Source organism: Schistocerca nitens, chromosome 8 (genome assembly GCF_023898315.1).
Source record: "Schistocerca nitens isolate TAMUIC-IGC-003100 chromosome 8, iqSchNite1.1, whole genome shotgun sequence".
Lineage (NCBI taxonomy): Eukaryota > Metazoa > Arthropoda > Insecta > Orthoptera > Acrididae > Schistocerca > Schistocerca nitens.
This window is the reverse complement of record NC_064621.1, coordinates 130,969,728-131,113,906: the sequence shown is the minus strand read 5'-3', so window position 1 is coordinate 131,113,906 and position 144,179 is coordinate 130,969,728. Positions and strand designations below refer to the sequence as shown.

Here is a 144,179-nt window from a genome sequence, read left to right as displayed (position 1 = left end):
AACCTAGCACTGGCAGCTCTGCGCAAACACCACCGTTCTCGGTCGTTAAGTGAAGGCCGTCGGTCACTGCGTTTTCCGTGCTAAGAGATAATGCCTGAAATGTGGTATTTTCGGCACACTCTTGACAATGTGGATCTCGGCATACTGAGTTCCCTAACGATTCACAAAGTGGAATGACCAATGCGTCTAGCCCCCGCTGCCATTCCGCGTTCAAAGTCTGTTAATCCTCGTCGTGCGGCCATCATCACGTGGGAAACGTTTTCTCATGATTTACCCCATTACGAATGACAGATTTGCCAATGCACTGTCCTTTTTATACCTTGTGTGCGAAATACTATCGCCATCTACACTCCTGGAAATTGAAATAAGAACACCGTGAATTCGTTGTCCCAGGAAGGGGAAACTTTATTGACACATTCCTGGGGTCAGATACATCACATGATCACACTGACAGAACCACAGGCACATAGACACAGGCAACAGAGCATGCACAATGTCGGCACTAGTACAGTGTATATCTACCTTTCGCAGCAATGCAGGCTGCTATTCGCCCATGGAGACGATCGTAGAGATGCTGGATGTAGTCCTGTGGAACGGCTTGCCAAGCCATTTCCACCTGGCGCCTCAGTTGGACCAGCGTTCGTGCTGGACGTGCAGACCGCGTGAGACGACGCTTCATCCAGTCCCAAACATGCTCAATGGGGGACAGATCCGGAGATCTTGCTGGCCAGGGTAGTTGACTTACACCTTCTAGAGCACATTGGGTGGCACGGGATACGTGCGGACGTGCATTGTCCTGTTGGAACAGCAAGTTCCCTTGCCGGTCTAGGAATGGTAGAACGATGGGTTCGATGACGGTTTGGATGTACCGTGCACTATTCAGTGTCCCCTCGACGATCACCAGTGGTGTACGGCCAGTGTAGGAGATCGCTCCCCACACCATGATGCCGGGTGTTGGCCCTGTGTGGCTCGGTCGTATGCAGTCCTGATTGTGGCGCTCACCTGCACAGCGCCAAACACGCATACGACCATCATTGGCACCAATGCAGAAGCGACTCTCATCGCTGAAGACGACACGTCTCCATTCGTCCCTCCATTCACGCCTGTCGCGACACCACTGGAGGCGGGCTGCACGATGTTGGGGCGTGAGCGGAAGACGGCCTAACGGTGTGTGGGACCGTAGCCCAGCTTCATGGAGACGGTTGCGAATGGTCCTCGCCGATACCCCAGGAGCAACAGTGTCCCTAATTTGCTGGGAAATGGCGGTGCGGTCCCCTACGGCACTGCGTAGGATCCTACGGTCTTGGCGTGCATCCGTGCGTCGCTGCGGTCCGGTCCCAGGTCGACAGGCGCGTGCACCTTCCGCCGACCACTGGCGACAACATCGATGTACTGTGGAGACCTCACGCCCCACGTGTTGAGCAATTCGGCGGTACGTCCACCCGGCCTCCCGCATGCCCACTATACGCCCTCGCTCAAAGTCCGTCAACTGCACATACGGTTCACGTCCACGCTGTCGCGGCATACTACCAGTGTTAAACACTGCGATGGAGCTCCGTATGCCACGGCAAACTGGCTGACACTGATGGCGGCGGTGCACAAATGCTGCGCAGCTAGCGCCGTTCGACGGCCAACACAGCGGTTCCTGGTGTGTCCGCTGTGCCGTGCGTGTGATCATTGCTTGTACAGCCCTCTCGCAGTGTCCGGAGCAAGTATGGTGGGTCTGACACACCGGTGTCAATGTGTTCTTTTTTCCATTTCCAGGAGTGTATATATCTATGTCCCATGGCCCCTGTTTCTCAGGTAACTGCTGTCTTTGCTGTCTTGACATTTTCACTTACTCTAACCATTAGTTCTTTATTTCTTTGCGGAAAATATTTTACCCACTCGTGCCCAGGTCGATTGTCACGAAATCTTTTTTCAGTCCTCCCTGCTCAATTTAGATATGCCTGTACAATGTGCTTAACATCATTATTCCTCAAAGGAAACCCCCATTTCGCACAACACAGTAACGCTTCAACCAGTCTTTTTCCTCACTGTTGGGTAACGCTGTTTGGCCACCTATTTTGTAGTCGTACCCTTCCTTGAGTTTGTCATTTAATGTGGTATATGGAAGTGTGTATTGCTCTGAAGCTTTCCGAATTCTTAATTTTCCTGATTTGACAGCATTCACCGCATTTAGAAAAAATCAGGTTTGTAGGATTTTGTCGGATTCACCCTACAAAAAAGCAATTTTGTAATTAGAACTGGATAGTGACCAAGCATTATTAGCAATGAACAGAAATACGAAACTGTATCACAGGCGCCAGCAGGAGTTTTCCCACTGTTGTGTTGAGCAAACGAGTGTAGCACAAGAATCACATAGCTGCTGACAATGCGATTTACTGGTTGCGGGCACTCCAACACTCCACTGTTGTTGACAGATTAGTCATGAATTCACGACAATGGTTAGCTACAATGTTGTTAAAATGCTACGCTCATTTATCCAAACGTCGAAAAACGGGTTAATGATGGGATTGACACCACCTGATGGATCAAAATGGTTCAAATGGCTCTGAGCACTATGGGACTTAACATGTGACGCCATCAGTCCCCTAGAAATTAGAACTACTTCAATCTAACTAACCTAAGGACATCACACACATCCATGCCCGTGGCAGGATTCCAACCTGCGACCGTAGCGGTCGCGCGGTTCCAGACTGAAGCACCTAGAGCCGCTCGGCCACACCGGTTGGCCCACCTGATGGATTCACCTCATTTTACGGTACTCGTACGTTGAGCGTCCCGTACCAAGCAAAAGTTAAGCAGCACCACACAGGCACAACTACTTGCCTGGCGCCTTTCAGTCTACATAGCGGCCTGCGTGTGGCGCTCACAAACCCGCATCATCTCCTGCTTCCGCATGGCTTCCTCCAACGCATTGCATATGTACGTCCGTCGACAGTGTGGCATCAAAACATTATGCACTGTGGACACTGACACAGTTATGAACAACTAGCCTGTTCAGTTCACTGGCTGCAGCTCACTCACTACAGTACTCTGAAGACTACCTTCCGAAGCCGGCCGGAGTGGCCGAGCGGTTCTAGGCGCTACAGTCTGGAACCGCGCTACCACTACGGTCGCAGGTTCGAATCCTTCCTCGGGCATGGATGTGTGTGATGTCCTTAGGTTAGTTAGGTTTAAGTAGTTCTAAGTTCTAGGGGACTGATGACCTCAGAAGTTAAGTCCCATAGTGCTCAGAGGCATTTGACTACCTTCCGACTATGGTCGCTCTTTATGGAGTGTCTAAAATCACTACTACCAGTCATAATAAAAATATGCGAGACTGCAAAGAGACAGCAAAGTTATTTAGATATCATTGTATTAGGTTGAGGGTATCAACTGCCACATGTCAATCTGTACCAGAGTTCAGTATCATTTTATAATATATTCTTAATAAATGTCAGGTGTTATTTGTTACTGTATAGCCACATTTCTGTTACAGTGCCACCCTACCAACAAGTGTTAATAATCACAGCATTCAAGGACTACCTTAATGAACCAAAGCATATTACTGCTACCATGAGTGTCTGGCCGAATTAATAGTAACATTCAGCTATCACGTTCACAAATGAGGTCTATTCTGTAAACAAGATAGCTGAAGTGTTTAGTGCATCAAAAGGCACTTTATTGAAGATCTAGATGGCATACAGGCAAAGCGAAAACGCATCATCCGCTACGCCACAACGCGGATGAAAACGTGTGTTGAGTGATCGTGACGAATGGTTATTCAAGAGGATTTTGACGAAAAATAAGAGAACGACAACTGCAAAAGTCACTGGGGATATGAATGTCGCATTCGCGAGCCCTGTCAGTAGCAAAACAACACGAAGGGAGCTCCAGAAGCAGAGAGTCGCAGAGCGAACTGGAGTCCCAAAGCCACGTATCGGTGATGCGTATATCTGGAACCGGAAAACATGGTACCAAAGGCATAAAATCTGGACTGTGGAGCAATGGAAGGACGTCATTTTGTTGTATGTGTCTTGTTTCACACTGTTTCCTACTTTTGGTCGAGTTTACGGCCCAAGACCGAAACTTGGCAGGATTCAGTGGTATTCCATGAGCCTCCATTGTTGCTCCTACAAGGTTCAATTAAAGCCAAGGATTATGTAACCATTTTCGTTGATTAGGTCCAGCCTACGGTATAATGTCTGTCCCTCTATGGTGATGCTGTGTTCCCAGACGAGAGGGCCCCTATTCACACAGCTCGCATCCTTCAGAACTGGTTTTGTGACTACGGGGATGAATTGTCACATTGTCCTGGCCTCCACAGCCACCAGATCTCAATGTTATTGAGCCATTAGAGAGAAGTCTCTGACAGTGTAAAGTAGTGTGTTCTTGAGTTGTACGTTTCCTACCGTGCTCCATTTACTAGGCACAGTTTTCGTACAGAAAATGTTTATGAGCACTCCCACTACCCGACATTCCGAGGTGAGACCCAATTTGTCGAAAGTGCAGCGTCATATGCAAATTTCAAGTTGTTCAAGTTTCTTCCCGCTGATTCTAATTCCTTTTTCTTCTCAGTTAAATTCTGACACTACCATTTGCAGAACCATTGTCAGAGATAGGATCATCTTGTTTCACTTCTCTGTAAATTTATAAGTCCCTGTCACACTAAGGCCTCAAAGGGTTCGTATATGTGGTTAATGATTGTAATATAAGTCACTTCCAGCACTTGCTCAGGTAAGTCTCACACAACAGGCTGTCCAGTTTCTCACCATTAATTCTAATTAATCTTTACCCCCCAGTTCAATTTTGACATCGTCATTTCCAGGACGTAGAGAACAGCTTGTGTGAGATGCAATTACATAGTTTCGCTCCTCTGTGAACTGGAAACTCTTCGAGATGGATTCTTGACATTAACAAAAGGTTCATACGTACGGTATAGGGCTTTGTTGTAGGCCATCTCCAAAGCTTGCTTAGCTAAGGCTTGCACGACTGCAGGTTCGCTGAGCCAAAGGCCTTTTCATAATCTACAAAAGCTATATACAGACGCATCTGGTATTCGTTGCCCCTGGTTGTCGCTTCCCTGAGATCAAAAATACGTTCTAGCGTGCCGAGGGTACTGTGGAAACCAGCCTACTCAATGAAGAGAGCTGCGACAAGAATGGGATGATTTAAGAATATTCCTTTAAACTCAGAGAAGGCTGATGGAACGATAGTTTCTTAATTCGTAACAGGTTCCTTTCTTATCGAGCAATATTATCGTTGCTTTGTTAAATAAGGCTGGGACTAAAGCACGGTCAATACACGAAATAAAGGCCTTCTGGCAAATGATCGTAAGTTTGCTCACCAACAAACTTCATAGTATCAAAAGCCAATCTATCATAACAATATCTACTTTATATGTATGTACACATTGTAAGACGTGTATATTTCTATTGTTTATTGTCAAATCACAATTTATGAAAAATGTTTATATTTTATTAATAGGATTAAGTAGGAATAAATAATACTTGTCATGTTGGAAATAATGTGGTAGCAGGGAATGTCTGCACCAAAGTATTGTTGACAAGAGAGACCAGAAATTGATATAATTTTAAAAAGGGCGGGAGAGACCACGTATGGATACATTTTAAGAAAAGAGCGGGAAAGACTGCGCATTGATAGCATTGGTAGCAGGGATTGTCTGCACCAGAAAGCATTGTTGGCGGGAGAGACCGCACTTTAGCGTTCGTAGGAAGTCAGTAGTAAGCGAGAAGTGAAGCGAGTCGGTAGCAGGTCTGAAGCGAGAGGTTGAGAGGAGCGGTGTGTCTGCCAGCCACTAGCTATGATTTACAAGAGATTATAAACGGATGTACAGAGACATCAGCTAACTATTATAATAAGAGGAACTAATATTATTGAATTAATTTTTTTTGAGAAACTCAAGACTACTGAAGGTATGTTTGCGCATTGCTAGTTGTAAGATTATTGTAAAAAGTACGTCCCATTTGAACGTTTGTAAAATCATTTCATTCAGAATATAATTAACTTTTGCCAGCAATATGGCATTTCTAATTATAATCCATCCCAAAAACCATCAACGTAAAACTTTGCAAAATTTTATTGTTGTCAAGAAAAAGTTTAACTATGAATTACGTAATTTCAGTCAAATTAATTATAGAATAACGTCAGCTTTGCTATTAAAGAATAACGTCAGCTTTGGTAATAAATACAGCCACTTATTATGACAGCCCACCAGCAGCTAACAGAGTATATTAAAGCAGAGTAAGTATATTCATGTTGCAGTTCGATGTAGCAGTCAGATGGCGATCCAGTAACAGTAAAAAAGGTAAGGAACAGTTTTGGGTTATTGCAGATAACGACTGAGGGCCACGATGACGACACGTTCTATGTTTCGTCGAAATAATCAGCAAATCACTTTTAATAAGCAGCAATTAAATTTGTATGCGAAGATAGAGAAAGAGAATAAATTTCAAAGGGAAGATTTCATTTGTTATTATTAAGCAAGAGATAGAAATCCTAAGAAAAGGTTACATAGTTTGTTGTAAAAGGGAAGGTTATCAGTAACACAAGAGGTATAGAGGAGACGGGAAGGTTTCAATATATGCGGTAGTATATCTCAAGTTTGCTATGTTTCGCGTGTCAGCTACTCGGTTTACCAGTTCTGTGGAGGTACACAAATGGTATGCTTTCGCAGGCAGAAGCTAAACGCAGTGTGATCGTACAAAACAGCGCCGCCTGCCGAGGCTCAGGTGTTCTCAGACTCCGGGCAACATTCGAGGAGTTGCCCCTCCGATCGCAGCAACCAGCGCGCGGGCTTCGGAAGAACTGAACGCGGAGGCGGGCAGAAGAGCCGTAATCGCCGCAGCGACACCTGGCGGCGCGCGAAAACTTTTCTAAGGGACGCCGCGCCGCGCCGGCGTTCGCTTTCGGTTTTTACATAATTTACCTCGCGTCGTAAAGCGGACGCTCGCGACGGTGCGCATGCGCGGTGTGCCGAGATGCGCCGACGGAGGGTGGCACCGGCGCAGGGGGGGGGGGGGGGCGGTTCTGCGCCGCTTTTACGGCTCCGCAATTTACGGTCGGTGGGAATTCTCTTTACTTTTTTATGAATGCCAAAAGTGTTCTACGGGCCCCTCTAGCCGCTACAGGCGGGGGCGACGGCAGGAGCAGAAGCGCAAGTGACGCCGGAGGGGGCCGTTCTGTAACCGAAGACGCCGCGAGGAGTACTCGGCCCTCCCCCACAGGGCATCATACGGCGCACAGCGGCTCTAAGCTAAGACGTTTGAGGAATGCTGCGAAGGACGCACTTTCCATTTTCAGTCCCTTCGTCCCACGAACAGGAGCTACGTTGCACGTGAGAATGCATGATTTCGTAGATACTTACACATAGTCAGTACTTTGTAAGTCTAACGTAACGTCCCTGCAACACGAAACTATTTCATAATATACAGCAACGTCATCATCTACACTCGGTAAGACACCTTTTTGTGGTAGAGGAGATACATTACTGGCCATTAAAATTGCTACACCACGAAGCTGCCGAGCTACAGACACGAAATTTAAACAACAGGAAAAAGATGCTGTGATATGCAAATGATTAACTTTTCAGAGCATTCACACAAGGTTGGCGCCAATGGCGACACCTACAACGTGCTGACATGAGGAAAGTTTCCAACCGATTTCTCATACACAAACAGCTGTTGACGGCGTTGCCTAGTGAATCGTTGTTGTGATGCCTCGTGTAAGGAGGAGAAATGCGTACCGTCACGTTTCCGACTTGGATAAAGGTCGGATTGTAGCCTATCACGATTGCGGTTTATCGTATCGCGACATTCCTGCTCGCGTTGGTCGAGATCCAATGACAATTAGCAGAATATGGAATCGGTGGGTTCACGAGGTTAATACGGAACGCCGTGCTTAATCCCAACGGCCTCGTGTCACTAGCAGTCGAGATGACAGGCATCTTATCCGCATGGCTGTAACGGATCGTGCAGCCACGTCTCGATCCCTGAGTCAACACGTTTGCAAGACAACAACTATATGTACGAACAGTTCGACGACGTTTGCAGCAGCATGGACTATCAGCTCGGAGACTGTGGCTGTGGTTACCCCTCATGCTGCATCACAGCCTGCGATGTTGTACTCAACGACGAACCTGGGTGCACGAATGGCAAAACGTCATTTTTTCGGATAAATCTTCTTTTTACAGCATCATGATGATCGCATACGTGTTTGGCGACATCGCGGTGAACGCACATTGGAAGCGTGTATTCGTCATCGCCATACTGGCATACCACCCAGCATGATGGTATGGGGTGCCATTGGTTATACGTCTCGATGACCTCTTGTTCGCATTGACGGCACTTTGAACAGTGGGCGTTACATTTCAGATGTGTTACGACCCGTGGCTCCACCCTCCATTGCCGGCCGAAGTGGCCGTGCGGTTCTAGGCGCTGCAGTCTGGAACCGCGAGGCCGCTACGGTCGCAGGTTCGAATCCTGCCTCGGGCATGGATGTGTGTGATGTCCTCAGGTTAGTTAGGTTTAAGTAGTTCTTAGTTCTAGGGGACTAATGACCTCAGAAGTTGAGTCCCATATTGCTCAGAGCCATTTGAACCATTTGAACCACCCTTCATTCGATATCTGCGAAACTCTACATTTCAGCAGGATAATTAACGACGAAGGCTGGTAAGCCAGCCAGCCTGCATATAGTTTTTAGGTGGTTTCTGTGGTGTCACCGCAAGGCACCACACTGGCTAAGTTGTAGGCTTTAAATCGACCGCGGTCCGTCAGTACACATCGGACCCGCGAGTCGCCACTGTCGACGCTAGCAGACCGAGCGCCGCCACTCGGCTGGTCTTACGAGACAAGCTAGCGCACTGGCCAGTTCTTCAGCCGACTTGAATAGGAATGGTTCACTTGTTATAGCTTCAGAGATCTCATTTGCAGAGTCGTTAGTCAGCATAGCCTTCACATAAGTCAGTAGCTAAGACCTAGCCAGGCGCCAAATACAGTTTATGCATTGCCAATTGATCTACATGTCTGAAGCAATCAGAATTCCAAAGAAGTATTCGTAGTTCAGTCTATAACTGCAGTTGTAAATATTATTGTACGAAGTCAAGATTGACGTTCACCACCGATGCTGAATTAAAGCTAAGTATTTAATTGTATTCTTGTCTCCTTTCTAATCACCTAAGATGTTCCAGATACATCCCGTCAAGTATAGTTCATTGATCCTCGTGTCAGCCTCCTTGATCAACGAGTGCAATTAATTGCCCCCCCCCATTTGATCAGACTAAGAGTCAAATTGTGTGACTCAGCCGGGTCACCCTTTCTCCGTGAGGCCCAGAGTTCCGCCTCGTACATAACAGTTTCTTACAATCAGCTAGGTAAATACCAGGCTGGTACCCATGTTCCATCTCAGATCCACGCTACGTAAACATTCAGATACCGTTCTCACACTTGAACAGAGATTTACTGTAGACACAGACAGTTGGGGTACACAGATTCCGTCCGTGGGGGGAGGGGCGTCAGAAAGGATATCCGACCACCAAATACCGCTAACATTGCCTCAACCCATGTAACAACGCCGATCCTTACAAAAAGAGAAATGGCAAAAGAAGAAGACATTTTTATTGGGACACATGCTCCAGAATTTCAGCGGAACACCTCTTTGTGATACTCATCATCTCTTTTCTATCGCCTATTACTGGAATTTTTTCAGCATTTCCGCAACGCTTAGGCATTTACTAAGTAATGCCGCGACGAAGCGTGCACTCTTCGTTCCAACGTCTTCATCTCTTCTATTTAATCCACACTGATAAGCGATGCCGAAAAATCGATCGAACCAGTGTTTCGTTGGTGACTTACATTTCCATAAACTTATCACACTAAATCAGGGTGTGGTATCTACACTTTTTTCAGTTAATTTTATGTGCTAATTAGCTGAGTACCCGGCGTTGCCTGTACGTGTATTTATTTGAATTCCAGTTGCCCACCTCCTCCCTTCCCCTCTCTTTGTCCATCTCCTCGGCCCTTCTCTGTGTCGATCTGCCCCTTTCCATTTTCTCTGTCCATCTACTCCTAGTCCTTCTGTCCACCTACACCCTCCACTTGTTCCCATCTGCTCCACGCCCTCCCCTCTGACTCCATCTGCTCTGGCCTCTCTCTCTCTCTCTCGATTTATCTCCTCTTCCCTCCTTTGTTTATTTTCTCTTCCCCATCTGTTTGCCCATCTTCTCCTCCACCTCTCTCTGCCGATCTCCTCCCCCATATCCCTGTCCATCTCTTCCTCTATCCCTTTCTTGTCCAGTTCCTCCTTCCCCTCACTGTGACCGTCTCTCCCTCCCTAATATCTGTATCCATGTCGTCCTCCCAGCTTTCTGTCTGTCCACCTCTTCCCTCCCCCTTCTTTCTCCACGTCATCACCCCCCCCCCCCCCCCCCGAATAGCAGGTTGCTGGTTCCTACCCGCACAGTATTTATTCCAGATAGTAACATGTGTGCCACGTTCGGTAGGAACGTAGGAGGAGCTATTTAACTGTAGCTATGACAAACTCATCATGTATCACACATATTTCACATAAACGTCCTGCAGTTTCGATTCCACGCAACTCATTCTCCGTGACGTCATATCCCCTGAACAATGTGTCGTACAATGATCTAATTTCGTAGGTACATTCGGTGGTAGTATGAAAACTGTCTTCAAAAGCTGAGGGCTACTTTGATGATTACACCACATGCTTCACGTGGTCAACTTGGTTTACACAAAGAGTGTAACTCCACAATAATTTTGATAATTGAAATAAATTAGATCGAAAAGCAATTTACAAAAGAAAAACCTCGAACTGGTTACTATCGTCTTACTATTAACCTGATGGGCCAAACAATTGTATAAGCACGTGGTACTGGTCTCACAAAGTACACCCCACGTGGGTTGAACATAAAGAAAAGTTGCTATATTGAAAAATATTGTCAAGACGAGACGTTATAATCTCACGCACATTCGCATTTAAGATTGATGATCTTAGTTTGAGTTACTGATCAACACATGGTTCCACTTTACTCACAAAGTAGTGACAAAGCAACTACTGGAATATTCTGAACTGTACACTCGAATCACCCTGCTTTGCAATTTAAGGTAACATTACATATTTTATAGCTAAACCTGAAATAAAGGTGATTAAATTTTCAGTTAGGCTGAACTTAAGAAATCCATTGTCCTACGGACTTAGCAGACACGCGCTTAGCCGGAGATCTTACCACTTCAGACGCTCGCCGCGGACAGACTGACCTGGGCTCCTACCAAGGGTGCTTCCGTATACAAAACGGAAGTGACCAGAGACGCAGCTTCCTATACCAACATGACAAGGGACGGACAGGACCATACTAAGGATAGAAACCTCTTTGCTTTTATAAAGCGTAGCTACCTGTTCCGACGTTGGTCCTACTGTTCTCTAGCAGACAGGCTTGTCTGCTACCATCAAGCATGCAACTAGAAATACATTTGCTCATTCATCCTCTTACTCAGAAGGGAAGGGGGATGACAGTATCTTATCATATACAGTATATAAAAGAAAGCGGATGTAGGTTCCGTATGAGACTGTGTGACATGAATTACATATAAACTGTGTTTTAAAGTGTAGTAGTGTGAGAGATCGTTCTTGTTTATGTGTAAAAGTAACACGTTTCACTGCTCAGTCTCCTCCCAGATAGTCAGAAACACCACAGTAAATTTAGAAGAGGAATTTATGCCGTAAACGACAACAGATTTAAGAAATTAACATGATAGGAATCCAACAGAGACCTTTCACACTTCGCAGACAAACAGAGCGCGTCCGGTTTCACAAGATTTCCGCTTACGGAAAACATGCTGATTTTTACCGAGGAGATTTTCGTCCCCCAAAAACGACGTAAAACGCGAGTGAAGAACCAGATTTATAATACTGTTACAGACAGAGTCATCGTTTTAGACCCATAATTCTCTGCATACTTTTGAAGGCCATTCTTGAAAGCGGAAGTGATGAACACATTCTTTAAAAAGTAAGAAGGAAGAGTAGGGTTTAACGTCTCGTCGACATGGAAGTCCTCAGAGATGAGAGCACAAGCTAAGATTGTTTTGAGGATGGGGATGGAGATCGATCACCAGAAACTTAATCAAGATAGCTGGAAGCGGATCTGAACCGTCGTCCTCCCGGATGCGAGGCCAATGTGCTAAGCACTGCGCCACCTCGCTCGGTCGCATTTTTTCCAATCGCTTCGTACACTTCCTTGCTACGAGTACGTACGCTTTCTGCTGCTAAAAGGGGAGTTAGTTCTTACGCAACATCTCTGTGGAATCTCACATGTATCTCATTCGTTCCAGACACCTTTCCACTGTGTCTCTATAAAACTGATACACAAAGGCTCCTTCTAGACTTTTCCAAAGACTGCGATAATCACTTATGGACGTCCGTACAGCATCTAGGAGATTTTTTCTCCATAAAAATAATTTGGATTATCATCGTGGTCATTCGTTATCTACAGAAAAGGTCTCCATCTACCCATGTACAAACCAAGAAGTGACGTGCTCATCTCCATTACCTTTTCATGGCAGGTCACAATCACGTCTTCGATTTTAATCTGCTTCCTCGTCCATTGATTGTTGTCGTTCCCTACGAGAAAATAGTGTTAATCGTCCCACTATTATAAACTGTCAGTATCCTCTCTCTGTAAATGGTCTTCGCAAGTTGGTCCAATTTTATTGCCATAATTTGTAACTGGTAATAGACGGTAGATAGGTTTAATTTTGAGAGCATGTTTAGTTCACTACAAGCTCTCATAACTATTTTACTGTTGTATTTCACTTTCGGTTCGTCCCGTCATCATCTCAAAATATCTTGCGAACAACAAAAATCAACTTTTATAAATAATGTCGGTCCTATGACATCATCGTCATCGGTCTCCTAACAACCGATATCCTTGTCTGAAGACCTCAGTTGCTCATCTGAGCAGCTGATTTGAATTCTGTGTGGCTTCACCTCTGTATCGATGGTGCAGTGTACTTACTGCCAACATCAAGTAGCCGACGCTAATCCGTTTGGAAGAAGAAGACCTCATCAGGAGCATTTGTTAGATTACAGAAAAGATGGACCCATATTCACGGTGGTCAAACTGAGCGCAGATATCTTGTCATAAATGGAAAACCTTTCCTGGATGTTGTTTGGAATTAGGGAGTAAGACATTATCGAGGGTGATTCGCCCGTTCCGTTTGGATCTGCTCGAGAGGAGTAAAGTATGTGCTGGCATTCCGCTTCTATCATCTCACTTTGAGCTTTGGTTGTAATTTACTTGACAATACATCTTCACCACTATGGCATTAGCTATCGTCTGCTGCCGTAACTGTCAGCAAAGCATGGCCTTGTGGTTCGCATTGCTGACTAGTCCTCATCATCATTTGATGATAACTAACGTACAAGTCGCCGAAGGGGCGTCAAATAAAAAGACGTGCACCACGCAGCCCAACTCATAGGAATGCATACGCACTTCTTGTTTCTTTTTCCTAACTCAACTAAACAGGACTGTATCTCAACACATAAGTGGGATGTCTAGCAGGCTTGATGAGATTGGTAATACTGGACATCAGAGGTTATCCGTCGAAGTAAACGGACAGATAGAACTGGACAGAAAGGGGAGGGTGCACACACTTGCTTCCGGGTAGGAATGGAAAATACCTGCGCTTTTCCGATACGACTGATTTCTGTGAATGCTAGTTTTCGATAACTGCGATTTTTATTTGTGATTTGTCGCAGTTTAAAATCGCTCCTAACGAATTCACAGCTTGTACCCCTCCCCGCACTCTACCAATGCTATTTCTGAAAATTTCTGCTATTTCTGCCACCGCAGATTTGTCGCAAGTAACAACTAGGACGCACTGGCAACTACAGTATGTCCGATTATCTGCTAACTGGTATTTCTGGATAGATGAACTCTGTCTTTGCAACCGATTGAAATATTTTCGCCTGTAAAGGCAACAACTTGTCACGACCTAAAGTTAGCGTTTTCAATTAATCAACAGCAAAATACTACTTGAAATCGTACTGTATATGTGTGAAACTATACTTCCTCAGTTGTTACATGATAAACGAAAGTTGCGCTGGTGCAAAGCGAAAAATTCATCTCAACGAAACAGTCAGTAGTATGGTCTACATTTCTTCTTCTTTGGATTTAATTTTGTGTTAGTGGAACAAATATGAAACTATTAATAGTGTGATGTTGAGAATCGTAACAGAAATTGTTACACAGTAAAAGTAAGCGTTCGTGTTTGGAATGCGGATTGTAACCGCTTTGATATGTTCACTAGCATCTGTACTACATTTCAGCCACTCGGTACAGCAATAATTCAAACTATCATTGACAGGTGAACAGGAAAAGTTACCACAGTGTCTTTAAGAATCTTTGTCAGAAGAAAGTGCAGTTTCAAAGTTTGTGAATGAACTATGTGAGACAGTTCACTGCCAAATGTGAAACCTTCCCCACTCAGTTGCTTCCACTGCCGGAAATATTAGCAGTTGTGCACTGAATTATATTGCTAGTAATAAGTAACGGTAGAAGAGTTTAATAATCCTCGTGATTTTCCAGACTCAGTTACCATTTGGATTACGGACTGCTCTGTGTATCCATCCATACCTTGGAGGGATAATCGTGATGATCCAAGGAAACTGTTGAGAACTGGAACATACTGCAACAGTATGTCAGTGAAGTCATTACACGGCTTGAAGAGGATGATAAGTTAAGCACGCTGTGAGTGAATTATGAAAATTCCGTTTCCCCTTGTTTAAACCTTCTGCCGCGTAATTATTGATGAATACTAGCTAGAATGTGACACAGAAATTAAATCTTGGTTGTGGTGACGGACTGGCCTGGAAACATTTCTAGACCAAGGTGTACGTTAGTTTGGAAATTAGCCTTTTTTTCTTTTAAAGTTGAAAGAGAAATAAAACAGAAAGTATGTATTTTTCAGTTAGAAGTTGACGTTGGGAACTGTGTAAGTTCAGCAACTGTAAAGACACACAAAAGTTTACCTACGTATTGTAGCGTTGAAAAATATCTATCCGTCTTGTGGGTAAAAGTCATGTAGTGGATCCCTAGTTGCATTTTAGTAGTTTATGTACGAAATGGTCTAACAGTTTTATTTTTTATGATGAAATGTGCATTACGTCTGTTTAAATGTTGCGCGAATACTACTACCGTTTGGCTGTGCTGTAGGTCTGTTTATTAATACAACCTTGTTCGGCATTCACATTCGTTCGTTTCACGTACTCCCAACCGTGCTATCCATTACTTCTCAACCTAATCTAGACCGCGGCGGGTGAGGGGGGGGGGGGGGGGGGGGGGCGGGGTGGGAGGGCTTGTTGGATGGGAAAGAGAGGTGTCCAATAACACACTCTAGCTAAACGTATCAATGCATCTGCTAACAAGGGAACCTCCCCATCGCACCCCCCTCAGATTTAGTTATAAGTTGGCACAGTGGATAGTCCTTGAAAAGCTGAACACAGATCAATCGAGAAAACAGGAAGAAGTTGTGTGGAACTATGAAAAAAATAAGCAAAATATACAAACTGAGTAGTCCATGCTCAACATATATGACATTAAGGATAATACTACCCCAGTAGTGCCGTGGTCCTGTGGTTAGCGTGAGCAGCTATGGAACCAGAGGTCCTTGGTTCGAATCTTCCCCCGAGTGAAAATTTTAATTTTTTTATTTTCAGACAATTATCAAAGTTCAGGCACACACACACAATCAACTTCGCTCTCCAAAATTCCAGGACATGTTCAGATTTGCTTGGACATATGCAGGATTTGACCGTCTACACACGGAAAAATTTGAAAACGTTAAAAACATATGTTTTGACAGAGCACAGGGAAAACTGTGCGACTGTTGCAGTCATGTGTTGCAGTTTATGTGACAAACTCTTATGTTTTCATCACTTTTTTGGGAGTGATTATCACATCCACAAGAAAACTTAAATCGGGCATATTCCTTGCGATCAAATGTTTTCGGTTCTCATTGGAGAGGCACGTCCTTTCGTCTACTAATCGCACGGTTTTGCGGTGCGGCCGCAAAACACAGACACTAAACTTATTACAGTGAACAAAGACGTCAATGAACGAACGGACAGATCATAACTGCGAAAATAAAGAAATTAAATTTTTCACTCGAGGGAGGACTTGAACCAAGGATCTCTCGTTCCACTGCTGCTCACGCTAACCACGGGACCACGACACTACTGATCTCACACTGTCCTTAATGTTATATATGTTGCACATAGACTACTCAGTTTGTATATTTTGCTTATTTTTTTCATAGCTCCACACAACGTCTTCCTGTTTTCTCGATTGATCTGTGTTCAGTTTTTCAAGGCCTATCCACTGTGCCAACTTATAACTAAATCTGAGGGGGGTGCGATGGGGAGATTCCCTTGTAAGTAAAACACGAAGTGTTAACTCTTTCGCGGTGCGAATTAGCTTCTTGGTTTATTGCTAGGACCATAAGTGTGTTACACGACCATAGGGTGAAAGGCATAGGTGCAAAAGCGGTCAGCAGATGGCAAACGGCGTTGAATGTTAATTGCTACTCTCAGTTGCTACTTGCGAATTCCAGTTGCGACTGAAATCACAGTCTCATTCGGTAAAGCTGTTATTGTGATAACTGCAACTTATCAGTCACTGTGATCTGTAACACGAACGCGATTTCTTGTCCAGTCCCACTTCTGGGACGCCGCTTTGAGTACACTGACTGCTGCAGCTGCCGCCGCCTGCCTTCTGTGTGTTCAGTGGGGTACGCAGGGCGTAAGTGCTGGGACGATTTTGCGCGTCCCGCTGTCTCTAATATTTCCTAAATGGTTTCGGGCAGAATAATAATGTTCCAAGTTATCCTTTGGACAGCAGATTCATAATTAGAAAATCATTGGCTCAGTATATGCTTCACGGCACCCAAGTATATTTTGGCCTTCAGCTCCACCTAATACGAAAGTCTATGATGATAATTTGATAATTGTTTTCGTGGAGTTAGACTTTCATTCTGAGCACCTAGTGACGTGATTTGGTGTGCTCAAACAGTGGCCTCGTGATATGGAATTAGTGTAAAATAAGTGAAAGGACGGCCAGTGAGTTCTTGCCACGCATGTGCTCAGGAAGTTCTTGTTTCATCCCCTTCCTTGCCAGAGTGTAAATACATTCTGTGTTTGCATCCACTTGGTAGTGACAGACAAGTTTGTCTGCAGACGTATGCACTACAAACTGTACGTATAATTGGAACCTTTTAATCATGTATTTGTCATTCTAGCTTTAGTATAAAAGTAATAATGAAGTAAGATTTTGCTTCACATTACTTTACAATACCACACTTCCGTTCACTATTGGAAAACCACCTTGTGCATACAAACACAATAGCATTGCACAGCAGGGTGTGATATTAGAAGTGCAGGTGCAGACGATTATATTTCAGGTACTTTTGTTCAGAACAGGGGGAGTAGTTACCTTCGGGTGTTTCAAGACGACAGAACATGCACTCAGTTCCTCATCAACTCCAAAGTAGAATCACCTAACTGTTAAAGGTCTGCATTAGCTGATCACTAGATTACAGTCTCAACGTCTTCCATGAAAACTCAGTCTAAATACTGATTTCTTCGCTAAACAGGCAGTCATGCAATAGAAAAGGATTTAAGATTAAAGTCTGGTGCCCATCGACTACAAGATCATTAGAGAGCGAGCAGAATGTCGAAATGGGGGAGGATGTGGAAGAACGTAGCTCGAGTCCTTTCCAAAGGAAACCTTCTGCCACTCGCATTAGGCAGTTTAGGGGAGCGACGAGAGATCTTAACTTGAATGGCCGGAAGAGAATTAGAAAGTAGGCTGTTGTTGTTGTGGTCTTCAAGGCATCGAGTACGATTTCTTGAACTCTGTCTCACCTGACACTTGACAGATTAGGCTGACAGCTGGAGAGGGATTCTGTCCCAGATTGCTTTCAATGCAATTCTTAACGAGCGCATTTACTATAGTTGCTCTACATTGCTCCTAGAAAACGCTGGAACTTTTCTCTATGTTTGTATGCAAAAGGCGCCCTTCCTGGTTATTGTCGGTGATCAAGTAATATGATGATAATCATTAACAACAGAAAACGTATGAATGAAGACAATACCATCTGATACGTATGTAAGCTGCATTCACCTTGGAAAGAAGTTAGGCTACTATTATGAAGTATTAAAATAACGTTTGTGCAAGTGTTGAAATCTCACAGAAATAGTCGCAAATGCAAAATTAAATTTTATTTTCAAATTATAGAGTTATCTAAGCTATATGTGGTAACTCTTGGGAGAGAACAACACGTTTGTTTATATCTTCCATACTTTTACAAACAATTTTTTATTCTACTCACCCAGGAACTGAAGTGGTGATCCTGTAATCTGTTAGAGTGCTCTCCATCCCCAAGCAGAAGCCCGGAAGAAAATCTCATCCGGAGAAACGTTGCAATGAAATTACCAGTTGAGACGGACAAAAAAGCACACTTAGAAATATGGTGGTTAGGGAGTCATCGCACCCTTCCTCGACGAAAGATAATTGAGTTGTCAGACGGCTGTTATTTGCCTCTAGCATTTTTCACGGGAGAGGGGCCAGTGTTTGTTAACCTGTCATGTAGCAGACAACATTCGTTCCTCCGTCAGACGCCGCCTACCTGAACGGCATGTGGATGGCTTGATAGAGACTGTGCCCCACCGTTGGCTGACAGAATAAACACATGCATTAAAAGCAGCCAACTTCCTCCTGGTAAGTGCTCTTTGAGCTTAGCCCCTCGGGCTGAATGCCGACCAAAATAACAGCCGCTGGTCAGTCGTAATCGTCTGTAGCCAGGAATGTTGCTCACAGTTCCTGTTTATCAGAGCGCTTTGAGGTAGGTCAAACGTACCGGGTCTGAAAACGTAGCAGACACAGGGTGTTCTGCGTGCCATGAACCATTCTAATCCATAAAAACTATAGAAACGGATATAAGAGGGTGAGTCAAATGAAAACCTTAAATTTTTTTAAAAATATTATTTATTGTGCAGAAGTGGTACAAGGCTGTATCACTTTTCAACATAATCTCCCCCACGCTCAATGCAAGTCCTCCAGCGCTTAAAAAGTGGATAAATTCCTTTAGAAAAAATTCTTTTGAAAGTCCGCGCAACCATTCATGCACCACGTGGCGTACCTCTTCCTCAGAACGGAACTTCTTTCCTCCCATTGCGTCTTTGAGTGGTCCAAACACATAGAAATCACTTGAGGCAAGATTTGGAGAGTATGGTGGATGAGGAAGACACTCAAAATGCACGTCTGTGATTGTCGCAACTGTTGTACGGGCAGTGTGGGGCCTTGCATTGTCATGTTTCAAAAGGACACCTGCTGACAGCAATCCACGTCGCTTTGATTTGATTGCAGGCCGCAGAGGATTTTTAATAGATCTGTGTATGATGCACTGTTGATAGTGGTCCCTCTAGGCATGTAATGCTCCAAAATGACGCCTTTTTCGTCCCAAAAGATAGTCAGTATAACCTTCCCCGCTGATGGTTCTGTTCGAAACTCCTTTGGATTTGGTGGTAAGGAATGCAGCCATTCCTTGTTCGCTCTCTTCGTTTCTGGTTGGTGTAAGTGAACCCAGGTTTCATCCACAGTAACGATTCTTGCAAGGAAGCCATCACCTTCTCCTTCAAAGAGCCGAAGAAGTTCTTCACAAGCATCAACATGTCGTTCTCTCATTTCAGGAGACAGCTGCCGTGGCACCTATCTTGCAGACACTGGAGCACATCGTGGTGAAACAGGAGCACATCATGTACAATGTGGTGTGCTGACCCATGACTTATCTGTAAACATGCCGCAGTATCATTCAGTGTCACTCGGTGGTTTTCTTTCACTATGGCTTCAACTGCTGCAATGTTCTGTGGAGTCACAACTCGTTGTGCCTGACCCGGACGAGGAGCATCTTCCACTGAAGTCACACCGTTTGCGAACTTCCTACTCCATTCGTAGACTTGCTGTTGTGACAAACATGCATCACCGTACTGAACCTTCATTCATCAATGAATTTCAATAGGTTTCACACCTTCACTACGCAAAAACCGAATAACAGAACGCAGTTCTTCCCTGGTGCAAGTCGCAAGTGGGGCGGCCAATTTTATACTGATACTGCGACGGTATGTGTGCATCTGCTCTATCCTGCTACCTACAGGCCATTCTGCACGCTGTTTGTAGCACGCTTACCAATTTACAGGATAACGGCGCGAAATTTCGATTTGTTATTACAAATCTGCCTAGATTAAGAAAAGGCAACCCTAAGTTTCTAGCATCTGTAGACTTGGAGAAAGCTTTTGACAATGTTGACTGGAATAAACTCTTTCAAATTCTGAAGGTGGCAGGGGTAAAATACAGGAAGCGAAAGGCTATTTACAATTTGTACAGAAACCAGATGGCAGTTATAAGAGTTGAGGGACATGCAAGGGAAGCAGTGGTTGGGAAGGGAGTAAGACAGGGTTGTAGCCTCTCCCCGATGTATATTGAGCAAGCAGTAAAGGAAACAAAAGAAAAATTTGGAGTAGGTATTAAAATCCATGCAGAAGAAATAAAAACTTTGAGGTTCTCCGATGACATTGTAATTCTGTCAGAGACAGCAAAGAACTTGGAAGACCGGTTGAACGGAATGGACAGTGTCTTGAAGGGAGGATATAAGATGAACATCAACAAAAGCAAAACAAGGATAATGGAATGTAGTCTAATTAAGTCGGGTGATGCTGAGGGAATTAGATTAGGAAATGAGACTTTTAAAGTAGTAAAGGAGTTTTGTTATTTGCGGAGCAAAATAACTGATGATGGTAGAAGTAGAGAGGATATAAAATGTAGACTGGCAATGGCAAGGATAGCGTTTCTGAAGAAGAGAAATTTGTTAACATCGAGTATAGAGTTAAGTGTCAGGAAGTCGTTTCTGAAAGTATTTGTATGGAGTGTAGCCATGTATGGAAGTGAAACATGGACGATAAATAGTTTGGACAAGAAGAGAATAGAAGCTTTCGAAATGTGGTGCTTTAGAAGAATGCTGAAGATTAGATGCGTAGATCACGTAACTAATGAGGAAGTATTGAATAGGATTGGGGAGAAGAGGAGTTTGTGGCACAACTTGACAAGAAGAAGGGATCGGTTGGTAGGACATGTTCTGAGGCATCAAGGGATCACCAATTTAGTATTGGAGGGCAGCGTGGAGGGTAAAAATCGTAGAGGGAGACCAAGAGATGAATACACTAAACAGATTCAGAGGGATGTAGGCTGCAGTACGTATTGGGAGATGAAGAAGCTTGCACAGGATAGAGTAGCATGGAGAGCTGCATCAAACGAGTCTCAGGACTGAAGACCACAACTCTATTCGCAACAATTTTCTCAGACTTTATCTGCATCCCCTGCTACATATATCTACCAAAATATGTCACTGTATGACTCGTAGTTCAGGAGATACTATGTCATAAACGTTAAGCGGCGTGAAAATGAAATTTCAGAACGAAATTCACTAGACATACAGGCGAAATTATGTACAAATATGTGAGAAATATGTTAAATACATGTGAAACATGTTTGAAATGTGCGTATTCGGACGAATCATCGGGTAAAAATCTCATCATAAATTCCTTGATCGGTTCAATCAAATTTGTACACCTGTTGGTATCAACTTTTAGAAATACTGTAGGGGAAAAAACTATCAGCCTCCTAGTCCGGTGAGCGTGATAACGTGAAGAGAAGGGCGAAGGAGGTGACGGACAGGTGGGGAGGGGGAAGGGGGAGATAGGCAAAGGCGGGAGAAAGAGGAGATGGACAGTTAGGGGAAGGGAAAAGGGATGGAGAAGGGGAGAGGAAGAGATGGACAGGGAACGGAAAGAGACAGGCAGAGAGAGGCAGAGGAGATGAACAGACAGAGGGTGAGAAAGAAATGGACAGAGAAAGGGAAGAGGAGGAGATGGGGGGATGGACACATAAAGTAAAGGGGCAGAGATAAATAGGGAGAGGGGGAGGAGGAGTCAAAAAGAAAAATGGGTAGGGGGAGACAGAAAGAGAGGGGGCAGGAGGTTATCTACAAAGAGCATGTGGGAGGAAGACGAGGAGGAAGAGGAGGAGGAGGAATTAGTAGGAGGAGGAGGCGATGGGCAGAGGGGGATGGAGCAGATGGACGGAGAGGGGAGGAGCAGATTGATAGAGATTGGGGAGAAGGAGATGGACAGAGAGCCAGGCATGAGGAGGTAGACAGAGAGAAGGGGAAGGAAGAGGTAGAAAGAGAGGAGGGATGGAGGAGGTGATCTGATAGAAGAATGGAATAAGTACATATATGGACAATGCCAGGTAGTCATCTAATACTTCATAAATGGTACAAAACAACGATACAAGATTTTTGGGAAATGATAATATTCAAGTACGCTGAGGGGCTACAATTTTGCTTTCCCTGAGGAGCTGCTAATGTAAAAACATGCATTTCTAAAATTTGAATGAGTGGTAACAGCATTATATAGCTCACAGAATGAGTAACATGGTGAGGATACATTTGTTAATATTCAGAATGTATGCAATATATACGTCACCAGACGGCGAATTGGAATTAAAATTTTGTTTCCTACATCACATAGGTTCAAACTCATTCGGGATGTGGTCCAGATTTTTGAAGTTATACATTCTTGAACTGACGAAAAAACGTCAATTATAAATACCGATATATCTTGTTCACTATGTGCTAGAATAAGCTGTCGCCAGCAAACTGATCGGCATAGGGGTTGCAAGAAGATCGATAATAGATGCTGAATGAAACACATCTACCAGGAGAGATCCCAAGACAGACTGGCAAGCAATGAGCCGCCAACGCCCTCTCGACTGCAAGTATTTAGATCGCCGCTGCGGACTTGAGGGGCCCAGTCAGTAACAGAGTCGAGTCGTCAGTCGCAGACACAGTCTCAGTCTCAGGGAGCACATAGCGACCAGAGTAGTGTGCATGGCGGGACTTGTACTTCACCAGCAGTGAGGCTAATGTGGACTGTTATGGAAGAGCTTGTCCCACAAAAACTTGCTTAAAGATAAGTAGCTTCTTGTTCTTGTTAATAAAGAACCCTGTTAATACATGTGTTGTGTTGTGTTGTAGAACGAGGATACCAGCCGCCAAACAACATCCTCCCCTTGCTTCTCATGGTACAAGACCCTGCAGTGTCAACGACAATACGAAACAGTATCCAAACCCGAAGTTCCATAACGGTAATCTATATTGTATGTTAGTTGCTAATGTGTTACTTCCTTTCAACATTCAAGGGAAGAAATATTCAAGTGCATGCGTCCATGTGACAGTCAGCAACCCGAAACTGACAAAACAAATATTTCAACTCCATCTCTCAATTAGCAGACTACCCATAAACGTGCGCTTAACTAACAGATCACATCGATATCTTTTAGGCATGCTTACTCATCTGATACAATATCACAATAGTAAACATTGTTCCTGTAAAAACTGCCTTTGAGAAGACCTATTGTATTTTAGGAGAATCGTAATCCGTTATTCACAAAGCTTATCGGAATTTGGCACTGCCGTTGTGTGATGTGTACTGCCGCTGGCGATATTTTTGCAGTTATGCATTTTGTACAGTATTTCAAAGAATCATAAACCGATGAAAAAAAAATATTATCTCTGCAGAAGTGTCACCCGAATGCATGTTACGCTCCTTACCGCTAATCACTGTGTTGCGAAGTGAGCATTGATGTACCGTGCACTATTCAGTGTCCCCTCGACGATCACCAGTGGTGTACGGCCAGTGTAGGAGATCGCTCCCCACACCATGATGCCGGGTGTTGGCCCTGTGCCTCGGTCGTATGCAGTCCTGATTGTGGCGCTCACCTGCACGGCGCCAAACACGCATACGACCATCATTGGCACCAAGGCAGAAGCGACTCTCATCGCTGAAGACGACACGTCTCCATTCGTCCCTCCATTCACGCCTGTCGCGACACCACTGGAGGCGGGCTGCACGATGTTGGGGCGTGAGCGGAAGACGGCCTAACGGTGTGCGGGACCGTAGCCCAGCTTCATGGAGACGGTTGCGAATGGTCCTCGCCGATACCCCAGGAGCAACAGTGTCCCTAATTTGCTGGGAAGTGGCGGTGCGGTCCCCTACGGCACTGCGTAGGATCCTACGGTCTTGGCGTGCATCCGTGCGTCGCTGCGGTCCGTTCGCAGGTCGACGGGCACGTGCACCTTCCGCCGGCCACTGGCGACAACATCGATGTACTGTGGAGACCTCACGCCCCACGTGTTGAGCAATTCGGCGGTACGTCCACACGGCCTCCCGCATGCCCACTATACGCCCTCACTCAAAGTCCGTCAACTGCACATACGGTTCACGTCCACGCTGTCGCGGCATGCTACCAGTCTTAAAGACTGCGATGGAGCTCCGTATGCCACGGCAAACTGGCTGACACTGACGGCGGCGGTGCACACATGCTGCGCAGCTAGCGCCATTCGACGGCCAACACCGCGGTTCCTGGTGTGTCCGCTGTGCCGTGCGTGTGATCATTGCTTGTACAGCCCTCTCGCAGTGTCCGGAGCAAGTATGGTGGGTCTGACACACCGGTGTCAATGTGTTCTTTTTTCCATTTCCAGGAGTGTATATATATTAAAGCATATTTTTACACGGTGTATCGATTATTTTTAATCCCTCTATTAGTGCTGAGTTATCACTTGTACAGTATTTGTAGACATAATGTACCTTTGCGACAGAAAACGTAAACAGAAACAGGTTCACATCAGCAAAATTTCTGTCTTAGGATCCCACACAATTGACTATAAATGTGGTAATGATCTTGTGGACGTGGGGAAGATAATACACGAATAGAAATCTATATGCATCAGCGTTTGCCATCTGTAGATTTGATGGTGTCACCGATCTTTGCTTGACATTTCCGCACCTTAGTAGTTTGCCGCGCTGGGTAGCCGCGTGGTCTCGGCGCCTTGCCACGGTTCGCGCGGCTCCTCCCGTCGGAGGTTCGAGCCCTCCCTAGGGCATGGGCGTGTATGTTGTCCTTAGCGTAAGTTAGTTTAAGTTAGACTGAGTAGTGTGTAAGCCTAGGGGCCGATGACCTCAGCAGTTTGATCCTACAGCAACTTACCACAAATTTTCTTAATAGTCGTTAGTCGCATTATATGAGAAAAACAGTAGCTTCAGAACACTACATTCTCCGTACTGATAAAGAACCTTAGAAAAAGGTTACGTAAAGCGATCAAGGAGTCGTTTCGACCCTTATTTGTCAAATGGGTTCCCCTACCAAAGTAGTTTTCTTGTTGTGATCCCTAGTCCGAAAACTGGTTAGATCTGGCTCTCCAAGCTAATCCATTGTGTGCAAGTTTCTTCATCTCTGGTAACTACCGAAAGTTACATCAATTTCATTCCTTTTTCTGTATTTGAATCTTGTGTCCCTCTACAGTGTCTGTCTCCCACACATCCGGCCATTACCATATTGACGATTCCTTGATGTCTCAAGACGCATTCTATCAATCTACTTCTTCTTTTAGTCAAGTTGTGTCTTGAAATTTTTGTTCCTCAGGTCCATTCACTAACTCTTCATTAGTTATTCGATGTAGCTTTTTAATTCAGAGCATTCTAATGTAGCACGACGTTCTAAAACTTTGCATTCTCTTCTCTTCTTGTCTGATCTGTTCGTAGTTGACATATCACTTTAGTAGCGCATCTACCTGAAATTTTCTCTCGCTGCCACAAAAACTGACTTTTATCCTCCGATGGAGTATCTTCTGCTGCCACCCTTTTGGTACCAATCTTTTTCAGCACTATTATTCAAAATGATATTAGACAAAATCAGATATTGTTTCAAATCATTTTTAATTTTGTTGCCGTACTTTCATTACTAAGTATTATTTACATATGCGTGATGCAGAAAAGAAGAATTGTGTATATAAAACAGTAGTCCGATGTAAAAGAGGGCCTGAAGGCCCTAATCTGATGAGGTCAAATAAAAAAAAATACATACACGATACTAAAGTAATCAAGTCCTTCGCAACCGGGCAACCATCTACCGATGATTTTGTTAACTGTAGTCTTAGTAATGTAAACGATATTTAAGATTATTACATTTCTTTATGACTGAAGATGATCACCAGTGGCTAGAAACGCATCGTAGATAAATTAAAGTGATAAAAATAAAAATCCATGAGCATTTTGACTGGTTCCATTATAACAATGTATAACCTTCAAAATATCAGGAAACGAATATTCACAGTTGGAAAAAAAGTCTGTAATTGGAATCAGTTTCTTTTTTATACAGGACGAGAGTTTGTATTCTATGAACTACATCTCCCACTTCTTTATGTAGTATCTGTCGCTTACCACTATGAAAAGACAGCGCTATTCGAGACAATGTGTCTAATTTACGGAGAACAACATAGGTTTAGCCAAAAAGATGGATACAGTTTAACTAATTTTTACTATAAACTGGGCATGCATAGTCTGTATGGGGTGTCGAAAAAATACGTGTATAAAATTTTAGACTGTTTAGAGGAGATAAAATGAAATACTTTTTTTATGACCAGACCGTCACAGGTGCATCGTTTCCCCGCTAGGAGTAAATGAAGGTTTTGACGCTAGTAATGTTTAGACGGTGTTCAAACTGCCGTGTAACTAATATTGGTTTATAAATATCACTGGCCGGCTACGGATTTCTTTGTGTGTGTGTGTGTGTGTGTGTGTGTGTGTGTGTGTGTGCGTGTGTGTGTTGTTGTGACGGTACGTTACATAAATGGATATTTGGAGAAAGGGAAAGGAAGTTTTTGTTGTGCGACTTGTGAATTATAAATTAATTCAACACTGTGTACATGTGCGCGACGTATAAGCAAAATTAAAAAATTTAAATAATACCACCAAAAATCACAAACATCGATGTGTAATTAAAAAAGAACATTTTTTGTATAATCTCTGTGTAACATAGGCCATGAAGATCAAAGACAATGCGTTATTGAACTATCTCTCCTATTTTTATTTCGTCTAGCGCTAGACCGCCATTGTAGTGCTGTCTGATAATGAACGTAAGTTTTATCTGTATTGAAAAATATAATATAAATTGTTATTGGAAAGTGTGTATTATTGACTTAGTTGTCACCTCTCATGATCACAACCATTAATCATAATTAACAAAATTTTTACAGAACTTCGTAGTGCAGGGAGTTCATCTCCCCTAGCAGGATTTAGTCGGCCATTACGCTGATTGTATAATTTAATTAAAATTTCAAGTCATAATATTAAATGTAAATGCGAGAGACTTATCAATTTTGATTTTTCATTAATTTCAAAGTTAAAGACAGTAGTGATAAATTTCATTTACTAAAATCCACAGCACTGAATGAGTTCAGTATGTTTCATTTTGGCCGCCTAACGGCAGATGAGATTCTCTCCAGTTTTGCCTTGCAAATAATGAACACGAAATATTGAAAGTCATTACATTCCGCAATATCTCACTTAATCTTTATGTAGTTTGGTACACAAATAACCAGTAGCCCCTGAGACCCATATTAATAATTACAGTTTGCGTAAGAATACGCATGTTTTCCTTTCTAAATAGGAGCGCTTAGGGAAACTATTTGTTAGAAGGCAGTGAGTCGCGCGTTGTGTTTAAAAAATATTATATCGTACGTACTTCGGGGCAGCCGATGTCCGTACGAGTGTTAGCGCGGTATAAGTTACTTAAAAGTCTCGTGCTAGCCCACAATATTTAAAGCCACCCCAACCAAAATCATAAAAAGTATAATTATAAAAATAAAAATATATAATTATTCCGGTATAAATGGCATCACATACAAACACATATACACTTATACAGACGAAGCGTCGGTGTACGCGACACCGAAAGACATCAGAAGAAATGGTTGCTGAAACTGCAGCCATTATTCGAAGAACACTTTTTTTTGCTTGTAAAACAATCATTAGCTCCCACATGGCAGCTGTGCATTAATACATCTCTACAACAATATTCATCACGCGGAAATTTGAATTGCCGGTAATATGCCCTGTGTATTGAAATAGCGAACTAACGTCTCCTGAACGCAGGAACTCAGAAGACTATTTGCTGTATGGTAGACACGTTATTTATAACTGAGTCGCACTGGGCGCGTTTTGGGCGAGCACTCCTGTGGTGCTTACGCAACTATCAGCGCGCCGGAGATAGTAAGGCAATCTGTAGATGATCTTCCACTTAATGAAAATAAGGCCGCAAAAGCTGCGATGAACAGGATCGGAAAACAACGCAGCAGTTCGCATGTGCAGACGCACGGCTATTTGAGGGTACACAGTTGATCAGCTATTTCTCATCCACACAATTAGAACGTCAAACAACGAAATCTCGTAACAGCTTTGCAGAATTTTTTGGCTACTGGCTGAACTGAATGATCACACCAGCATAACTAAGAAGAAGAACAGGAAGAAAAAAATAAGAAGAAGAAGTAGTAGAGGTAGATAGGGGTGAAGAGAGGTGGATGCGAAGACCTAGGGAAGAATTGTACCGGAACATGAGAACAATATCCGGAGAAATCAGACTCAAAACGGAAAGGTTTGCTGGACATGTAGTTAGGATATGGACAGAATGACGAAGAGAGTGTGGGAAACAACAGGGAGGACGAGGGGAAAGACAGGAACCAAGTGGGTTGTTGACTTTCGGAAGGACTGGTTGGAATAGAGGATCAAGGTCGAAGGAAAGGAAAATTGGATGAACAAATATACACCGACCAATATGCCGGAGATCAATGACAGAGAAGAATACAGGAAAAGATTAGAGTGTCACCAGTGGAGCCGACAGGAGAAACGGAAACTGAAAACCTCCTACAGAGGCCGTAACGCAAGAAGAAGAAGAAGAAGCAGGAGGAGGAGTCTGCAACGAAGGTCGGTAAGATTGAAATGTCTCAAAATGCCGAGGCTTCATTCACATGATGGAAGAAACCCCAGGTAGGTCACAATACAAAATTTGTATTATATTTCTAAATGTTAACTTTTTTGTAGTCATATGACTACCCACATACACCTACATTTGTAAATTTATTCACAAACTTTGTTAAGAACAGTGTGTGAGTTATTGACACGTAATTTATTTTTCGTGACGTTAAAATTATTTAAGTAGGGTCCATTTTATTGAATAACGCTGTACGTAGTGCAAGTCTCTACACTCAAGTTTACAGTTCGCACGCCGGCCGCGGTGGCCGAGCGGTTCTAGGCGCTCCAGTCCGCAGCCGCGCTGCTGCTACGGTCGCAGGTTCGAATCCTGCCTCGGGTATGGATGTGTGTGATGTCCTTAGGTTGGTTAGGTTTAAGTAGTTCTAAGTTCTAGGGGACTAATGACCACAGCAGTTAAGTCCCATAGTGCTCAGAGCCATTTTTTACAGTTCGCACTGAGAAAAATCTCCAGTTAATGCGCTAATAAAGCTTATAAATGCCCACTGTCTTTGGGAGAATGGTGTGCCAGGTGCAAAGAAGGAGTCAGAAATTGCCCACTGCTGTTCAGGAAGCCGAGGGCAGCGCGAGATATCGATACCGCGTCACGCTTGTGAAGAAAATATATCGCAGGTGTGATATACGTCGATGGGGCGCTGCCCTCAACGGGGGACGGAGGCTTCGCAGGCTTCTTGGCCGCCGCTCTGCCGTAACGATGTCAGCGGTTACGAGTCGGTTCGGCTCCCCGCCATATGCCCGTAATTACAGTAGGAGGGCGAGCCAATAACAGGTGACCAGCGCTACGCAACCGCTTCGCCCTTTTACGGAGGGGAAGAAAAAAATTAAATGAGCGTATAAAGGCGGGGAGAATAAACCGGAGAGGAAGCCGACGCCGTAATGCCGACTACCAGGCTGCGTTATGACGTCCTGCCGAAGTAATTCCTGACGCCGGAGCCAGAAAATTAGGCGGCCCGCGGGTATTACACCCCATCACGCGAGATTACCGGCGCCACCCCGGGGGTGATCAATCATGCCAGCCCACCGCGCCGCCTCCGCCCTCCACGCCCCCGCCCCCGCGCCGACATTCGGTTTTACGGTGCGCGGGTCGGCGGAGGCTAGGAGCTGATACCGCTCGCCGCGCGTCTGCCCCTCCGTAGATACACTGGCTAGCCGGCAGCCCGCCTGGCTCGGAGGGTGGACGCGGGAATCCCCTCGTGAGCGGCAGAAAAGCTGGTGCGGGGCGAAGACAGCAAAGCTTCTGCGTTACGGGCTAGTGGCTGCAGCTACTTGCCCTCCTCTCGACGTCTTCATCGCGATGGAGGGCGCGCGCTGTGTAGTTACCTGGAAAGAGAACGATACAATTACTAGAAAACACTTCTACAGTTCTCTTACTTATTTCCTGTGAAGAAACTACTTAACATAGTCATGGAAGTCATGATACCCTAATGTTTTTTTTTAATCTGTTCTAGAATTCAAAACGAGTATTTCGGGAAATGATAAGAGGCGACTATTTCATTGTAAGTTTAATACTTCCAGCTTTCTTATTTACCAAGGTATACTATCTGATCAAAAGTATCCGGGCACAACTTCGTAATATGAAATTGACCATATTTTACTTACTTTACTTTATTGATACACTATTGGCCTTTAAAACTGCTATACCAAGAAGGAATTCAGATGATAAACGGGTATTCACTGGACAAATATATTATACTAGAACTGACATGTGATTACATTTTCACGCAGTTTGGGTGCATAGATACTGAGAAATCAGTAAGCAAAACAACTACATCTGGCCGTAATAACGGCCTTGATACGCCTGGGCATTGAGTCAAACAGAGCTTGGATGGCGTGTACAGATGCAGCTCCAACACGATACCACAGTTCATCAAGAGTAGTGACTGGCGTATTGTGACGAGCCAGTTGCTAGGCCACCATTGATCAGACGTTTTAAGTTGGTGAGAAATCTGGAAAATGTGCTGGCCAGGGCAGCAGTCGAACATTTTCTGTATCCAGAAAGACCCGTACAGGACCTGCAACGTGCGGTCGTGCATTATACTGCTGAAATGTGGGGTTTCGCAGGGATCGAATGAAGGGTAGAGCCACGGGTCGTAACACATCTGAAATGTAACGTCCACTGTTCAAAGTGCCGTCAGTGCGAATAAGAGGTGACCAATACGGCCGAGCTTTGTGGCCGAGCGGTTCTAGGCTCTTCAGTCTGGAACCGCGCGACCGCTACGGTCGCAGGTTCAAATCCTGCCTCGGGCATGGATGTGTGTAACGTCCTTAGGTTAGTTAGGTTTAAGTAGTTCTAAGTTCTAGGGGACTGATGACCTCAGATGTTAAGTCCCATAGTGCTCAGAGCTATTTGAACTATTTGACCAAGACGTGTAACCAGTGGCACCCCATACCATCACGCCGGTTGTTCCCCCATATGACGATGACGAATACACGCTTCCAATGTGCGTTGACCGCGATGTCGCCAAACACGGTTGCGACAATCATGATGCTGTAAACAGAACCTGGATTCATCCGAAAAAATTACGTTTTGCCATTCGTGCACCCAGATTCGTTGTTGAGTACACCATCGCAGGCGCTCCTGTCTGTGATGCAGTGTCAATGGTAACCGCAGCCATGGCCTCCGAGCTGATAGTCCATGCTGCTGCAAACGTCGTCGAACTGTTCTTGCAGATGGTTGTTGTCTTGCAAACGTCCCCATCTGTTGACTCAGGGATCGAGACGTGGCTGCACGATCCGTTACAGCCATGCGGATAAGATGCCTGTCATCTCGACTGCTAGTTATACGAGGCCGCTGGGATCCAGCACGGCGTTCCGTATTACCCTCCTGAACCTACCGATTCCATATTCTGCTAACAGTCATTGGATCTCAACCAACGCGAGCGGCAATGTCGCGATACGATAAACCACAATCGCGATAGGCTACAAGCCGAAGTTTATCAAAGTCGGAAACGTGATGGTACTCATTTCTCCTCCTTACACGAGGCATCACAACAACGTTTCACCAGGCAACGCCGGTCAACTGCTGTTTGTGTATGAGAAATCGGTTGGAAACTTTCCTCGTCTCAGCACGTTGTAGGTGTCGCCACCGGCGCCAGCCTTGTGTGAATGCTCAGAAAAGCTAACCATTTGCATATCCCAGCATCTTCTTCCTGTCGGTTAAATTTCGCGTCTGTAGCACGTCATCTTCGTGGTGTAGCAACTTTAATGACCAGTAGTGTACATTCATAACCCACTTTCTAACACTTTTGAGTGGGTGTATTAAAACTAAACTGTGCTATTAGTTTTACAAAAGTGTTTTATTTATATGACGACACTTTCAAGCAAATAAACGAAATAATAGTATGTATAAATGAACGGTCTCTTAGCCTCTCTGGAATCCAACCAGAGAGTTGCCCGTCCCTAGCCACGTGGAGGCGGGCCGTTACTACTAGAAAAACCACTCCATTTATACCATTCTTGTATTCCCTCGACCACCATATTGAACTAACTACAACTACAAGCTACTACAAGTCAGAGACTTAAACAAACAATATATTTACATATTTACATTTGTGCAATAGATCTTGAGCGCGTACACGCTATTTAACCTCTCCCAAGGTATTCTCCCAGAGCCTCCTTTGATGTTTTGTTTATCAATTTTGCAAAATTGTTAAGCAATTAGCCATTCCTCAATGTTTCCCCAACATTCCTTGTTTGTAGAAGCTGCCTCTCAATTGAGACAGCCTGTTCGTATATTGGACAGTCAAACACTGTATGTTCAGGCGATCCCTCGTAAGCCGGCCGGAGTGGCCGTGCGGTTCTAGGCGCTGCTGTCTGGAACCGAGCGACCGCTATGGTCGCAGGTTCGTACCCTGCCTCGGGCATGGATGTGTGTGATGTCCTTAGGTTAGTTAGGTTTAATTAGTTCTAAGTTCTAGGCGACTGATGACCTCAGAAGTTAAGTCACATAGTGCTCAGAGCCATCTGAACCATTTGAACGTTCCCTCGTAAGCACCACAGTCTGGTGTTGGCCTTTTCCCTATTCGATATAGGTACGTGGGATAGGGACAATGACCTGTAAGGAAATGAACTAGGCCATGCAAGGGCTTCATTACCTTGTTTTTAGTCTTTCCCTTACTGTAGGTAGAAACCTATAGGCTCCACAGCCCGTATTAGACCTATGCCATTCTCCCTGACAAGTTTCAAGCATTCTTTCTTTAATAGCTTTAACACTTATAAGAGGAGTGCCCATAACATTTTGCATTTTCTCAATGTTTTGTTTATTCAGCCAATAGAAGGCTGCGTGCTGCCTTATTATCAAGTATAGCGGGCATAGACCCGTGATTACCAATAGTGCATCTGTGGGACTAGTGCTGAATGCCCCAATACATCTCATCAAAACATTCCTCTGTATTCGCTTGGCAGCAGCGGCAGGCTGCACCAGAGCTAACCTGTGGGCCCACACACTGGATGCATGCCCTACTATTGGAGCCAGTAAACTGTTATGATAAGTATTTATTGCCTTTGACGGTAAATGGAATCTTCTGTGTCCAATTGATATTAATTTGTTGATATTGGCCACTAGATATTACGAGGAGTACTGTGCTGCAGCCCGCCCAGCTAGCCACGCGGTCTAACGCGCTGCTTCCCGAGCGGGAAGGCGTGCCGGTCCCCAGTACGAATCCGCCCTGCGGATTAGTGTCGAGGTCCGGTGTGCTGGCCAGCCTGTGGATGGTTTTTAAGGTGGTTTTCTCTGTGTTTCGGCGAATGCAGGCTGGTTCCCGTTATTCTGCCTCAGTTACACTACGTCGGCGACTGCTGCGCAAACACTGTCCCCACGTACGCGTCTGGGTTCTGTGTGGGGCGGCGGTGGGGTGGGTGGACTGCTGTGGCCTGTTGTAAGGTTGTGAACCACTGACCACTGAGGACTACGGCGGGACGAAACCTCTCCGTCGTTTCTAGGTCCGTGGTTCAATACACAGTACAATACAATACACACTATGCTGCAGCTAGAGAAGCAGTAACAGTAGGATGGATCGGTCAGGAGAGCTCAGTCACTTCCAACATGGAATGCTCGTTGGATGTCACCCGAGTAATAAATCCATCAGAAACATTCCAATCCATCTAAAGTTGCCCAAGTCGACAGTTGCTGACGTGTTTGTGAACTGGCAACGCGAAGAAAAACCACAGCTAAATCACGACCAGGAAGACTTCATATACTGATGGGCTGAGACCGGCGAGCATTGCGGAGGACAGTTACAAAAAGTAACTTGAAATCAGCGGAAGAAATCACTCCTGAGTTTCTAATTACCAGCAGTCCAGCTAGCACTATGACTATGCACAGGGAATTAAAAAGAATGGAGTGCAATGGCCGGGCATCTCCTCTTAAGCCACAGATTTATGTGGTCAGTCCTAAGCGACGGTTCAGGTAGTGAGTGTAAAGACGGATGCCTGTGGACAGTGGATGAGTGGAAACGAGTCAGAATCGTCCTGTACCCTGTGGTAGTCGGACAGAACGATTTGCCTTACGCCAGTGCCTGCAGAATGTTACCTGCCGTAATGAGTGGTGCCAACAGAGAAGTACAGAGGAGGTGACGTAGGGATACAGAGGTGTTTCTCGTGATTACGTGCTCATCTCATTGTACTTAAGAAAACTCTACATGCGGAATTACATTTTACACTATTTTGTACTGCGTACAATACAGGTGATTGTATCAGAGTGATAATGCACGCATAAAGTGGCATGTGCCAGACAGCTGTTTGTGGACAATACAATAACATCCCTGAAAGGTACTGCTGCCCACTGTCCCGACCTGAAGCCAACGGAACGCCTAGACATTCAGACACCTTACTGAAAGTGTGTCCAGCAGAGTTGAAGCGGCTACAAAGGCGAAGGGTAGACACAACACATTCTAGTGTCTACTAATAAGCATCTGCATACTTCTGATCAGGGATGTGTATTTACGAGGCATCTGAAGACAGACAGTTTCTCAGTATCACATAAATCTATACTTTATTCTACATTCCAAGAACGGAGACAGACGTGACTTCAGAAACGTTAGACTTCTTAAGCTCCTTTCCACAAAGTAGAAGCTGTTCACCAAAATAACTTTCAACCAAGCAGCAAGTCATTGCACTTAAACTATCAAATGAAAATCTTGGTTTACGAGAATGGACCGTTCTCAGGTTATGAACGACATTAAAGAACGGAGAAATGAGTATGAACTACAAGTTTGCCTAGGATTCATAGTTTTCGGGAAAGCTTTAGGCTTCACAAAATATGTACTAACGTCCGTGGAGAAAGAAGAAATTCGTTCAGACTTAGTATACTGCAGAACAAGTACACCGGCACTGCAGCTTACATCAGCTTTTCATACGTGAATACATTACCTTGCAAAATACTACTTTTAAGAATAAAAACAGTATAGAGTTAATTAACACTGAGATAAATTAATAACTGTTTCGTATTACTTGCCGTAAGATCTGTAATTTCCACGAGACAGAATAGTAAGTTCTTCAGTATTGGCGAAGCAGGAAAATCTGTTCGAAACGAACTGAATAAGTTCCACTAATTGGTCGAGTACTGAGTTATCGCAGGACTTGTAGAAGTTCATGTCTACAAAAATATGACCTATTTGCGAGGGAGAAGGCGATGCAAATACTGATACATTTCCGGACAATGAAAGTTGGTGCACCGTTTTAGAGGTTTCCAAGTCACTCAAAATGTATTGTTGCAATAGTGAACGTGCAATTCACGAAATGCTTACATTTATAGAGCAATAGCACAAGTGGTTCTGAGGTTCTAGGTATCTATCCTTACTGAAATATCCATACTAGTACGTGGTGTAGTCTCCACAAGTGGTAACGTACGCGCTGACTCTGGTATCCAGTAGATCGTACAGATGGCGAATACTGACTTGCGTACGTTATGCCACGTCTATTCCACCTGTTAACGTAGTTCCGTGGGAGTTGTTGGTCGACGAGTCGTACGAGTCACATCCTGTCGCATCACGTCCCACACGTGGTCGATTGGAGACTAGACCTCAGATCGTGCTGGCCAGGGAAGTTGCTGCACATCTTGCAGAACACCTTGAGTTCCACAGGGGGTGTGTGGGTGTGCATGATCCTCTTGGACACATCACCTTCCTGTCGCAAGAACGGTAAAAGAACGGTTCCAACCACATTCAGCACGTACCAAACGCTGGTTACCATCCCATCCAGAAACACCAAAGATGAACTTGAGTTGTAGCTTATCACTCTTTAGACCATAGTGCCTGGGGGCCAGTATGTCTTGGACGAATGCACTCTACGACACAGTGCTCCTCACGCCTACGTCGTACGCGCAAACCACTATCACTTGCGTGCACGCAGACTCTGCCTTCATCGCCGGAGACCACTGTGCGCCATCCAGTCTTCCAAGTGAGTTTCTGACGGCAGCAGTCGAGCCGTGCACGATGATGCTGCTGCGTAAGTCGAAGATGGGCTAGAGGTCTGCCTGCCCCCTACTCCCACTGCTAATAACCGATTCTCAACAGTTCTTGTTGACACGTCTGGGCTCCTAATCACTCGTATCTGTGCTGTGGTAGCTGTTCGATTTGCCTCTGCTGCCCAGTCGGCAGGCTGTGCTGCGTGGACGTCCAGAGAATACTCACGTCACCTCTGATAACAGCATCGTTCCACAACTGGCGTAGCATGTCCAATTTCTGTTACAATTCTCCGAAAGGACCATCTCGACCGTCGGAAGGCCATTGCTTAATCCATTTCAAACTCGCTCAGTTAGCTGGAGGAAACACTAGTGCTTCTCCGTAACACGGTCGCCTGTTTCTTTCACACGTTAGCACCAAACTGCGCCTTACGGCAGCGAGAATTCCTTGTTAAAGGCTAGACACAGATGGCGCCTGGCAGGTATGCCCTATGCTATTTGCCGGCCGGCGTGGCCGAGCGATTCTAGGCGCTACAGTCTGGAACCGCGCGACCGCTACGGTATCAGGTTCGAATCCTGCCTCGGGCATGGGTGTTTGTGATGTCCTTAGGTTAGTTAGGTTTAAGTAGTTCTAACTTCTAGGGGACTGATGACCTCAGCACTTGAGTCCCATAGTGCTCAGAGCCATTTCTGAACCCTACGCTATTTGTTGGATGACGATGTTGAAACCATTGTCAGTAGATGCACCATTCCCCAGGTGTCATATGCCATCATCGGTTCAAAATCGATGTCGTCTTTCTAGGTGTACTATTTTTTTTCCGGCAGTGTAGAACCAGAAAGACCTAGACGTCAAGGCTCTGACATTCCAAAATTATTGGTTTATCTTTGGTATGATGCTGAAATATATTATTGTCCCCACCATATTGGCTTCCTAATCAGATCAATAAATTCTCGTAAAAAAACCGCACACCAGCAGAATAACACCACCACTGGCGTTACTATTACAATCTGATCGCAACCATGACACCTAAGTAAGGTAAGGCAGTAGTTGAATCAAATTAATGTAATACGAGGGGTGTCCAGAGAGTAGGTTCCGATCGGTAGCGAATAGCATCACGTCGCTCTTCTCATTTCTGAGCTCACAGTGAGCGCGTAAAGACGTCTAGAAAATAGTGTCTCCCGCCAAGTACGAGCGTCTAGTGAGAAATTTCGCCTGAAGCTATGCATCCAACATTACATAACTGTTGTGCGGTTTCTTCTTCAAGACAATTCTCAGCCGCATTGTGCAGGAGAAATGAAGATGCTCCTGCATCGCTTTCAATTGGAAATGTTTGATTACCCACAATACAGCCTGTGATTGTCTCCCTCTGGGTTTCATCTCTGCTCACATGAACCGCTGGCTATGAAGAGAACATTTTGGCACAGTCAACAAACTGTAGGCCAGCGTAGAGAATTGGCGCAGAGCACTGGCGGCTGCCTTCTATGATGAGGGTATTGGAAAGTTGGTACAACGCTACGACAAATGTCTAAGTCAGAACGGCGACTAACGAGAGAAGTAGCTGGAAGGTGTAGTTCACTGTTACAAATAAAATATTTCTGATTTTCACTATGGTTTCCATTTCGCCATCAATCGGAACTTTCTTTCTGGACAGCCCTCGTAATTAGCTACTATACGTGCAGGTGCATGTGAACCACGCCAACTTTAACATTAGTCTACTCGAAGAAAGACTTATACTGTTTCTTTTTCCTTTCTTTACATTAGGTCTTTTTTAGCTTTCCAAACCTCAATCGGTAAAAACGGAACCCTAACAGGACCACTTTGTTGTCCACCTGTTAAGACCCACAGCAACGGATAGCGGAATCGAGTTTAAATTTATGTCAAATATTTCGGTCTGTTTTGTCTTGGAAGTCGATGAAAGTTAAGCTTCTAAGTCAATGCAATCAAAAGGTATGGCCATTTATGTAAAATGTTTCGATACTTGCAAATGTCAGCAAAACAAACATACAACTCATCTATGTACTTAATTAAGTTTTTACGGAACTCTCAGAGTCTGAGTCCTCCTCGTACTTATCTTTTTCCTTTATTTTGTAAAGTACATTATCCTCTTCGCCATTACTTTCCAGTAAATTTTTCTTTCAATAATCGCAGTAAATTAGGTTCTGAATAGACAAATGACTGGTTTCAAAGCGCGATGAAAAATCTCTGACAATACACTCTCAGAAGTTAAAATCCTCTGGGTTATTAGGCCGCGTCAAATTTCTTCTAAAATGTTCGACGTTTCGACCCCTCTGCTGGGATCTTGCTCAGGATCTTTTGGTGTCCACTACAGCTAGAACACTGAACAGTGCTAGAACACTGTTCAGAACACTGAACAGTGTTCTAGCAGTAGTGGACACCAAAAGATCCTGAGGATGATCCCAGCAGAGGGGTCGAAACGTCGGACATTTTAGAAGAAACATGACGCAGCCTAATAACCCAGAAGATTTTAACTTCAGTGACAACGGCCACGAAAGCCTGCAGACTTACATAACACACTCTCAGTTGTTACATAATTTCCATGATATTACTTTACGGAAAATATTAGGTATGGTTCAACTGAATGCTTCGAGTTGATTACAATGCTAGGTAAATATTACGGAAACGGTGACCATAGCTGTTGCTGAATTGTATGTACATGTTTAAGCATAACAAACAAACAATACTGTGGCTGCTACATCCGTGTGTCATATTGTGAGGTCATCGTTGCTTCATTTCGATCGATACGAGAATAAATGCCTGCGTGAGCTGCGACAGTTCACGCTTAAGCGTCCATGGATTCAACAATGAGTTTTACCGTCGCTTGTTTTTGAGCCTGCGCTAACGCTGCAGTCGTTAGTCTGGAGTCGTCAAATGCGGTCGGTCGCGGAAACTCGGCAGGAGGAAGCATTCGAAAGAAAGCCAAGTAGTTTACTGAATTTTAGAGCTGCGTGTCGGGAGAGCACAGAACAGCAGTTCGCAAGTATGATCATCATTCCACTTCAAATCGTTCCGCACGCATACTCCCAGATATTTTACAGAAGTAACTGCTACCAGTGTTTGTTCCGCTATCATATAATCATACAATAAAGGATCCTTCTTTCTATGTATTCGCAATACATTACATTTGTCTATGTTAAGGGACAGTTGCCACTCCCTGCACCAAGTGCCTATCCGCTGCAGATCTTCCTGCATTTCGCTACAATTTTCTAATGCTGCAACTTCTCTGTATACTACAGCATCATCCGCGAAAAGCCGCATGGAACTTCCGACACTATCTACTAGGTCATTTACATATATATTGTGAAAAGCAATGGTCCCATAACATTCCCCTGTGGCACGCCAGATGTTACTTTAACGTCTGTAGATGTCTCTCCATTGATAACAACATGCTGTGTTCTGTTTGCTAAAAACTCTTCAATCCAGCCACACAGCTGGTCTGATATTCCGTAGGCTCTTACTTTGTTTATCAGGCGACAGTGCGGAACTGTATCGAACGCCTTCCGGAAGTCAAGAAAAATAGCATCTACCTGGGAGCCTGTATCTAATATTTTCTGGGTCTCATGAACAAATAACGCGATTTGGGTCTCACACGATCGCTGTTTCCGGAATCCATGTTGATTCCTACAGAGTAGATTCTGGGTTTCCAAAAATGACATGATACTCGAGCAAAAAACATGTTCTAAAATTCTACAACAGATCGACGTCAGAGATATAGGTCTATAGTTTTGCGCATCTGCTCGACGACCCTTCTTGAAGACTGGGACTACCTGTGCTCTTTTCCAATCATTTGGAACCCTCCGTTCCTCTAGAGACTTGCGGTACACGGCTGTTAGAAGGGGGGCAAGTTCTTTCGCGTACTCTGTGTAGAATCGAATTGGTATCCCGTCAGGTCCAGTGGACTTTCCTCTGTTGAGTGATTCCAGTTGCTTTTCTATTCCTTGGACACTTATTTCGATGTCAGCCATTTTTTCGTTTGTGCGAGGATTTAGAGAAGGAACTGCAGTGCGGTCTTCCTCTGTGAAACAGCTTTGGAAAAAGGTGTTTAGTATTTCAGCTTTACGCGTGTCGTCCTCTGTTTCAATGCCATCATCATCCCGGAGTGTCTGGATATGCTGTTTCGAGCCACTTACTGATTTAACGTAAGACCAGAACTTCCTAGGATTTTCTGTCAAGTCTGTACATAGAATTTTACTTTCGAATTCACTGAACGCTTCTCGCATAGCCCTCCTTACGCTAACTTTGACATCGCTTAGCTTCTGTTTGACTGAGAGGTTTTGGCTGCGTTTAAACTTGGAGTGAAGCTCTCTTTGCTTTCGCAGTAGTTTCCTAACTTTGTTGTTGTACCACAGTGGGTTTTTCCCGTCCCTCACAGTTTTACTCGGCACGTACCTGTCTAAAACGCATTTTACGATTGCCTTGAACTTTTTCCATAAACACTCAACATTGTCAGTGTCGGAACAGAAATTTTCGTTTCGATCTGGTAGGTAGTCTGAAATCTGCCTTCTATTACTCTTGCTAAACAGATAAACCTTCCTCCCTTTTTTTACATTCCTATTAACTTCCATATTCAGGGATGCTACAACGGCCTTATGATCACTGATTCCCTGTTCTGCACTTACGGAGTCGAAAAGTTCGGGTCTATTTGTCATCAGTAGGTGCAAGATGTTATCTCCACGAGTCGGTTCTCTGTTTAATTGCTCGAGGTAATTTTCGGATAGTGCACTCAGTATAATGTCACTCGATGCTCTGTCCCTACCACCCGTCCTAAACATCTGAGTGTCCCAGTCTATATCTGGTAAATTGAAATCTCCACCTAAGACTATAACATGCTGAGAAAATTTATGTGAAATGTATTCCAAATTTTCTCTCAGTTGTTCTGCCACTAACGCTGCTGAGTCGGGAGGTCAGTAAAAGGAGCCAATTATTAACCCAGCTCGGTTGTTGAGTGTAACCTCCACCCATAATAATTCACAGGAACTATCCACTTCTACTTCACTACAGGATAAACTACTACTAACAGCGACGAACACTCCACCACCGGTCGCATGCAATCTATCCTTCCTAAACACCGTCTGTACCTTTGTAAAAATTTCGGCAGAATTTATCTCTGGCTTCAGCCAGCTCTCTGTACCTATAACGATTTCAGCTTCGGTGCTTTCTATCAGCGCTTGAAGTTCCGGTACTTTACCAACGCAGCTTCGACAGTTTACAATTACAATACCGATTGCTGCTTGGTCTCCGCATGTCCTGACTTTGCTCCGCACCCTTTGAGGCTGTTGCCCTTTCTGTACTTGCCCGAGGCCATCTAACCTAAAAAACCGCCCAGTCCACGCCACACAACCCCTGCTACCCGTGTAGCCGCTTGCTGCGTGTAGTGGACTCCTGACCTATCCAGCGGAACCCGAAACCCCACCACCCTACGGCGCAAGTCGAGGAATCTGCAGCCCACATGGTCGCAGAACCGTCTCAGCCTCTGATTCAGACCCTCCACTCGGCTCTGTACCAAAGGTCCGCAGTCAGTCCTGTCGACGATGCTGCAGATGGTGAGCTATGCTTTCATCCCGCTAGCGAGACAGGCAGTCTTCACCAAATCAGATAGCCGCCGGAAGCCAGAGAGGATTTCCTCCGATCCATAGCGACACATATCATTGGTGCCGACATGAGCGACCACCTGCAGATGGATGCAAAAAATGGTTCACATGGTTCTGAGCACTATGCGACTTAACTTCTGAGGTCATCAGTCGCCTAGAACTTAGAACTAATTAAACCTAACTAACCTAAGGACATCACACACATCCATGCCCGAGGCAGGATTCGAACCTGCGACCGTAGCGGTCACGCGGTTCCAGACTAAAGCGTCTAAACCGCACGGCCACATCGGCCGGCAGATGGATGCACCCTGTACCCTTCATGGCATCCGGAAGGACCCTTTCCACATCTGGAATGACTCCCCCCGGTATGCACACGGAGTGCACATTGGTTTTCTTCCCCTCTCTTGCTGCCATTTCCCTAAGGGGCCCCATTACGCGCCTGACGTTGGAGCTCCCAACTACCAGTAAGCCCACCCTCTGCGACCGCCCGGATCTTGCAGACTGAGGGGCAACCTCTGGAACAGGACAAGCAGACATGTCAGGCCGAAGATCAGTATCAGCCTGAGACAGAGCCTGAAACCGGTTCGTCAGACAAACTGGAGAGGCCTTCCGTTCAGCCCTCCGGAATGTCTTTCGCCCCCTGCCACACCTTGAGACTACCTCCCACTCTACCACAGGTGAGGGATCAGCCTCAATGCGGGCAGTATCCCGGGCAACCACAGTCTTAGTCCGATCGGGGGATGCGAGGGACGAGCTGACCGTCCCCGACAAACCCCCATCCGGACCCCCACAGTGATGCCCATTGGCAACAGCCTCAAGCTGTGTGACCGAAGCCAACACTGCCTGAAGCTGGGAGCGAAGGGGTGCCAACTCAGCCTGCATCCGAACACAGCAGTTGCAGTCCCTATCCATGCTAAAAACTGTTTTGCAAAGAACGTCTGAACTAATCTACAGAGAGCGCAAACAAATAGACAAAATTTAAACGGTTATTAAAATACAAGATTGCCTAGTAAATGCAGTAATGCTGCTACTTGCGCACTGCTGACACACTACTCGGCAGCGGAAGGAGGCTACGCGATTTTACACTATTCAGGTACTAAAACGCGATGCTACACTCTCAAATACTATAATACGCCCGAAATTTATGTATCAAACAATGCAAGTACCAAAAACACTCAAAGAAATTAAGAATTAAACTATGTAAGAAATGAGTGAGCTAGGAGTATACGACTTGCTGCTGCAGCTGCTTATCCAACGGCGGCAGGGAGCACACTGACTGTGACCAACCGACACTGGCCGTTCAAAACAAAAACAAAAGACAAACGACTACGCGAATTTACACTATTCAGGTATTAAAACGCGATGCTACAACTCTCAAATACTATAATACGCTCGAAATTTATGTATCAAACAATGCAAGTACCAAAAACACGCAAAGAAATTAAGAATTAAACTATGTAAGAAATGAGTGAGCTAGGAGCATACGACTTGCTGCTGCAGCTGCTTATCCAACGGCGGCAGGGAGCACACTGACTGTGACCAACCAACACTGGCCGTTCAAAACAAAAACAAAAGACAAAGGACTACGCGAATTTACACTATTCAGGTATTAAAACGCGATGCTACAACTCTCAAATACTATAATACGCTCGAAATTTATGTATCAAACAATGCAAGTACCAAAAACACGCAAAGAAATTAAGAATTAAACTATGTAAGAAATGAGTGAGCTAGGAGTATACGACTTGCTGCTGCAGCTGTTTATCCAACGGCGGCAGATTGAAGCATTAAAAAAGCTTAAGTTTTGTCCGAATCCCGTTTCTATAATTCAGTAACATATATCAACAAGGGTTATAATAAATTAGAAGCTGCATCTCAAATCATTGTGATTACTGAACTTAAGCATCCGATGGTAATATAATAGTAATTATACACAATCGATCCTCAACAAGAACAGGGGCAGTTATCAATGGAGAGAGCACCAAGATGGAACTTCACAACGTGGAGACATCCAGGCCATATCTTAACTCGGTTTCACACAGCTTCGTTATCGTTTGTCATCGATGAATCCTAATTCGCTAATTTTTACTTGCTAACTTCTGACTGGCGTCGCAGGATGACATCCAAACTTCGGCGTGAGTGAACCATCAAGGCAGCATTGTTTCTTTTCATGTGTGCTTGAGGGATGTACTGTTTCCTTGTGATCCTTGTCGGATGGCCCAGATGTCAACATAAAGTTAAATACCATCCCCCTGCCGCACGGGGTGGCCGCTCGGTCTTGGACGTCTTGTCACAGTCCGCGCGGCTCCCTCCGTCGAAGGTTCGAATTCTCCCTCGGGCATAGGTGTCAGTGTTGTCCTTAGTGTAAATTAGTTTAAGTTAGATTAAGTAATGCGTAAGCTTAGGGACCGATGACCTTAGCAGTTTGATCTCATAAGATCTTACCACAAATTTCCAAATTTTTACAATCCCTCTTTTGCTCTTAAGACGCTCGTCTCCCATTCGGGAGGACGGTGATTCAGAATCCCACCTGGCCATCCAAATTTAGTTGAATGAGCAACCACGTTTTTCCCGATTTTCAATCTACGTTAACAACGAAAGAAAAAGCAGAGTGTGTCCTAAGATTCAAAAACACCGCAAATAAATTTTGCGACAATTTTATACAGAAATACTGCTTCAAATCTATAAATACCAAAATGTAGAAGCATACTACATATACAGTATTATATTACCAGAATATCAAAGGAGATGTTTTATGAACAAACGTGAAACCCGTCTGCTGAAAAATGATATTTAACTCCAGTAAGTCCAAGAGGGAAAAACTTTTACTAATTGATTCCAAAAAGACTGTTGTGATGGGGTCCACATAATTAGGATCTCTCGAAGTATGAAGTTACAAACACGTATCCACATTCATATACTTCATGTATCGAATTATGTGTTCCTGGTGATTGGTTCAACAAGCACCACAAGGAATTTAATATTTTCCATAACAATAACATGCTTCGCCGATAGTCGATCAGATGCCCCTCTGAACAAGTAAAAGAAGTAGAGTGTGGAAAACATCTAATTGATCAAGCCTACTGGGAGATGGGCCTATATGTATATTCAATTCATTTATGGCACTCGTGAAACATCTAATAGCGCAGTGTTAACAATGTGTAATTGATGTTTAGAGCTATAACAATTTTAAGTAATAAATAATTTTAAATAATAAAGAAATATTTGATTATGTACTAACACACCGAAAACGCATAATGGGAATCCGAACCCATCTTAGAACTATTATTATGAAACCAAAAAGCTGCATAGTTTCACTAAAAGGCAAACTGACATCTCCATCGCGAAGGACGACGGTTCAAATCCGCGTCCGGCCGTTTTGATTTAGGTTTTCCGTGATTCCCCTAAATCACAAATGCCAAATGCCGGGATGTTTCCTTCGAAAGGGCAAGGCCGCTTTCCTTCTCCATCCTTTCCTAATCCGACCTGGTGCTCCGTCTCTAATGACCCTGTTATCGACGGCACGTTAAACACTAATCTCCTCCTCCTCCATCGCAATGGTTGATAAGATTACGAACAAACGTTAGTGATGGTTTTACGAAGCCGTACTCACTATTCGTCTACCGAAAATAGTTTATCAATATATTTAGAGCCTCAAAAGGTGAAAGAAATTGATGGCTACTCTACATTTGGGATTGCTGTATACGCATGCTGTTAAAAGATGTTGAAGAGTACTGTCAGTCCTGTTCCATGCGAGTTCTCAAATCAGAATTTCCGAGCGTGTTCGTACCTCGCATGTCACACTATGCGTTACTCTGTAGCCTTTATAACGAGGCTCTGGAGAACGAACGACATCGAAAATGAGTTAATTTATTATGTGTTTGTAGCCATTTCGTCGCCCCCCCCCCCCCCCCCCCGCGCCCCCGCCCCACTATGAACCACGGACCATGCCGTTGGTGGGGAGGGTTGCGTGCCTCAGCGATACAGATGGCCGTACCGTAGGTGCAACCACAACGGAGGGGTATCTGTTGAGAGGCCAGACAAACGTTTGGTTCCTGAAGAGGGGCAGCAGCCTTTTCAGTAGTTGCAGGGGCAACAGTCTGGAGGATTGACTAATCTGGCCTTATAACACTAACCAAAACGGCCTTTCTGTGCTGGTACTGCGAACGGCTGAAAGCAAGAGGAAACTACAGCTGCAATTTTTCCCGTGGGCATGCAACTTTACTGTATGGTTAATGATGATGGCGTCCTCTTGAGTAAAATATTACGGAGGTAAGATAGTCCCCCATTCGGATCTCCGGGCGGGGACTATTCAGGAGGACGTTGTAATCAGGAGAAAGAAATCTGGCGTTCTACGGATCGGAACGTGGAATGTCAGGTCCCTTAATCAGGCAGGTAGGTTAGAAAATTTAAAAAGCAAATGTATAGGTTAAAGTTATAGTGTGAAATAGTGAAGTTCGGTGTCAGGACGGATAAGATTTCTGGTCAGGTGAATGAAGGGTTATAAATACAAAATCAAATAGGGGTAATGCAGGAGTAGGTTCAGTAATGAATAAAAAAGTAGGAATGCGGGTAAGATACTACAAACAGCATAGTGAACGCATTATTGTGGCCAAGATAGATACGAAGCCCACGCCTACCACAGCAGTACAAGTTTATATGCCAACCAGCTCTGAAGATGACGAAGAGATTGATGAAATGTATGATGAGATAAAAGAAATTATTCAGATAGTGAAGGGAGACGAAAATTTAATAGTCATGGTTGACTGGAATTTGGTAGTAGGAAAAGGAAGAGAAGGAAACGTAGTAGGTGAATATGGGTTGGGGGTAAGGAATGAAACAGGAAGCCGTCTGGTAGAATTTTGCACAGAGCATAACTTAATCATAGCTAACACTTGGTTCAAGAATCATGAAAGAAGGTGGTATACATGGAAGAGGCCTGGAGATACTGGAGTGTTTCAGATAGATTATATAAAGGTAAGACAGATATTTTGGAACCAGGTTTTAAATTGTAAGTCATTTCCAGGGGCAGATGTGGACTCTGAACATAATCTATTGGTTATGAATTGCAGATTAAAATTGAAGAAACTGCAAAATGTGGGAATTTAAGGAGATGGGACCTGGATAAACTGAAAGAACCAGAGGTTATAGAGTGTTTCAGGGAGAGCATTAGGGAACGATTGACAATAATGGGGGAAAGAAATACAGTACAAGAAGAATGGGTAGCTTTGGGAGATGAAATAGCGAAGGAAGCAGAGGATCAAGTAGGTAAAAAGACGAGGGCTATTAGAAATCCTTGGGTAGCAGATGAAATATTGAATTTAATTGATGAAAGGAGGAAACATAAAACCGCAGTAAATGAAGCAGGCAAAAAGGAATACAATCGTCTCAAAAATGAGATCGACAGGAAGTGCAGAATGGCTAAGGAGGGATGGCTAGAGGACAAATGTAAGGATGTAGAGGCTTATCTCACTAGGGGTAAGATAGATACTGCCTACAGGAAAATCAAAGAGACCTTTGGAGAAAAGAGAACCACTTGTATGAATATCAAGAGCTCAGATAGAAGCCCAGTTCTAAGCAAAGAAGGGACAGCAGAAAGGTGGAAGGAGTATGCGGAGGGTCTATACACGGGCGATGTACTTGAGGACAATGTTATGGAAATGGAAGAGGAAGTAGATGAAGATGAAATGGGAGATGTGATACTGCGGAAGAGTTTGACACAGCACTGAAAGACCTAAGTCGAAACAAGGCCCGGGAGTAGACAACATTCCATTAGAACTAGTGATAGGCTTGGGAGAGCCAGCCCTTAAAAACTCTATCATTTGATGAGCAAGACGTATGAGACAGGCGAAATAACCTCAGACTTCAAGAAGAATATAATAATTCCAATCCCAAAGTAAGCAGGTGTTGACAGATGTGAAAACTTCCGAACTATCAGTGTAATAAGTCACAGCTGCAAAAATAAGTAAGTCTGGAAAAACTGGTAGAAGCCGACCTCGGGGAAGATCAGTTTGGATTCCGTAGAAATGGTGGAACACGTGAGGCAATACTGACCCTACAACTTATCTTAGAAGATAGATTAAGGAAATGCAAACCTACGTTTCTAGCATTTGTAGATTTAGAGAAAGCTTTTGACAATGTTAACTGGAATACTCTCTTTCAAATTCTGAAGGTGGCAGGGGTAAAATACAAGGGACGAAAGGCTATTCACATTTTGTACAGAAACCAGATGGCACTTATAAGTATCTAGGGCATGAAATGAAAGCAGTGGTTGGGAAGGGAATGAGACAGGTTTGTAGCCTATCCCCAATGTTATTGAATCTGTATATTGAGTAAGCAGTAGAGGAAACAAAAGAAAAATTCGGGGTAGGAATTAAAATCCACGGAGAAGAAATAAAAACTTTGAGGTTCGCCAATGACATTATAATTATGTGAGGGGCAGCAAAGGCAAAAAGGGACCTCTCTGTCACAAGTGGCCACGTCCTATAGCATGCCACTACCGGTGCTGCTCACGCCATCAGTTGCAGTTAGACCAAAAATTGGTTCAAATGGCTCTGAGCACTATGGGACTTAACATCTGAGGTCATCAGTCTCCTAGACTTTAACCTGGACTTTAACTTGCGGTGGCTAACTATTGGAAAAATAAAATTTGATCTGGACACGGAAAAGTAAAAGTAAAGTAATCCTAGAACTTAGAATTACTTAAACCTAACTAACCTAAGGACATCACACACATCCATGCCCAAGGTAGGATTCGAACCTGTGACCGTAGCGGTCGCGCTGTTCCAGACTGAAGCACGTAGAACCGCTCGGCCACACCGGCCGGCGCGGTCAGACCAAACCACAAACTAAACAGCGTTTACCTGGTAAACACCCAGCTGTCGATGTCTTCGAAATATTCCCTTAGTCTTTCAGATTGATTGCCTAATTAGTCAATCAGAGATTATATTAAATGTATACCCCATTGTGTGCAGCCAGTTTTCCTTTGCATCCTATTGGTGGATATTGGGACTGGTATATTTGGCGGGATACAATCCTGCAACTGCCTGGTTTTCAAACCCTTTAGATATTTTCCGTTGCCTCTTATTAGAGGATACTAGCACAGTTGTTAGGAAGTCCATTATGCTGAAGATTGGTGAAAAATTTTAAATTTCATCCCATTTGTATGAATTGTTCTTAAACAATTTGCGGGAGGTGACTTACAGAGGCGTACTCACAGTACAACAATCAAATATAATAAACTGATCAGTGGGGAATATCAAATTGCGATTACAGCACTACAGTATTCCTAAATTCGTTGTCTCCACTACATCTGGAAGGAGGAGGGACGGCCTGCTGCGTGATAGGATACAGAAAACAACAAATACCTCTGCAAGACAAGCCGGTCGCAGTGGCCGAACGCTTCAGTCCGGAACTGCGCGACTGCTACGGTCGCAGGTTCGCTTCCTGCCTCGGGCATGGATGTGTGTGATATCCTTAGGTTAGTTAGGTTTAAGTAGTTCTAAGTTCTAGAGGACTGATGACCTAAGAAGTTAAGTCTGATAGTGCTCAGAGCCATTTGAACCATTCTGCAAGACAGAGTCCACTGCACTGCATTGTGAAGCATTGAACCTGATACACTTAAACCACAATGCAGTGCATAGCAGTAGCTGTCACGGCTAGACGTCAGAGATCTATGAAACACTCGCACATACTGCGCACTCATGTCCCAATGTCAACACACAGCATGCCAATCCCTTCATACTCCACCAGCACCAGCGCTCAGAGGTCGCACAAACTGCTTCCACGAGCACTGCTGCAGTCGTGGATGTGTGTGTATGCCAGAGTGCACCATCCCCAGCAATAAAGGCCGTCCAGGAATGATTGCAGTGGTAGGGATTTGGATGTTTCCAATATGTCCAGCGCCAATACATCTCAGTGATCGACGCTGATCTCTCAATTTTTTACGGAGAATAGATGCAAAACACGCGATCGTGGAGACAGCCCAATGCATACTGAGTATTAATTCACTATTCCGCCACCAGGACATGGCCTTGCAGCTACGACAAGAACCGACTAGCCGGCCAGCCAGAACTTTCCTTTGGAGCCGCCGCTTGAGAGAGCCTTAAGCCAGGAAAGTCCATTCATTCTGACCACAGGCCACGTCCTCCATGCGTCCCACACGCCAGACGATCTCTTCCCATGAAACCAGCCGTATACTTATCACCGTAATTACAGTTAAATATTACGACTGCAGCCCCAACCTGATGACATTCGACAATAAGCAAACCATCGCAAATACCTCCTCCTAACGGCTGTGGCTCTGGAAATATCAGTATCCATGTTCTTCTTATGACTGGACGTAATTTTCCACGTAAAATCATTCACCTCCCCTCCTCCACCCTACAGCTATCGGTGCGTTGAAATTGCAGTCTCCCACGTCAGATTAATACATCCCTTATGACTGCACATAGGTAGTGTTTTCGCACATGTCTGAACAATGACCACAGAAACTTTACAAACTTTATAAGCCTGCAATCACAGCGAATCTATCACATATCCCCTACTAAGTATAATGCAACCATAAAAAAAAATTTACATCACCTCGTTTCCCTGGGTTCCGGAACCTGTTCAGAAAATTGGAACAGAGATCAACATAAACATTATTTCCGCCCTTTTTTATTGCTCATGAAAACCACACATTGCATGTTGCACCACCATAAAGCGAAACCCTCAGAGGTGATGGTCCAGATTGCTGTACGCACCGGTACCTCTAATACGCAGTAGCACGTCCTCTTGCATTGATGCATGCCTGTATTCGTCGTGGCACACTATCCACAAGTTCATCAACGCACTGATGGTCCACATTGTCCCACTCCTTAACGGCGATTCGGCGTAGATCCCTCAGAATGGTTGGTGGCTCTTTTCAGTGAATCCCAGGCATCCAGAATGAGAATTCCCACTTTGCAGCGGTGTGTGCGCTGATACGAAACTTCCTGGCAGATTAAAACTGTGTGCCGGACCGAGATTCGAACTCGGGACCTTTGCCTTTCGCAGGCAAGTGCTCTACCAAATGAGCTACCCAAGCACGACTCACGCCCCGTCCTCACAGTTTGGAAGGTAGGAGACGAGGTACTGGCAGAAGAAAAGCTGTGAGGACGGGGCGTAAGTCGTGCTTTGATAGCTCAATCCCAGGCACGCTCGATAGCGTTCATGTCTGGAGAACATGCTGGACTCTCTAGTCGAGCGATGTTATCCCGGAGGAAATCATTCACAAGATATGCACGATGGGGGCGCGAATTTTCGTCCATGAAGACGCGTGCCTCGTCAATATGTCGATATGGTTGCACTATCAGTCGGAGGATGGCATTCACTTATCATACAGCCGTTACGGCTCCTTCCTTGACCACCAGCGGCGTACGTCGGCCCCACATAATGCCACCCCATAACATCAGTTAACCTCCACCTTGCTGCACTCGCTGGACACTGTGTCTAAGGCGTTCAGCCTGACCGGTTTGCCCCCAAACACGTCTCCGATTATTGTGTGGCTGAAGGCACATGTGACATTCCTCGGTGAAGAGAAAGTGATGTCAATCCTGAGCGGTCCTTTCGGCATGTTGTTGGGCCCATCTGTACTGCACTGCATGGTGTCGTGGTTGCAAAGATGATCCTCAGCATGGACGTCGGGAGTGAAGTTGAGCATCATGCAGCCTATTGCACACAATTTGAGTCGTAACACGACGTCCTGTGGCTGCACAAAAAGCATTAATCAAGATGGTGGTGCTGCTGTCGGGGTTCCTCTGAGTCATAATACGTAGTAGCCCTTGGGTGGCGCAAAAATGGTTCAAATGGCTCTGAGCACTATGTGACTCAAATTCTGAGGTCATTAGTTCCCTAGGACTTAGAACTAGTTAAACCTAACTAACCTAAGGACATCACACACAACCATGCCCGAGGCAGGATTCGAACCCGCGACCGTAGCGGTCACGCGGTTCCAGACTGCAGCGCCTAGAACCGCACGGCCACTTCGGCCGGCCCTTGGGTGGCCTGAGCGGGAATGTCATCGACAGTTCCTATCTCTCTGTAGCTCCTCCATGTCCGAACAACATCGCTTTGGTTCACTCTGAGACCCCTGGACACTTGTTGAGAACCCTTCCTGGCACAAAGTAACAATGCGGACGCGATCGAACCTCTGTGTTGACCGTCTAGGCATGGTTGAACTACAGACAACACAAGCCGTGTACCTCCTTTCTCGTGGAATGTCTGGAACTGATCGGCTGTCGGACCCCTGCATCTAATAGGTGCTACTCATGCATCTTTGGGCGTGCTTAGTGACTTCTCTGAACAGTTAAAGGGAATGTGTCCGTGATACAATATCCACAGCCAACGTCTATCTTCAGGAGTTCTGAGAACCTGGATGATGCCAAACTTTTTTTGATGTTTGTACTTCGCCAATAACTGAATGCTTTTGGCACCAAACAATAATGAGTGGATATCCAAGATGGATGCCTCACTTGGTTTTCTTGCGAGTGGTACCAGTGGCTCATGTGAAGAGACACGTAACCGTCTTATAAGCGACCAGATGTTAAAAGCACAATCCTAACCACCATGTTACTGTCACGCCACATAAAAAGCGGTTTTCGTTCTGTAATCACACACAAGTATCAGTAACGATATCCATATTAAAAACTATATGTGCTTTATAAATGGAGGTATGGTACTGATCTCGAATGAAGCGGTTTACCACACAAATACCACGACATTGAATATAGATGATGAGCGCAGTGTGTGTGCTAACAGACAAAGTGCCTGTGCACGTTGTCAGTGGTGTACGTTTGTAATAAAATCACCCTGATCACCGAATTTAGAAAGTGATTCAGCTAAAGAACGTGGTATTAAACTGATATTTGCAATTTCCTCTTGCCGCTGCTAGATGTTTCCCACGGTAACAGACAGTACTTGCAACGCAGTCTATCTCAATGACGTGTAGACAGTGTGACAAAGATACTAACCATGGGGTTAAAAGCGAGAGAGAATGATGATTGACTGAGAATGATCACATGCAGTAGATGGCGTGCTATGTGAGGAATCACTTAAAATGCAATGCTAGATGGAAGTCATAAGAAATGTACAGAATCCTGCGACCAATACACTGGCTATTCGGATCTGCAGTGTTACCTTTTCTGATAAAAATGCTGCCTGTGATATGGAATCATGTCCCTCCATTCAACCACATACTTGTATCCTATGAGGATGTCCTTTAATCATTAGAGCCACTGTGAATCATATTCATGGTATTCTCGTACCTCGAAACGAGTCACTTTTTTCGAAACTATCCACTAACGACTCCATACAGCAAAACTCCAGCTTAGTTTTATAGAGTCACCATGCATCTTGTAACTCTTCCTCAGTCTCTGCTCTGACATGACTGCAACTTCGTCCATGTGATCGTTCCACTTTAAACAGAACTGAGAGTAAGTCAGAGACCTTCTGCATCCCATGGAGACACAGGGCGAGCTGAGTTAACACGACAGGACACTGTTTCGACCAGCCTGCTGAAATTAGAACATACTGTCATAGCACCGCCAACAATGTGCAGTATTTAAGGCCATTGCGAAGCGAAGTTTTCTCCTGCAACACGAGGTAGTACGAGAACTCATTTATTTTTGCTTGGTGCAGTTTTAATAACATCCAGCTTAATTTTTAAATTATTTGAGTCTACATCTGAATCATGTATTTGATTTTCCCACCAGTAATTTAACTGGTACAAAGAAGTTATGTTGTCGAATTGTAGTACATATCTAATTTTTGCTGTAAACTATCTCCTTTATGTCTTTAACAATTAATTCTGTTCCTTCTTGCAATTCTTCTAGCCAAGAGCACTCAGTGATTTTGATCTTATTTTTTGCATAACATTATGGTAGTAACACTTCACGACTTCCTGGGTGTACACTGCCATCTCTTCTGCTGCACATTACTGTGCAGTTTCTGTACAGAATTTTAAGTTTACAGTTTTTGCAAACGAATACCATTAATACTACTGAAACACTTTGTACTGTTGCTAAGTGCACAATATCCAGACCATCGCATTTAGGTATGATACAATCATCCCTAAGCAAATCCAAGTGGGCCTGAAGTTTTATAAAGAGATTTTTCGTTCGTGCTTTAATGTATTAAACGTTCTCGATGCCGACATTTTCGGTCAGTACTCCAACATATGGCCACTTACCACTGCTATTTACAGTAAATGTTGATATCTTATATTCTCCATTTGTATCCAAACTTTTCCATACTCGGTGTTTAAAGTAATGTGTTAGACTTTACTGTACATCTGCATGTGGCGTCCTCTTTTTCCAGTAGCGGTTTATACTCCTCCTTTGTGGCAACTGTTTTCGCCGTATACTCCAGCTTTCGTTTTTGGCTTCAACCTCCTCTATTTTGTTTTTTTCCGTACACATAATACATTAACTGCACTTAAAGGAGTGATTTCTTTAAAAGGGAATGGTTTAGGTCTGTTTGGTAGATTGGTTCGTTTTCTTAAGACTTGTAATGTACATTATTTGTGGGAATCTGTCCCAATTCAGCAACGCCTATCTACGTCGATAATGTGAGGAATTATGTTCTGGATTGTGTAGTGCTTCTATCGTTGGAGTCAGTAGTAAGAATTTCCACGTATTTTATAGGTAGATAATTAAAACTGTACGCAGACAGAGCATAACTTATAAGCTTTTCTCGGTGTTGAGAGTCCTGCAGACAACCCTGCGCACCAATCAACATTCGGGTATTATTATTACCCCAGTAGACAAGTTGCAAATGTTGTTAAACACCGCACAGCAACTGTTTTGTAAGTTATTAGTTAGCTGAAACCACATGGGTGTGATTGGGACAGACTACAATGGAGCATATTGTAAATAATGTTTGTTAGAATTTAAAACACTTGCACTGGGTCGAAAACTATATCCATTCTGTAGTTGTATATTGTAGCCTCCAGCCTGGTAGTACCATGTGCCTTAGCCAAAGAAGACGTTAAAGTTTTTCGTAGTTGCGTGTCTGGACATTTCATTAACTCTGTAGGATGGTTCCCGATAACTTTGTTTACTCCTGAACTTGTGATTTGACATTTAAATTTGTTATATACCTTTATTCTACAACTGTAGTTCATTCACTTTAAACAGTGTATTTCGTCTGTCTTACCGTTGTCCACAATCACATTGCTGCTTCCCTGGCGGTCTCCTTCCATGCACAAGTTGTGGATTGATATTAGGTAGTCGCGCATCTCAATTTTATTAAAAATTCCAAGAAAGCCTTGTGTTACGTCTAAAACCAAAAGGTAATAATCGTTTACAAGTAGCTGCTGCAATATTCCTGTCTACTCCTCCATTAAAACATCCAATTTAATATCGGATAATTCCAGTTTATATGGTAAAGCCAAAGGATTTTTATATTTCTTCGAAATGGTTTCCAGTGTTTCATTACCGATTTTATCCAATATTCCTCTTGCTGTCACACTGTCGCCTCCATGCAGGAGGACTGGTAGCTTCACCTTGACACCCTGTCTTCCAGTGACGACCTTGGAGAATTTACTGCATAGGTAATAGTTAAATGAGCCACAAATCTCCTTCTTTAACGTTACAGATCGTCCCTTCTTTATTACTCATGACAGCCCACTTGGTCACAGATTTTAACTATCACAACGTGATCGCAAAACGTTTCTGTGATTGCGTAAGCACATTTAACTTCTTCTTGCTAAGGAGCGTCTCATTTTCGGTGTAATTTATGATGCCACTACCAGAAGCAAGACTATCCAAATTCTCTAGTGGTAACCATAAACCAAAGTGTTCTGTCGATCTCCTCCTCCTCCCTAATAGCTGAGGCATGTTAAGCACTTTGGAGGAATCCATGTTGACACTTTCAACTACCACAGAATACTGATCGGTTGGGGTTGTCAAGCGTCCTTTTATACTCTAAAGACACAATAAGGCTGCACTTCCGGTCACGTGATCTTCCGGTCATACATTCTAAACTTGATTGTACTTGCAATTCAATTGAAAACTCCTAGCCAAATTTCGCTATTTTGTATGCAATGTTTCTGTGGGAGGGAGGGAGTCTGCCCTTCACGAGTACTGTACTTATGTATTGGGAAATAGCGGAGGTCGAATCCAAAAAACGAAAGCTGGAGTATGTGGGGAAAACAACTGCCACAAAGAAAGAGTATAAACTGCTACCGGAAAAAGAAGAAGCCATTGCAGATGTATAGGCAAGACTAACATATCACTTTAAACACATAGTATGGGAAAGTCTGGATACAAGTGGAGAATATAAGATATCAACATTTCCTGTAAATAGGAGTGGCAAGTGGCGGTATGTTGGAGTACCAGCCGAAAATTTCAGCATCGAGAAAGATTAATACACTAAAGGACACACAAAAAATCTCTTTACAAAGCTCCCGTCCCACTTGTATTTGCTTAAAAAGATGGTTAGTAGTATCTGAATGCACTGGTCTGGATATTGTGCATCTAGCAATAGAACAATCAGAATAACACTAAATGGTAATTCGTTTGAAAGAATTGTAAACTTAAAATTCTATACGGAAATTCCACAAGAATATGCAGCAGAAAAGATAGTGGTGTACACCTAGGAAGATGTGGAGTGTTATAGCCATAGTGTTATGCAAGAAGTAAGGGGTAATACTAGAATCACCGAGTGCTCTCGGTTAGAAGAATTGCAAGGAACAGAATTAATTGTTAAAGCCATAAAGGAGACAGTTTACAGGAAAAATTAGATATGTACTACAATACCGGGCGTTTCCAGAGGTCATGTACGGTATATGAAGGGCCTGACCAGAAATGCAAATGACAGTAGTGGTAGCTCAGACGGCCAAACGTTTACAAAAAATAGCATTTTTCGCATGGGACCGGTAAGGCATGAGCTATTTATGTTAATGTAGTTTCCAGTCTAATGATGGCTCAGGGGAACGATAGTCATCGGAGGAACGTGGCATCGGGGCCTTATGTGGAAACATTTTCTTTTTACTTCCAATTTTTGCATCATTTAAACTGCAAATAAACTAAATTTATGCTCAATGTATTGAATTTATTATTTTCAGTAAAGGCACGAAAAATTAGTTCCTTTTATAATATTACAGTTGATGATTTACACGATCTGGTGTGAGTTTCATTGCAAAAACGTGGCGACCTAATGTTCGTCCCCAGCTGCCTAGGGCCACTCAAAGATGAAAATGAAACTATAGAAATACGAACTCCTGTTGTTTATATAAGATACCAACAATAAAAGGATTTTTTTTTTAATTTTAAGGTTGGCAGAAAAAATGGCCCATCCCCACCCTTCGTAATGCACGTTATGGAAAATGTGTTGGTATTGCTGGGGTCAATAAATACAACATATTATTGCGGTTTGCATTGTAGGTAAGGTAAAAACAGAAAACAGAAGAAACAAAATGTTTGCATATCGGCAGTCGAACCGACGACCCCCAGGTTGAAGTTCTCTACTCATCCTGTTCCATCAATCGCTGGCCGGAATATACACTAATGCAAGTTACTCAAACGTCACCTTACTCCTGCCAAAAAAGGCTACTTTTTCTAAACGGTTGGCCATATGGAGTTACCACTCCTTCCACTTTTATTTCTTCATACACTTCATACACCCGCGATCCCCTTGCGAATCGAAAAGTGTACATTTCAGTCAGAGGCGGCTCGCGCATTCGGAGTTATCTCGCAAAAGGTTTGTTTGCTGAGCCGTAGTAACTGGTACTTTGTTTGTCCTATTGTCGTACACTTTCACCCACGTGAGTTTTGCACGGTACTCCCCGCAGAATGTAATGGTTCTCTATTTACATGACCATTACGGCACTCCAACCCCAGTTATCGATACAAGTAATTTCGTACAACTTTCCTGCGAAGTAACAGACATATTTTTGTGACAATATCCACATTTGGTTTTATTAATGTATAGGTACTCCGATGTATCGATATATTACAATGATATGGTTCGTGTGTGTATTCATTTCTCTGAGACTGTCATAATCTTTGACTTACTTGTAACCGTTTTGGCGCGAATGCGCACAGAGCAGTCTTTGTTTTACTTTGCAGAAGTTAAGTTGTTATTTCGCTTTGTAAAAGAACAGTCAAGTCTTGTGTTTGGTTAAAGTGGAAATTAAATATATGAAGATTGATACAAAACTGTTTTCTTGATGATGTGACAATTAAGAAGTAGTATATGTGAATTTACAAGAAGTTTAATAAAAATGTGGATCGTGAACACCCAGTCAAAAATTATTTCTACCATACCATTGTTCTGATCTGGGATTGTTTGATCATTAAGCACTTCCTGAGAAATGCTTTTTTTAGGTCTTCAAATATTGCTAAAATACAGATCTGGACCTTCCAGCAGTCAAAGTGGAATCACCCTAGAATCAACAAGGTGAGCCATAACAACTTCGACGAAATCTACGTGGGAATCCATTCAAGATAAGTGCCAAAATTAATGACTTTTTTACAGTGACTTCATTATTTCCATTCTGACGATTCCATCCACAGTCAATAACTTTCTTGTTCCCCGATAAAGCGAACATATGCTGCGTGAGCAACATTATTAATCTGATTTCTAACCTACTTTGCAAGTGGTGGTATTGTTAGAAGATGCAGACGGTACTTCATTTCAGTAAGGCCCCCCGCGCTGCTTCTGTGGGCTGCCACCCAGTGCTTTCGGTCCGCCCTCCACCCACACACGGCAGCGCCCCGCTACTGCCGCTCCCAGAGGGGCACGGCGGACGTGTCAGCCTCTGTAACGCGGCGTGGCGTCCCGGTGCTGACGTTCCGGCGCCGGACACGCGGCCAAAGCCGCGGAAAACCGCCGGTAATGGACGCGGCCGCGCATCGGCCGCCATTTCCCTTAATTTCCGCCACTCCTGCGTCACTTCCCAAACGCGCGCATCACTTCGCTCACGGCACGTGTCCGACACGACACTGCCGTTCCTTAGCAAACAAACTGATGGCAATGTACTGGGGCCACGACAAGAGCTGAACATTTTTGAGGGCGATTGCCAACAGCTGTTATCTTTTATTCCTCAATGAGTGACACAAAGCTGTTGAATTGTCTTTTGTTGCAACTCGCGGTTTCGGTTGATAATACCATTGCAATATCCGTATAATGGATCAAATACCCAGAAATGAATAAAATCAACTCAGTTATACACTGCTCTGCAAAATTTAAGGACCAGCTAGGTAACGTGACAGAACATGTCAACTAATCGGTGGAAATGAACGAAAGTGTGGGCGTCTGGTGCCAGAGGACTTCGAGTCTTGCAGCGAAAGTTGGACGTCACAGACGATGAGGTCAGCGTGACGACAGTGCCAAATGGGGCAGTCGCCGCAACAACAGCCAGTTGAAGGAACGGGAGAAAACAGTATGTGTCAGATAGAGGGCGGTTCGTGGTGCTGTGATGGTGTTCTTCATTACAACATTGTACGGGAAGGTGTCGTCGTTGAGTGAATGTAGGAGGATACAAGATGACTTGGACAGGATTTGTGATTGGTGTAAAGAATGGCAGCTAACTCTAAATAAAGATCAATGTAAATTAATGCAGATGAATAGGAAAAAGAACCCTGTTATGTTTGAATACTCCATTAGTAGTGTAGCGCTAGACACAGTCACGTCGATTAAATATTTGGGCGTGACATTGCAGAGCGATATGAAGTGGGACAAGTGTCTAATGGCAGTTGTGGGGAAGGCGGATAGCCGTCTTCGGTTCATTGGTAGAATTTTGGGAAGATATGGTTCATCTGTAAAGGAGACCGCTTATAAAACACTAATATGACCTATTCTTGAGTACTGCTCGAACGTTTGGGATCCCTATCAGGTCGGATTGAAGGAGGACATAGAAGCAATTCAGAGGCGGGGTGCGAGATTTGTTGGTTTGATCATCACGCGAGTGTTACGGAAATGCTTCAGGAACTCGGGTGGGAGTCTCTGGAGGAAAGGAGGCGTTCTTTTCGTGAATCGCTACTGAGGAAATTTAGAGAACCAGCATCTGAGGCTGACTGCAGAACAATTTTACTGCCGCCAACTTATATTTCGCGGAAAGACCACAAAAATGGGATAAGAGAGATTAGGGCTCGTACAGAGGCCTATAGGCAGTCATTTTTCCCTCCTTTTTTTTGGGAGTGGAACAGAGAGAGAAGATGCTAGTTGTGGTACGAGGTACCCTCCGCCACGCACCGTATGGTGGATTGCGGAGTATGTATGTAGCTGTAGATGTAGAACATGGTCCAGGGAGGAAATTTTAATGATGCCACTCGGGGAAGAATCATCGATAAACTGGAAAAAGGACGAGCGTAGCCCAGAGTTTGGTTTTGCTCAAAGCATTGTTTCACGTGCATGGGTAGCGCTCCGAACCACCGCATCGCTGCCTGTAGGATAGAACGTAGTCGATCACGGTCAATTACAGCATCGGATGACCTCCACATTGTTCAACAGTGAAGAAGGAACCCACGTCTAACAGCGGCAGCAAATGCAGCAACATTTAACAGGAGTGAAAGACACGCAATCTCTCGGTTCCTAGGGGCACGGCGACTGCATGGGGTGTGTCTTTCCCCAACGATGAGTTCCGTTGGCGCCGGCACACCGGAGGCATCGTTTGCGATGGTGCCTCAAGCGTACCAATTAGATCAACAAGGATGCGCTTCTCGGATGAGAGCTGATTCAGTATGAGTAGTGATATTGGACGGATCTTCACGCTCCCATGAACTTACAAGGGGAGGCCGCCAATTGTGAAATTCAGATTCGATTCATACTGCGCATGATAAAAGCTCATGGCCAGAGGTGTAATGTGGCAAAGCACCAAGATGCACTTCTCAGCCGTTGTCGAGAAAATCGACAGTTAAAAGAAACCGTTGCCGTGAAATGCTCTCTACGGTTAATAGTTTTATACAGCGTCGTGGCGCAGCGGTAAGCACTCGGATTTGTAATCGGAAGGTCGGCCGCCGGATCGAATGTCGCGCCATGCAACATTGTTTTTTTATTATTAGTTTTTTGTAATTCAAATATATATATATATATATATATATATATATATAAACTATTAATGAATTGCTTATGCATTTTGGTGAAGGCGGATCGCTCTCCAATTGTACCGCCTCCATTTTTCCGTTTGTTTAACAGGGTGTACCAAAGCTCTCACGTCCGCACTGATTTTCGACGATGTTATAAGTTGCGCTAGGGACCGCATCTACCTTCTTTCGAAGTTAGCAGGCAACTACGCTTTTATGCGGCGGCTCGTTTCGGCCCATTCAACATCTGTCTTTCAAGTGTAACGAGCGAGTAACGGAGCTTATATTTCATACCTGCCACAGCAAATTTGTGTTCGTGGGGTTTCTATTCTAATTCACGTTTGACTTACGCTATACGTATTCGTTTCGGAATATCGTTTCTACGTCTTCCGTTAACTATACGTGGTTAACATTATGAATACAATTAATAACGTTTGTGAAATACAACTTTGTTTGCGGAAAACATAATGATGTTCGAAGTCGCCAGTTTTTCCACGACAAACGACCTTCAACAACTTATTATATGCATAATTGTTGCAACTGATTGCCGGGAATTATATATATATATATATATATATATATATATATATATATATATATATATATATATATATATATATATATGTGTGTGTGTGTGTGTGTGTGTAGACACATTTGAATAACAAAAAACAAATACTAAAAAAAAATATTGCATGGCACGAGATTCGATCCGGCGACCTTCGGATTACGAACCCGAGCGCTTACCGCTGCGCCACGACGCTGTCGATAATTATTAATCGTTGAGAGTATTTCACCGCAACGGTTTATTTTAACTGTCGATTTTCTCGACAACGGCTGAGAAGTGCATCTTGGTGCTTTGCCACATTACACCTCTGGCCATGAGCTTTTATCATGCGCAGTATGAATCGAAATTGAATTTCACAATTGGCGGCCTCCCCTTGTTAGAAGGACACGATGGTTTTGCTGGTCCAGGTGTTATGGTGTAGGATGGCATAAAGTTGCATGCGCGCACTCACATCCAAATCTTTGGACACGGTACCCTTACCTGTCAGCGATACTGTGGCACTGCACTTCCTCCCCATGTGTGTCTTCTCAGGTGTGCATTCGACCCTTACTTCATTCTTACGAACGACGATGCACTACCACACTGAAAGCAAGGTTCAAATGGCTCTGAGCACTATGGGACTTAACATCTCAGGTCACCAGTCCCCTAGAACTTAGAACTACTTAAACCTAACTAACCTAAGGACATCACACTCATCCGTGCCCGAGGCAGGATTCGGACCTGCGACCGTAGCGGTCGCGCGGTTCCAGACCGAAGCGCCTAGAACCGATCGGCCACAGCGACCTGTTTGAAAGGAAGATGGTGGAGCTCTTGGAACGAGGATATATTCGGACTGACCTGCCCGTTTCCGCGACTTAAATCCCATCGCGAACGTCCGGGATTTGTCGGGGAGACTTATTGCAGCACGTCGACATGCAGCAACGGCCATTCAGCTGTTGTCAACCACACTTCTCGAGGAATGAAGCGCCCTATGACCAATCCTTGGTCAGCATGCAAGAACATTGCAGAGTGCGCATTGCCGTCCGTGGGAATCACACGCCCTATGAGTAACCATGTCCCACCTTTAGTAATGTCCAAGGACCAACGGAAATGGTGATAACTTCAGTGTAATTACTGTACTGAGTATAAGTGTCACTTCGTCTCATTGGATGTTATTTTTTTTTCCTTTTGAAGGGGCACGGCCGATTTCCTTCCCCATGCCCGACACAATCTGAGCTTGCGCTCCGTCTCTAATAACCTCGATGTCGACGGGACGTTAAACCCATTCTTCCTTCCTTCCAATATTTTTAATGAGTTCACATTACTTGCAGACAAAGGTGGCTCTCTGAACTATTAGATTTAATTACTTTTGAGGCATACTTTTAAAAATATTGGCACAGGAACCTTTGCCTCGCCTGATATTTATGAAAATATCATTCTTCTCGTATAGTATACAGCAAGATCGTTGGAAAAATCTCCGGTTATTACGAAACGACTGACAAACGTAAATATCTGAGAGATGGTCGCTGGTATTTTCAGTTGCTTCCAAGCCTGGCAACCAGTGGAAGAATTTAACTATGTATCACTTTCAGCAGAGCAATGACAACAGCCTTGAGCATACGACTTCACAGCTCTTACTTTCAGCTGCAGCGGATTCCATTTTACTATATGGAAGATCTGGGTTTAATACACTATCGGCAATAAAGTCGTTGAAAATGAAGTACAATCTCGGATTTGAAGCGGACAGAGTAGGAAACCGATCACGTTGTGATCAAACGAATAATCCTATCAATGGTTTCTCACAAGAAATTCTCGGAAACATAGGAAAACCTACTTCTGGGAAGAAAGATTGCCCTTTGAAAGCGAGTGCATTGTTTTCAATTCATAGCTGTACCAACATTCGCTAGCAAGTATTTTTTATCTTCACACTACTTTTCTGTCTTACTTAAAACCGTACCAGTTTCCGTATACTACTGCCCTCGCCAACAACAAATAGTGTCTAATCAAAAGTATCGAGGCACCAGTGTGGAATACGGAACTGGTCAATATATCATGACAGGCGGACACGCAAAAATACGAGGGTGAGTCAAAAGAAAACCTTAAAGTTGTAATAACAAATCGAAATTTCACGCTGTTATCCTGTAAGTTGGTAAGCGTGCTACGAACAGCGAGCAGAATGGCCTGTAAGTGGCAGAATAGTGCAGATGCACACATACCGTCGCAGTATCAGTATAAAGATGGCAGCCCCACTTGCGACTTTCACCAGGGAAGAACAGCGTTCTGTTATTCGGTTTTTAGTGAATGTGTGAAACCTTTTAAAATTCATCGACGAACGAAGGTTCAGTACGGCGATGCATGTTTGTCACAGCAGCAAGTCTGCAAGTCTACGAATGGAGTAAGAAGTTCGTTAATGGTGTGACATCAGAGGAAGATGGTCCTCGTCCATGTCAGGCACAGCGAGTTGTGACTCCACAGAACATTTCAGCAGTTGAAGCCATAGTGAAGGAAAACCGCCGAGTGACACTCAAAGACCCAATGGGAGGAAAAAAGTTCCGTTCTGATGAAGAGGTACGCCACGCGTCGCATGAGTGGTTGCGCGGACTACCAAAAGAATTTTTTTCTAAAGAATTTATGCACTTTGAAAGCGCTGGAGGACTTGCATTGAGCTTGGGGGAGATTATGTTGAAAATTGATACAGCCTAGTACCATTTCTGCACAATAAATAATATTTAAAAAAATATTTAAGATTTTCATTTGACTCACCCTCGTACAGAAGGCTACGAGTTTTGTGTTACCCGTAGAGAAACAGTAACTGCAGAATGGGTATGCCAGGAGCGCTCAGTGACTTGGAATATGGGCTGGCCATTGGATGTCATCTGAGTAACAAATCCGGCAGGGCCATTTAAACTCTTCTAAAGCCACCCACAGCTACTGGTATAGGGGTTAGCGTTGCTGCCTCTGGATCACGGGGTCCGGGGATCGTTTCCCGGCCGGGTCGGGGATTTTCTCCGCCCGGGGACTGGGTGTTTGTGTTGTCCTCATCATTTCATCATCATTCGGGAAAAATTGCGAGACTGGACAGTCAAAAGATTGGTAATTTGTACGGGCGCTGATAACGACGCCGTTGAGCGCCCACAAACCAAACTCATCATCATAATCTTCTTTAAAGTTGCCCACGTCGGCTATTCGTGATGTGACTGTGAAGGAACAACTACAGTTAAACTAAGACTAGGAAGACATCACGCACTGGCTGACATGGATCGTCGACCATTACTGTAAACAATAGCTGAAATCAGAAGAATGAATCACTCGTGGGTTCGAACTTGCTACCAGCACGGCCGCCGGCACAATAAATGTGCGCAGGAGTTTAAACAATAGGCGTATAGTATTTGAACGGCTCCACAACTCCGTAGTCACTGCTAGACGACGGTTGAGATGATGCAAAGAGTGGCGCCGCTGACGGGATACCAGTTCGATTCTACACAGAGTACGCGAAAGAACTTGCCCCCCTTCTAACAGCCGTGTACCGCAAGTCTCTAGAGAAACGGAAGGTTCCAAATGATTGGAAAAGAGCACAGGTAGTCCCATTCTTCAAGAATGATCGTCGAGCAGATGCGCAAAACTATAGACCTATATCTCTGACATCGGTCTGTTGTAAAATTTTAGAACACGTTTTTTGCTCGCGTATCATGTCATTTCTGGAAACCCAGGATCTACTCTGTAGGAATCAATACGGATTCCGGAAACAGCGATCGAGTGAGACCCAACTCGCTTTATTTGTTCATGAGACCCAGAAAATATTAGATACAGGCTCCCAGGTAGATGCCATTTTCCTTTACTTCCGGAAGGCGTTCGATACAGTTCCACACTGTCGCCTGATATACAAAGTAAGAGCGGGAATATCAGACCAGCTGTGTGGCTGGACTGAAGAGTTTTTAGCAAACAGAACACAGCATGTTGTTCTCAATGGAGAGACGTCTACAGACGTTAAAGTAACCTCTGGCGTGCCACAGGGGAGTGTTATGGAACCATTGCTTTTCACAATATATATAAATGACCTAGTAGATAGTGTCGGAAGTTCCATGCGGTTTTTCGCGGATAGGCACTTGGTGTAGGGAGTGTCAGCTGACCCTTAACATAGACAAATGTAATGTATTGCGAATACATAGAAAGAAGGATCCTTTATTGTATGATTATATGATAGCGGAACAAACGCTGGTAGCAGTTACTTCCGTAATATATCTGGAAGCATGCGTGCGGAACGATTTGAAGTGGAATGATCATATAAAATTAATTGTTGGTCAGGCGCGTGCCAGGTTGAGATTCATTGGGAGAGTCCATCAACAAAGGAGTTGGCTTACAAGACACTCGTTCGACCTATACTTGAGTATTGCTCATCAGTGTGGGATCCGCAGCAGGTCGGGTTGACAGAGGAGATAGAGAAGATCCAAAGAAGAGTGACGCGTTTCGTCACAGGGTTATTTGGTAAGCGTGATAGCGTTACGGAGATGTTTAGCAAACTGAAGTGGCAGACTCTGCAAGAGAGGCGCTCTGCATCGCGGTGTAGCTTGCTGTCCAGGTTTCGAGTGGGTGCGTTTCTGGATGAGGTATGGAATATATTGCTTCCCCTTACTTATACCTCCCGAGGAGGTGACGAATGTAAAATTAGAGAGATTCGAGCGCGCACGGAGGCTTTCCGGCAGTCGTTCTTCCCGCGAACCTTACGCGACTGGAACAGGAAAGGGAGGTAATGACTTTGGCACGAAAAGCCCGCCGCCACACACCGTTGGGTGGCTTGCGGAGTATAAATGTAGATGTAGATGTAGACGGTGGATGACTGTAAAGGAGCGATTTCGAGTGCTGAATCGCGCTATACGGTGCTACGATCTGATCGAAGAGCTTTCGTCTGTGGAATACCTGGAGAACGTTAGCTGATTTCATGTGAGGTGCCAACGGCGGAGAATGGAGGATGTCGTGTTGCGATATGAGGTGGTTTTCGAGTTTAGGGTGTGGTACCTTTATTGCCCTTAAGAAACCGCTAAATGCGGAAGGACATGTACAGATTTTACAGCATAGTGTACTGCGTGCAGTAGAGGAACAGTGCGGAAATGATGATTTCTTCCATCAGCACAACAGTGCACCCTTCCATAAAGCAGCGTCTCTGTCCAATAATATTCCTGAGAAGGACTGTCCTGCACAGATTCCCGATATGAGCTCAATGGAACACCTGTGAAATGCGTTAGCGTGATGAATTCGCTCCAGAGCCCAGTTTCCAACAACACAACCGTCTCTGATTTCGTCTTTTGAGGAAGAATGGGCTGAAATTCCTCCACAGACATTCAGACATCACACTGAAAGCGTCTCCACCAGCGGTCAAATTGTGAACGGTAGACACCTCCCATTTCAGTGTCCACTGACAGGTGTGCGGATATCTTTGATCAGATAGTGTACATTACCACTAGAAGCTATCCTATCTGAGGATAATAATTATCTCTCTTTCTTTCTAAGTGCAGTCAGCTTCAATGGTAGCGCTCTCACGAGTGCATCGCTAACCAATTTAGGTGGGGCCTTCAGCTGTCGGTCCTGTCGTGGCTGTTGACCAAGTTACAGCGTAGTTTGCCATAAAATCATCGGAATATCCAAGTCAGACCTTCCGCTTGGACCAGTAGTAAAGGTCTAACATCAGTTCTGGGCCTCACACCACAGATTTCACCTGAACTATCTCCACAAACTGCTGACATGAACAAAAAATGATATTCTACCCCAGGAAACAACCAACGTTCTGACGTGCCGCACACTACAATTGGCTGCCCCTTGCGCTACTGACAGACACTGAGTCGGTATCCTGAACATGTTTAAATGAGCCCTCTAGGATAAACAATGGAATTTGTGACCCTTTTCGGCCACTGTTTCCTAAATGATGTCACCGCTTTCTGTAAATTAATGAAGCGGAGCACTGGTTGAAGCAGGCCTGAAATTTCCCAGCAACCATTCATATTTAAAGCAAAGCAAATTCAAAGCTCCCCATTCTGGCCGTGATGAACCAATCGGGAGCAACCGACCACCGTGGCATCCTTTGGCAGTGACGTCAGTGGATGCCGTATGGAATGGGATATGGTCAGCACACAGCTCTTGACCTTGGAACCGCTAATCATCACTCAAGTAGCTCCTGAATTGTACCACGAGACTGCACACCGTTCGAGTCCTGTCAACAAGGAAACTTTCCTGGCAGTAATCCAACTGGATGTTCCGCTGACCACTACGCTGCAGATGCTGACCTATTCTGATTGAGGTTTCGTCAACGTCCCTCTACCACTAAAATGACAATGGTAGCTACTTGCAACGAAGAGCGTAACAGAAAGAAAATGTTAAAAGTCATAAAGGGAACTGTCCCCGAAAATCAGGATTTGGGGATCGAGTCACGGCCTGACTCACAGTTTTAATCTACCAGGAAGCAGACCCGCATTTGCGTGAGGGTATCCAGGCTGCAGCTTTAATTTACAGTGAAACATACGTTTCTTTTATTAGTGTGGTCAAGAGCTTCGTTTAATTTGAAGAGACATATAAGCTACTGTATTTTGTACGGTGTTATTCGACTTTGTTCCAGTAGCTTTCATTCTCTAATCTCATCACTTCCTCAAATAAAAAACTGTTCAGTAAATTTTACACAGTTAAATAATGAAACTTAAGTGCTTTTGCTCTCAAAATAGCTTTATTTTTTATTTTGAGTGACGGTTCTTATGACTGGTTTAAAGTGATCCATCATGAATTGCTCCTCCGTGCCCACTTTTTCGTCTCAGGGTACCAACTGCACCCAACTTCCTCAATTATTTGTTGGACAAATTACAATCTCAGTCTTACCCTAAAGGTTTTATCCTTCACAGCTCCCCTTAGTGTCACGGAAGTTATTCCGTGTTGTCCTAATACATGCCCTATAATCTGATCTTCCCGTCTTGTATATGTTTTTCGTACTTTCCTTTCTTTGCCCATTCTGCGGAGAGCCTCCTTATGCCCTACTTTATCGGACCACCATTCTTAACATACTTTTACAGCACAACATATCAAACGCGCCGATTTTCTTCTGTTCCTGTTTACCCACAGTCCGCGACTTCTTCCCCACATTAAGGCTGTTGATAGATACTAGCAGTCTTCTGATGGCCAGGAATGGACCCTTTGCCTGTGCAGGTCTGTTTTTACGTCCTTGTTGAATTGTTCGTTTCATGTTATTTTGCTTCAAAGGTCAGAGAAGTCCTTAACATCGTCTACTTCTTAGCCCCAATTTTGGAGTGAAGTTTATCAATAGCCTCATTACTGCTGCTCCTCATTAGTTCCTTCTTTCTTCGGTTGACCCTGTATCGATATTTTCAACTCATTGGACTGTTCATTTCGTTCAAAACGGCCCATAATTATTTACTTTCACTGAGGATAGCAGTGACATCAGCGAGTCTTATCACTGCCACTCTTACACACTGAACTTAATCTCCCTCTTGAACCTTTCTTCTGTTTCCATCATTGCTTCGTCGATGTATAGATTTAACACTAGTGGCAAAACACTGCAAACCTGTCTTGGACCCTCATGAATCCAAGCACCTCGTTCTCAGTCTTCCATTCTTACTATTCCTTCTTGGTTCTTGTACATATTGTATATTATTTGTCTTTTCCTATAGCTTACTCCTATTTTTCCAAGGATTTCAAACATCTCGCTCTATTTTACATTGACAGACTTTTCTCCTGGTCGACAGATCCTATAAACACGTTGTAATTTTTCGTAAGTATTGCTTCCATTGAGAACCGCAACAACAGAACTGTCTCCCTGGTTCTCTTACCTGACACCCAAACTGATCGTCGTCTAACAAAAAAATGGTTCAAATGGCTCTGAGCACTATGGGACTTAACTTCTAAGGTCATCAGTCCCCTAGAACTTAGAACTACTTAAACCTAACTAACCTAAGGACACCACACACATCCATGCCCGAGGCAGGATTCGAACCTGCGACTTTAGCGGCCGCGCGGTTCCAGACTGTGGCGCATTTAACCGCTTGGCCACCACGGCCGGCCGTCGTCTAACAGATCCTCGATGTTCTTTTCCATTACTCTGTGTATTATTCTTGTCAGTAACTAGGATGTATGAGCCGTCAAGCTGACTGTTCGATAGTTCTTGCATACGTCTGTCCTAGTTATTTTTGGGATTGTGTGGATGATATTTTTCCCTCTGTCTGATGCTATGTCTCCAGACTCACAGATTACACACAAAAACTTGAATAGTTCCTTATTTACCACTCCCGCCGCCCCCAATGAGTTCAGAAATTCCGAAAGAAATATTATGTATATGTTCTTCCGTGTCTGATTGCCAGTCTTCTAAAGCTCTACTATACTCTGACCCTCATACTGGAGCGACATTACTAGTACATATCGCTTTGGGATATCAATCCATTTCAAGGCAATTACTTTGCCATTAAATTGGTGGTCTCCTAAAATATGGGTTGGAAGGGAAAGCTTAGCATCCTGCTGACATGTTCAGGTCGACCTGTGGTAGTGTCCTTTTGTTCCGGACATGCCGCCATTTCTACTAGATGTTCGTAACTCCTCCAGTTATGTTGACCTCTGTCGCCTTTTAGCATCTGGCGGAGCTTCATGTGTCTCAGGTTTGTGGACAGCGCATTTCAAACTCACTTAAGGTATACACTAAAGTAAAGGAATCCTTCTGCGCATGGTTAAATATTTTGTACATAGCCATTACTGTCACTCGTACAGATAATCCCCAACACAATTCAGATTAATGCACTTGTAACTGCAAGGAACCAGATGATGGCAGCATTCAGCTAAAAGCATTGTGCTAATAAATATGAGTAAGAAGTAACTGGAGCAGTATAAACTGTTTCATGCGTTTATGATACAGTCGTTAAAACCTCAAAGGGTTTCCGTGTCTATTCTGACCCACAAGGAGCTTTTATGGCCTATAGTTTTGAAAATATTTGGTTTTAATAAATTGTTTTCATTGATTTTGTTTGCCCCTTAGTGAAGTATATTCCGACAGGAAAAAAAGTATTTTGGAGCTTTGATTTGGCATTCACAGAAATAATGGTTCTCAATCCGTTCGTGTCTTTTTAGACGCTGTGTATTTTAACCTTCAACAGCACAGATAATTCTGAAAAGACTCACTTTGCCAACAATGGAACGTGTATGGGTGCAGTAAGGCGGGTATAAAGAAGTGAGTCATTGTTGTTTTGAAAAATAGAATGTCTATTTCTGAGGAAAGGACAGCAGGGGGAGTCATTGTTTTTTCCTGTAACCGAATCAGTTTGTACAGTGATTCACTTCTATTCAGGTCACTAGATTTCTGCCTTTACAGTTCATATATTTTGTAAGTTTTTTCCTCAAGATAATTGTCTCTTTGCAAGATGATGAAATAGCTGACATAGTGATGAACACAAATGATAGTGGTGTAGTAGTTTCGGAGAATGAAGCTCGTGTGTCGGAATGCCGTTCTTCTTCTTCACTAGAAGGCGCGAATGATACACCAGAACAGAAAAAGTTAGCAACGCAGTTACGATGTCAAAATATGGATCAAATGAATACAAGACAACGCCTACGTCAAGTGGGACAGCATGTAGCAAGTAATTCGCCTGGCTCCAGGACCAACAATGCGTGCCACTTCTCGCATTACAAATGAATACTCAGCTGTGAACTTGTTCCTCCCTCCATCAATTCAAAACATTATGTTCACCTGTTCTAATGCTGAAGGAATACGTTAATATAAATATAAATGAAAAAAATAAGATGTTCTTAACCTAGATGCTTGCATAGGTCTGTTTTTAATAGCAACAGTTTATAAGTCACTTAAGGAGAAGCTTGCAGCACGAGTACAAAAGTCACTCAGTTTTCACAGCTACAGTCTCACTAGAAACGTTCAAAAATATGTCAAGGGTTATTCGATTTGATGACCGTGAGACAAGACTACAAAGGCGTCAACAAGATAAGTTTGCCCTCTTAAGGGATATGTGGGAAAAATGAGTAGAGATATTACCTAAATTATACAATCCCAATATGTTTGTTACAGTAGACGACGACTTCTTGCATTCAGTAGAAACTCCTCTTTCTGCCAGCATATGTCTACTAAACCGTCGAAGTATGGCATCAAGTTTTGGGTACTGTGTGAAATGAAACAAATTATGTGTGGAATATTCAGCCATATACTTGAAAACGACCAGGTAGTGCCACTGAAAAGAACCAAGGTTTAAGAGTTGTAACTGCCTTATGGCTTGAAAGGGCATAACATTACCTGTGACAACAGGTTCATCTCCCACGAGACAGGACAAGTGCTAATGAAGAGAAATATCACAATGAATGGAACTGTGCGAAAAATCAAGCCTTCCATCCATCCATAACTGTTGCAACCAGGGGAGATTCTTAATTATACATCAACGTTTGCTTTTACAAACGACACAACGCTTGTCTCAAACATCCCAAAGAAAAACAAATGTGTGATCGTGCAGTGCTCTCTGTACCACGATTCAGAAGTCAGTGATGACACCAAGAGAATGCTACGAAAGGAGCTGTGGACACGCTAGGCAAGATGGTGGTAGATTATACAATAAAGGTAAGCAGATGGCATGTTGTGTTCTCAGATATCATCGACATACCTGCATATGACTCTTATGTACTATGCAAGGCAACTTACCCCCAATGGAAAGGAAACACCCTATAGCCAAAATGATTACTCCTGTAAACTTTTGGCGGACATCTTATTGATGGGGATACGAAAAGACGAGGACATCTTCCAAGAGAAAATGCTGCAAGAGAACCTATAGAGAGAAGAATATCGTTTGATTCTCTGTCTCCATATCGGAAGAAAACGATCCTAGGAGTTAGAAGAGAGGCAGATAATATCTATATGGAAAAGCTGATAACAAAAGTTCAGTGAAATGTGTTGAGTGCAAAAAATTCACTGGCAAGAAACATCTTACTTAAAAATGTAAAAACTACCATTACAAGTTAGGTATAGTGTAGCAAAACCAACGCGCACATAATTGTAATATTCGACTGCTGTATTGTCATAGTATTCTGTTACGCTGTTTGGCTGATTAATATATTAAATTATCTAAATTATCACTTTATTTGTGATTTCAATACACAAATGTGTAAAAGCGTTATCTACAGGAAACAGAAAAAACTGGGCTACTTTGGCCCGAACATCTTAAGTATACACTGATGATGCAAAACATTATGACCTCCTGCGTAATAGCTTGTTTGTACTTCTTTGGAACGAAATACATCACTGATGCTGCGTATCAGGGATCAGACAGTTCGTTGGTAGGTTTGTGGATGTATGTGGCACTAGATGTCTATGCACAGGTCATGTAATTCGCGTAAATAACGAGCCGCTGATTTGCTTACACAGTGATGGCGTCAGATAGCGACCCACAAGGGTTCCACAGGATTTAAATCAAGTGAATTTGTTCGCCAAGACATCAGCGTCATAGCAGAGTAGAGCGGTTGTCGTACTGAGACTCACACAGATATTCAGGTGAAAAATGACAAAGCCGTCGGAGAAGACATTAAGCATGAAAGGATGCAGGTTGTTCGCAGCTGTCAGCGTGTCTTCCATTATTACCTTAAGTCCCATGCAAGAGAAAGAGAAAGTCTCCCACTGCATAAAACTGCTCCCACCAACCTGCGTCCGTGGCGCGATGCACGTTCCGAGCCGCCGTTCACATCGATAACGGCGTTTGTGGAGACGACCATCGACCTATTGCAGCAAAAATGTGATTCACCCAAAGAGCTGATACGTTTTCATTGTTCGACAGTCGAATCCCGATGATCTTGTGCTCACTGCAATCGTAATTGACCATGTCGTTGGGTCAAAATGTGACCACGTAGGGGTGATCTGCTGTGGAGCTCCTTGTTTAATAATGTACTATGAACGGTGTTGACTGGAATACTCTCTTTTAAATTCTAAAGGTGGCAGGGGTAAAATACAGGGAGCGAAAGGCTATGTACAATTTGTACAGAAACCAGATGGGAGTTATAAGAGTTGAGGGGCATGAACGGGAAGCAGTGATTGGGAAGGGACTGAGACAGGGTTGTAGCCTCTCCCCGATGTTATTCAATCTGTATATTGAGCAAGCAGTAAAGGAAACAAAAGAAAAATTAGGAGTAGGAATTAAAATCCATGAAGGAGAAATAAAAACTTTGAGGTTCGCCGATGACCTTGTAATTCTAACAGAGACGGCAAAGGACCTGGAAGAGCAGTTGAACGGAATGGACAGTGTCTTGAAAGGAGGATATAAGATGAACATTAACAAAAGCAAAACGGGGATAATGGAATCTAGTCGAATTGAGTCGGGTGATGCTGAGGGACTTTGATTAGGAAATGAGACACTTAAAGTAGTAAAGGAGTTTTGCTATTTGGGGAACAAAATAACTGATGATGGTCGAAGTAGAGAAGATATAAAATGTAGACTGGCAATGGCAAGGAAAATGTTTCTGAAGAAGAGAAATTTGTTAACATCGAGTACAGATTTAAGTGTCAGGAAGTCGTTTGTAAGTATTTGTATGGAGTGTAGCCATGTATGGAAGTGGAGCATGGACGATAAATAGTTTAGACCAGAAGAGAATAGAAGCTTTCGAAATGTGGTGCTACAGAAGAATGCTGAAGATTAGATGGGTAGATCACATAACTAATGATGAAGTATTGAATAGAATTGGGAAAAAGAGGAGTTTGTGGCACAACTTGACGAAAAGAAGGGACCGGTTAGTAGGATACGTTCTGAGGCATCAAGGGATCACAAATTTAGCATTGGAGGGCAGCGTGGTGGGTAAAAATCGTAGAGGGAGGCCAAGAGATGAATGTACTAAGCAGATTCAGAAGGATGTAGGTTGCAGTAGGTACTGGGAGATGAAGAAGCTTGCACAGGATAGAGTAGCATGGAGAGCTGCATCAGACCAGTCTCAGGACTGAAGACCACAACAACAACATGAACAGTGTGCCCAGAAGCACTTGAGCGTGTACCAGCATTGTGTTCTTCCGGCAGAGATGTCCCATGTCACCAGCTATCCTACTTCATAGAGCAGACGGGGCTCTGAACCGCACTTTCAATGAAGAGTCAGGGATGTCCAACCATTTAGCACCTTGGGGTAATTTTACTGTCCTTCTAACTCTTTCTCTAGATGCTCACGACAGTAGCACGTGAACATTCCACCAGCTCCGCCGTTTTCGAGATACTCGTCCGCAGGCTCTGCGTAATAATAATCTGCCCTTTGGCAAAGGTCCTTATCTCAACGGATTTTTTCATTTGCAGCCCATATCTTCGCTATAGTAATCTCCTGTCCGAGTCTGCTCCGCTTGCATACTTTTGTTGCAGCGTTGCCACCAGGCGGAATCCAACGTCTCGATAGTTAGTGGTCATATTGTTTTGTCTCGCCAGTGTATGTGCAAAATAAACACCGTACTGAGGTTTATTAGTTCCATACAACATTGATAAATGTAAATTTTTTATTTTAGTTTTCCGTTGGATAATCTCGCAGACTGCAGAGAGAATGTATCAATCTGGATGTCAAATTCTTTATGTGAAGATCATAAAACTAGTACGTAATACAAACGAAAATAGCCAGCGCCAGTCACGTCTAACACGTTCGGCCGAACGAGAGAAGTGGATCCACTTGGGCTTTAGTGAGATATTCAGTAGCGAGTGACGTCTGCCTACGACAGCGAATGCGGAACAATGCGCGGTGTCAGTGGCGTTGGCGGCGGCTCCCGCAGTTATTTTAGCGACGGCTGCTCTCCCGGATCGGATTTACGGTTTTCCCCAGTGACACGCACTGAAACTGAGCCAAAACTGGGTAAACCACGGGAGCGAGGAGAGAAGAGGCTGGCCGCGGACAGCCGTCAGCTGGGCAGCTTGTAGCGCCGGGGGCGGCGCAATAATTCAGCCGCGCGGGGGCAGGGGGCGGCGCGCGCTTGTACTGTCGCCGGGCACTGGGGGCTGGGGGCGGAGGCCGGCTTTTCCACCAGACTGTTTAACACTTCATCGTTGTTACAGCTCGGCAGCCGCCTGTAATCGGACTAGGGCTAATTCTGATTGCGCAGCGGAGTGCCAAGAAGTCAGCAAGGGACAGACAGAATTCAGGACTCTCCAGCAGGTAGCCGTCACAGGCAAGGGCTAATAAATCGCAAACACGATTCGAGCTTTATTTTTACATTTAACTGAGAGCGTTGTAATCTGAGATCATCAACCAAACGGAACATATTCATCGGCGCTTATTTTTATAGTTTACAAATCGAATACACAGTAGAATTCTTGTCTTTACCCCGACTAACGCTTATAGCATTTGTTAATTTAGGTAAAGCTTTTGACAACGTTTACTGCAACACACTCTTTGAAATTCGGAATACGAATAAAGTACAGGGACTAAGAGTCTATTTGCAACTTGTACAGAAACCAGGATGCAGTAACAAGAGTCGAAGAACATGAAAAAAAAGCAATGCATGAGAAGGGAGTGAGGTAGGATTAATCAGTAAATTGGGCAAGCAGCAAAGGAAAATATTGAGCAGTTCGTAAGGGGAATTAAACTTCATGGAGATGAAAGAAAATCTTTTAGGCTCGTCAATGGCATTGTAGTTTATCAGACACAGTAAAGAACTTGGAAGAGTAGTTGAATGGTATTGTGTCCGGAGAAAAGGTTATAAGGTGAACACAAAAAAGTAAAGCAAAACTAACAGAATGCAGTCGAAATAAATCAAACGAGCGTGAGCGAATTAGATTACGAAATGACATACTAAATGCAGTTGATGAGTTTTGTTACTTGTAGAGTAAATAATGAAGAAAGGGAAAATAAAATGGAGACAGATTATGGTGAGGACAGCGTTCCTCAAAAATCAGAATTTGTTAATGAATAACATAAATTTATGTGTTGGGAAGTGTGTTATGAAGATAATTGTCCGCAGTGTAGGCATGTACGGAAGTTAAACGTGGACGGTAATTAGTTAAAATATGATGAGAAAAGAATTTTTCAAATGTGGTGTTACAGAAAAAAGATGAGCATTCGATAAGTAGTTCGTGTAGTTAAACTAACTGGAGAAAAACGAGATTTAGGGCACATTTCGATTAAAAGAAGGGATCGCTCGATGGAACACATTCTGAGTGATGAAGGGATGCTCAGTTTGGTAATGGCGGGAAGTGAGGGGTAAAAATTGTAGATGAAGACCAAAGAATGAATACAGTAAGCACGTCCAAATTGATGATGGTTATAGTAGTTACTTGGACATAAAGAGGCTCGTACAGGATAGACTAATGTGGAGAGCCGCAGCCAACCACTCTTCAGTCTTCCGATGGAAGAGTACAACAGCAGCTTCGTTTCTACGCTCTTTTTATTTATTGTTACTTCTTTCCCTCGCAAAGTAGCACTGGAAGCGGTACACTGCGTACATTCATGAAAAATACACGAATACTTTCAAAGACATTAAAACACCACAATATGTACATGTTTTTAAATTATTAAAACGGACGGTTTTAAACAGCGGACTTCAAATAAAAAAAATTATTGTCTTCTAAAGTAATAAAGTATTAAAAGTGTTCTTTTTTAAAATGTAAAAGAAACGGTGCATTTCTCTTGCTCTAAGCTGTAGGAACTAAGCAGCAGGTGGGAGAGGTGGTTGTGAGAGAGTGTTCTGGAAAAGATGTAGTATGGAAAGAAAGAGAAGGACCCCGAACAATTTTTTCCGAAGAGAAAGAAGGAAAGTGAGGAGAAGGGGAATCCTGACATAGAGAGTGGAAAACAGTGTTCCGTTACTGTGTGAAGAATTGGTACATCTCTGAGTACACTGCTTGTCCAGGTAGAGGGAGATGGTTAGGGTTTCGCTGGGAAGACAGTTTGTGTCTTTGGTTGTATGAACTTACTGGTACGGGCGTGGCAGATTACGGGGATGATAGACATGAAGCGAAGGAGTGGTTGGTGTCAAATCTGCAGAAAGTATAGGAAATCCGGAGGTGCTCAGTGTTGAAGAGGAAAGAGACGAAATTAATAATTTCATTTAGGCGTCGAGTGTTGGTGTACCACCATTTCACCCTAACAATTATCGATCGATAATCTTTTACACTTAGTAAATTTTTTGGCTGCCAAATTGAAACTCAATTAATTCTTATTTGGAAGGGAATAATTTCTGTTTTAATCGAAACAGCATATTTTAAATATCAGAAATTAATTTTTTCAGTGTGAAGTACATTAGTGATTCAAAGTTAAATGAAGGTACAACTATGGCAGATTGGCTGTGCGCATCCTCGTATACTGTTTCTTCAAACTGATGATGACGAGTGCTAATAAAGACAGCGATACCCAAACAAAGAGACTACTGTCTTTCACAGTTTGTGAAAAAGTACTTCTAAAATATAACAGTTCAGAATACCTAACATACCATTTCGGACTACAGGATTACCACTTGTGTTCTAAGAACGCAGACGAAATAATACCAGTAACATTGCAACATCCAAAATAACATGCCGAAACCGCAAAGACATGGGGTAATGCAGGAAACAGCAGAAAGGAGAGGACGGACTGCAGAAATGTTTGGTGTTAACTCCACTTCCACGCCCTTCTACCTCTCGATGAAGAAGTCATTACAGTAGGAAGCACAAGTACAGATCAAAAGATAACAAAAAAGGATAACAGATATGTCCTTTTCAAAGGGACCATACCAGCATTTACCTTAAATGATTTAGAAACGTAAATCTGCGATGCAGGGTAAGAATTAGAACCCTATTTACCCTGAAGATCTCTAAAAGGGTATTTTACATTAAACAATGGAATGTTTTGTAGCTATTTTTTGTTATTTACAGCTTGCAATTTGTAAATGTGTAACTGGCGGTCCCGGCGGAGGTTCGAGTCCTCCCTCGGACATGGGTGTGTGTGTGTTTGTCCTTAGCATAATTTAGGTGAAGTAGTGTGTAAGCTTAGGGACTGATGACCTTAGCAGTTAAGTCCCATAAGATTTCACACGCACATATAAGTCGCAATCTCTGTCAAGCAACACTTGTGGAACCGAGACTGTCACATAACATGTAAATTATTTCTAGTTAACCAAGTCACGTCTCTTAAGTACGTTACATTCTGGAATATCTTAGAAAATGGTGTTGGTAAGGAAATTGAACATACTGAATCTGATTCTGGAGTTCTCGCAATCGTGTCTACACTCTTACAAATGATCGAAAATCATAGTGTACCCTGAACAGCTGCTACGTTAAGCCTTTATTATTGCTACCTATTTCGAAAATCACAGATCATCATGCAGCGCAGGAAGTTTTTCAATCACAACATCTTTGTGGGTGAATACTTCATATTCAGTCCCAGTCAATTTAAAGTTAAAAATGCAAAGTGCAAATCATAAATCGAAATACAAAATTTTTAAACATTCTTTGAGAAATTCAAAGTTTCAGTAATACGATATTTCAATGCATCAAACCTATTTATACTTGCAAAGGGTAGTAAAAACATCGATGTCAGACACTGTACCAGTAATACAGGTTTTCGAAACCAACTGTTCGTGGTACAATATGTTTCTCGTTAACTATCGGTGTAGTGTTGGGGCTTTACTTGCTGAAAATAATGTTAAAAAGGAGTTACTGCATTCCACATGGTTGAATGTAATGGCAGGTATCCATTTCAATAATCACGAGAACTGATCTCAAGTTGACAGGGAAACGTTTTTATGTGCAATGGAAACTGAATTACTTTAGAAATGGGGCGATTGTGGATACATAAATGCACTTTCGGCGATAAATACAGCCAACTTGAACAATGCGTGTGTCTTTGTTCAAATTATTTCGTTTATTTCTGCAGCAATAAAATAGTTTTGCGAGTTATATGTGTGCGCTGTCGATTATTTTTGTGAGGTTTCTGAGAGCATATTAAGGGAAGAGTTGTAACCACACACACCTGAAAATTGGACACATGTTCGTACGAACTTTTAACTCTGGATTGTACATATTTCCAGTTCTTTAAATATTTACTGCACCTGCTGATGCAGGCTGTGCAAAAATAATATGATGCGCGAGGAGTTTTGTGGCGGCTACTGTACCGCGGGTAGCCCACTGTAGCAGATTCGAGTTGGAGCGCGCACTGCCCTCTCGAGTAGCTCTAACGCACGCGCTGGATCATCCCCCCGCATCCCAATTATTTAAATTGGGCCATAAAATATGCTAAATGCAGAATCCGCATAGCACCCCCGCTCTGCTCGCTTTATTCCCCTGCGCGCCGAGCGTGAACACTGGTGGTGGATGAGATAAAAAAAAAAAAAAGTAAAAGAAAGAGGGAAGTCCGCTACTGTGGTCACAAGTCCGGCGAGGGTGGGGGAGGTGGAGGGGGAGGTGCACATGGCAAGTCGGCTACCGCTTTGTAATGAAGTGGGGGAGGAGGGGGCAGCACAGCACTTAACGGCAAGCGCCGAGCTAAAAGCCGAGCGTCTGTCCGCATCAGTACTGGAGTCTGCATTCGCGTGACGTCGCCGAGGGTGCCTTTTGATGGGATGCCTCACGATGGCTTCTGAAGGCAATATTCCATCTTTGCAATGGTGATCGACTAAGCTACTGCTTCTAGTGTCGTTTCAAGCATGTTTTCTTTCCACATACTGCACCCATTGTTATATTCGTGTGATTACGATGACAACATTGCTGCCCGAGTAGATAAGCAGCAGCGACATACGGGTCTTCCAAGGAGAATGTAGTAGGACGGGCAGAATAGAAGCGCTGTTGTTGTTGTGGTTTTTTGTCCCAAGACTGGTTTAATGCTGCTCTCCATGCTACTCTGCCCTCTTCAAGCCTCATCATTTTAGAGTGACTAATGCAACCTACATTAATTTTAACCTGTTTACAGTAGTAATACCTTGGTCCCTCTCTACAATATACTGAGGGGACGAAAGTCATGGAGTAAATTCCAATTTTTATTTACTTACACGTCACGTTCATTAGGACCAAATTGAGGTGCAAATCTCCAAGGACATGGAACGTGTCAGTACATGAAATTACAACATAAAAGTAATAACCGATAAAAAAAAATGCTTATGAACCCGAAAAGAGTCAGTCAATAAGTTTAAGTAAACGCAATGAACAATACAAGAAGAATCAGCTTAATTTTTCAAGGAAATCCTCGTCAGAACAGAAGGAGTGACTCATGAGGAAACTCTTCAGTTCGATTTCAAAGCGCGTGGATTACTGCTAAGATTTTTGTATTCGAGTGGTAGCTTATTGAAAATGGATGTAGCAGTATATTGCACATGGGAAAAGTTACCCCAAAATATAATACCAAACGACATAAGCGAATGAACATAAACAAAGTCGACTAATTTTCGTGTCGAACGATCACTCACTTCAGATCCCGTTTGAATAGTAAAAATGGCAGCATTAATTCTTTGAACAAGATCCTGAACGTGGGCTTTCCACAACAGTCTACTACCTATCTGAACACATAGAAATTTGAACTATTCAGTTTCACTAATCACATGCCCATTCTGTGAAATTAAAACGTCGAGTTTTGTTGAATTGTGTGTTAGAAACTGTAAAAACAGAGTCTTACTATGATTTAGCATTAGTTCATTTTCCACAAGCCATGAACTTAGGTCATGAACTGCACTATTTGAGACCGAGCCAATGTTGCACACAACATCCTTTCTACCAAGCTACTCTCATCAGCAAACAGAAATATTTTAGAGTTACCCGTAATAGTAGAGTGTCTATCATTTATATAAATAAGGAACAGGAGTGGCCCCAATACTGATCCCTGGGGCACCCCCACTTGAGTGTACCCCACTCAGACCCCACATCACAGCCATACTCAACATTGCGAATAATGACCTTTTGCTGCTGTTGCTAAGGTAAGAGGTGAACCAATTGTGAGCTACTCCCCGTATTCTGTAATGGTCCAGCTTCTGGAGCAATATTTTGTGATCAGCGCAATCAAACACCTTAGTTAAATCAAAAAATATGCCTAGCGTTCGAAACATTTTGTTTAACCCATCCACTACCTCACAGAGAAGAGAGAATATAGCATCTTCAGTTGTTAAACGACTTCTCAACCACCCAGTTAGCCGCGCGGTCAACCGCATCGCTTTCCGGGTTGGGAAGGAGCGTCTGGTCCCCAGCACGAATCCGCCTGGCGGTCTTGTGTCGAGGTCTGGTGAGCCTGTCAGTCTGTGGATGGTTATTAGGAGGTTTTCCATCTGCCTCGGCGAATGCTGGCTGGTTCCCCTTATTCCGCCTCAGATATACTATGTCGGCGATTGCTGCTGAAACAAGTTCTCCACGTACACGTACACCACCATTACTCTAGCAGGCAAACATAGGGGTTATACTCGTCTGGTGGGGGCCGAACCGCACAATAACCCTAAAAGAATGGTTCAGTGTGGGGCGGCGGAGGGGTGAAGTGGACTGCGGTAGTCGTCGTAGGGTTGTGGACCGCTGCGGCTGCGGCGGGGACGGAGCCTCTCCATCGTTTCTAGGCCCGCGGTTAACACACAATACAATACAATGCAACGACTTCTAAGGCCAAACTGTACTTTTGATAGCAAATCGTATGATATAAAATGATCAATTATCCTTTCATACACAGAGTTTTCAATAACTTTAGCAAAAACTGATGACATAGAAATACGTCTAAAATTATCTACATTATTCCTTTCCCACTTTTTGTAAAGCAGCTTTACTACTGACTACTTTAGTCGTTCATGAAACTGACCTTTCCTAAAGGCCAAATTACAAATACGGCTAAATACAGGGCTAACATGTGCAACACAGTACTTTAATTTTCTGCTAGGCTCTCCGCCACAACCATGAGAGTCCTTAGTCTGCAGTGATTTAGTTATTGACTCAGTCTCCCCCTTGTCTGTATCACAGAGGAGTATTTCAGACATCAATCGCAAACGCATTTGCCAAGAAAGTTATATGATTCCCTGTAGAAGCTAAATTTTTATTGAATTCACCAGCAATGCTCAGAAAATGATTGTTAAATACTGTGCATATATCTGATTTATCAGTAAAAGAAATATTTTTGGTACGAACTGACTTTATATCGTCGATCTTGTACTGCTGACCGGACACTTCCTTCACAACTGACCATTTGGTTTTAATTTTATCCCGTGAATTAGCTATTCTATTTGCATATCACATACTCCTTGCCTTCCTAATAACATTTTTAAGCACCTTACAGTACTTTTTATAATGGGCTGCTGTAGCTTGACTACTGAAACTACTTCTAACATTTTGATATAATTCCCACTTTGTTCTACATGATATCCTTATCCCACCAGTCAGCCACCTGGGCTGCCTATTGCTGCTAGTGCCCCATTTAGAACGTTCTAATGGAAAGCAACTCTTAAAGAGCATGAGAAATGTGCTTAAAAAAGCATTATATTTATCATCTATGTTAACGGCACTATAAACATCTTGCCACTCTTGTTCTTTGACAAGGTTTCAAAAAGTCTCTATTGCTGTTGGATTAACTTTCCTATGTAGTTTGTATGTGACATTTGTTTGAGTACGAAAACCTTTTAGTGTTAAAATTTGTGCATCATCGTCAGAAAGGCCATTCACCCTTTTACTAATAGAATGCCCATCTAGAAATGAAGAATGAATAAAAATATTGTCTGTGTTATTGTTCCCTTTCACCCCACTTATAAGAGTCTGCATCAGATCATATGAATTTTGGAGACCTACCAACATCCTTTTTCTAGCACCATCAAATACAAAATTTATATTGAAGTCACCACATATAACTAATTTCTGGTACTTCCTACAAAGTGAATCAAGAACCCTGTCTAGCTTGAGCAGAAATGCTCTGAAGTAAGAGTTATGGGACCTACAAACAACAAACAGAAATTTGTTTCACTAAATTCAACTGCTCCTACACAACATTCAAATATCTGTTCAGTGCAGTGTGGTGATAAATCTATGGACTCAAATCGAATAACGTTTTTTACATACATACCACTCCCCCACCCCGCAAGGAACTCCTTGAAAAGCAGCCAGCTAATCTGTGTCCTGGTAAACGAAGCCTCTGAAACGTCAAATTATTTAAGTGAAATATCTTGTCGGATCCCATTACGCCCGGCGTAATCCAGCAACTCGACGTGGCATGGACTCAACAAGCCGTTCGATGTCCCTGAAGATATACTGAGCCATGTTGCCCATACAGCCGTCTATAACTGCGCAAGTGCAGCCAGTACAGGATGCTGTGCACGAGGGGATCTCTAGATTGGGTCCCACAAATGTCCTAAGAGGCCCACATCTGGTGATGTTGGTGGAAATCATTGACTCGAATTGTCCAGAACGTTCTTCAAACCACTCACGAACAATTTTGTGCCGGTGACACCGTGACCTGACATTGCTGTTTGAGAACATGAAGTCCCTGAATGGCTGCAGATGGTAGTCGAACATAACCATTTCCAGTCAATGGTCGGTTTATTTGGACCAGAGGACCCAGTCTACTCCATGTAAACACAGCCCATGCATTATGGAGCCACCACCAGCTTGCACAGTGTCTTGTTGACCACTTGTGATTGCGCCATACTTGAACCCTACCATCAGCCCTTACCAACCGAAATCAGGACTCATTTGACGAGACGATGGTTTTCCAGTCGTACAGCGTCCAACCAATGTGGTCACGAGCCAGGGAGAGGCGCTGCAGGCGATGCGCTTTTAGCAAAGGCAGTCGTATCGATCGTCTGCCGCCATAGCCCATTAACGCTATATTTCACCTCAATGGTCGTCGTAACAGGTACGTTCGTCGTACGTTCCACATTGATTTCTGCGGTTATTTCACGCAGTGTTGCTTGTCTGATAGCACTGACAACTCCATGCAAGCGCCGCTGCTCTCGGTCGTTAAGTGAAGGCCGTCAGCCACTGGGTCGCCCGTGGTGAGAAGTAATGCTTCAGGTTTGGTACACTTGGCACACTATTGTGGATCTTGGAATACAGAATCCCCTAGCGTTTTCTGAAGTGGAAAGTCCCATGCGTCTAGCTCCTACCACCATTCCGCGTTCAGAGTCTGTTAATTTCCGTCGTACGGCCATAATCACGTCAGAAACCTTTTCTCACGAATCACCTGAGTATAAATGACCTATCTGCTAATTCACAGCCCTCTTATACCTTGTGTATGCGATACTACCGCCATCTGTATAAGTGCCTAACGCTATCCCATGACTTTCGTCACCTCATTGTATTTATCTGCCTAATGTCTTCCATTACCAAATTGTCGTTTCCTCGATGCGTCAGGATGCGTGCTACCGAAAATCAAAACCTTTCCTCTAAGCAATATATGTTAACACAGTACTTACAGAGTCATAATCAACAAAATAAATGTTGCTGTGCTGTCGTATCTTCTTCCCTAATTCATCATCGATATGCGAACATTATTCTTATTCTTTTAGTGTTCTGGTACTTGACTTATTTTCATTCTTCTTCTTGCTTCTCAATACAATATTATTAAATCTAAATTAGAGGCTCAAAATTTTGTACACTAATTAAAATGAACGTTGGTCATGAGCTAACCAATCTTGTGACACAGAAGACTCGACCGGATGGTGGTGCTACGCAGGTGGGCACCCAAACGGTCATGTAGAGTAATCAAGCGAACTATGGCTTTGCTTGCCCTCTTGCTCCATCACGCACTATCGTGTCGTCCGTGAGGATTTTGGAAATCTTTCTCTCGCGTGAAATTCTGCCTGCCTTTTTCACGCTTCTTAAAATATGTTGTCAATTGTAAAATGCGTGTTTAATTTTTGTGCCCTTTTGGCTAGAAAAACTTCTTTTTCCTTACCATTTAAGCCATAGTCATACGATATCCACTGAGCATCAATTGTGTTGTTTTCTGTCGTAGTGAGTTAATGAACTTGGACTCCTTTAAACTGAGTTAATCTCAAAATATGACTCTTTTGTCGAATGTGTGCGAAAACCTGTTTAGCAGATTACTGTAACCATCACGAATTCAGCTTCATCTCCCAAACTGCGCATAGTGGTCCTGAAGTTTGAGAGAGACAGAAAATTTTTCTGTGTACTCTTAAGCCAACATTTCCTTCTCTTTCATTTAATAAACCTTCTGTGTAGATGTGGGCCACTTCAAAGTATCCCAGATCTATTGTTTTCAATGCTGTAGCTCTCATTATTAATTTATGTTTCAGTTTTTTACAATTATGCATTACGTCTAGTTTGTATTGTAAGAGAGGAAGTATAAACGGAGAATGTGGGGGAATGAAGTCTAAAGTATCAACGTTCGGTAGCTTATAATGAGCTCTTTTCGCTCCTGTGTTTCTCGACGAAGCGAATCCGTATTAACAACTGTCTAGTATTATTGTTATAACAATCTTTAAATTGTAGCAGTTGCATATGGTTAGGTAGACCAATCAATTTCTCATACTGACGCTGTGCTAATCTTAGTTATTTCAATGGATTCCAATCCAGTCAGTAGTCTCATGCGTACTTCAAGTTGTTGATTTTACTCCATCAGTTATAATTCTCAGTGTCAAACATGTTGATATTTCATTTTTTTAGTAGCCGTCAGAAATCCTTCGTTGCCATACGTTAAAATTTCTCATTATGAGGGTTGTGTAGGTACTGCTGAGCATTGTTCTTGAACATTTATATTCACTACCGGCTAATGACTTCACTCTGCTGTACATCTCCCTTTCCACTTTCAGAGCTACTTTTGGATGACAGGGACATAAAGAGAAAATCGGATAACAGGTTTTCCCACGATTTATTTCTATAAGGTTTTCACGTCATCACTCTTCAAGGTGATATATGTGTTGGTTCATTTTGTTGAATAATGGGTTCCCTTTCTATTTATAACGCGAATTAAATTCATTTGCGTACAGGGCGGTTTTTAATTCTTCTGCTGTTGATACGTATGATTCGAGAAAGACAAACATAGTTCAAATAAAGTGATTAAAACACAGTAAAATGGAATAGCTCTTAACAGTATCGACTTGTGAGAGTGGCACTTACGTTTCGCTGTCTCCGTAATGCAGTAGTTCGATACCAGAAGCCACAGAGATAACACTATCCAAATCTTTACCTCGAGCTCTTACATATCACCATTTCTGAATCACTTAACTGGGACTGTACATAATACTGTACAACGAGTAAGAGAAAGTAACTTCGGTTTTTTTAAAAGTATGACTGTAAGTAGGGGAGCCCAGGTGAAGTTCTCACGTTAATTGGTTTCCACCATAAACCTGCTTTCTAGAGGTCTAAAACCAAAACACAAAATGACCACAATATTCTGGGTGATGTGTATGCAGTTTCTAGTTCCTGGTGACAAGTCTGTGACTTTGTGTTTCTGTTGGTTTTTTTTCGCAGCTTTAAGTGTTCATTTATTGATTTAATTAACTCTCATTATTAACTCTTTATTCTATAAAGTCTATATCCCCACGATTTTTCTATTTTCATAATTTATAAAATGTTATTGTGTATCGGCATTGAGGTTAGGTTGAGGGCCTTTCATCCACCTCGGTTTTTGTTTGAAATTTCTTTTCGGGTTTGGTTGTCACAAAAATTTCGGGCGTAATTGTCACATGTGACAACCCATATCAGCAAGTGTTTTCACTAGTTTTCTCGAATTATCATTTCGTAAAACTGCAGTTGGTAATCAAATCAACTGTCGAAATCAAATCAGTTGGGAGGAAATTTCCGAAGATGAAATAGGCAATGGAGAGAGAGTTCAACCTTCCGTCTCCTTTGGATAATTTCCAAACAAAAAGGATTTTTTTATGATGACTTGAAGTAAATAAAGTAATGTCTTCAAGCTGCCGATGTTTACTACTGTTTAACGCAAAACCATCGAAACTGTCACATGCGGGCTTTGCGTGGTAGATACTGTTAAATGTTCTAAGGACCCGCAATGCGCGCACTTTATCTTTTGTAGTAAAACCTTTACCAATCGCTAAAGATTGGAAAAATACAGACAGAAATAACTCCTGAAAGAAAAATGCAGCAGACAGCACTTTTAACATGATATCCAATTAAAAGAAAGCTTAGAGAACTAGCTGAAATGTCTGTTGATAGAAACATCTTATAACAGCGATAATGCAAAACCTATGGAAAGAAGTAAAAAGAACAAGCAACGATAAAACTGAGTCACTGAAGAAGACAATAATGATGAATTAAGTGAGCAGATTGTAACAAGTGCGTTCATGAATTATGCACCGCTCCTGACCATAACTTTCTGCTGCACAATATTGTTTATTCAGGAAACTGCACTCCTGTACGCTTTATTTTCGGTAACCTTCATTTATCAGTTGTACGCAAATGCAGAGTTTAACGAATCTGTGTGGCTGGAGAAAGGACACATCTGTGTACTGAAACAATTTCTATTCAGTTTTAGCAGCTGAGTCTGGCGTGCTTGCCTTGTTAGCACAAAACCACTGCTTTCATAACAACAGGATTTGATTAGTTGAAAAAGTGTTGCATTGTTTTGATATTCATCCTACCGAATTAAAAAGCTTCATAGATATACCATGGTTGTACCAATGAACACAAGTCATGTAATCACTCTAACCATACAATATGTTCACTTCCCTTGTCGTGTTACATCCTGTCTAATTTCCATATTCACTATCCAGAAACTATTCAGTGTTTTTACTCTCAACTAGCTTTTTTCTCATGGGTTTGGACATGTATGAATTTGACACATATAATGAACACACATCCTCGTCCCCCTTTCTGTATCCACCTGTTCCTCCATTTGTCTGTCCACACAATTCTTCAACCTAGATCTATCTGTCTCCTTCTCCCCACTCTCTCTGTCTCTTCGTATCCTCCTCCCCCTCACATTTTCTATCTTCTCCATCACCTCTCTCTGACTTCCCCCATCCCTCTGACCGCATCCCCTCCCTCAGTCTCTTTCCATCTCGTCCTCCCCCTCTTTCTTTCTTACCTGCTTCCACCCCTCTACAACTTCCACATGCCTCACACATCTCCCCTTGTCCCCTCTCTCTGTCCATATCCTCTACTCCCTTGCTTTGTCAATCCCCTCCTCTATCCATTTCATTATGCCTCCAGACATGCTCTTCAGTACAAGCAGGTCGCTACTACTACCACAACCTCCCTATTGACTTGAAGATCATTTGTTTTCTCCTGAAGCACATACCACCATGCAGAGTAGGTAGTTAAAGCATGCCAATACTTCTCCAACAAAACACACCTGTCGTGCAGAGTAGCCTACATGTTGGGATCCAGGAAACAATTTCTTCCCCCTGGCATGTATGCTGTCCTGAAAAGCAGATTTATTTGGCACGCTGATACAGTTCCAACACATCATGTGGCGGATGGAAATCACACGTTTTTTCCCATATCTATGTACCAAATTTAGCTGAAACTGACCCAGAAGTTTGGGAGGAGATCCTAGATATAAAACATACAGTCTGTTTTATGCATATAACAGATTTCTACCTTTCTCACAAATCTTTAGTCATACCCAAAATTGCCTCTCAGCTCCAGAAGTATCATGCTTTTGACGTCTTTCTCTGTCATATAATTTAACATCAGAACATTTTTCTTGTACCTTCATTTATATTTGAACACAACTGACCATTGTATATGTCACTAAAATTTTTGTTTATAAATTTTGAACTGAATGTGTGGGCTACCAGCCTAATTATATGTTAGTTCTCCTACTTACCCACTCAATCTAACTTTGCAGTAAAATGAAATTTTCACTTTTCAGCAGAGTATACTCAGATATGAAACTTACTGGCAGATTAAAACTGTGTGTCAGAGGAGATGAGGTACTGGCGGAAGTAAGGCTCTGAGGAAGGGTTGTTGTCGTGCTTGAGTAGCTCCATGGCTCACTGTGGACTGAAATCTGCCACGAACCAGTGTCTCCCAAAGTGCCACTTCCACCTTCCTTTGTAGAGGCGCTGATCATCCCAACACCTAAACCTTCAGGTGGCAAAAGATGTAAAGACTACTGGCCACTAACATTACTCAACTGTGATTTTAAAATTTTTACCAGATTGATGGCGGCACGGCTCGCCAGAATACTGCGTCGCATGGTGTCATTTGACCAGACATCCCTAGGCAGCGATAGTAACGTCCAGACGGCATTCGGCGACTACCGCGATTCGGTCGCACTGGGGAAAACATGTGAATTTGTGGGGCTCTAACATCCACAGACTTCGATAGGGCCTTCGACAGGGTCAGGCATGCCTAAATTACAGAAGTGATGACACAAATGAAGTTCGTGCAGTCCTACATTGTCACACTGAGGCGGTTATTCAACGGAGCCATCTCTAAAATCCTTGTTAACGGGCGATTGGCAGGGCCACTTACTATCACGAGATCAGTCCAACAACAATGCCCATTATTCACCGTCATATATGCATTAGCCCTTGAGCCACTTCTCAGCGGTCTTCGCCAACGCTTGACTGGACTTACGATGCGGGGACACACTTTTCAGGGCAAGGCATATGTGGACGATCTATTAATGCTGTTGTGGAATGATAACGACAGAAATTCGGCGTTGTATTGGAGCAATAGGTACGGTGCCGCTACCGGTAGCCGTACGAACGTAGGCAAATCGGTCGCTCTGAATATTGGTACTGGAGTACCAGCTGACAGAGTTGTACCCTGCGAGGTACGGGACTGTATAAAGTGTTTGGGTATCGTGTTCAGAAATGAAGTACGCCCCACGGCTGCGATTATCTTCAAGAGGTTGCTCCACGCTGTCTGTAATGGTGTCAGAGCGAACGGCTTGCGCGCCATAGACATGATTCAACGGATCGCCTACGCAAATACCTACGTGGTGTCAGGTATCCCCAACAACGCACAGGTTCCTCCGATACTGATCACTTGAAGCAGACTGGTAGCATTTGTATACTTCGTCGGCATGGGATTACGCTTGAAGGTCGGATACGGCGCTCGGATCCTACCCTCTGGTAGAGGAGGCCTTGGGTTTCTGCACGTTTATCTCAGTGCAATGCTGAAAATGCGGGGCAGGCAACAGGGACTCTTCATAGGCGAACCTGCACAAGCTTCTCGAACTGCACTGGTGATGGTGAAGAACATTTTCCAACTATTTCATCATATCAGGCCAACGGCCTTCCAGCAGTGGCAACAAAGGTTCCCGTCAGTTCACCGAAGTTAAGCAGTGTCGGGCTAGGCTAGCACTTGGATAGGAGGCCATCCAGTCTGCCGAGCGCTGTTGGCAAGCGGGGTGCACTCAGCCCATGTGAGGCAAACTGAGGAGCTACTTGATTGAGAAGTAGTGGCTCCGGTCTCGTAAACTGACATACGACTGGGAGAGCGGTGTGCTGACCACATGCCCCTCCATATCCGCTTCCAGTGACGCCTGTGTGCTGAGGATGACATGGCGGCAGGTTGGTACCGTTGGGCCATCCGAGGCCTGTTCGGACGGAGTTTGGTTTAGTTCATCATATCAGAGAACTCTTCTTGAACATAGCTACGTTATGACAGACCTACCGGCCAATAGACGGGCGACAGCGCGCGGCATCTATCAACTACTGACGAGGAGGCATCCGACCTACCACGAAGAAGCACAGGACCCAACAGTCCAATGGCCGTTGATATGGCGGACAATTCACTATACCGCCCTTGACACAAAAACAGGAACAACCTGGTACCTGGTAGTGAATGGTAACAAGCTACCGGACCCCGTCTCCACGCCATCAATAAGCTGAACTCCCTGTTATTTTTTTGGACAGAGCGTGCTATCCACGAGCCAAGAAGGCAGTGGTGACATGGCTATGAGATCATGCGTTACATTATCTGCTTCGCGACGGCTCCAAGAATTTGTTGGACTTCTGGAACCACCTGCATGAACAACTTACTATGACTGCGTGCAATTCGCAATATCAACAATACTTTCCCTGGGGAGTGCATTACGAGATCCTCCGCACAGTTGGGACATACCGGGTACGAGAAGCTGACTTCGAACACGATAAAGAGGCATACAGCGACCATGATGAAACTGTTATCTCCCTCAGTTCTACGAGAGGACGTACCAGGATCAAGCGAAGTGGAGCAGTGGTTAGCACACTCGACTCGCACTCGGGAGGACGACGACTCAAACCCGCGTCCGGTCACCCTGATTTAGGTTTTCCGTGATTTCCCTAAATCGCTTCAGACAAATTCCTGAATGGTTCCTTTGAATGGGCACGGCCGACTTCCATCCCCATCCTTCCCTAATCCGATTGGACCGACGACCTCGGTGTTTGGTCCCCTCCCCCAAACCAACCAATCAAACAACGTGCTCGAAGGCAGATACGCCGGAGACGAGCGCTCTTATAATCACCCACTGGAGGAGATTTTTTCCCACATTACTTATTCGAGAACAGGTTTCATGTCCTTAGTGAAGAACGACCGCTGGATGACATTGTAACCACAAAAGAGATGCATTTTGCTTACTTTCAGTTGTTTCCTTTTCAAAATTTTTGGATTCCTCTCATATGTAAGAGTTTAATAATAATAATAACAATAATGCGGAGACGTGCCTGGCTACGTCATGAGTTACAACGGGATCGTTGAGCTCGGCCACGAAGATGGACAGTCCAATATTGTTTTGTACTGAAGAAGCAGTTTATGTATATTATTTGTTACACCATTTATGTAATAGCACTTGTTATCACCTACTTTCCTTAATAGTAGTAATTTAAAAGAAACATTGTTGAAACCGTTTACTTATTTAAATTTTGAAGAAATATTTTAAAAAAAAAACAGAAAAAGGTCGGTAGTGCACTTGCCTGTGAAAGGCAAAGGTCCCGATTTTTAGTCTCGGTCCGCCACACAGTTTTAATCTACCAAGAAGTTTCATAACTATGGCTGTAAATTTTTTCTGTATTTTTGGCAGTGGAACATCAGATTAAGTAACCTTCTTCTGTAGACACGAGCAACAAGAGTTGTAACGCACAGGCTATTTTACGATCGATGCAACCGCTATCTCCAGCGCTGCGCGGAAACCAACATGACGGTACGCAGACTGCAGTCACCACTTGAGTGTTTCAGACCGTTTCTCAGAAAATGTGGCAAGGGGCGTATCAGTTTTGGCCGAGAATATACTGGCCCAGTTAATAACCGACGTGGAAAGAAGTTCAAGAAAATTGTTGTGTCATTTAGCAGTTCAGATTTCTGGTCAGGGTAGTTCCTGTCGTCAAAACACACCCCTTAATATTGTCATTGACCTGTTGGTATTGGGCACTCCTGTACGGCCAGGGATGAAATAATCACAGGTGTTTCATTTATGTTTTGAAAGAAAAATTGTCGTATTCACGTTAAAAAGTGAAGGAGCAATGACAGGTAGACGAGAATCTACATTTACAGATACATCATTGCCTACAGACCTCGAAACACAACGCCTAACAACCCCTCGCAGACCAACAGAAATAGTGCATTGATCGAGGCACTGTACTCGTGTTTGGGAGATCAGAGTATAGATTTCCATCCAGGCACCAAGATTTAAGTTTCTAGGTGATTCGTAAACTACCTAGTGTTCTTGTTAAACACAACTAGCGCTTTATATACATGAAGTGTTGCGTGCTACTGATAAGGGATTTCAAACTGATTCCATATTTCTAGATTTCCAGAAGGCTTTTGACACTGTGCCACATAAGAGACTTGTAGCGAAATTGTGTGCTTATGAAATATCGTCTCAGTTATGTTACTGGAGTCATAATTTCCTGTCAGGGAGGTCACAGTTTGTAATAACTGACGGAAAGTCGTCGAGTAAAACAGAAGTGATTTCCGGCGTTCCACAAGGTAGTGTTATAGGCCCTCGGCTGTTCCTTGTCTATATAAATCGCTTAGGAGACAATCTGAGCAGACAACTTAGGTTCTTTGCAGATGATGCATCGCTTATAGTCTAGGAAAATCATCAGATCAGAAGAAATTGAAAAACGATTTAGAAAAGATACCTGTATTATGCGAAAATTGCCAATTGACGCTAAATAATGAAAGTGGGAGGTCATCCACATGAGTGGTAAAAGGAATCCGTTAAGCTTCGGCGACACGATAAATTAATCAAATCTAAGGGCCGTAAATTCAACTAAATATCTCGGAATTACAGTAACGAGCAACTTAAACCGGGAAGAACACAGAAAAAAACGTCGTGGATCAGGCAAACCAACGACTACATTTTGTTGACAGAACCCTTAGAAAATGTAACAGCTCTACTAAAGAGATTGCTTACACTATGCTTGTCAGTCCTCTTTTGGAGTACTGCTGCGCTGTGTGGTATCCTTACCAGAGACCATTAGCGGAGTACATTGAGAAAGTTCAAAGAAAAGCATCACGTTTTGCATTACCGTGAAATAGGGGAGAGTGTGTCACTGACATTCTCACGAAATTTCAATCACCAGCACACTCCTCCGAATGGGAAAATATTTTGTTGTCGCTGAACTACAGAAGGAGACACTAATCATTATAATGAAATAAGGAAAATCAGAGCTACGACGGAAAGATATAGGTGTTCGTTTCTCCCGCGCGCTGTTCAGATTGGCGTGAAAGAGAATTATTGTGAAGGTGATTCGAGTTAAGTGTGATTTGCAGGGTGTCGATGTAGATGTAGACGACATGACAGTTCCCTTAAGAAGGGTATAGTCTGTTTTCTTCCTTGTCTTTGTCCTCTTGGAGCTGGTATCTTGACTCTGATAGCGTCTACATTGACCGAGCAATGAACAAGTATTCCATCTCGATACTTTCTAGCCACCAGAGACGTTCAAAGTTCATATATAGACCCGCCCCGTCCCTGGTCACGGGCGCACACACACACACACACACACACACACACACACACAGACGCAATCTCATGAGTCACAGAAAGAGAGAGAGAGATGACACACACACACACACACACACACACACACACACAGACGCAATCTCATGAGTCACAGAAAGAGAGAGAGAGATGTTGTTGTTGTGGTCTTCAGTCCAGAGACTAGTTTGATGCAGCTCTCCGTGCTACTCTATCCCGTGCAAAGTTCTTCATCTACCAGTACCTACTACAGCCTACATCCTTCTGAATCTGATTAGTGTATTTATCTCTTGGTGTCCCTCTACGATTTTTACCCTCTTCACTGCCCTCCAATACGAAATTGGTGATCCCTTGATGCCTCAGAATATGCCCTACCAACCGATCCCTTCTTCTAGTCAAGTTGTGGCACAAACTTCTCTTCTCTACAATTCTATTCAATACCTCCTCATTAGTTATGTGATCTACCCATCTAATCTTCAACATTCTTCTGTAGCACCACATTTCGAAAGCTTCTATTCTCTTCTTGTCCAAACTACACTCCTGGAAATGGAAAACAGAACACATTGACACCGGTGTGTCAGACCCACCATACTTGCTCCGGACACTGCGAGAGGGCTGTACAAGCAATGATCACACGTACGGCACAGCGGACACACCAGGAACCGCGGTGTTGGCCGTCGAATGGCGCTAGCTGCGCAGCATTTGTGCACCGCCGCCGTCAGTGTCAGCCAGTTTGCCGTGGCATACGGAGCTCCATCGCAGTCTTTAACACTGGTAGCATGCCGCGACAGCGTGGACGTGAACCGTATGTGCAGTTGACGGACTTTGAGCGAGGGCGTATAGTGGGCATGCGGGAGGCCGGGTGGACGTACCGCCGAATTGCTCAACACGTGGGGCGTGAGGTCTCCACAGTACATCGATGTTGTCGCCAGTGGTCGGCGGAAGGTGCACGTGCCCGTCGACCTGGGACCGGACCGCAGCGACGCACGGATGCACGCCAAGACCGTAGGATCCTACGCAGCGCCGTAGGGGACCGCACCGCCACTTCCCAGCAAATTAGGGACACTGTTGCTCCTGGGGTATCGGCGAGGACCATTCGCAACCTTCTCCATGAAGCTGGGCTACGGTCCCGCACACCGTTAGGCCGTCTTCCGCTCACGCCCCAACATCGTGCAGCCCGCCTCCAGTGGTGTCGCGACAGGCGTGAATGGAGGGACGAATGGAGACGTGTCGTCTTCAGCGATGAGAGTCGCTTCTGCCTTGGTGCCAATGATGGTCGTATGCGTGTTTGGCGCCGTGCAGGTGAGCGCCACAATCAGGACTGCATACGACCGAGGCACACAGGGCCAACACCCGGCATCATGGTGTGGGGAGCGATCTCCTACACTGGCCGTACACCACTGGTGATCGTCGAGGGGACACTGAATAGTGCACGGTACATCCAAACCGTCATCGAACCCATCGTTCTACCATTCCTAGACCGGCAAGGGAACTTGCTGTTCCAACAGGACAATGCACCCAACGTGCTCTAGAAGGTGTAAGTCAACTATCCTGGCCAGCAAGATCTCCGGATCTGTCCCCCATTGAGCATGTTTGGGACTGGATGAAGCGTCGTCTCACGCGGTCTGCACGTCCAGCACGAACGCTGGTCCAACTGAGGCGCCAGGTGGAAATGGCATGGCAAGCCGTTCCACAGGACTACATCCAGCATCTCTACGATCGTCTCCATGGGAGAATAGCAGCCTGCATTGCTGCGAAAGGTGGATATACACTGTACTAGTGCCGACATTGTGCATGCTCTGTTGCCTGTGTCTATGTGCCTGTGGTTCTGTCAGTGTGATCATGTGATGTATCTGACCCCAGGAATGTGTCAATAAAGTTTCCCCTTCCTGGGACATTGAATTCACGGTGTTCTTATTTCAATTTCCAGGAGTGTATTTATCGTCCACGTTTCAGTTTCATACATGGCTACTCTCCATACAAATACTTTCAGAAACGACTTCCTGACACTTAAATCTATACTCGATGTTAACAAATTTCTCTTCTTCAGAAACGCTTTCCTTGCCATTGCCAGTCTACATTTGGTATCATCTCTACTTCGACCATCATCAGTTATTTTGCTCCCCAAATAGTACAACTGATTTACTACTTTAAGTGCCTCATTTCATAATCTAATACCCTCAGCATCACAAGATTTAATTCGACTGCATTCCATTATCCTCGTTTTCTTTTGTCGATGTTCATCTTATATACTCATTTCAAGACACCGTCCATTCCGTTCAGCTGCTCTTCCAAGTCCTTTGCTGTCTCTGACAGAATTACAATGTCATCTGCGAACCTCAAAGTTTTCATTTCTTCTCCATGTATTTTAGTTACAACTCCGAATTTTTCTTCTGTTTCCTTTACTGCTTGCTCAATATACAGATTGAACAACATCGGGGATAGGCTCCAACCCTGTCTCACTCCCTTCCCAACCACTGTTCCCCTTTCACGCCCGTCGACTCGGAATAACTGTTATCTAGTTTCTATACAAATTGTAAATACCCTTTCGCTCCCCTGCCACCTTCAGAATTTGAAAGAGAGTATTCCAGTCAACATTGTCAAAAGCTTTCTCTCAGTCTACAAATGCTAGAAACGTAGAGAGAGAGAGAGAGATGAAGAACATAAAAAAGGCAGTAGGAAAGAGTGCGGAGAACAAATAAAAACGAGAGAGGTGGCGCAGTGGTTAGACACTGGATTCGCATTCGGAAGGACGACGGTTCAATTCCGCATCCGGCCATCCTGATTTAGGTTTTCCGTGATTTCTCTAAACTGCTCCAGGGAAATGCCGGGATGTTTCCTTTGAAAGGGCATGGCCGACTTCCTTCCCCAATCCGATGAGACCGATGGCCTCGCTGTCTGGTCTCCTTCCCCAAACAACCCAACCCCAACAAATAAAATATTGTTAAAGAGAGGAGAAAAGCGAATTAAAGAAAGTGGAACAAGACAGATGGGACTTAGCATCAGAAGTCTGAGAGGTGAGAGGACGCTCGAGGAATAAGAGAGAGAAAAAGAGAGATACAGAAAGTAGGTGTGTGTGTGTGTGTGTGTGTGTGTGTGTGTGTGTGTGTAAGAGAGAGAGAGAGAGAGAGGGAGGGAGAGAGACAGACAGAGAGAGAGAGAGAGAGAGGGAGGGAGAGAGATAGAGAGAGAGAGAGAGAGAGAGAGAGACAGAGAGACAGAGAGAGAGAGACGAGGAAAGTAAGAAAATATGAATACTTAGAATTTGTTAGGTAAGCACAGAAGTTAATTTCTTTCCAATCCTTCGCATTTCATTAAAAACGAAAGAGACGCTTATTTTGGCAGGCTCGCCGCCAAGTGGACTCGAGAAGGAGCCGCAGAGCGCAGCGGTTGCCGACGAGAGCACTCTGCGAAATCCGGGCCCCTGTCGGCACGCCCTAAACCCGGCGGCCCGGGATTAAATCATCCCCAGGCGCAGCGCCAACTCATTTAGGGCGCAGCCGCCTAATCCCGCCCCCACGGCAACGCGGCCCGCTGTTTGCTCAGGCGCCGGCGCGACGCACGCAGCACCCAGCACCCAGCAGCCGCCGATGCGTCTTCCCGTTCCGGGCGGCGCGCCGGATCGGCTCGAGTCGCTATTAACGGCGGCCTCACAGTGTGATCGGCAGACGCTCTTCCCCACACCTCCCCACTCCCTCCACATTCCACAGCCCCCTTTCTCCAAACTGTCCGCCAGACTGTTCGAGGAGCCGCTGTCGCCGGTTTTCTCCCAAGACCAGCCTCATTTCTGCGCTACGGAGAACACGAAATACACTAGTGGTCATTAAAATTGCTGCACCACGAAAATGACGTGCTACAGACGCGACATTTAACCGACGGGAAGAAGATGCTGTGATATGCAAATGATTAGCTTTTCAGAGCATTCACACAAGGTTGGCGCCGGTGGCTACATCTACAACGTGCTGACATGAGGAAAGTTTCCAACCGATTTCTCACACACAAACATCAGTTGATCGGCGTTGCCTGGTGAAACGTTGTTGTTATGTATTTTAACTAAAGTTCAGTCTTGATCACAACACTTACGTCTCAATAAGATATGTGACCGGTTTCGGTTATATTTATATAACCATCTTCAGACCTGTGAATTAATTTTAGAAAATACTAGAGACCAATCTTAAAATAAAATGAAAAGTGTCTGAATATTCAGACATACATAATGCAGAACGTACCCTTGGCTGATAGCCTACTTTTATAAAGAATGTCACTATGAAAACTACAGTAAATGTAAGACGATTTTGCAGCATCCATCAAAGATGCAATTGTGATGTAGGCGACTCGGTATAATCGATATATACCACAACTCCAAGGACTTTTACATCTTTGATTTAACTGACACTGTAATAGTATTAAGGTTGCCCATAGAGGGCACAGCTATTAGACATCGTAGTTTACCATTTTTATCTAAAATATAAATAAGTTTTACATATAGTAACTATCTGTTAATCAGACATTTTAAATGGATCAATTTTATGTTATCAGTGTATTTCGTACTTTTATATTCTGACGATAGCGTCATATTATGAACGCTGATTGGCAGTTGTGAAGTAGTGTGAGAGGAAGTAGGCGGAGCCACTCCATAGTTATAGTTAAGCTCATGCTCAGCACTTATAACCATCAGTTGACTTCGTAGCAGGTGAGGAGAGCTCCGCCTACCATCCTCCAAGGAAGCCATGGGTTTAATAAGTTTTATTTTCTCTTGTAAAATTTTGTCGTCATTAGACACTTTCCATTTTATTTTAAGATTGCTCTCGAGTATTTTCTAAATTTAATTCACAGGTCTGAAGATGGTTATATAAATATAACCGAAACCGGGCATCTATGTTATTGAGACACAAGTGTTGTGGTCAAGACTGAACTTTAGTTAAAATATAATACTTTATTGATCACTGTTCCAAAAAGGTTTACCAAAATTGTTGTTGTGATGTCTCGTGTAAGGAGGAGAAATACGTAACATCACGTTTCCGACCTTCATTGAAAGGGTACAGTACCGCCCGACATTGAAAATAGGTACAACATACTTCATTATTTTTGTCAGAACAACACATCTTTTTTGTAAAATAACTCAATTTCAATTAATACAGTGAAGCCGGATACCAGTGTGGGAAAGAATGACAATTTATTTATTTAAATGATCACATGTGCACTCCCACAAAGTAAATCCCTACATCCAGTTTGGTGAGATTTGTGAAATGAATGAATGTATGGTCGTCTGCTAACTGCAGATAGTGAATGTGAATATATGATCATCTTTGAGACGATCCTTTGGCCACCTTTGGTGGGACCAAAGAGATGAAATTTACCTGAGCTTTGAGCGTCTGAAATGTGGCTGACCAATACGGTAGCAAGGTGCTCCCCCACTTCAGCAGAGATGCGAGAGGACCTGAAGAACGGCCATGTTTCAGCACTCTGCCGCTGGATCTTAATTGTGCTCCGTAAAGACAAAAGAGTGGAGACATGGTATACGTGTGGAATATTTAAGAGTAGTTTGAAATAATAATTTCTCTATTTCAGGAACTTTTGTGGGGAGAATTAAATGTCAGGCAGGTAATATTAATGGGATCATAGTAATCTTCGGAAGTGACCAACGGTCACAATGAAACCACGTGTAGCAATAAGTTGAAATACTTCCGTGTGCTTAAGTTAAGCTGAATTACTAGCGTGTGTACAATAAGTTGAAATATTTAAGAAAAAGCGTGTGTACCATAAGTTGAAATATTTAAGAAATGGCGTGTGCAGGGCTTGAAATTAGAGACGAGTACTTCCACGTGGTGAGTACTGTGTGAGTCTCAATCTGTGTATGAGACAAAGGATAAAGAGAAGTACTCGTCCATGGTATCAGTTGAGGACTCGCGTGTGTGATGAATATGTTCTTAATATTACCTTGCGTGATATGATTCTGTGTGACGCTAGATTCAAACTCTGAGGGAGAAGCAAGGCGAGTCGGCCGTCTATCCAGCAACGCCACTTGGCTTGCACTGCACAGGACGACGCGCATATATCTCCAGAGTTCATAGTAGGAAAGTAGAATTACAAAGTGCGGCAGTGTCGTGTGAAACTGGGATAAATACTAATTGAAGTGGGAAAGCTGAAAGTGATAGTGTTGTGACTATTTATTGTATTGTATTCCATGTTGTAGTGTGGTGTATGTCATGTAATTTGGGTATGTGTGGTTTGCATGGGAGAGTGGCTAGGTAGTTGCAGAGGTAGTGGGTTATGCGTGTTCCTTTTGTACTGCTCGGTCTGGAGGAAAGTTTCGTGATGATGATTGTGAGAGTCGAAGTGTGAGATATAATAAAAGATCCACCATCATATCCAGAAAGTGCACTGTAGCGTTAAATAATTACGAGACCATAAGGTAGAGAATCACCAATGTGAAGCCATGCCCACTGGGCAGAATTTCTCATGTGTTATTGTTGTAGGTTATAGAATTTGTGTGTTTAGGTTATAGAATTTATCGGAATAAATAAGATAGTGAAAAGAAAAAGATTGGTGGACTTTTCCTGCGAATTGTATGTTGTCATGATGTCCCGAATTTATAGTGTGTGCGCCATTCATATTCAGTGCGGTGGCCACGTGTTGATAAAAGCCGTTAAATAAAGGACAAAAAGAAAATGTGGTATTGCCAGTGCATAGTGAGCAGTCACAGTTCTGTAAATTACTGATAGTCAGATGCGTGTATCCGTTGCGTATTATTCATACAGGAGGATAATTTGTAACTTAATTGTGAGTACGAGAGTTCATGTTACTCGATAAATAAGAATGAATCCACTCGCTTGGCAGACCACTCATCTTGCAGGCCTGACTGCTTGGTGCCACAGTATGAGCAAGGCATGTGGGTGCCTCTCATCATAAAGGTTGGATTGTAGCCTATCGCGATTGCGGTTTATCGTATCGCGACATTGCTGCTCGCGTTGGTCCAGATCCAATGACTGTTAGCAGAATATGGAATCGGTGAGTGCAGGAGGGTAATATGGAACTCCGTGCTGGATTCCAACGGCCTCGTATCACTAGCAGTCGAAATGACAGGCATGTTATCCACATGGCTGTAACGGATCGTGCAGCCACCTCCCGATCCCTGACCCAACAGATGGGGACGTTTGCAAGACAACAACTATCTCCACGAACAGTTCGACGACGTTTGCAGCAGCATGGACTAGCAGCTCGGACACCATGACTGCGGGTACCCTTGATACTGCATCACAGAGAGGAGCACCTGCGATGGTGTACTCAACGACGAACCTGGGTGCACGAATGGCCAAACGTCATTTCTTTCGGATGAATGCAGGTTCTGGTTACAGCATCATGATGGTCGCATCCGTGTTTGGTGACATAGCGGTGAGCGCACATTGGAAGGGTGTATTCGTCATCGCCATACTGGCGTATCACCCCGCGTGATGGTATGGGGTGCCATTGGTTACACGTCTCGGTCACCTCTTGTTCGCATTGGCTGCACTTTGAACAGTGGACGTTACATTTCAGATGTACCCTTCATTCCATCCCTGCGAAACCATACATTGCATGGCCGTGCGGGTCTAGGCGCTTCAGTCTGGAACCGCGTGACCGCTACGGTCGCAGGTTCGAATCCTGCCTCGGGCATGGATGTGTGTGATTTCGTTAGGTTAGTTAGGTTTAAGTAGTTCTAAGTTCTAGGGGACTGATGACCACAGATGTTAAGTCCCATAGTGCTCAGAGCCATTTCAACCATTTGAACCGTACATTCCAGCAGGATAATGCACGGCCGCATGTTGCAGGTCCTCTACGGGCCTTTCTGGATACAGTAAATGTTCGACTGCTGCCCTGGCGAGCACATTCTCCAGATCTCTCATCAACTGAAAACGTCTGGTCAATGGTGGCCGAGCAACTGGCTCGTCACAATACGCCAGTCACTACTCTTGATGAACTGTGGTATCGTGTTGAAGCTGCATAGGCAGCTGTACCTGTACACGCCGACCAAGTTCTGTTTGACTCAATGCCCAGGCGTATCAAGTCCGTTATTACGGCCAGAGCTGGTTGTTCTGGGTACTGATTTCTCAGGATCTATGCACCCAAATTGCGTGAAAATGTAATCACATGTCATTTGTAGTATAATACACTCCTGGAAATGGAAAAAAGAACACATTGACACCGGTGTGTCAGACCCACCATACTCGCTCCGGACACTGCGAGAGGGCTGTACAAGCAATGATCACACGCACGGCACAGCGGACACACCAGGAACCGCGGTGTTGGCCGTCGAATGGCGCTAGCTGCGCAGCATTTGTGCACCGCCGCCGTCAGTGTCAGCCAGTTTGCCGTGGCATACGGAGCTCCATCGCAGTCTTTAACACTGGTAGCATGCCGCGACAGCGTGGACGTGAACCGTATGTGCAGTTGACGGACTTTGAGCGAGGGCGTATAGTGGGCATGCGGGAGGCCGGGTGGACGTACCGCCGAATTGCTCAACACGTGGGGCGTGAGGTCTCCACAGTACATCGATGCTGTCGCCAGTGGTCGGCGGAAGGTGCACGTGCCCGTCGACCCGGGACCGGACCGCAGCGACGCACGGATGCACGCCAAGACCGTAGGATCCTACGCAGTGCCGTAGGGGACCGCACCGCCACTTCCCAGCAAATTAGGGACACTGTTGCTTCTGGGGTATCGGCGAGGACCATTCGCAACCGTCTCCATGAAGCTGGGCTACGGTCCCGCACACCGTTAGGCCGTCTTCCGCTCACGCCCCAACATCGTGCAGCCCGCCTCCAGTGGTGTCGCGACAGGCGTGAATGGAGGGACGAATGGAGACGTGTCGTCTTCAGCGATGAGAGTCGCTTCTGCCTTGGTGCCAATGATGGTCGTATGCGTGTTTGGCGCCGTGCAGGTGAGCGCCACAATCAGGACTGCATACGACCGAGGCACACAGGGCCAACACCCGGCATCATGGTGTGGGGAGCGATCTCCTACACTGGCCGTACACCACTGGTGATCGTCGAGGGGACACTGAATAGTGCACGGTACATCCAAACCGTCATCGAACCCATCATTCTACCATTTCTAGACCGGCAAGGGAACTTGCTGTTCCAACAGGACAATGCACGTCCGCATGTATCCCGTGCCACCCAACGTGCTCTAGAAGGTGTAAGTCAACTACCCTGGCCAGCAAGATCTCCGGATCTGTCCCCCATTGAGCATGTTTGGGACTGGATGAAGCGTCGTCTCACGCGGTCTGCACGTCCAGCACGAACGCTGGTCCAACTGAGGCTCCAGGTGGAAATGGCATGGCAAGCCGTTCCACAGGACTACATCCAGCATCTCTACGATCGTCTCCATGGGAGAATAGCAGCCTGCATTGCTGCGAAAGGTGGATATACACTGTACTAGTGCCGACATTGTGCATGCTCTGTTGCCTGTGTCTATGTGCCTGTGGTTCTGTCAGTGTGATCATGTGATGTATCTGACCCCAGGAATGTGTCAATAAAGTTTCCCCTTCCTGCGAAAATGAATTCACGGTGTTCTTATTTCAATTTCCAGGAGTGTATATTTGTCGAATGAATAACGTTTATCATCTCCATTTCTTGTTGGTGTAGCAATTTTAATGGCCAGTAGTGTAGTAGAAGTCAAACTACACTGACAACCTTCTATGTCTACATTTATTTTTTTTAAGCCAGCTTAAAGTATGTGGCGGAGAGCACCTCTGGTACTACCGTCATTTTCTCCCTCGTCTGCTCCACTAGTGAATGATCCGTGTGAAGAACGAGTGTCGATAACTTACGTTTGAGCTCTAATTTCTCTGATATTTGCACTTGGCGTTTTCGTGAGGCATTTTTGGGAGGAAACAATGTCTTTCCAGAATGAATTTTAACCCTGCAGCCGAGTCGTAGCTGATTTTGAAGTTCCTGATAGATGAAAAGTGTGATGGGCCTGGATACGAACCTAGGGCCTTCGCTTTTCACGGGCAAGTGCTCTACCATCTGATCTATCGAAGCACGACCCAAGGCCCGCCATCCCAGTTTCACTTGCCACAGTAGTTGTTCTCCTACCTTCCAAAAGTTCTTCTGCATACCTTGTTGGATTAGGCCTCCTGGAGGAAGAGATATTGCGGTGACATGACTTAGCCACAGCGTATGACACTACGTCTAGGACGAGCCTTCATACTGCGGCGAATTCTGCGCTGATTTGAAATTGCCTAAATCATCAATTCTCCACAAGCCTTCCTGCATGCCACTACAGCCTTCCTTTAGAGAACAGCAGCTTCTGCAAAGCCGGCCACCGACCTGCATTGCCTGTCGCTCTGTCTCCAGTGATCTGCACATTCTCACCCATCTCAGCCACTCATAACCCATTAAAAACCGTCACTGAGTCAATAAGGAGAGAGATGCGAGTTAAAAAGGCACCCTATTGTCAATCGATGTGTTTTATGATGTCAATAACATTGTCCGTACCGAATTTGTCTGTTGTCAGCCTCAGAATGAGAAATATGTTCTAATCACAGTAAAGGCCGCACAACACTCACCTGGAGTACTGCAGAAATTACCATTACCCCTGTCGATTTCGTACAGTTAAAGATAACGTAATGTGTTTTATATCTTAGGAGGTCGTAAATCCAGTCACGAATCAGGTCAGATACTCAGTAAGCACGTACAGTAATGGAAATAAGTATTCGTACACTAGAGCGTGGAAAAGTAAACTGCCTTTATTGACAATAGAAAACCAAAAACACTAATAGGATATGCACTATATACATTGGCCAGTCGCCAATGCAGTAGAACGAAAATGAACAAGCCTTTACAAAACAGAATACAAAAACATCTGCCAAGTTCTCTACTGCGCTAGGAATTAAGTATTCATACACCAACAGAAAATTACACTTCTAACAAAGCCCGAAAATGTTTAACACTTCGTATGCATACCCTTCCGACGTATTACTTCTCGCAACCTCCGTGGCATGGAATGGACCAATTTTCTTGTAGTTTCCGACGTGATGCCGTCCCATTCTCGAAGGAGAGCCTCTTTCAAAGCGGCCTTACTACGGATGTCGTGTTTTCTCACTCGTGTTTCCATCTCACTCCACAAGTGTTCGATGGGATGCAGGCCAGGACTCTGAGCTGGTATTTTAAGAGCGTGTGGAGAGTTGTAGATCAGCCACAGCCGGACAATTTGCGCCGTATGTTTTGGATCATTGTCCTGTTGGAAGTAATAACTTCTAGGAAGATCCAAGGCGTCAACACTCTGTTGTAAGTTCTGTTTGAGAATGTTCGTATACACAAATCTGTCCGTGGTACATTCCACAAATACTAATTTTCCGACACCGGAGGCTAACATCACTCCACTACCTCCGTGCTTGACCGTGGGTTGAATATTGTTTGGGTCGAGGTCTGTATTCGGTCTTCTCCAGACCAATAACCTATCATCATTGTGCATGATATTAAATTTGCTTTCATCACTAAACGATACAGTATCCCAGAAGTCTGCTGTCTTGGATACATGCTGTTTCGCGAATTCCATCCGCCACTTCCTATTCTTTTTGCCGACGTAGGCCTTTCGTCTCGGGACCCTGGCTCTGTAGCCCGAACGATTGAGAATGGTACGAACTGCCCTTGGAGTGATGTCCTTCCGGAAGTGGTCATGTACATATGCGGACAGTGCCGACGGTGTCGTTTTCGGGTTTTTCTTGATGATTCTTAGTAGCATTCTGGTCTCTCTTGTTGTAAGCTTCTTTGGACGACCGTGTCGTTCACTGATTATTACCACATGTCTGTCCTTATATCGCTGAATGATAGATTGTACAGTCGCTCGGCTTCGTCCTATGATGTTCGCAATTTTGGCATACGACTTGTGTTGAAGATATTGGGCGACAACGATGTTTCGTTCCTCAATGGTCGTTTCCTTCCCCTCGCGGCCCATTCTGCTGTTCCACGGTACCCACGTCCGACGTGCTATTGCTTCACGGCCGCCACACGACTACACAAGTGTGGCATGCACTCCGGGGCTCCGTCAGCCGTTTGTTTGGTTGAAAGTAGTCCGCTTTATGAATACATTTTGCCCTTTTGTAGACTGTGCGGAGTGTAACATATTTTCTTTTCCCAGAATAGATTCAGGGCATACGGGAAGCTTCATTACCAAGAACATGGTTATCTGACGCTACATCATCGTACTTATTCGTATCGGCGCTGTGGGTGATTTACTGTCCCAACACACCATCGTAGTTTGTCACCACCTACTGTGTGAATACTTATTTCCATGACTGTATGTAGTCCACTAAATGACATTATGGAACTGTATCGAATGACTTCAGAAGTCAACAGACCCGGCGGCAACCTGCGCGCCTTTGTTTACGGCGCTTTGAATTTCACGATCTGGGCGATCTGTGTTCCGCAAGATTTTTGTTTACGGAATACATGTTGACTTTTATACAGGAGTTGATCGCTCTCCAGAAACGTCATAATACGTGAGCATGGAACATGTTCCATAATTCTACAACAAACAGCGTAACTGACCCGTAGCTACGTGCATCATTACGCTTGGATACAGCGCTATGCAAAGCAGAAATGTTTGTAGCATCACCCTCGATCAGCTTTGTTTCATGTTGCGAAATTAAGATTCTCGGGTCTTAGGTAGCACAGTCTGTAATCAGAAATCTGAAGAACTGTCAGTTCAAAGACAAGCTTGATATTTGGCTGTTGACTCCGTTTCTCGCCAGCAGCTTCTAAGCAAATTGCCCATCGAATATCGTAGCAACTGATGAGAATGCATTAAGTGGAACGAAAGCCATGTGTGGGGTTCAACAAGAAACTGTTATAGGCCCTTGCGGTTCTTAATATATGCAAACGATCTACAAGTTAACACAAGCAGCCATATTATATTAACAGAAAATGTCGTTCCCGTCTAGTAAGGTGACCAAACGATCAAAACGAATTATAAAATGATTTTGACCAGATATGTGTACACCGCAAAAACGTGAAAATTTACCCTGAACAATAAAACGTGCCAGGTCCTTCACATGATAGAACAAATAAAAAAACGTGATTTTCCGTTGGACGATAAATTAAACAGGTTTAAAGATTGTTTGTTTAATTAAACACTCAAGCACTACAGCACGAACAACTTAAACTGAAATCATCACACAGAAAACGTTGTGGGGAATCCGAACCAAAGACTGCGTTTTACTGGCAGAACACATGGGAGATGCATAATTCTACTAATGCGACTACCTCCGTCCTCTTCTGGATTACTGCTGCGCGGTATGTGATCATTACCGAACAGGATTGCATGTTTCGCTGCTGCGAGATCTGTTCACGAACGTGCAATGACCAATTATCTCCCCACCTTCCTCCCCTCCCGTGCTCCCCCCGGCTGGCCGGTGTGGCCGTGCGGTCTAGGCGCTTCAGTCTGTAGCCGCGTGACCGCTCCGGTCGCAGGTTCGAATCCTGCCTCGGGCATGGCTCTGTGTGATGTCCTTAGGTTAGTTAGGTTTAAGCAGTTCTAAGTTCTAGGGGACTGATGACCACAGATGTTAAGTCCCATAGTGCTCAGAGCCATTTGAACCATTTTTGACGCTGCTCCCCCCCTCCCCCTCCCCCGTCAAACATTATGTTCACTCCCGTCTTCATAAGTGGAAATGACCATCATAAAAAGTAACACCAATCACAGCTCCAACGGAAATATCACGCTTTCATTCTTCCCACGTGCTTTTTGAGAACGGACCACAGTCTGAAACTGGTTCTATGAACTCTCTGCCAAACACTCAAGTGAAAATTGCTGAGCAATCATGGAGATACTGACGTACATGGACATCTGCCCTGATCCACAAGAAATACTGGTAGTAGAAAGTTTCTCTTTACGTTCATAAACTAATAAGTGGAAGCAGGTACCAGGTAGTTTCATTTCCTCCACTCTATCAATATTGATTCAAAAACTTCACTTTGATGGAGTATGTTTTAGCCTGAATCATGTTCCATTGAAAGACACACATTGACACAACCTCAGATTAATTTAATATAGCCATCCCCCTCCCCCACCACCACAACCGCCACGCACAGAGCAGCCAGAAACTAAATTTAATCTGATTATTGCCGTCACCTTAACCAGAAAGTAATCTGTGTTACGAAGATAACAATACCTTCCTTGCGTGAACCGCTCATCGTTTAAATACAGAGAGCAACAATAAATTACTCGCATAGCTTTCTAAGGCTATATTTCTTAAACAGTCGTAGATATATGGTCTTGCCAGCAGAGTGACATCGTCACTGGGATTTTGGGAGGGCAATATCGTTGATTACATAAATATTTATTTCTCTCTCGATTGCAATGAATTATTGTTAACACATGCCTCACGCGCAAGTGTTTTATTTGTAATATCAATACTTCGTGAGTGATCGTTAATTATAAAATTACAAGAATTTTGTATAGAAAGTTTATATTCAATTAAACGTATCATTTCAGATGTTTCCGTCTTTTCTTCGGAACTTGCTGACACTCTGACATCTTTGTGAATATATAATTCTTCGTTAGAAATCTGTAAAAGTGCTTACGGCAATAATGCGTACAGTATTTTTGTTTGTTGTTCGTTGAAGGACCAATGCCAGGCCCCTTAAGGGGCAGATTTAAAGTAGTTACGAAGCCAGCCTGTCTACAATGTTTCTGACTCCCAGTATATGTCAGATAATTTTGAGAATACATAAAAATGTAACACATCAGTCGATGTTTCATTCCACAGTTTGCACAGAGACCCGTACCTTCTTATAATCTGCCATAAAGTACCAATTACAATTTTCTTTAATTAATAGCACTGCAACTGAGAAGGCGTGGGAATTCAATGTAGATGTCCACATATTATTCGTAGATTTTAAAAAGTCCTATGATAGCATACACCGACAGACACTCCTAAATATAATGAAGGAATTTAAAATACCATCAAAATTAATCAGATTAGTTAAAATGTGTATAGATGAAACTTTATGTCGCATAAAGACATCCGTAGGAGAAACTGAAGATTTTAAGGTGTACACTGGACTGAGATCAGGGGATGCCATTTCACCTATTTTATTTAACCTCGTCCTAGAGAAGATCGATAGAGAATTTTCTAAAACCGGTCCACAGGGGATCCAGCTACAGGATGTGAGCATTACAAGACTTGCCTATGCAGATGATGTAGCACTAATAAGGAGTTCCAAAAGAAAATTAATCAGAATTATGAAAAATTACTACAAAATTGCTGAGAAAACAGGATTACATGTTAATGAAGAAAAGACAGAATACCTGCCCATATGTAAGAACACCAGAAAAGATGCACCTCTGACTGTAGATGGAATCAATTTCAAGACTGTTGACCACTTCAAGTACCTAGGAAGTCTTTTTAGTAATAACAACAAAACAGATATAGAAACAGATGCCCGTTTATCAACAGCAAACAAAACAATTTTTAGTTTCATCAAAATTCTAAGAAAAAGATCACTTAGCAGTAACTTCAAAATCCGCTTATATCAATCGACCATTACACCTGTGATCTTATATGGACGTGAAACATTAATATTTAGAAAGAAAGATGAAGAAAAACTGTTAATATTCGAAAGAAAAGTATTAAGGAAAATTTTCTGACCTGTATACGACGAAAATAACATGGAATGGAGAATAAAAAGAAATGAAGAATTAAGAGGGCTGTACAAACACCGTAACATCGTCGAAGTGCTCAAGAGGAGAAGGTTGAATTGGGCGGGCCATATAGCAATAATGACTGAGAATAGGCTACCTAGAATGGCATTCAGCAGAACAACGGATGGGACGATAGGAAGAGGGAGACCCAGAACCAGATGGCAGGATAACATTCGGGAAGACACAACTAGGATGAACAGCAACAGCAACTGGACAAACAGTGCATTGGACAGGCAGAAGTGGAAGAGGCTCATAGAGCAGGTGTATGGTCGATAACGCCCTCAAGTAAAAGTAAAAAGTAAACAGCACTGTTACAGCTGTAAAACGAGCCGACTTGGAGCAGGAGAGGCATCACACGACATTTTAATTTTCAGTGTCTATACATTTACAAATAAGTTCGTAAAACTTTGTCAGCATCCCCAGGAAGGATTCAGGATTCACACTCATTGCAGTGGAAGTTCGAAAACGTAACAAAATAATTTTCTTTTTTACGTGCGAAATTTCATTATTTTTTCACTTACTAATGGCTGCATTTGTTGCTATAGGTACATTTTTCTTCATAAGTTAGAGAGATTCTTCGATGGATTTTGCACAGCGTACATACCATACTTACAGGTGTTTGAAACTCTAGAATTTATTTAATTTATGAAAAAACGAACGAGCTGTTATATTTTAAACGTCATGTTTAGGAAAAACACCAATTTTATAGTTAATTACCTCCGTTTTACCACAGTTTTTAATAGATTTGGAAAATTCTAGGGTTTAATACACCTTTAAGTATGGTTTGTATGCTGTGCAAAAATCATCGAAGAATCTCTCTTACTTATGTAGTAAAGTGAACCTATAGCAACAAATGCTGCCGTTAGTAAGTGAAAAAAATGATTAAATTTCACATGAAAAAAAAAATTACTTCGTTATGTTTCCCAACTTCCACTGCTATGAGTGTGAATTCTGAATCCTTCGTGGTCATGCTGACAAAGTTTTATGAATTTATTTGTAAAAGTATAGACAGTGCAAATTAAAATGTCCTGTGGTGCCTCTCCTGCTCCAAGTCGGCCCGTTCGATGTCCTACCCCCCTTAAGGGATGGCCTGACAGGACACGTACCTTGGCACCATGGAATAGTTAACAGGGTAATAAGGGGAAGTAATGGTGTGAAAATCATACATTGAGATCCAAGCGTAACTACTGTTAAGTGGTTCAAGTGGATGTAGTTTGGAGAGACGAACAGTGTTAATGAGATAGAAAAGCACGAAGGGCTGCACCAAATATATCTTCTGAGTGAAGACTGTTAATTTCACGTTATACCAGCGATTATTGAGGAGAGGTTAGCATAAGATTTTTCTTGTGCCTCGCTCAACACGTAAAGCGGAAGCACGCCAGCGAGCTCCAGTGTTCCTCGGATAGGCTCCGCGCCCTCGGGCTATCCAGCGGGCGCGCCTCCCTGCCGCTGGCGCAGCGCCACGCCGCGCCGCCTTGCTGGCACGCGCTCCCGCGCCAGCCCGGAGAATTAGTTCCTACCGCCGGCCGGCCGCATTTTCCCTTTTTCCTCCTGCTGGCGCCAGTCCAGGCCGGCGTCCCTCGGTCTTCCATCATCTGCAGCCACTGGGCACGCCACACGGCAGCGCAGCCAGCGGCTCAGTGGATCTGCGGCGGCAGGGAGGCTTATCCGATCATTGCGATAAAGCCGTAGTCGTCAGTCAGGTTTAGCTCGGCGTACTGGTGCCGGGTTCTTACTGAATTTCAGTGGCGAACATTACTCGCTTCAGACTGAGGCCGCACTTACGGACGATTAAGACACAGTGAGCCAAGCTAACTACAGAGTGAGCGCAAAAGACCTTGAGACGATAAAAAATTTGTGCATACGTAATAGTAAAAATTCGCTTCAAACCTTAACCTCTTAAAAGATTATTTCTTGAATACCATTTTTCTTGTTTTTGTTTTACGTGTAGGTGCAATTTTTTTGTTGGAGAGTGCTAGTGCGCTGGTGCGTTTTTCAATTACACTACTGGCCATTAAAATTCCTACATCACGAAGATGACGTGCTACAGACGCGAAATTTAACCGACAGGAAGAAATGCTATGATATGCAGATCATTAGCTTTTCAGAGCATTCACACAAGGTTGGCGCCGGTGCTGACATGAGGAAAGTTTCCAACCGATTTCTCATACACAAACAGCAGTTGACCGGCGTTGCCTGGTGAAACGTTGTTGTGATACCTCGTGTAAGGAGGAGAAATGCGTACCATCATGTTTCCGACTTTGATAAAGGTCGGATTGTAGCCTATCACGATTGCGGTTTCTCGTATCGCTACATTGGTGCTCGTGTTGGTCCAGATCCAATGACTGTTAGCAGAATATGGAATCGCTAGATTCAAGAGGGTAATACGGAATGCCGTGCTGTATCCCAACGGCCTCGTATCACTAGCAGTCGAGATGACAGGCATCTTATCCGCATGGGTGTAACGGATCGTGCAGCCACGTCTCGATCCCTGAGTCAACAGATGGGGACGTTTGCAAGACAACAACCATCTGCACGAACAGTTCGTTGACGTTTGCAGCAGCATGGACTAGCAGCTCGGAGACCATTGTTGCGGTTACCCTTGACGCAGCACCACAGACAGGAGCGCCTGCGATGGTGTACTCATCGACGAACCTGTGAGCACGAATGGCAAAATGTCATTTTTTCGGATAAATCCAGGTTCTGTTTACAGCATCGAGATGGTCGCATCCGTGTTTGGCGACATCGCGGTGAGCGCACATTGCAAGCGTGTATTCGTCATCGCCATACTGGCGTATCACCTGGCGTGGTGGTATGGGGTGCTATTGGTTACACGTCTCGCTCACTTCTTGTTTGCATTGACGGCATTTGTAATAGTGGACGTTACATTTCAGATGTGTTAGGTCCCGTGGCTCTATCCTTCATTCGATCCCTGCGACACCCTACATTTCAGCAGGATAATGCACGACCGCACGTTGCAGGTCCTGTACGGGCCTTTCTGGATACAGAAAATGTTCGACTGCTGCCCTGGCAGCACATTCTCTAGATCTCTCACCAATTGAAAACGTCTGGTCAATGGTGGCCGAGCAACTGGCTCGTCACAATACGCCAGTCACTACTCCTGATGAACTGTGGTATCGTGTTGAAGCTGCTTGGGCAGCTGTACCTGTACACGCCATCCAATCTCTGTTTCACTCAATGCCCAAGCGTATCAAGGCCGTTATTACGGCCAGAGGTGGTTGTTCTGGGTACTGATTTCTCAGGATCTACGCACCCAAACTGCGTGAAAATGTAATCACATGTCAGATCTAGTATAATATTTTTGTCCAATGAATACCCGTTTACCACCTGTATTTCTTCTTGGTGTAGCAATTTTAATGACCAGTAGTGTAGCAAAATGGAAGTCGGTAGCTGCAGTTCAACGAGCATTTCTCACACAATTTAACCGGAAGTCACCCCGCACAGTCTCCATTTATGCTTGGTACAAACAGTCTCAATTCAGGGGCTGAATTTTCAAAGGCAAAAGCCCTGGTGGGCCTTCGGTGACCATCACTGATCGCGTTCGAGCATCGTTCCAGAGATGCCCGAAGAAAGCAACACGTCGGTCAAGTCATGACTTTCAGCTCTCACTATAAACTGCAGAGTCCTGTACCGCAAGTAAGCAAGGGAGAAAAAAATGGGTCAAATGGCTATAAGCACTATGGGACTGAACATCTGAGGTCATCAGTCCCCTTTACTTAGAACTACTTAAACCTAGAATGAGATTTTCACTCTGCAGCGGAGTGAGCGCTGATATGAAACTTCCTGGCAGATTAAAACTGTGTGCCGGACCGAGACACGAACTTGGGACCTTTGCCTTTCACGGGCAACTGCTCTACCAGCTGAACTACCCAAGCACGACTCACGCACCTTCCTCACAGCTTTACTTCCGCCAGTACCTCGTCTCCTACCTTCCAGACTTTACAGAAGCTCTGAGGCTATGAAGCTGTGATAACGGGGCGTGAGTCGTGCTTGGGTAGCTCAGTTGGTAGAGCACTTCCCTGCAAAAGGCAAAGGTCCTGAGTTCGAGTCTCGGTCCAGCACACAGTTTTAATCTTCCAGGAAGTTTCAAATCAGCGCACACTCCGCTGCAGAGTGAAAATCTTATTCTGGAAACATCCCCCAGGCTGTGGCTAAGCCATGTCTCCGCAATATCCTTTCTTTCAAGAGTGCTAGTCCTGCAAGGGTCGCAGGAGAGCTTCTGCAAAGTTTGGAAGGTAGGAGACGAGGTACTGGCGAAAGTAAAGCTGTGTGCTAATAGGTACTAATAGGAACTAATGAAACATCTTAATCGCATGTCGACGAGCTGTATGAGAAGAAATCGATCATGTAAGAAGCAAAGTCCTTATCAATCAGTAACAAGAGAAATTGAATCTTTGATTGTTAAAAGAATTCACAAAATTAACATTATAGTTCCCTGGACAGAATTATCACCAGTGAAAATAGGACGAGACTTTTGGTCACTTTCAGTCTCATAGTGTTTCGCGTAAAAATTTAATCAGCCATGTCCTTTCATTTCTACTTTAACCCATAGCTTTATGAATTTTGATCCTTTTTGGGAAAACATTTATTTTGAAAATCTATACGATTTTTACAATTTTGTGTTCGGTACGCGGTCATAAGATTATAATTCGTCTCGTTATATGTTCGTATTAGTTTAGAATCCTCTGTCATTGAGCGCTTGTGATTATATCGACCAGCATCTTCCAATGAATTAAATATCAATTATATGTACGTGGTCAATAATGGGCAGACCTATGTATACACAAATAACTTTTTCTCAGCCGGCCGGTGTGGCCGTGCGGTTCTAGGCGCTTCAGTCTGGAACCGCGTGACCGCTACGGTCGCAGGTTCGAATCCTGCCTCGGGCATGGATGTGTGTGATGTGCTTAGGTTAGTTAGGTTTAAGTAGTTCTAAGTTCTAGGGGACTGATGACCACAGATGTTAAGTCCCATAGTGCTCAGAGCAATTCGAAATTTTTGAACTTTTTCTCATTAACTATTCCATCTCTACTAAGATTGTCTGGGGCGGAATATTAAATCATAACATCCCTTCCTTCTTACAACCTACGCCAATGTAAAATTATGTAGTCATTTGTACTGGACACAAAACACAGACCTGTTAATATCTTAATTTTGCTCACATTTTACTCTTTTAGGTGATGCCAGACACTTATGTAGATATCTACTAGTGAATTCAGTACGTACATCCAGGCCTCTGATCTGTGAACATACCAAATTATACAAATATTTCGGTGACTTTTCTAAATGCTGGCTTCAGGTCGATGTCTGAGGCACGTACTTATGTCTAAAGTTTCATTTCCAGACGCTGGAGACGACAGCAGAGGCTACAAAGATGTAACTAGCACAGGACTTGTGATAAATACAGGGTGTTTCAAAAATTACCGGTATATTTGAAACGGCAATAAAAACTAAACGAGCAGCGATAGAAATACACCGTTTGTTGCAATATGCTTGGGACAACAGTACATTTTCAGGCAGACAAACTTTCGAAATTACAGTAGTTACAATTTTCAACAACAGATGGCGCTGCGGTCTGGGAAACTCTATAGTACGATATTTTCCACATATCCACCATGCGTAGCAATAATATGGCGTAGTCTCTGAATGAAATTACCCGAAACCTTTGACAACGTGTCTGGCGGAATGGCTTCACATGCAGATGAGATGTACTGCTTCAGCTGTTCAATTGTTTCTGGATTCTGGCGGTACACCTGGTCTTTCAAGTGTCCCCACAGAAAGAAGTCACAGGGGTTCATGTCTGGCGAATAGGGAGGCCAATCCACGCCGCCTCCTGTATGTTTCGGATAGCCCAAAGCAATCACACGATCATCGAAATATTCATTCAGGAAATTAAAGACGTCGGCTGTGCGATGTGGCCGGGCACCATCTTGCATAAACCACGAGGTGTTCGCAGTGTCGTCTAAGGCAGTTTGTACCGCCACAAATTCACGAAGAATGTCCAGATAGCGTGATGCAGTAATCGTTTCGGATCTGAAAAATGGGCCAATGATTCCTTTGGAAGACATGGCGGCCCAGACCAGTACTTTTTGAGGATGCAGGGACGATGGGACTGCAACATGGGGCTTTTCGGTTCCCCATATGCGCCAGTTCTGTTTATTGACGAAGCCGTCCAGGTAAAAATAAGCTTCGTCAGTAAACCAAATGCTGCCCACATGCATATCGCCGTCATCAATCCTGTGCACTATATCGTTAGCGAATGTCTCTCGTGCAGCAATGGTAGCGGCGCTGAGGATTTGCCACGTTTGAATTTTGTATGGATAGAGGTGTAAACTCTGGCGCATGAGACGATACGTGGACGTTGGCGTCATTTGGACCGCAGCTGCAACACGGCGAACGGAAACCCGAGGCCGCTGTTGGATCACCTGCTGCACTAGCTGCGCGTTGCCCTCTGTGGTTGCCGTACACGGTCGCCCTACCTTTCCAGCACGTTCATCCGTCACGTTCCCAGTCCGTTGAAATTTTTCAAACAGATCCTTTATTGTATCGCTTTTCGGTCCTTTGGTTACATTAAACCTCCGTTGAAAACTTCGTCTTGTTGCAACAACACTGTGTTCTAGGCGGTGGAATTCCAACACCAGAAAAATCCTCTGTTCTAAGGAATAAACCATGTTGTCTACAGCACACTTGCACGTTGTGAACAGCACACGCTTACAGCAGAAAGACGACGTACAGAATGGTGCACCCACAGACTGCGTTGTCCTCTATATCTTTCACATCACTTGCAGCGCCATCTGTTGTTGAAAATTGTAACTACTGTAATTTCGAAAGTTTGTCCGCCTGAAAATGTACTGTTGTCCCAAGCATATTGCAACAAACGGTGTATTTCTATCGCTGCTCGTTTAGTTTTTATTGCCGTTTCAAATATACCGGTCATTTTTGAAACACCCTGTATCTACAGGGTTTCAGAAGGCGACTGTGAGAAAACAGTGTGATATACAGAAAACGTACAGATGTCAATGGATAGAGAAACTGTTAAGTTTCAACATACATTATAGGAGATCAGTAGGGTCATGGTTTGATACAAGACAGATGTCAATACACGGTTACCACTTATAGATGTTGCTAACACGAACTGCCGAGGGAACTGCACCAGTGGCCCTTTTTGCAAATCAGTCCACTGGGTTGCCTCTCTGCAGCTGCCATGGGACATTTTAAAATTCGAAACTTGGAGAGATGTTCTAGCCACTTATGTGTGTCATTTTTCTGCACGTCTTGTAGATTTAATGCAATGGTCTTCTACAACCCCAGTGGTACTTACCAATAGTTCTGTACGTTCAGGTGACAGAAGTCTTCGGATACATCCTAATATCATGTCGAACCTCCTTTTGCCCAGTCTAGTGTAGCAACTCGACGTGGCATGGACTCAGCAAGTCACTGCAAGTTCCCTGCAGAAATACTGAGCCACACCGTATCTACAGCCGTCGATAATTGCGAAAGTGATGCCGGTGCAGGATTTTGTGCACAAACTGACCTCACAATTGTTATTCATGTCTAGTGCTGTGGGTCGTCAAATTATTCGTTACAGTTGCCCAAACCGTACTAACACGGCGCATTGTCAACCATAAAAATTATACCGTTGTTTGGGAAAGCAAAGTCCGTGAATGGCTGCAAATGGTCTGCAACTAGCCGAACACAACCATTTACAGACAATGATCGGTTCAGTTTTAGCAGAGGACCCATTCCATTCCACGTAAACACAGTCCACACTGTTGTGGAACCACCACCAGCTTGCTTAGTGCCTTGTTGAAATCTTAGGTCCTTGTCTTCGTGGGATCTGCACCACATTATGGGAACTCATCTGATACAGCCACAGTTTTACAGTCGTGTGGGGTCCAACCGATAGGATCATGAGTCCAGGATAGGCACTGGAGGCTGCGTCGTGCTGTTAGCATAGGCACTCTCGTCGGTCGTCTTCTGCCACACTGCATTGACGCCACATTTCGCCGCATCGTTCTAATCGATACATTCGTCGTATGTCCCGTTTTGATTTCTCTAATTATTGCTCGCAGTGTTACTTCTGTGTTAGCACTGACAATTCTACGCAAACGCTGTTGCTGCGGGTCATGAGGTGAACGCCATCGGCCACTCCATTGTCCCTGGAAAGAGGTGAAAGGACTCTGTTGCATTCCTTTCATGTTAATTTCTTAAATCTGTTGTCATTTACGGCATAAATTCCCCTAGAACTTGGAACTACTTAAACCTAACTAACCTAAGGACATCACACACATCCATGCCCGAGGAAGAATTCGAACCTGCGACCGTAGCGGTCGCGCGGTTCCAGACTGAAGAGCCTAGAACCGCTCGGCCACACCGGCCGGCTGCTCATAATCGTTCGTTGCATTTGTTCCGAGCCGACGTTCCATGACACCCGTTCAAGTTCATAGTTGATTCATTCAGCCAGTATATATATATATATATATATATATATATATATATATATATATATATATGTTTGCTTCGGTAAGTCCGTCGTCGCACAGTAGTAGCGCTCAGTCGCCATTCCATGATTTATTCAGTTTTCAAATTTATACTGACTTTTTGATCACACGGTATATATATGTCTCCAAACTTTCAGCCAATGGCCGTCCAGATCGCTGTTGCTAGGCGGATCTGACGTCACGTTTGCGGACATTCTGACGGAAGTTTGTCACGGAACACTGTCTCAGATTGTAAGATCCTACTCCCGAATAGTCGGATCCTATGATTTCATCAGTCCGCAGCTCGTGGTCGTGCGGTAGCGTTCTCGCTTCCCGCGCCCGGGTTCCCGGGTTCGATTCCCGGCGGGGTTAGGGGTTTTATCTGCCTCGTGATGACTGGGTGTTGTGTGATGTCCTTAGGTTAGTTAGGTTTAAGTAGTTCTAAGTTCTATGGGACTGATGACCATAGATGTTAAGTCCCTTAGTGCTCTGAGCCATTTGAACCATTTTTTTAATTCATCACTAATGCTCTTGCTGACTCTTAGTTGTTAAGTGAACATGTAGCCTGGCTGCCACTGAGCATTCCCGATAGCATAAATGTGCGCAATACTTGGCTTAAACACGTGAAGGGAATGCATATATGCGTTACAAGAGGGCCGAACACGCTGAGCTACTCCGTACTATGCCGGCAGCTTAACCATAACGCCACTGCACATTCATGTTGCTCTATATTGTACTTCTTCATTCACTGTTTCTAATTTTTCTTTCAGCACACCTTCTTCCTAGTTTCATGCTTGATCTGTGTTCGCGCCGCGCGGGATTAGCCGAGCGGTCTCGCTGCTGCAGTCATGGACTGTGCGGCTGGTCCCGGCGGAGGTTCGAGTCCCCCTCGGGCATGGGTGTGTGTGTTTGTCCTTAGGGTAATTTAGGTTCAGTAGTGTGTAAGCTTACGGACTGATGACCTGAGCAGTTGAGTCCCGTAAGATTTCACACACATTTGAACATTTTTTGAACTGTGTTCAGTTTTTGACAAGCTATCCACTAGGCCACCTTACCGCTGAGGGGACTCGTGATGGGGAGTTTCCCTTGTTAGCACAATAGAAGCTTACGGGAAGTCTCCTCGCATGGACTGCAGCCAGTTGCTTTATTCGGTGTTATTGAACAAATCCAAAATTTGGATTTGCGGGTTTAGTTAAATGAGGGCTCGGAATTTAGTATGTGATAGACTTCGAATTCGGGAAACCTCACACGGTGAAAAGCGGACTCGTTGTGTCGCAGGTGCTGGGCGGCGCGCGCGTGTGCCTGCTGTGGATACGCCTCTCTGCCGCGGGTCGGCAGATCTGGCGCGGCAGACACGGGGTGGGCGGGGGCGGGGGCGAGCAGCGGCGGCGGCGGCGCCTGTGTCTGCGCCCGCCCCGCCGCGTAAATGAGCCGCGACGGCGTGTCTGGCGCGGCTCGCTAATTACGCGCCGTCAGCGGTCCAGGTGGCTGGCCGGGCCACTTGGCAGTCGATATCCATGTCTGCCACCCACGCCGCTCTACAGCGGTCGCTAACGAGGCCGCCCCCGCCCCCGCCACCGCCGCCCCCTGCCGCCGCGGCGCCGCTGATCAAAGACGCCGCCCCGGCGGCTAATCAGCGGTCGGCCCGTGTCTCCGCCGAATCTAATAGCCGCCCCCGCAGCTCGGGCGCCACCCAGCCAGCCGGAGCGCCTCATTTGCATTCTCGGCAGTCGCCTAGTTTGGCTGCACTCCACGCCTCCCGTCGGCATCGTCTTGCTTAATTAAGCGGGAGCGCTCTTTGCTCCTACCTCCCACCTCCTCCCGTACCCGCAAAAGCCGCCCTACCCGCACACCAGCCTCACACAAACATTAGAGGCTCTGAATACCGCGCTGCTTCTCGGCAAACTCTGTCCTAGTCAATAATGTCGAAGAGAAATTATTGCCTACACTGCTGGTCATTAAAATTATACCAAAAGAAAGGATATCCGCTATCACAATTTGATGCATTGTGCATGCACGATACAGGGTGTTTCCGGAAGAGGTGCAAAAATGTAACAGGACAAAGAGAACGCGCCACTGAACAATTTGAAGTAGCTGGACGGAGTGGCCGAGCGGTTCTAGGCCCTACAGTCTGGAACCGCGCCACCGCTACGGTCGCAGGTTCGAATCCTGACGCGGGCATGGATGTGTGAGATGTCCTTCGGTTAGTTAGGTTTAAGTAGTTCTAAGTTCTAGACGATTGATAACCTCAGCAGTTAACTCCTATAGTGCTCAGAGCCATCTGAATCATTTGTAGTGCCTTGAGGTATGCTAAACAACTCAACTGAAACTCACAATGGTGGCTCTGAACTCCTTTGACAACTGGGGACTGATGAACTCAGTGGACTGATGACCTCAGAAGTTAAGTCACATAGTGCTCAGAGCCATTTGAGCCAAAGTTGAAGTAGGAAAAGTGGGGTTGGAGACGCCAGCTTAAGAACATATTGGAAGTAAACGTGTCTACCGCTTTGTCTAGCATTACTGTCTGCCAACTTGTTTATAACAAATATGCATACGAATTCAAATTCTGAAGGTGGCAGGGGTAAAATACAGGGAGAGAAAGGCTATTTATAATTTGTACAGAAACCAGATGGCAGTTATAAGAGTCGAGGGATATGAAAGGGAAGCAGTGGTTGGGAAGGGAGTGAGACAGGGTTGTAGCGCCTCCCTGTTGTTATTCAATTTGTATATTGAGAAAGCAGTAAAGTAAACAAAAGAAAAATTCGGAGAAGGAATTAAAATCCATGGAGAAGAAATAAAAGCTTTGAGGTTCGCCGATGACATTTTAATTATGTCAGAGACAGCAAAGGACTTGGAAGAGCAGTTGAACAGAATGGACAGTGTCTTGAAAGGAGGATATAAGATGAACAACAACAAAACCAAAACGAGGATAGTGGATGTAGTCGAATTAAGTCGGGTGATGCTGAGGGGATTAGATTAGGAAATGAGAGGTTTAAAGTAGTAAAGGAGTTTTGCAATTTGGGGAGGAAAATAACTGATGATGGTCGAAGTAGAGAGGATACAAAATGTACACTGGAAAAGGCAAGGAAACCGTTTCTGAACAACAGAAATTTGTTAACATCGAGTAAAGATTTAAGTGTCAGGAAGTCGTTTCTGAAAGTATTTGTATGGAGTGTAGCCATGTATGGAAGTGAAACATGGACTATAACTAGTTTGGACAAGAAGAGAATAGAAGCTTTCGAAATGTGGTGCTACAGAAGAATGCTGAAGATTAGATGGGTAGATCACGTAACTGATGACGAGGCATTGAATAGATTTGGGGAGGAGTTTGTGGCACAACTTGACTACAAGGAGGGATCGGTTGGTAGGACATGTTCTGAGACATCAAGGGATCACCAACTTAGCATTGGAGGGCACCGTGGAGGGTAAAAATCGTAGAGGGAGACCAAGAGATGAATACACTAAGCATATTCAGAAGGATGGAGGAGCTTGCACAGGATAGAGTAGCATGGATAGCTGCATCAAACCAGTCTCAGGACTGAAGACCACAACATCAACAACAACAACAACATGCGTGCGAATTTACACGTACTGTGCAGTTTATTTACATGGAAACTCTTTGTTTCCTACAAGGAAACAAAGACCACGAACCTAATTAATAGGAAGCCATGATACAGGTTTTGTTTACTTTACTTGTCCATATTGTCTCTTGTATCGCATTTACGTTGTCCCGTGACAGCTAGTATTATGAATCAACGACAGATCCATTCATTTCCTAGTGCTATTCAGAAACTAACAGTACAATACTACTGAGCAGTACCGGTACAGTTACACAGAACTCATAGACACGCTCCGTGTGTAGGGAAGTACGTTGCAATGCTCTCGCTACTGAAAGGCTGTACTGGGAACGATTTCCTAACAGGCATCATCCGTCACGGCTGGTGTTTATTTCTCTCGACCGACGAATGTAGGAGACTGCTTAATCGGTTAGAAGAAACGAGGGACCTGGCAACATGAGGAGCACGCGCTTACCCGGTTTTGTAGACGAGGTGCTGCAACGTGTTGCGGCGGACCCCACTACAAGCGCTCGTCGTATTGCAAATGAAATGTGCACTGCACATACTAACGTGTGGCGAGTCCTCCACGAACAACAATTACGTACATATAACCCAGAATGAGTCTGTGCAATGCTTGAAAGAATTTGCACCAAGGGTCGCACTGTGTCATTGGTTGCTCCAACAATGGATTGTTCCAACAGAATTCCTCAAAATCGTGCTTTTTTCCTGACGAGGCCTCATTTGATCGTGATGGTATTTCGAACAGCTGGAACAGCCATGCGTGGCACGAGGAAAACCCACACTCTGTAGTCCAGTGACACCATCAAGTACGTTTTGCTGTGAATATCTTGGCAGGCGCTGTAGGCCACTATCTCATTGGGCCATATCTTCTACCTGGCCGTCTGACTGGCCACCTGTCCTTAAGGTTCCCGCAAAGAGTTCTGCCTGAATTGTTGGAGAACGTAACCTTGGCTGTTCGTGAGAGGAAATGACGTTGCACCGCCTCACTTCAGAGTGGATGTCCGCAACCATCTGAATGCTGTGTCCCTGGTCACTGGATTGGAAGGCCCGATTCAATGGCCTGCGAGGTCATCTGACTTGTGTATGAGACCCCAGTGGATACGTAGATGGAATTAGTCGCCAGAATTGCAGCTGCCTATGATGTGATTCGAAACACGCCAGGGATATTTGTCAGGGTGCGTCATCTTGTTCACCGGTGTTATGCTTGCACAGAGATTGATGGCCGTCAGTTTCAGCACGTTTTCTAAGATACAGAACAAATAATAGCTTCTTTGGGTCAGTGATGGTATTTGGAGTTAAATGTAAGCAATGTAATATTCCTATTATATCTTTAGGCTGGCTTCTCCGACCCCAGGTTCCTTATCTCAAATTGTTCAGTGGAACATCCTCTATGTCCTTTTGAATTTTTGCACGCTCTTATAACCAACCTGTATAGAAGGAAAGTTGCGTGATCAAATACACTACTGGCCATTGAAATTACTACACCAAGAAGAAATGCAGATGATAAACTGGTATTAATTGGAAAACTATATTATACTAGAACTGTTATGTGATTACATTTTGACGCAATTTGGTTGCATAGATCCTGAGAAATCAGTACCCAGAACAACCACCTCTGACCGTAAGGGTAGAGCCACGGGTCGTAACACATCTGAAATGTAACGTCTACTGTTCAAAGTGCCGTCAATGCGAACAAGAGGTGACCGAAACGTGTAACCAATGGCACCCCATACCATCACGCCGGGTGATACGCCAGTATGGCGATGACGAATACACACTTCCAATGTGCGTTCACGGCTATGTCGCCAAACACGGATGCGACCATCATGATGCAGTAAACAGAACCTGCATTCACCAGAAAAAATGACGTTTTGCCATTCGTGCACCCTGGTTCGTCGTTGAGTACACCATCACAGGCTCTCCTGTCTGTGATGCAGCGTCAAGGGTAACCGCAGCTATGGTCTCCGAGCTGATAGTCCATGCTGCTGCAAACGTCGTCGAACTGTTCGTGCAGATGGTTGTTGTCTTGCAAACGTCCCCATCTGTTGACTCAGGGATCGAGACGTGGCTGCACGATCCTTTACACCCATGCGGATAAGATGCCTGTCATCTCCACTGCTAGTGATACGAGGCCGTTGGGATCCAACACGGCGTTCCGTATTACCCTCCTGAACCCACCGAATCCATATTCTTCTAGCAGTCATTGGATCTCGACCAACGCGAGCAGCAATGTCACGATAGGCTACAATCCGACCTTTATCAAAGTCGGAAACGTGGTGGAAAGCATTTTTCCTCCTTACACGAGGCATCAAACAACGTTTCACCAGGCAACGCCGGTCAACTGCTGTTTGTTTATGAGAAATCGGTTGGAAACTGTCCTCATGGCAGCACATTGTAGGTGTCGCCACCGGCGCCAACCTTGTGTGAATGCTCTGAAAAGCTAATAATTTGCATATCACAGTATCTTGTTCCTGTCGGTTAAATTTCGCGTCTGTAGCATGTCATCTTCGTGGTGTAGCAATTTTAATGGCCAGTAGTGTATGTAGGTGATGTGACGATATACCGAGGTATAAATTCAGTGCACAAGAACTTCCATCTCTGCCAGCAACAACACCTGCTCATCGAGTCGAAATGAACACGGATGACAGATACGCTTATGTCATGCTTCAACCACACTCCAACAGTAAGACAAAAAAAGGACGAACCACGAAGGAATCGTCAGAATGAGACGTGGGATGTCGTCGAGTGTCGAGAGCGTCGCAAGTAATACCGACCACGACAAAGATACTGTACAACAACGTGGGTTCACGTGGCGCCAACGAGATACTAGGAAGTAGCCGTGCCTTCCGCAGTTCCGATGCCCCACTGCTGCGGCTCTGTCAAAATGGTTCAAATGGCGCTGAGCACTATGGGACTTAACTTATGAGGTCATCAGTCCACTAGAACTTAGACCTACTTAAACCCAACTAACCGAATGACATTACACAAATCCATGCCCGAGGCAGGATTCGTAGCTGCGACCGTAGCGGCAGCGCTGTTCCAGACTATAGCGCCTGGAACCGCTCGGCCACTCCGGCCGGCGCTGCTGTGCCCTGAAATAGCTTCGCCAGAGGCCAGGAGGGCAGTTCTGTGCGATGTTGGATCCTGCCTACTTCCAGGAAGTTCCTGTCGCAGTAACGTCGTTGTGCTGTCTACTCGCCATAACACAGCCCGTGTCAATCTTCGGGGAGTGAAGAGACTTCTGTCTTCGGTGAACTGTGCCTACGCGCCAACGCTATCACAACTGTGTCGACAACTGTCTACGAACTTGTGTTTTCTAGTGACTGCCGTCCAAGGAAACAGATATTGCGGTGACTACAGCCGTCATGAAATACATTAAATGTATTCACAGTTGCGGATATGGATAACCGTAGCTGTAGAATGGAATGACAACGAAAATTTGTGCCGAACCGGGACTCGAACCCTAATTTCCCACTTACCGCGAGCGGTCGCCTTGCCATTTGACAACCGGTGGACGACTCGCGATCAGACCCAAACTTCAATATGTCGTCAACTATGCGCCTACAGGCTGTACGCGTACATCCGTTATGTATATTCCCGTACGCGTGAGACAGTTTCACTTGAAAGTCGTTTGCCCGGTGTCAGCGGATGAATACTGTGCTGCAATGCCTGTGTTATTCTGACCTACGATGCAAAGTTCCTTTGGTTGCCATACGCAGTACTCTTACAACACGGCAGTAGGTCGACGACAGTCTGCGCCCCGTTTTGTTGCCCTTCATGGGATTACATTTCAACAAGATGACGTCCGGCCGCACACGGCGATTGCTTCTACTGCTTTTCTTTGTGCTTACCAAACCCTACATTAGCTAACACAGTCACCGAATCTCTTCGCAACTGAGAACGTTTAAAGCTTTATGAGCAGAGTCCTCCAACCAGCTCGGGGTTTCAACGATATAACACACTAATTGGACCGAATTTGGCATGATATTCCTCAGAACGACATCCAACAACGCTACTAATCAATACCAAGCCCAATAGCTGCTTGCATAAGGGTCAGAGGTGGACCAACGCTTTATTCAGTTGCTCAATTCGTGAAGATCTTTCTGTTGAATAAATAATCGGTTTTTTGATCTGAAACTGAAATAATCTGTTTCTCTGTAACATGTACATCACATCTACCGATTTCAGTTCCCTTCGGAAATTCCTCCGTGATGCGTGCTTCTTCGTTTGTCTTAGAGCTTATTTTATCTTTGGTCCTCAACTATCAGAAGTTACCGTGAACCACAGGTTTCCTGCTAGTTACAGTGTCTGTGTAAACCACTGCTGGTAAACGCAGATCCGACTTAAGTTGCGGAGTGCGGGTATTCAGAGGGTGAAATCTGCCGAGTTCATGGGGTCCAGCACACTGAATCGTTCACTTCCTCGATTTGTTTATGGTATGAATTCTTCTAGGTCAGCTAGTCAATACCAGACAGAGACATGAGAGTTGGTGCTCGGCGCTCGTTGCAACTATAAGTCCACTGCTCTGATGATGGTGGTACTTGCCACGCTAATATCTCGTCAGGTATTTTGGTTCAAATGGCTCTGAGCACTATGGGACTTACGAGCGCCGTGGTCCCGTGGTTAGCGTGAGCAGCTGTAAAACGACAGGTCCTTGGTTCAAATCTTCTCTCGAGTGAAAATTTTAATTTTTTATTTTCAGATAATTATCAAATTTCAGGCACTCACATATAATCAACTTCGCTCTCCAAAATTCCAGGACATGTTCAGATTTGCTTGGATATATACAGAATTTGACGGTCTACGCACGGAAACATTTGAAAACGTAAAAAACATATGTTTTGACAGAGCACAGTGAAAACTGTGCAACTCTGAAACTGTTGCATTCATTTGATGCAGTTTATGTGACAAACTCTTATGTTTTCATCACTTTTTTTGGAGTGATTATCACATCCACAAGAAAACCTAAATCGGGCAAGGTAGAAGAATCTTTTTACCCATTCGCCAAGTGTGCAAGTTAGGTGGGTCGACAACATATTCCTGTCATGTGACGCACATGCCGTCACCATTGTCGTAAAGAATATATCAGACGTGTTTTCATGTGGAGGAATCGGTTGACCTATGACCTTGCGATCAAATGTTTTCGGTTCCTATTGGAGAGGCACGTCCTTTCGTCTACTAATCGCACGGTTTTGCGCGGTCGCAAAACACAGACACTAAACTTATTACAGTGAACAGAGACGTCAATGAATGAACGGACAGATCGTAACTTTGCGAAAATAAAATTTTCACTTGAGGGAGGACTCGAACCAAGGACCTTTCGTTCCGCAGTTGCCCACTCTAATCACTTTTTTTTTTTTTTTAAATCTCATTTTGTTCGCTGTTGATCGTTGCATCTGCTCAGGGCGGACGTCGTAAAACATCCATTGAAGTTCGTTGTTAATCGAGTAACTCAGTTTTTTTATTACAGAGAGCACGTAACCCTCTGACCGAACACGCTGAGCTACCGTGCCGGCATCACTAGACCATGGCGCTCATCGGCTAACATTCTCCTTTATGTTGCCTATCTTGCACATGGACTACTCAGTTTGTATATTTTGCTTATTTTTTCATAGTTCCACACAACTTCTTCCTGTTTTCTCGATTGATCTGTGTTCAGATTTTCAAGGCCTACCCACTGTGCCAAATCTGAGGGGGGTGCGATGGGGAGGTTCCCTTGTTAGAACTACTTAAACCTAACTAACCTAAGGACATCACACAACACCCAGCCATCACGAGGCAGAGAAAATCCCTGACCCCGCCGGGAATCGAACCCGGGAACCCGAGCGTGGCAAGCGAGAACGCTACCGCACGACCACGAGATGCGGGCGTCAGGTATTTTCCTTCCACCTGAGACACACTGCATCCCCTGTTGAAGCACCCCGAAATAATAGGCTTTGCAGTTTAGTAAAAATTATAGTCTTCTCCTGGTAACGCAGGAGGCGAGCAAACGTGTGAGTGTGTAGCAGTTGGGCCGAATACCAACAAGGAAGCTGCACGTAACGATCGAAGGAGTATGAAAGCCTTGCGCGTTGTATCCCAAGGCGTTAAAGATTGCATTCAACCCATAAGCAGCGGCAGCTGAAACATCTTGTGAACTTTATTAGTTGTCGATTTATTATTTATTTGCGCAATTGTTTTATTTCTTTACATGATATAATCTGACTGCAAGAGGAAATGTTAGTGAAACTGTGTACAACATGCCATATTTATTCATGAACAATGAATTACATTGTTTTTATAGTTCAAAGAGTGCCATGTTGTTTCTTCTACATCTGAAGAAGACTCATCCAGTGCATGTGACACGCCCTGTTTATCCACAGTAGCCGCGCGATTAGCCGAGCGGTGTAAAGGCGCTGCAGTCATGGACTGTGCGGCTGGTCCCGGCGGAGGTTCGAGTCCTCCCTCGGGCATGGGTGTGTGTGTTTGTCCTTAGGATAATGTAGGTTAAGTAGTGTGTAAGCTTAGGGAGTAATTACCTTAGCAGTTAAGTCCCGTAAGATTTCACAGATTTTTATCCACAATATGGTGGTGAGTCGTCGCTGAGCGCGTTGCTCCTTTCTTGTTGATGACCTGTGCGAAAGGGATTATATGAAAGATGAGAACCACAATCATTCCTTTTCAGATGCAGATTGTTATTTGTGACTTTGATTGTCGTCACAAACTATTAATATACAAAACTAGTACCGATTTCGCAACACTGATTAATCACGCTGGACGCTTTGTCAAACAAAATTTTGTTCCATTATTTCACTTGTCATACTTGCGCCTTTCTTGCCCTCTCGATATCGCACGCCCAGTACTAAATTCATCAGTATCTTTTCGCGCCGTCGTTCCTTTCTCTGCTACCGTCCGACTCATTCTCGCTCACTGCCCTGCTCTGACGTTCCTTGGGCGAGGCGTTCTTACCTGCTTATGTACAGACTCTGCAGGGGGTCACAGCTACAAGACATGCGCCTTTCACATGATCGTGAGAGAGCAAAGAACACTCTTGAGGAATTCCTTTGTTTTATGGTATTTTCATAATCAAACAGCTTCATCAAAACGGTTGCTAATTCCAGGGCCGAATTTAAATATTCATTTACTTAGAAAGACAACATTCCGTTAGAACTACTGACAGCCTTGGGAGAGCCAGGTCTAACAAAACTCTACCACCTAGTGAGCAAGATGTATGAGACAGCCGAAGTACCCTCAGACTTCAAGCAGAATATAATTTCCCAATCCCAAAGAAAACAAGTATTAAAGATGTGAAAATTATCGAACTATCAGTTTAATAAGCCACGGCTGCAAAATACTAAGAAGAATTCTTTACAGACGAATGGAAAAACTGGTAGAAGCTGACCTCGCGGATGATAAGTTTGGATTCCGTAGAAATGTTGGCTCTGAGCACTATGGGACTCAACTGCTGAGGTCATTAGTCCCCTAGAACTTAGAACTAGTTAAACCTAACTAACCTAAGGACATCACACACATCCATGCCCGAGGCAGGATTCGAACCTGCGACCGTAGCGGTCTCGCGGTTCCAGACTGCAGCGCCAGAACCGCGCGGCCACTTCGGCCGGCCGTAGAAATGTTGAAACACGTGAGGTAGTACTGACCCTACGACTTATCTTAGAAAATAGATTAAGGAAAGGCAAACCTACTTATCTAGCATTTGTAGACTTAGAGAAAGCTTTTGACAATGTTGACTGGAATACTCTCTTTGAAATTCTGAAGGTGGCAGTGGTAAAATACAAGGAGCGAAAGGCTATTAACAATTTGTACAAAAACCAGATGGCAGTTATAAGGGTGGAGGGGCACGAAAGGGAAGCAGTGGTTGGGAAGGGAGTGAGACAGGGTTGTAGCCTATCCCCGATGTTATTCAATCTGTATATTGAGCAAGCAGTAAGGGAAATAAAAGAAAAATTCGGAGAAGGTATTAAAATCCATGGAGAAGAAATAAAAACTTTGAGGTTCGCCGGTGACACTATAATTCTGTCAGAGACAGCAAAGGACCTGGAAGAGTAACTGAACGGAATGGACAGTGTCTTGAAAGGAGGATATAAGATGAACATCAACAAAAGAAAAACGAGGATAATGGAATGTGGTTGAATTAAATCGGGTGATGCTGAGGGAATTAGATTAGGAAATGAGACACTTAAAGTAGTAAATGAGTTTTGCTATATGGGGAGCAAAATAACTGATGATGGTCAAAGTAGGGAGGATATAAAATGTAGACTGGCAATGGCAAGGAAAGCGTTTCTAAGAAGAGAAATTTGTTAACATCGAGTATAGATTTAAGTGTCAGGAAGTCGTTTCTGAAAGTATTTGTATGGAGTGTAGCCATGTGTGGAAGTGAAACGTGGCTGATAAATAGTTTAGACAAGAAGAGAATAGAATCTTTCGAGATGTGGTGCTACAGAAGAATGCTGAAGACTAGATGGATAGGTCACATACCTTACGATGAGGTGTTGAATAGAAATGGAGAGAAGAGACATTTGCTTCACAATTTGACTAGAAGAAGGGATAGGTTGGTAGGGCATATTCTGAGGCATCAAGGGTCACCAATTTAGTATTGGAGGGCAGTGTGGAGGGTAAAAGTCGTAGAGGGAGACCAAGAGATGAATATACTAAATAGATTCAGAAGGATGTAGGTTGCAGTAGGTACTGGGAGATGAAGAAGTTTACACAGGATAGAGTAGCATGGAGAGCTGCATCAAACCAGTCTCTGGACTGAGAACCACAATGGCGCGCGTGATTAGGCGCGCAGTCTAGGGCGCTGCAGTCATGGACTGTGCGGCTGGTCCTGGCGGAGGTTCGAGTCCTCCCTCGGGCATGGGTGTGTGTGTTTGTCCTTAGGATAGTTTAGGTTAAGTAGTGTGTAAGCTTAGTTACTGACGACCTTAGCACTAAGTCCCCCCAGAGTTTCACACAGATTTGATCATTTTTTGAAGGCCACAACAACAACAAAAAATTTTAACTACCTGTACATTAACGCAAATGTGAGGAGACATCCGAGGTCCTGAGAATATGGTTACCTTATAAAGCTACGAGTATTGTGGAGGCACTTACAGTTCTCTTGCCGATTTTCAGCTCGAAGCTGCTTTGCTTAGAGTACCATTGCCACGCCCTTCTTATGGTACCATTACGGCTGGCCCTGCCGTAATGGCGTGTCTCCCCTTTGAGTATCTTCCGTTTTAATCCTCCTGAAACCGGGCGCGCACTGTCAGCAGCGGAACCCGCTCGTTTCCGACCGTCTCCATTAAAACGCGCCGCACATCCGGCGACCAGGCGAGCACTCCATAGCGGTGGGGGCGGAAGTGTGGGGGCGGCAGCTGCGCCCGCGCCGCGACTCTCCGCGGACGCGCGGACAGCTTTGCAACCGCGGCCGGCCCGGCGACTCCCCCACGGCGCATAACAATCGCGGGGCCAGCCAGACAATAAAAGTGGCACGGCCGGTGGCTCCCTGCCCTCGCCGCGCGCAGCCAGATTACATTTAAAGTCGCGCTAAGGCCGCCGCCGCCGCCGGCACCGCCGCCGCGTGTGTCCGTGTTATGCTAAAATTGCGCCGGCGCCAACCGCCGGGCCGGACGCTTCACCGGCCCGCACGCCACCATTTCCATATTCAGATTCGCAGCCGCGGCCGCTGACGTGTTGGTGGTATCCCACAGGGCTTGGCGGTCACTTATTCCTCACAGCTGGCGGGCTACTGCCACAAGACCTGTACCCTAGCGAAGTGACTGATACGGGGATGGGAGAAAAGTCGGGAGAAGGCAAAAATAGAATTCTGTACCCATGCTATAACTGCGTCTATAGCTACACTACTGGCCATTAAAATTGCTACACCAAGAGGAAATGCAGATGATAAACGCGTGTTCATTGGACAAATATATTATGCTAGAACTGACATGTGATTACATTTTCACGCAATTTGGGTGCATAGATCCTGAGAAATCAGTAACCAGAACAACCACCTCTGGCCGTAATAACGGCCTTGATACGCCTGGGCATTGAGTCAAACAGAGCTTGGATGGCGTGTACAGGTACAGCTGCCCAAGCAGCTTCAACACGATACCACAGTTCATCAAGAGTAGTGACAGGCGTATCGTGACGAGACAGTTGCTCGGCCACCATTGACCAGACATTTACAATCGGTGAGAGATCTGGAGAATGTGCTGACCAGGGCAGCAGTCGAACATTTTCTGTATCCAGAAAGGCCCGTACAGGACCTGCAACATGCGGTCGTGCATTATCCTGCTGAAATGTAGGGTTTCGCAGGGATCGAATGAAGGATACAGCCACGTGTCGTAACACATCTAAAATGTAACGTCCACTGTTCAAAGTGCCGTCAATGAGAACAGTCCGCAGCTCGTGGTCGTGCGGTACCGTTCTCGCTTCCCGCGCCCGGGTTCGATTCCCGGCGGGGTCAGGGAATTTCTCTGCCTCGTGATGACTGGGTGTTGTGTGATGTCCTTAGGTTAGTTAGGTTTAAGTAGTTCTAAGTTCTAGGGGCTAATGACCATAGATGTTAAGTCTCATAGTGCTCAGAGCCATTTTGAATGAGAACAAGAGGTGACCGAGACGTGTAACCAATGGCACCCCATACCATCACGCCGGGTGATGCGTCAGTATGGCGATGACGAAAACACGCTTCCAATGTGCGTTCACCGAGACGTCGCCAAACACGGATGCGACCATCATGATGCTGTAAACAGAACCTGGATTCATCCGAAAAAATGACGTTTTGTCATTCGTGCACCCAGGTTCGTCGTTGAGTACACTATCGCAGGCGCTCCTGTCTGTGATGCAGCGTCAAGGGTAACCGCAGCCATGGTCTCCGAGCTTATATTCCATGCTGCTGCAAACGTCGTCGAACTGTTAGTGCAGATGGTTGTTGTCTTCCAAACGTCCCCATCTGTTGACTCAGGGATCGAGACATGGCTGCACGATACGTTACATCCATGCGGATAAGATGCCTGTCATCTCGACTGCTAGTTATAAGAGGCCGTTGGGATCCAGCACGGCGTTCCGTATTACCCTCCTGAACCCACCTATTCCATATTCTACTAACAGTCATTGGATCTCGACCAACGCGAGCACCAATGTCGAGCGCGATAGGCTACATTCCGACCTTTATCAAAGTCGGAAACGTGATGGTACGCATTTCTCCTCCCTACACGATGCATGACAACAAAGTTTCACCAGGCAACGCCGGTCAAATGCTGTTTGTGTATGAGAATTCGGTCGGAAACTTTCCTCAATTCAGCACGTTTTAGGTGCTTCCACCGGCGCCAACCTTGTGTGAATGCTCTGAAAAGCTAATCATTTGCGTACCACAGCATCTTCTTGCAGTAGGTTAAATTTCGCGGCTGTAACACGTCATCTGGGTGGTGTAGCAATTTCGATGGCCAGTAGTGTATATCTGCATCTATACTCTGCATGTCAGCTAATGGTGTGTGACGGAGGGTACAGCAGGTCCCACTGAGCTGCCCGCTAGGCGAGTTGATCACTTTCTTTGCCAATCCGAGCGTTGTTGGTCTCTCTGTGACAGGAAGGAAGGGAGTGGGAGGTGGTCGAAGCAGATGGGGGTCGTTAGTGCTGTCCGACGGACCGTACGTGCTTCTCGGCTACCAACTGGTCAGTATTGCTGAGACACGGATATTCTGGTGCAGTGATGTGAGCCGGCGTCTACTATACCGTGCAGTTACTCAGGTGACGTGTTTGGCGATGCTACCCCTGTCTTGGGGCCCTATTCCGTGTCGTTCATGGCGGTGCGGTAAGTTAGCCTTGGTAGAGACGTCATTTTCGGTTCTTTATCAAAAGTTGCTACCCTGTAAGCTTCTGAGACCTGTTACCGATCGGTCCTCCCGCCGATTTTCCGACAGCTGTACCACTCGTTCGGATCTGTGTGATTTGTTTACAGCTAGGCTCTGAGCAATATGGGACTTAACATCTGAGGTCATCAGTCCAATAGAACTTAGAACTACTTAAACCTATCTAACCTAAGGACATCACACACAACCATGCCCGAGGCACGATTCGAACCTGCGATCGTAGCGGTCGCGCGGTACCAGACTGAGGCGCCTATAACCTCTCGGCCACATCGGCCGGCAGAATTTGTTATTTTAGAATTACTGAGTGGTGTTAGTTTCGGATTTAGTGTTTATGTTTTACTGAAAAATCACCAGGACGCAGCCAAGTGCAAAGTGAGTTCATAATAGAGTGTTTTCCATTGTTAGAATATGGTTTGTATTACTGTTACTGAAGATGACACCAAAAACCTTTATTGGTCAATATTCTCACAAAATACCTGTTATTTGTATGTAATTAAGAGTTTAAAAATCATTAAAAATCAAGACATCGATTCTGCTTACTTACATTACATGAGTCTTAGATTAAATGACTAGTGGTCTGCGTACATTCGCCTGCGATTCAGTTATTAATTACTGAAACGCGTTTATAACTTTTAAATGGAAAGGAATTCTGTGAAGCCTAATAGTGGAATCCTTCCAACATTTCATGCATTTTCGGCTTACTCCCGCATCAGTCTGCAACGAAGTACTCCTGTGTCCCCCTCCATTAGAATCAGCAAGAATAAAGCACTGAATGCGCTTAACTTATCGTGTCCAAGTAGCGCGAACAGGGTAGCTCAGCGTGTTCGGTCAGAGGGTTAGCTGTCATCTGTAATCACACATCAAAGAAGTTTTGTATCAACACGGTTCCCAGAATTCCTGAAGATAGACGCCGACTGTGGATGTTGTATCACAGACACCGTTCCATTGACTGTTCAGAGATCTCACTAAACTCGCCGAAAGATGTAAACAAGCATGCATGAGCAGCGCCTATTAGACGGAGTGGGTCCGACAGCCGATCAGTTCCAGTCATTCCACCAGGAAGGAGGTACACGGCTCGTGTTGTCTGTAGTTCTACCATGCATAGACGGTCAATACCGCGGTTCGATCGCGTCCGCGTTGTTACTCTGTACCAGGAAGGGCTTTCAAAAAGTAAGTGTCCAGGCGTCTAGGAGTGAACCAAAGCGGAGGAGATACAGGGACACAGGAACTGTCGATGTCACGCCTCGCTCAGGCCGCCCAAGGGCTACCTACGGATTATGGCTCGGAGGAACAATGACAGCAACGCCACCATGTAGAATAACGCTTTTCGTGCAGCCATAAGACGTCGAGTTACGACTCAAACTGTGCTCAATAGGCTGCACGATGCACAACTTCACTCCCGATGCCGATGGTGAGGTCCATTTTTGCAAACACGACACCATGCAGCGGGAACAGATGAGCGCAACAACATGCCGAATGGACCACTCAGGATTGGCATCACGTTCTCTTCACCGATGAGTGTCGCATATATCATGGAATGCACCGTACCGGCTGTACGATATATAATGCCATCCTCCGACCGATGGTGCAACCATATCGGCAGCATATTGGTGAGGCATTCGTCTTCATGGATGACAACTGGTTGGTTCAAATGGCTCTGAGCACTATGGGACTTAACATCTGTGGTCATCAGTCCCCTAGAACTTAGAACTACTTAAACCTAACTAACCTAAGGACATCACACACATCCATGCCCGAGGCAGGATTCGAACCTGCGACCTTAGCAGTCCCGCGGTTCCGGACTGAGCGCCGGAACCGCTAGACCACCGCGGCCGGCTAATGACAACTGGCGCCCCTGTCGTCCACATCTTGTGAATGGCTCCCTGCAGGATAACGACATCGCTCGAATAGAGTGGCCAGCATGTTCTCCAGACATGAACCCTATCGAGGATGCCTGGGATAGATTGAAAAGAGCTGTTCATGGACGAGGTGACCCACCAACCATTCTGAGGGGTCTACACCGAATCGCCGTTGAGGAGTTGGTCAATCTGGACCAAATGTGTATTGATGAACTTGTGGATAGTATGCCACGACGAATACAAGCATACATCAATGCAAGAGTGTAAGTAGGCTGTTTAGGTTTTTATGTTGGTAACGCCATGTAGCGCTCTATATGTAAATCATTGACTGATCTGTATGAAGGCTGTGGTTGGTTTGCATTGTTGGAGTAATATTCGCCATTGTAGTGTTGGGCAGTTAGCTGTTAACAGAGCGTAGCGTTGCGCAGTTGGAGGTGAGCCGCCAGCAGTCTTGGATGTGGGGAGTGAGATGGCGCAGTTTTGGACAGAGACAGTAAATTTGTATGACTGGATGCCATGAACTGATATATATATATTATGACTTTTGAACACTATTAAGGTAAATATATTGTTTGTTATCTATCAAAATCTTTCATTTGCTAACTATGCCTATCAGTAGTTAGTGCCTTCAGTAGTTTGAATCTTTTATTTAGCTGGCAGTAGTGGCGCTCGCTGTATTGCAGTAGTTCGAGTAACGAAGATTTTTGTGAGGTAAGTGATTTGTGAAAGGTATAGGTTAATGTTAGTCAGGGCCATTCTTTTGTAGGGATTTTTAAAAGTCAGATTTCGTTGTGCTAAAAATATTGTGTGTCTGTTTAGTGATGATCAGAATAGGTAAAGAGCGAAATGTCGAGTACGTTCAGTTCTGCTCAGCTGTTTGAAAATCAAATAATGTAAGAGGTTAATCAGCACAGTAATTCATTAAATTTCTTAAGGGGACGTTTCAAGAGGACGTGCTACTGAGTATTAGAGGTACCGATGTATACAGCAGTCTGGACCACCACCTCTGAAGGTCTCGCTGTCTGGTTATACAACATGCAATGTGTGGTTTTCATGAACATTAAAAAGGGCAGAAATGATGTTTACTTTGATCTCTATTCCCGTTTTCTGTACAGGTTCCGGAACTCTCGGAACCGAGGCGTTGCAAAAACTTTTTCGATGTGTGTAAAAAAAATGAGTGAACGGATCAACTGCGAACTCAAATGGGTGTCATGGGGCGTCCGCCCAGAACAAATGCGACGAACAATAACTAACAAATTGAGCTCACCAAAAAAAAAGTTGTTAACTTAAGGAATTGCAATCCAAACGTCGTGGGTTCTCATGCTGCTCACATGAAAAATTCTTTTTTCTCTTCATGTTTGTATCACATTCTAAGACTTTGTTATTTCTAAAAGCTAAGTTTTTTTCTCCAGCATTCGTTGTTATTTACATGTAGTAACACACTTTCTTAGTAATGAGTATCTTCGATTTCGTGACTTCCGTATGTAAGAAATGGAAGATGATCTGGCTATAGATGAAATTCCTGCGCGTGATACAAAATGACAGTGACATTTATATTTTTTCCTGTCACAAATAATTCAGCATTTTTTCCGAATCTGTAGCGATATCTGAGTGTGTGGTTAGACAGGAAACTAAGAGCACAACTTAAATTACTGCTAATGAAACTAGCAGCAATCGTCTTTATAACCTTACTTGTCAAAAGTATTGAAAACAGTAGACAGAGATGGTAAATGCCCGCCATAACATTTTTAGAGAATACTGTGACATGCGAAACATTTTGATTGATCAGATGCATCTTATACACTACAATGAACTTCAATATCTACTCTCGCAACACGCTCTCGAAAAGACATTTTGTAAATCTTGTTTTTAAGACCCAATCGTTGATGTATCATATAGGGAAATAGGCTACTCATCATCTGAATCCCTAAGAGCGAGTTACAACCACATTCTATGCCCCTAACTCATATTCCGAAACGTAAAATCCAAAACAAGATGTCAATGTGAATGAGAATAAAATGACAATAAGTCATTTATGCCGATTTCCAGAACACAGTCAAACATCCTATCATTATTATGCATGCATGAAACACGTGGTCAGCGAAATGTGAGCAGTGCTACGTATTCCAGATACATTTTTTGGTACTGCCAAGGACAGCGTGTCCGTGTCGGCTGCTGGCCGCTTCGCGTTTGCGTCTCTGTGCGCGCTACGGAGCGCAAGTCTCCATCTAGGGTCGCTTCCTTTCGATTGGTTGGCGCTTGGAGAATTGGCAACAGCGCCCCAGTTCACTACAACCATGCGGCATCACTTCCAAAATGCTTACAGAATAATGTGAGGGCTCTCCTTCGAAAACAAGACCGCTCGGTGTGCACACTTATCGATTCAATCAGTACGGAAGTTTCACATCAGCGCACACTCCGCAGCAGAGTGAAAAACTCATTCTGGAAACATCCCCCAGGCTGTGACTAAGCCATGTCTCTGCAATATCCTTTCTTTCAGGAGTGCTAGTTCTGCAAGGTTCTCAGGAGAGCTTCTGTAAAGTATGGAAGGTAGGAGACAAGATATTGGCAGAAGAAAAGCTGCGTGGACGGGGCGTGAGTCGTTCTTGGGTAGCTCAGATGGTAGAGCACTTGCCTGCGAAAGGCAAAGGTCCTGAGTTCGAGTCTCGGTACGGCACATAGTTTTAATCTGCCAGGAAGAGTATACACATTGCAAGTGAATAATTCTGTGACATCAGAGAAATGCCAGTCGTGTCACTATTTGCCACAACAAACGTCGACATAACCAAATAGCAATGAAAATGGACTACGCTCAGAAACGAATATGTTGTTGTTGTTGTGGTCTTCAGTCCTGAGACTGGTTGGATGCAGCTCTCCATGCTACTCTATCCTGTGCAAGCTTCTTCATCTCCGAGTACATACTGCAGCCTACATCCTTCTGAATCTGCTGAGTGTATTCATCTCTTGGTCTCCCTCTACGATTTTTACCCTCCACGCTGCCCTCCAATACTAAACTGGTGATCCCTCGACGTCTCAGAACATGTCCTACCAACCGATCCCTTCTTCTAGTCAAGTTGTGCCACAAGATCCTCTTCTCCCCAATTCTATTCAATACCTCCTCATTAGTAATGTGGTCTACCCATCTAATCTTCAGCATTCTTCTGTAGCACCACATTTCGAAAGCTTCTATTCTCTTCTTGTCCAAACTATTTATCGTCCATGTTTCACTTCCATCCATGGCTACACTCCATACGAATACTTTCAGAAACGACTTCATGACACTTAAATCTATACTCGATGTTAACAAATTTCTCTTCTTCAGAAACGCTTTCCTTGCCATTGCCAGTTTACTTTTTATATCCTCTCTACTTCGACCATCATCAGTTATTTTTCTCCCCAAATAGCAAAACTCCTTTACTACTTTAAGTGTCTCATTTCCTAATCTAATTCCATCAGCATCACCCGACTTAATTCGACTACACTCCACTATTCTCGTTTTGCTTTTGTTGATGTTCATCTTATACCCTCCTTTCAAGACACTGTCCATTCCGTTCAACTGCTCTTCCAAGTCCTTTGCTGTCTCTGACAGAATTACAATGTCATCGGCGAACCTCAAAGTTTTTATTTCTTCTCCATCGATTTTAATACCTACTCCGAACTTTTCTTTTGTTTCCTTTATTGCTTGCTTAATATACAGATTGAATAACATCGGGGAAAGGCTACAACCCTGTCTCACTCCCTTCCCAACCACTGCTTCCCTTTCATGCCCCTCGACTCTTATAACTGCCATCTGCTTTCTGTACAAATTGTAAATAGCCTTTCGCTCCCTGTATTTTACCCCTGCCACCTTCAGAATTTGAAAGAGAGTATTCCAGTTAACATTGTCAAAAGCTTTCTCTAAGTCTACAAATGCTAGAAACGTAGGTTTGCCTTTCCTTAATCTTTCTTCTAAGATAAGTCGTAGGGTCAGTATTGCCTCACGTGTTCCAACATTTCTACGGAATCCAAACTGATCTTCCCCCAGGTTGGCTTCTATCAGTTTTTCCATTCGTCTGTAAAGAATTCGCGTTAGTATTTTGTAGCTGTGACTTATTAAACTGATAGTTCGGTAATTTTCACATCTGTCAACACCTGCTTTCTTTGCGATTGGAATTATTATATTCTTCTTGACTTCTGAGGGTATTTCGCCTGTCTCATACTTCTTGCTCACCAGATGGTAGAGTTTTGTCAGGATTGGCTCTCCCAAGGCTGTCAGTAGTTCTAATGGAATGTTGTCTACTCCGGGGGCATTGTCTCGAATCAGATCTTTCAGTGCTCTGTCAAACTCTTCACGCAGTATCATATCTCCCATTTCATCTTCATCTACATCCTCTTTCATTTCCATAATATTATCCCCAGTTACATCGTCCTTGTATAGACCCTCTATATACTCCTTCCACCTTTCTGCTTTCCCTTCTTTGCTTAGAACTGGGTTTCCATGAAAGCTCTTGATATTCATGCAAGTGGTTCTCCTTTCTCCAAAGGTCTCTTTAATTTTCCTATACGTAGTATCTGTCTTACCCCTAGTGAGATAAGCCTCTACATCCTTACATTTGTCCTCTAGCCATCCCTGCTTAGCCATTTTGCACTTCCTGTCGATCTCATTTTTGAGACGTTTGTATTCCTTTTTGCCTGCTTCATTTACTGCATTTTTATATTTTCTCCTTTCATAAATTAAATTCAATATTTCTTCTGTTACCCAAGGGTTTCCACTAGCCCTCGTCTTTTTACCTATTTGATCCTCTGCTGCCTTCACTATTTCGTTCCTCAAAGTTACTCATTCTTCTTCTACTGTATTTCTCTCCCCCATTCCTGTCAGTTGTTCCCTTATGCTCTCCCTGAAACTCTTTACAACCTCTGGTTCTTTCAGTTTATTCAGGTCCCATCTCCTTAAATTCCCACCTTTTTGCAGTTTCTTCAGTTTTATCTACAGTTCATAACCAATAGATTGTGGTCAGAGTCAACATCTGCACCTGGAAATGTCTTACAATTTAAAACCTGGTTCCAAAATCTCTGTCTTACCATTATATAATCTGTCTGATACCTTTTAGTATCTCCAGGGTTCTTCCATGTATACAATCTTCTTTCGTGATTCTTAAACCAAGTGTTAGCTATGATTTAGTTATGCTCTGCGCAAAATTCTATCTGACGGCTTCCTCTTTCATTTCTTAGCCCCAATCCATATTCACCTACTATGTTTTCTTCTCTCTCTTTTCCTATGCTTGAATTCCAGTCACCCATGACTACTAAATTTTCTTCTCCCTTCACTATTTGAATAATTTCTTTGATCTCCTCATACATATCATCTATTACTTCGTCATCTGCAGAGCTAGTTGGCATAGAAACTTGTACTACTGTAGTAGGCGTGGGCTTTGTGTCTATCTTGGCCACAATAATGCGTTCACTATGCTGTTTGTAGTAGCTTACCCGTACTCCTATTTTTTTCTTCATTATTAAACCTACTCCTGCTTTACCCCTATTTGATTTGGTATTTATAACCCTGTATTCACCTGACCAAAAGTCTTGTTCCTCCTGCCACCGAACTTCACTAATTCCCACTATATCTAACTTTAACCTATCCATTTCCCTTTTAAATTTTCTAACCTACCTGCCCGATTAAGGGACCTGACATTCCACGCTCCGACCCGTAAAACGTCAGTTTTCTTTCTCCTGATAACAACTTCCTCCTGAGTAGTCCCCGCCCGGAGATCCGAATGGGGGACTATTTTACCTCCGGAATATTTTACCCAAGAGGACACCATCATCATTTAATCATACAGTAAAGCTGCATGCTCTCGGGAAACATTACGGCTGTAGTTTCCCCTTGGTTTCAGCCGTTCGCAGTACCAGAACAGCAAGGCTATTTTGGTTAGTGTTACAAGGCCAGATCAGTCAATCATCCACACTGTTGCCCCTGCAACTACTGAAAAGGCTGCTGCCCCTCTTCAGGAACCACACGTTTGTCTGGCCTCTCAACAGATACCCCTCCGTTGTGGTTTCACCTAAGGTACGGCTATTTGTATCGTTGAGTCACGCAAGCCTCCCCACCAACGCCAAGGTCCGTGGTTCATGGGGGGGAGAAACGAATATAGGGAAAACATATCGATGTGCTTAAAAACGAAAACAATGAAAGGAAACATAGCAAATGGACAGCATGTCCTACCAACTAAAAATAAAAATAATAATTAAATAAACAAATAAATAAATAACAGTAACAAATACCATAAGCAGATCAACAAAAAGTAATATGAAAACTTGTAATGTACAACCGTAAAGATGATTTATTTCTTGTTTTTTTTTTTCTAAATAAAGATTTGGTTGTATAAAAAAAATGCTATCTATGTTTTATGGAATTGTTCGGGGAGAAGTTTTCTTATACAAATAATTTTTACACAGCATACCAATATGATACGCTTATTTAAGAAAAATCGTAAAATGAACTTGTTCACAGCTGATTGTACGCTAAGTACTAACGGTACGAAAACATGCTCTGCCGTATGCCTAGATCGCAAAGCATCCTATTGACGACTGCCGACTATTGATCTCAGTCTGTAACTTGAGCGCACAATCGGTAAAGTTAGTATAAGACCGTACATCTTCGGTTATGCTGAAGTTATTCATTTATTTATTAGTATCAACGTTTCCTTGGATTGTAAAATTACTCAAAGACAGCGTTTATGACCCGTAGAGTCCTTCTAATGTCTGAGTGGCAATAGGTAAGTTTTGCTAGCACCTATTTATTAATAACAACTACTTGAGTCGCGCCAGAATAAATGTATTTATTAATAACAATTACTTGATTCGCGCCAGAATGAATGTACTTTCTCTACATATATCTTTTCTCAGATAACGAGCGATTACTGCATCGGCACCTCATCCCAACGGGTCTGCAAGCGTCAGATGGGGCAACCGCCTCTTCTAGACAGCGTGAGAACCTACCGTTTGCTCCTTACTTCGTACGTACTGCAGCGCTGATACATTCACTTCACGTACATGAAATAGCAAAACAGGAAATAAAGTAAAATGCACTCTATTCTGCAAATAAAGGGTACTTTAAAAGTTTTGTAGCCACTTCCGTTTCTCACGTTCGGTTTCTTTTCTTTTTTATTTGTTATTGATTTACTGCTTATGTCTTGAAATAAAGATGGGTCAGCCGCGCGGGATTAGCCGAGCGGCCTAAGGCGCTGCAGTCATGGACTGTGTGGCTGGTCCCGGCGGAGGTTCGAGTCCTCCCTCGGGCATGGGTGTGTGTGTTGGTCCTTAGGATAATTTAGGTTAAGTAGTGTGTAAGCTTAGGGACTGATGACCATAGCACGTAAGTCCCATAAGATTTTTTTTTAAAAAAAGAAAAAAGGATGGGTCATGGGTTTGATTTCCCAAGCACCTTCGCGACTCATAATCACTTCATACTGGCATTACAGCCCATCTTGATTTAGCTTCTCGAACCCTGTTCGCCAGTAGATTTCACTTCCCTATAATGTCTGAACACAAATTTTTCATAAAGCAGCAGTGCCTGATTCCTCTTCACAAACCATTACTTTTACACTGTTCTGCATTTTCAGTATTACTATCCAATTTGTTTAACAGCACTTTTTAGTAATCTATCTTCCCAGCAGCTGGATTCAAAGGTGCAATACTCGTCTCTGCCGCCAGCTACAAGCTGAGTGACGTTGCTGGACACATCTGTTTGACAGAAAATGCAGTCTTCTATCTAAGCGGCGAATTGCAAAATTCGGGCGAAGGAGTTAGAGGAGCCTTCCTCGACTTTTTATGAGTTGCGTAGTTCGTGACTGCCCGACGAATTGAACCAGACTATACACCGCGAATCTTCTAAACAATGAAAATAATAAAATACGTATGTCACGTGTGCGCCCAACACATCACGGTAGGACTGCATTATTTGCCCCCTGTGAAGAAGCTCTTTATAATATTGTAAGAAGGAAGGACTATACATCCGTCTACGAACGTAGGGAAGAGATATAATAAAGCAGTGGAAAACATCTGTCGCATCTGCGTCGTTTCGCGGCCCCACGTCGCCCCTGAGCTGTGATTGGCTGCTTCCGCTCGGCAGCTAGAGGCAACGTTAAGGCCTGCAGATCTACCACTACCGGGCAAACGTGTTTTGCATTTTAAAAAGATATTTCTCTGCGCATCAGTCCGAATTTAAATGCGAACTTCTTGCATCTGTGCTCATCCCCCTTCCTCCTTCGGCGCCAGGAAAAGAGAGAGACAGTGGACCCGCAGTTTCATTTGAAATGCTCCAGCGTTCCGCCTCCGAGGAAATTTAAAAGTGTCCACCC

General features: G+C 44.3%; 1 protein-coding gene across 1 annotated transcript; it reads left to right on the top strand.

Annotated features, from left to right (window-relative positions):
* Positions 1 to 30,025: 30,025 nt before the first annotated feature.
* On the top strand, positions 30,026 to 120,332 carry LOC126199446 (uncharacterized). The gene is made up of 4 exons (XM_049936364.1): positions 30,026 to 30,099; positions 97,836 to 98,124; positions 119,830 to 119,973; positions 120,096 to 120,332. Exons 1-4 carry the CDS (start codon positions 30,026 to 30,028, stop codon positions 120,330 to 120,332), a joined length of 744 nt encoding a protein of 247 aa, XP_049792321.1.
* Positions 120,333 to 144,179: the final 23,847 nt, after the last annotated feature.

Excerpts from the sequence above, each read along its gene's own strand:
- LOC126199446 (XM_049936364.1), top strand. The coding sequence starts at position 30,026 with ATGCCAGCCCACCGCGCCGCCTCCGCCCTCCACGCCCCCGCCCCCGCG. Across the intron at positions 30,100-97,835 it reads TTCGGTTTTACGGTGCGCGG|GCGCAGCGCCAACTCATTTA; the intron begins GTCGGCGGAGGC and ends AATCATCCCCAG. Across the intron at positions 119,974-120,095 it reads GTCTGCGCCCGCCCCGCCGC|CGGTCGCTAACGAGGCCGCC; the intron begins GTAAATGAGCCG and ends GCCGCTCTACAG.